The sequence below is a fragment of the Felis catus genome, chromosome D2, assembly GCF_018350175.1.
Source record: "Felis catus isolate Fca126 chromosome D2, F.catus_Fca126_mat1.0, whole genome shotgun sequence".
In the NCBI taxonomy this organism is placed as follows: domain Eukaryota; kingdom Metazoa; phylum Chordata; class Mammalia; order Carnivora; family Felidae; genus Felis; species Felis catus.
Window position 1 is genome coordinate 49595340 of NC_058378.1, and position 113797 is coordinate 49709136.

Sequence of the window (113797 nt, forward strand, 5' to 3'; positions counted from 1 at the left end):
TTTATCTTCTTTAATCTTTCCTGACATTGTCTGTCTTGTTTTTTTCTCATTCTCTCCTTCTCAGTTTGACGAGGTTGTGGTACCCAAGTCACAAATGTGTATGTAGTAGAACCACCCAGCATCTGTCCAAATCAGCATTTGCTACATTCTGAAGCCCTGCTTTGGGTTTTGTCAGTTACGGGTGTGAGTTTTTCACCATTGTAAGTTTTGTTTCTATTTCATTACTTTCTTTCTTCTTTTTCCCTGGCTTTATTTAACTTTTCTTGGATTTATGTTGATGTTGGCATTCCTGCTCTTGAACTAAGATAGTGGTTCTTTATTTCTAATCTTTCTTTTTCTCTAATAAATGCACTTAAGGTTTTAAATTTTCTTTGGATACTGCTTTGAAAATATTTTGCAAGTTTCAAAAGTGGAATACTTTGCCATCCATTTCTCAGGGGTTGGTAATTTCTGTTGTGATGTTCTTTTAAACCCAAGAGTTATTTTAATTTTTAAAACGTTTTCATTCATTTTTGAGAGACAGAGAGAGACAGGGCATGAGCAGGGGAGGGGCAGAGGGAGAGGGAGACACAGAATCCAGAGCAGGCTCCAGGCTCTGAGCTGTCGGCACTGAGCCCAATGTGGGGCTCGAACTCATGAACCATGAGATCGTGACCTGAGCTCAAGTCAGACGCTTAACCAACTGAGCCACCCAGGTCCCCTCAGCCCAAGAGTTACTTTAAAGTGTTTTGTAACTTTGGGGACTACTCATTTGAAGCCAGTAAATATGGGCTACTCAAATTATACTTTTGGATTTAATACTTAGAAGTTTATACCTCAGGAAATTTTTGTTTTTTAAAAGGATTAATTCTATTGCTTATAGAAAGATTTTAATGAAATAATCCAAAGTATCTGTATATCTACTTATCACCCATTTTTAAAAATTGTATCTGTTGGTTTCTCAGGTAAGTGCATAAAAAATCCCCACTATAAGGAGAGCTATTTTAATATTTCCTGATGTTTCCCTCCGTTTTTTTAAATAGCTTTTTTCCTAGTTTTCTTGAAATATAATTAATGCACAACACTGTGTAAGTTCAAAGTGTACAGCATGGCTTGGCATGCATATATTTTGCAAAATGATTACCACAATAAGTTTAGTTAGCATCCATCGCCTTCTAGAGTTTCAAAAAAAGTTTCCCCTTGTGATGAGAACTCTTAGGATTTATTCTCTTAGCAACTTTTGTATATACCACACAGCACTGTTAACTTTTGTCATCATATTGCGCATTATTATATGCCCAGTGTTTATTTATAAGTAGAAGTTTGTGCCTTTTGACCACCTTCACCCCATTCCCTACCCACACCCCCTGCCTCTAGCAACCATAAATCTGATCTCTTTTTCTATAAGTTTGATTTTTTGAGATTCCACATATAAGAGAGCTCATATAGTATTTGTCTCTGTCTGTTGTCTCAAATGGCAGGTTTTCCTTCTTTTTGATCTTTTCATTATATCTATCTCTTTATATTTTTTTGAGATTTTATTTGTAAGTAATCTCTAGACCCCACCTGGGGCTTGAATTTACAATCCCAAGGTCAAGAGTTGCATGCTCAGGGTGCCTGGGTGGCTCAGTGGGTTAAGTGTCCAACTCTTGGTTTTGGCTCAGATTGTGATCTTGCGGTTCGTGGGTTCAAGCCCTGCATCAGGCTCTGTGCTGGCAATGTGAAGCCTGCTTGGGATTCTCTCTCCCTCTCTCTCTGTCCCTCCCTCGCTCTCTCTCTCTCTCTCAAAATAAATAAGTAAAAAAAACTTAAAAAAAATAAAGAGTTGCAAGTTCTACCTACTGAGCCAGCCATGTGTCCCTGTATCTATCCATATTATATATATGTCTCCATATCTCATATTTTCTTTATTCATTCATCCATCAATCGACACTTGGGTTGTTTCCATGTCGTGGCTATTATAAATAATGTTGTCTTGAACATGGTGGGTGCAGATATATCATCGGCATAGTGACTTTGTTTCCGTCAAATATATACCCAGAAATGAAATTGCTAGATCATACGGTAGTTCTATTTTTAATTTTTTGAGGAACCTGCTTTTCATAGTGGCTGTACTCGTTCATATTTTCATGAACAGTGGATAAGAGTTCCCTTTTCTTCACATCTTTGGTAACATGTGTCTCTTCTCTCTCTCTTTTTTTTTTTAATGTTTCCATGTTTATTTGTTTATTTTTTGAGAGAGAGAGAGGGGGAGAGAGAGAGAGAGAGAGAGGGGGGAGAGAGAGAGAGAGAGGGAGAGAGAGAGAGAGGGAGAGAGAGAGAGAGAGAGAGAGAGGGAGAGAGAGAGAGAGAGAGAGAGAGAGAGAGAGAGAGAATCCTAAGCAGGCACTGTGCTGTCAATGTACAGCCCCATGTGGGGCTCCATCCCATGAACTGTGAGATCATGACCTGAGCCGAAATCAAGAGTTGGACATTCAACCAACTGAGCAACCCAGGCGCTCCTCTCTCTTCTCTTTTTGATGATAGCCATTCTAACAGGTGAGGTGATAATTCATGTGGTTTTGATTTACATTCCCCTGATGATTAGTGATGTTGAGCATCTCTTCATGTACCTGTAGGCCATTTGAATGTCCTCTTTGGAAAAATTTCCAGGGGTGCCTGGGTGGCTCAGTTGGTTAAGCTTCCAGCTTTGGCTTAGGTCATGATCTCATGGTTCGTGAGTTCGAGCCCCACAACGGGCCTTTTGCTGTCAACACGGAGTCTGCTTTGGATACTCTGTCTCCCTCTCTCTCTCTGCCCTTCCCCCTCTTTCGTGTGCTCTCTCTTTTTCTCTCTCAAAAATAAATATTTAAAAAATAAAAGGAAAATTTGTTTTTTTGCCATTGAGTTTTACAAATTCTTTATATATTTTGGGTTAACCCTTATCAGATATAGGATTTGCAAATATTTTCTCCCATTCAGTAGGTTGCCTTTTCATTTTGTTGGCTGTTTCCTTTGCTGTGCATCAGCTTATAGGTTTGATGTAGTCCCACTTGTTTATTTTTTATTTTGTTGCTCTTACTTTAGGTGTCCTCTCCAAAAAATCATTGCCATGACTCACACCAACAAGCTTTTCCTCCGTGTTTTCTTCTAGGAGTTTTGTGGTTTTAGGCCTTACAACTAAGTCTTTAATCCATTTTGAGTTAATTTTTATGAGTGGTGTAAGATAGGGATCTAGTTTCATTATATTACATGTGAGGCATAACTTTATTGATACGTAATTCACATGACACAGAATTCACACATGTGAATATGCAATTCAGTGGTTTCATCATATTAAATTACTAATTTAAAAAGTTGTGGCAGGGGCGCCTGGGTGGCGCAGTCGGTTAAGCGTCCGACTTCAACCAGGTCACGATCTCGCGGTCCGTGAGTTCGAGCCCCGCGTCGGGCTCTGGGCTGATGGCTCAGAGCCTGGAGCCTGTTTCCGATTCTGTGTCTCCCTCTCTCTCTGCCCCTCCCCCGTTCATGCTCTGTCTCTCTCTGTCCCAAAAATAAATAAACGTTGAAAAAAAAAATTGTGGTAAAGACATATAACATAAAATTTGCCATTTTAAAGTGTACCATTCATCAATCACATTACATTAATTACGTTCACAATGTTATATAACCATTACCACTATCTGTTCCCAAAACCTTTTCATCATCCCAAAAAGAAACTCTGTATCCATTAAGCAAAAACTCTCCATCCTCTCCCCGGCCCCTGGTAATCTTTAGTCTACTTTTAGTCTCTGGATTTGCCTATTCAGGGTGCCTGATATAGGGGAATCATACAATATTTGTACTTTTGTGTCTGGCTATTTCACTTAGTACGGTGTTTTCAAAATTCATCCATGCTATGTATCAGGGCTTCACTCCTTTGTATGGCTGGATAATATTTTATTGTATGTATATAATATATTTTGTTTGTTCATCCATTTTTTGATGGCACTGAAGTTGTCTTCACCTTTTGGCTACCGGGAATAATGCTGCTATGACCACTGGGGTACAAATATTTATTTCAGTATGGGTTTCTGTTTCTAGGTATCAATACCTAGGAGTGGAAGTGCTGACTCATACAGTAAATCCATGTTTAGCTTTTTGAGGAGCTGCCAAACTTTTTCTCAAAGCAGTGGCACCATTTTAACATTCTCATCAGCAATCTATAAGGGTTCCAAAACTATGCTTTTGGTATCTAATCCAAGAAATCATTGCCACATGCAATGTCATGAAAATTTCATCTGTGTTTCCTTCTAAGAGTTTTATAGTTTTAGTTCTTATTTTTAGGTCTTTGATCCATTTTTTAAAGTTTATTTATTTTTGAGAGAGAGAGAGAGAGAGCGTGCAGGGGAGGGGGAGGGGGAGGGCAGAGAGAGAGGGGAACAGAGGATCAGAAGCAGGCTCTGCCTTGACAGTAGAGAGCCCGATGTGGGGCTTGAACTCACAAACCGTGAGATCATGATCTGGGCTGAGGTTGCAGGTTCAAGCGACTGAGCCACCTGGGGGGCCCCAGGTCTTTGATCCATTTTGAGTTGATGTTTATATATGATGTTAGATAAAGGCCCAACTTCATTCTTTTGCAGGTGGATATCCAGTTTTCCCAGCACCATTTGTTGGAAAGACTATATCCTTTCCCATTGAATGGTTTTGGCACCCTTTCCAAAAATCATTTGATCATGTACGCAAGGATTTATTTCTGGGCTCTCTATGTTCTTCCCTTGGTCTATATGTCTGTCTTTATGCCAATACCACATTGTTTTGATTACTGTTGATTTTGTAGTAAATTTTGAAATCAGAAACGATGAGACCTCAAGCTTTGTTCTTCTTTTTCAAGATGTTTTGTCTATTTGTGTCTCCTGGTAGTCCATATAAATTTTATGATGGATTTTTAAAATTTCTGTAAAAACCACCATTGGGATTTTGATAGAGATTACATTGATTCTTTAGATCATTGTGAATGCTATTGTCTTCTTAACAATATTAATTAAGTCTTCCAATCAGTGAACATGAGACGTCTTCTCATTTATTTAAGTCTTCTTTCAGCAACATTTTGTAGTTTTCAGTATATAAATCTTTAAGTTTCTTGGTTAAAATGATTTCTAATTATTTCACTCTTTCCAATGCGATTGTAAATGGAATTAAAAAATTCCTTTGGATTGCTCATTGCACATATATAGAAATACAACTGTTTTTTTGTGTACCAGTTTTATATTCTATAACTTGACTGAATCATTTATTTGCTCTAACAGTTTTTATGTGTGACTTCCTTTGGGTTATCTACATATAGAGTCTGGGTCTTGCTTCAGCAGCACATATACTACATATAAAGTCTGCAAATAGAAACAATTTTACTTTTTTTTTTTTTTCCAATTTGGGCGCTTATTTTGTCCTTTTCACGACTAATTGCTCTAACTAGAACTCTCAGTACTATGTTGAGAGCACTCTCTCAAAATAAATAAACTTAAAAAATTATTCTTGTGGCGTCTGGGTGGTTCAGTTGGTTAAGTGTTAGACTCTTGGTGTTGGTTCAGGTCATGATCCCATGAACCGTGAGTTCAAGCCCCACGTTAGGCTCTGTGCTGACAGATTTCTGTCTCTCTCCCTCTCTTTCTGCCGCTCCCTTGCTTGAGCTGTCTCTCTCAAAAAATAAATAAATAAACTTAAAAAAATAAAAAAAATTATTTTCACTCAGGATTTTGAAGGTACTATTCCATATAAGTTGCATATTTGTGGAAAAGAAGCTTTATGTACATTTATGTTTCTTCAGATGAAATCTTTCATTTTAAATCTCTGGAAGTTTTTATCTTTATTTTTGGAAGTCTGGAATTTCACTGGGATTATCACTTAGGTGTGTGTGTGTGCGCGCGTTTGCATTCAGTTTTAATAAACTTAAAGAGTTGTACAACCATTGCCAGAATTCAATTCTGAACATTTCCATCACTGGAAAAGATCCTTTATGCCCATCTTCAGTAGTGTTTATTCCTATTCCCAGTCCTAGGGAATAACTTCATCTACTTTCTGTCTGTAGATTTTGTCTGTCTTTTTTGGACATTTCACAAAAGTTATGTCATATGATGTTTGGTCTTTTGCCTCTGGTTTCTTTCATTTTGCATAATGTTTTTAAGGTTCATCTATGTTGTACCTCATTACTTTTCATTGACAAATAATATTCCTTTGTATGGATATACTACATTTGGTTTTCCAGTTGATGGACATTTGGGTTATTTCCACCTTTTGGCTACTGTGAATAATGCTGCTATAAACATTTGCATATACATCTTTGTGTGGGGATAGCTTTTCATTTCTCTTGGGTAGATACCTAGGTGTGGAATTTCTTGGGTTATATGGTAAATTTATGTTTACCTTTTAAGGAAACTGCCAAAATGTTTTTCCAAAGTAGCATCATTTAAATTTCACCAGCAATGTATGAGTGTTCTAGTTTCCCCACATTCTCATCAATAGTCGGTATGGTCAGACTTCTTTTTTTTTTTTAATGTTTATTATTATTTTTTTTTAATTTTTGAGAGAGAGAGACAGAGACAGAGCACGAGCAGGGGAAGGGCAGAGAGAGAGGGAGACACAGAATCTGAACCAGGCTCCTGGCTCTGAGCTGTCAGCACAGAGCCAGACACAGGACTTGAACTCATGAACTGTGAGATCGTGACCTGAGCTGAAGTTGGATGCTTAACCAACTGAGTCACCTAGGCGCTCCAATCAGCCTTTTTGATTATAGCCACCCTAGTGGCTGGGAAACGATATCTTACTGTGGTTTTAATTTGCATATCCCTAAATAACTAAAGAGGCTGAATGTTTTTCCATTTGCATATCAGCCCTTCCTATATATTCTTTGATGAAATATCTCTTCAAATCTTTTGCCCATTTTAAAATTAGGTTATTTGCAGGCGCCTGTGCAGCCAAGTCATTTAAGTGTCCAACTCTTGATTTTGACTCAGGTCATGATCTCATGGCTCAGGAGTTTGAGCCCCACATGGGGCTCCACACTTTGGAGCCTGCTTGGGATTCTCCCTCTCTCCTTTTCTCTCTGCACTTCCTCCTCTCTCTCTCTCTCTCAAAAATAAAGTTAAAAAAAAGAATGAATAAAACCTTCCAATTTTAAAAAATAGATTGTTTGACTTTTAAAAATATTATTTACTGAGTTGTAAGTGATCTTTATATAATCCAGATACACTTTTAAAAATCAGGTATAAGATTTAAACATATTTTCTTCTAGGCTGTGGCTTGACTTTTAATTTTCTTAATCTGTCTTTTGAAGTATAGAAGTTTTAGATTTTGATGAAGTCTAACTTATCTATTTTATCTTTGGTTGCTTGTGCTCATATCTAAGAAACCATTGTTTAATCCAAAGTCATAATACTTACATCTGTTTTCTTCTAAAAGCTGTATAGTTTTAGCTCTTCCATATAAGTTTTAGGTCTATTTTCAATTAATATTTATATATGGTTTGAGGTAGGGATCCAACTCCATTCTTTTGTATGATAAATGTTCAGTTGTTCCAACACCATTTGTTGACAAGACTATTCTTTTCTCCACTGAATCATTCTGGTAACCTTCCAAAATCAATTGCTCATATATGTAAGGGTTTATTTTTGGACTTTCAATTCCATTCCGTTGATCTAGATATCTGTCTTTGTGCTAATACCACACAATCTTGATTACTGTAGCTTTGTAGTAAGTTTTGAAATTAGGAAGTATGAGTCTTCCAACTTTGTTCTTTTTTTTTTTTTCTTCAATATTGTTTTAGTTATTTTGGGCTCCGTGAATTTTCATAGGAATTTAGGATCAGCTTGTCAATTTCGTCAAAGAATTCATCTGGGATTTTGATAGACATTGCTTTAATCTGTAGATCAGTTTGGGGTGTATCGCCATCTTAATAATATTTAGTCTTCTAATCATAAACAGCATCTTTCCATTTATTTAAGTTTTCTTTAATTTATTACAATTATGCTTATAGTTTTCAGTGTACAAGTCTTACACTTCTTTTGTTAAAATTATTTATAAGTATTTTTATTATTTTTGAAACTATCGTAAGTGGAATTTGTTACGGGTCAAGTTGTATCTCCCCAAAATCCATATGTTGAAGTCCTAACCATCAGTATCCTAGAATGTGACCTGATTCAGAGTCTCTACAGAGGTAATCAAGTTAAAATGAGAATATTAGAGTGGGCCCTAATCCAGTAAAACTGGTATCTTTATAAGAAGCAGAAATCAGTATGCAGATATACACAGTGAGAACACCAAGTGAAGACTGAAGTTCTGCTGCTACAAACCAAGGAACTACCAGAAGCTAGGAGACAGACCTGGAACAGATTCTTCCCTCACAGCTCCTAGAAGAATTCAATCCTTCCAACACTTTTAATATGGGACCTCTAGCTTCCAGAACTATGAAACAATAAATTTCTGCTTAAGCCACCCAGTTTGTGGAATGTTGTTATGGCAGCTCTAGCAAACTAACACAGGCTTATTTTCTTAATGTTACTTTCAGGTTGTTCTTATCTGGTGTAGAGAAATACAATTGATTTTTGTACACTGATCTTGTATCCTGCAATCTTGCTGAACTCGTTTATTAGCTCTAATAATTTGTGTGTGTGTGTGTGTGTGTGTGTGTGTGTGTTCTCTTTAGGATTTTCTATATACTAGATTATGTTGTCTGCCAACAGGGATAGTTTTACTTCTTCATTTCCAATCTGGATGCCTTCAAGATTTGTAATTAAATATTTTTCTGGCTTTTTATTCACTCATTGTGGATACTAATTTATACTTATTCTAAAGTTTATTCTGTTTTCTCAATTAATTCTAGGTCTTTAAATGTTGGTTACCATTGGATGCATTGGCTTCCTCTTTTGTGTTTGTTTTCCTTGGGTGTGTGTGTTAAATTATAGGGACACATGGTTATGCTCATTCTTGTCTTTGCCATTTCCTGTTTACCCACATAGGAATGTTCTATTACTTCCTGCAGCGCCCCCCTCAAAGGAACATGTGTAATCCCAGCAGTCAGTTGTGAGTCCCAGTGGTGAAGCTTCCTGGAAAAGGGTTACTTGTCCTTTCGGGAGTTGGCCAGGCTCTGTCTGACCTCTGAAGCCCAAGTCACCTACCGCCTTTGTCTTGGGGCAAGTGAAGGAGGATGACAGAGGGCCTAACCCCCCCACACATTGCCCCCCCCAAATCCCAAACCCTTACCCCCCAGTAGCCCAGGCCCCTCTGTTCTTGTGATTCCTTCTTTCAGAGCCTCCAACAAAACCCATCTTTTAGTCTTCTCCTGATATGATTTCCTAAAAGAGATATTTTGTTATTGTATAACTTAATGGGCACAAGGACTGGAAAACTGATCTCATTGGTTTCATCTTCTCATCTGTACCACAGACATTCCTTTCTTAGAAGGTGAACATGGAAAGAACACATTTTGGACAGCATCTGTGCATTGAGGTGCCTTCAGTGTCCAAGACTGCCATCATCACCTCACTGCAAGCAAATTTGGAAGGTGCCTGCACCATGCTGGCCTGTCTATGGCTCTGAGACCCTGACTGGTGGGTGGCCAGACTTTATGGGAGTTTACAGAAGCAGAAAAGGCCAACCACCATCCCAGCCTGGCTCCACCCTAAAGAACTCCAGAGATTCCAACAAGTTTCATTGCCTTTGCTGGCAGTGCCCACCATGATGGATGTCCAAGCCCATGGTGGTGGCCATGTGATTGATACTCATGTTCAACTTGGAGGTGCTCATGGGTATTTCTGCTCACACATGCAGTGTCACACATATCCTCCCTACCTCTGCTTCATGTATATGCACCCACATAGACATGCATTGCACGCCACATGCCCAAGCATGGATGTGCACACAGGTGCACCCACACACTGTTTTATTCTTCAGATTTTATGCTTCAGTTTTACTCATTCTTTCTGTAGTTATTTCTGCTTCTTCTTTATCTTTTCCTATTCCGTTTTCACTCTTCCTTCATCTGTCTATCTCCTCTGTTCTACTCTGTTTTCTCAGCCTCAGTTTTAGTTTTCTGTGTTATTTTACCAGCCATTAGCTATGCTGCAGGCAGAGCAGCAGAGGTCGAGACAACAGCAATCACTCCACCATGCCAGCCCCTTTTCGTGCTTGACCCCAGAGCATGGGAGGTAAGGCTGATGCTGCTTCACTGCCCCTGACTGAGGAGGGCTGATCATGGTAGGGAGCATACAGTAGTGTGAAAATCAGGACAAGAGACCCACTGCGGTGAGCTCACACAGCACAGACACTGCTGCCCCAGGATGAGGCCCAAGGTGCCTGCCCAGAATACCTATTCTCCCATCCCTCATCCCTTGGGCAGGGGTTTATGGGCCACCCCCATCAGAGGCTGCTGTGGTTCCAATCTCCTAGTCACCAGAGGAAGAGCCTCTGGTCCAACCTAGAAGAATGGGTGGGGTCTGGCTATGAACAACTCAAGACCAGGTAAAGCCTCACAATGGATGGGCTGGGCCTGTAGCTGGGTGGTCTGGACTCTGCCTAATCCCTGCCATTGACTTGGAGCAAGTTTCCCAACTTTTCAGGGCTTAGTCTCCTCCTTTGTAAAATGGCTGCCTATTTTCCCCACAGTTTATGAATGTAACAAGACCCGAGTAGCCATCTTGTCCGACTAAGTGAACATGAATCTTTCCTTGCATTTCCCATTTTTGTGCCTGTTTTTTCTATGCATTAATTCACTCATTCATTTATTTAATGAGCATGTGCTGAGGGCATGGCACCATGCATCAAGGATGCGGCAACATTATCCAGCCCTGGTCCTCTGAAAATCCTCTTGTTTCCTCTTTCAAACACTTCTTCTCCCCTCTTCTCTAGGAAGTCTTTAGCTTATGGGCCCTCCCAACCCAGAGCCCATTATCTGCTTTTTGAAGCTGACATTTAGAAGCAGATATATCAGAAGAATAGAGAAAACTTTCTAATCATTTATAATCGGTTTAGATTAAAAACAAATATTGTTGGAGCACCTGGGTGGTTCAGTTGGTTAAGCCTCCAACTTCAGCTCAAGTCATGATCTCATGGCTTGTGAATTCAAACCCCGTGTCAGGCTCTGTGCTGACAACTCAGAGCCTGGAGACTGCTTTGGATTCTGTTTCTCCCTCTCTCTCTGCCTCTCCCCTAATTATGCTCTGTTTCTGTCTCTCTCAAAATAAATAACATTAAAAAAAAACAATTATTGTTAACAGCAGCACCTTACATAGGAACTTTTTATCTACATTAGGGTTTTTTTTTTAATCCAAATGAGAAGAGTCACTTAATTTGTGAGGAGAGATGGAAGTTGGATTTTAACAAACACATCAATTTCCAGAAAGGAGTGCTCAACTGGTGGGAACATAACTCCCTCTGCGTGTGGCTCTCCCCTTTTTAGGAGAGAAAGGAGTGGAGAAGGGGGCATCCACACACCATTGGTGTCCTGACATATTCTGGGTCAGGAGTCTGGGAGGTGAGAGAAACAGGCAATGTGACCTACAGGGCTCCATGCCCTTCATCTTCAAGACCAACCATACCTTTCTTCCAAGGAGGCCCAGTGTGCTATGTGGGAGACAGGGCACTGACTATACTTCCTGAGAAATGCTATCAGCATCCAGGCATTTATTACTCTCAAATGAATGTTTCCATTATTCAAACCAGTCTCCAGTCTTGGAGAGCTTGCCCTGCTGGACTAGTTTAGCACATTCTCGGGGGGTATGTGTGTGTGTTGTCAACCTCTGTTCCACTGTCATGTGCTGGGCACTTTCCTGCTGTCTTCCATGTGTTACCTTCTACTTTATCTGAAGAAGGGGCCTCAGCTTATTCTACTTTACTGATGTGGCAACTGCTGCTTGCAGGGTACAAGTGGCAGTAAGTGGCAGATCTGGGATGGAAATTAGCTATGGCTGCCTCCAAGCCCTCTGGGGCCACAGCCCTTTCTGCTTCTAATGTAGGTATCCCTGACATCTTCCTTTGCCTCTCAGTTTGGGACACCAGACCTTCCCTCCAGACTCCCATGCTCTGTGGGCTCCAAGCAATTCCTTTACTGAGAGGCACCTTCGGCTTCCAAAGAAGAGAATCATGGGGACAAGGATGCTCACAAGCTGACCTACAGCAGCATAGGAGTGAAAGAAAGGGAAGTGACTGGGAGAAGCTATGGGGAAGATCCCCTGCACTCCACCCCCAGGATAGCAGATCCACTGTGATGCCACCATGCAGGAGCTGTTCCACCGTCACAGTCTCCAGGTGGAGACCTGCTGCCAGGGACTCAGGGTCCAGAAGGAATAGGTTCAATTCACAGGTCCCCAGTATGCAGCCAGGAAGGAGGTCGTATTTACTGAGCATGTATGTTGGGCCAGACACCTTTTAGTGGAATTCCTCCCTTGGGCGGAGGAATGCTGTGAGACAGACATGATTGTCATGCCTTCATTGAGTAGGTGAAAATAGACTCTGGGAGATTGACAGTACACGATTATTTGTGCATTGTTGGCCTTCCTGCCAGACTCTTGGATTCAGGAGCAGAGACCTTCTAAGCCCAGCACCAAGCAATGACATTTGTTGTCTGACCCCCAAATCTAAATGGCCTTTGACTACCCAGAGAAGGAAGGCTATGTAGCTCAGTTGTGGTGTATTCTTTACTCCGGATTCATTGTCCCAGGAATTCTCTGCCCTTTGAGCCATGTAGTACAGAACAGAGACATTGTTCTGTTCTACATGTTCTGTTCATTGATGTGAGGCAGATCTGGGTTACAGTCCTGGACTCACCACTCTGAGTCTCAGTTTCTTGTCTGTAAAATGGGAGCAGCAGCAGTACCCATCCCACAAGGTTGCTATGGGGATCAGAAGAGAGGAGAGATGAGTGTATGCGGGGTATAGGAAGTGGTCAGTAGAGGGCAGCCCCTCAGGAGCAGAGGAGGAACAATGTTGCATCACTCAGTTGTGCTGGGAACAGGGAGTTTCAATTCAAATGGAGCCTTGCTTAACCCAGCAGCCATGTGAGAACCTGCAGTGTGATCCCAGTGAGGCTTCCTTCCTCTTTTAGTGGCTCTTACTGCTGTCAGGATTTCTCCATATAAAGTTCTGGACCCATAAAAGCACTTTCTTTCCCAACTCAAGGGCCCTTGGAAAGCAAAACATCTCAGAATCAGCAGTGTGAGCATTCAAACCGGAGAGAGAATATGTTTTGGCCAGGATGCAAATCCATGAGATCAGTCTGTGTTGATCAGGCAGGATTTGACATTTTGGAGAACACATCACATATTTCTTTCCAGGGAGTTTGCGCAACATCCAGTCCCCTTATGGCATCCATTCACACCTAATGTTTGGCCTCCCAGCCCCTAAGTGACTTGGTGCCTCATACTTTAGAAAGTGCAGCTAGATAACTCTGATTGTGATGACAGGAAGGGGCATGCCAGCCGCCTGTGGCATTTGCAGGGCACTTGGGCACACCCCTACCCTGACCCTTCCTAATGTGGGTAAGGAGGCCCTTCTATCCTGACCACCAGCTGGCCTGGGCTCTGTCCTTGGTGCTGACTAGCATCGCACATCCTGGTGGCCAGCTGCTAAGGACACCTAAGGCAGAAGTGGTCTTTCCAATCTTTGTATGAAGCTGGATTTGGCTGCAGAGTTGTAAATTCCTGAGCCTCCACGGTACCTGAAGCCTGACACCACTGACACCACCTGCGTTTCTCAGTTTCAGAAGCAGGTGCTGAGGTGCTGATTGGCCTTGGGAGCAGCAGAGCATGCACAACCTGCTGCTTGCTTATCGGGCAGTGGCCAGCAGGCCACGGTATCTAGAGTGGAAGCAGCTGTAGTGGGGCGCTCCTCCATCACAGGCAGAAGCTCTCCAGAGGGCAGGGGTATCAGTCTTGGCCATTGCCTCAAATAAGTGTTGTTTTGATGCTGTATGCTTCCTTTCTATGTAGTAAAGTGTTTTTGTTTTAATACCCAATCTTCTGTGAAATTAGAGAAATTGGACATCTTTAAGAGAAAATTGAACCCTGGCCTTGGGTGTAGATAGGGCTGGACTCTGCACCACTTCCTGGGGGCAGGGTCCTTTTGGCTCCTCCATAAGACATCCTGCCTTAGGATAAGGACTGAACTTCAGAAGCCCCCATGTGCCTCTCCCAAGGACATCCTGGTTCAATCATGCTTATAGTATCCTGCCCAAGAGTCAGGTCATGTTTTTAGCATAAATACACATAAAGCTGCTTGGATGAAGTTGGAACTGGGGGCTCTGAGGTCTCACACTCAGCCTCCTTCCCACTCCCCAGGAGCTCACAAAGGTCACACTGAAAACCATGACCATAGAAAGAACTTTGTAAACTGTGGGGCCAGGAGGGGTGAACAGAAAAGTGTAGCCTGTAGGCATTTTGAAGCTCCCCCCCAGCCCCGCCCCCCGCCCCCACACTTCCTTACCTTTCAGCTCCTCCTGGCCCTGCTAATTTGGCAAAGGTACATACTGTGGAATAGCTTAAGGTATGAATTCTTAGCTCAGATGAGATAGAATGTCTCAGTTCAGAAAACTTGCCCATAATTATGCTCTAGAGGCAGGAAAAAATACTTTGTTTTTGTGCTTGATGCAACAGACTCCCAGATAAAATGGCTACATTTGTATACAACTCTAACTTCTTTACAAATTTCTACTGAAATGACCAATAACAGAATAGAGAAATAGGAAAAGCATGTGTCAATGATAGAAGTGGAAGTGTGGCATTTCCAAATCAGAAATTCAGGTATTTAAGGTAGTTTTCTAGAAAAAAAATGGGATAAGACCAAATAGAAAGAAAGGCTGACTTGACTCCTGACAGAGCCCCAAGATCATGCCATAGATCCAGGATCTGAAGGCAAGGGCAGCTGGGGGCACATCTGGATTCCATTCTCCTTATAGGAGACTAGAGTCTTGAGTCATGGTAAAGGTGGAGCATAAGGTTGTGCTTGATTTGTATACAACAAAAAAAGGTTGCTGAACTAAGCAAAGAATGAGGATACTGCCCCAAATATGGTTGTCATAATAAATATGGTTAAGAGCAATGGCTCTGATCAGGGTTATCAATGTCTGGATTTTTATCTAATCCTCAATAACTGGGTGATCTTGGAGAAGTTATTTGGTTATCTCTGAACTTCAGTGAAGGTTATATTAGGGTCCACTTAATAGAGCTATGAGAATTAAATACAATAATCTACATTATGGACTCAGCACAGGGCTGGTACTTAATAGGTAAATATTATTTTCTGAATATAGCAGTGGTTTCCACTGTTGGGTAAGCAAGATGACCCATTTATATGTATGTATGTATGTATGTATGTATGTATCTACAAATTGTTTTTCTTCTTCAGTTTATTTGTTTATTTTGAAAGGGGAGGAAACAAGTGGGGGAGGGGTAGAGAGACAGAATCCCAAGAAGACTCTGAACCGAGCTGGAGCCTGACTCAGGACTCTATCCCATGATCATGACCTGAGCTGAAATCAAGAGTTGGATGCTTAACCCACTGAGCCACCCAGGTGCCCCAATATATCTATTTATTTAAAATAGAGAAATCCAGCTTTACTAATGGCTAATATGCAGACATAATTCAAATGTCAGGTAAATTTTGGTCTTGTCTGGTAAAGGCCACATGCTGGGGGCAGAGCAGTAGCTCCCACTGCAGAAAGTGATCAGCGGTCCTTTCACACATTTCCTGCCTTCAAAATTTTGTTCCTATTGTCGTTTCCATGGGCCCCGCTAAGGATGGGCATAGATTATGTTTTCTTAAATAGTTGAATCTTTGCTTATATTGTCTTTGGCTTTTGTCTTAGGGTAATGCTGGCCTCGCAGAATGAGTTAAAGGAAATATTCCCTTCCATTTTCTGGATTAGATTGTAGAGAATTGTATAATTTCTTTCTTGAATGTTTGGTAGATTCCATCAGTAAACCCATCTGAACCTGGTGTTTTCTGTTTTGTAAGGTTATAAATTATTGATTCAATTTCTTTAATAGGTTTGCACCTATTCAGATTGTGTATTTCTCCTTTGTGTGAGTTTTGGCACATTATGTTTTTCAGAGAATTGGTCTGTTTCATCTAGGTTATCAAATTTGTAGAGATAGAGTTGTTGATAATATTTCTCTATTATTCTTTTAATGTCCATAGGATCTGTAGTGATGTCCCTCTTTCATTTCTTTTTTAAAAATATAATTTATTGTCCCCTCTTTCATTTCTGATGTTAGTAATTTGTGTCCACTCTATTTCTTCCCCTAGATAGAGGCTTATCCATTTTACTGATATTTTCAAAGAACTATTTTTTTTTCATTGATTTTCTCTATTGATTTGCTCTAATTTTGATTACTTCTCTTCTTTGGCTTACTTGGATTTGACTTGCTCTTCTTTTCCTAGTTTTCCAAGGGAGAATCTTGAATGATTGATTTTAAGTCCTTCTTCTTTTTTAATATATGCATCCAATTTTCCTTTCATTTCCACTGGAGGTTGGGGGGTGGGGCTGAAATTTCCAGGCTTCAAATCAAGGTTTGGTCCTTCTGGCAACCAGCCTCCATTCTGAAGCTATCTAGGGGCCTGCCAAGAGTCATCTTATTAGAACAAAAGATGCTTCTATCACTCAGGAAATTCCAAGATATTTAGGAGCTCTGTGTCAGGAATCGGGGACAAAGACCAAATATATATTTCTTATTATGCCACAGAAGTACAGGCAGATCAGAGGAGACAATCCTGCTGAGAATCCTGGCTCTGAATGGGAAGAGAAGGCAGGATGAGACCTAGGAGGCATAGTGGAGGTCCCAGGTATTTTTTGAAAATTAAGAAGGTTAGATGTTTATATGGAGGACATTAAAGGGAGAAATGGAAGAAGGTGTATTTGAATGCACAGTATTAAAGAGGAGGTAGGAAGGGACGGCATCTAGGGCAGAGGACAAGAGAGTGACCTGTGAGAGAAAGGGGTTGTGTTCTCCATTATGACAGGAGGGAGGGAAGAATGGGTGCAGAAAAATGTATAAATTTGGGGGTAGTTGAGACAGTTCCTGATGATGGTTTTGAATTTCCCTACGAGGTAAAAGAGGAAGAATCATCATTGTCAGGGAGGGAAATAGAAACCTGGAGGTTGGGAAAGGTCTGGAGGACTTGAAATTTTTGGGAATGTTTGGAGAATTTAGAGATAAGTAGATTGAAAAACTCAAACCATAAAAGGAAAGAGTCTAAATGGGACTCCACTACACAAATTAAGACATTCTTTCCATCAAAAGACAGCATGAAGGGAGTAACAATATAAGGCACAAATGGGGATAAGATCGTCCAAATAACAGGACATTTCCCAAAATATAACAGATTTAAATCTCATTGCACTAGCACCTAGAATATATAGAAAGCTTCTAAATCAATAAGAAAAAGAACAATCAATAGAAAACTGAGCAAAAACCTTGAATAGGCATTTTACTAAAAAGTAAACCCAAATGACTAATAGACATCTGAAAAGATGTTTGTTATCATTTATCATCAGGAAAATAAAAAATCCACAAAGAGATGGTACTATACAACCAACAGATTGGAAAAAATTGAGACGTAAACATTTAATGAAGTATTGGCAAGGATTACATATTAGTTTCCTATTGCTGTTGTAACAAACTATCACATATTTTGGCTTAAAATGACACAGATTTACTATCTGATAGTTCTAGAGGTCAGAAATCCAAGCATCAGTCTCACTGGGATAAATTTAAGGTGTTGGCAGTGTTGGTTTCTTCTGAAGGCTGCAAGAGAGAATCTGTTTCCCTGACTTTTCCAGCTTCCATAGGTTGCCTACATTCCTTAGCTTGCAGTACCTTTCTCCATCTTCAAAGTCAGCAGTGTAGCATCCTCAAATCTCTCACTCTTTCTGACCTCTGCTTCTATCATCACATCTCCTTCTATGACTTTGACCCTCCTGTCTCTCTCTTAAAAAAATTTTTTTAATGTTTATTTATTTTTGAGAGACAGAGAGAGGGAGAGAGAGAGAGAGATCATGAGTGGGGAAGTGCAGAGACAGAGAGGGAGACATAGAATCCAAGCAGGCTCCAGGCTCCGAGCTGTCAGCACAGAGCCTGATGCGGGGCTCAAATGTGAGATTGTGAACTGAGTGAAAGTTGGAAACTTAACCCACTTAACTGACTGAGCCACCCAGGTGCCCCCCTCCTTTCTCTCTCTTATAAAGGCCCTTGTGATTATGTTCCTCCCTGTCCAATCTCCCCAAGTCAAGATCTTTAACTAATTACATCTGCAAAGTCCCTTTTATTATGTAAGGAAATATGTTCCCTCATTTGTGGGATTAGGACATAGATTTCTGGGGGCCATTATTCTGTGTACCATAGATTGGAACAATAAAAACTCTATACACTGCTGGTAGGAGCATAACCACTTTAGAAAACAATTGGATATTTCCCAGTAGGGTTGAACATGTGCGTTTCCCAAGAACCAGCAATTGTAAATCCAGCCTACACCTACGAGAACTCTTGCTCCTAGGCACCATGAAACAGGTACTGGGATAATCAAAGGGATCTAATCCTAGTAGCTCTCTGATTGCATCTCCTTTTTATTCTTGGAGTTGCTCACTCTTTTCTAGCCACACAGGATGTGTGGTAAAGAATTTGACTGGCCTTTGTCCCCTGATTCCTGGGAGGAAGACTCTAAATCTTTGGAATTTCCTGAGTGATAGGAGTATCTTTTTTATTCATGTTATTCAGACCACAGCTGAGTTTAATCTAACAAGGTGACTCAGGATAGAGGCTAGTCATACCACAAAGACCAATCATGTGATTAGAGGGTTGGGACCTTGAGTCACATGACATCAGTCCAACTTCTGGGGAGGTGAGGAGGTTGGAGACTGAACCACATGGGCAATGGATAATCCAATCATGCTTATATAATAAAACCCTGAACACAGAAATAAAACTCTGAACACAGAAGCTCCGGTGAACTTCCCTGATTAACAATACTCCATGCTAGTAAGGTGACACATACTGACTCTGTGTAGAGAGGACATGGAAACTTTGTGTTTGGGATCCTCCCAGATCTTGCCCTATAAGACTCCTTTTTTGGCTAGTCCTGATATGAATCCATTTTGTTATGGTAGGATTGTAATCATGAGTACTGTGCTTACCCGAATTCTGTGACTTCTTCTAGTGAATTATCAAACTTGAGAGGGTAATGGGAACCTCTAAATTTGTAGCCAATTGGTCAAAAGTTGGGTGGCCTGGGGACCCCCAAGCTTGCAGCTTGTGTCTGAAGTTATTGCAGTCTCATGGAGACTGTGGCCTTAACCTGTGAAGTTTGGCTTAACTGTGTAGTTAGTACCAGAAGTGCATTGCACAGACCCTCTGTATTAGTCCTACCTTGAAACAGGTACACTGGCTCCTCCCTCTGCTGGAACACTTCATCCCAGATGGCCACATGGCACCATCTTCAACCCCTTCAATTCTTGGCTTAGATGTGAACTCAGTGGGAAATATAGAATTGCAACCTCTAACCCTGGTACTTTTCACGTTTTCCCCTGCTTTCGTTCTTAATTAGCACTTCTCATTTAAAAAAAAAATTAATGTTTATTTATTTTTGAGAGAGAGAGAGACCGAGTGCAAGCAGGGGAGGAGCAGAGAGAGAGAGGGAGACACAGAATCTGAAGCAGGCCCCAGGCTCCGAGCTGTCAGCACAGAGCCCAACACAGGGCTCAAACCCATGAACTGCAAGATCATGGGCCAAAACTAGATGCTTAACCAACTGAGCCACCCAGACACTGCAGCACTTCTCATTTTTAACATACAATATAATTTATCTTTTGAAAAAATGTTTATTGTAGTCATCTGCTCCTAGGATACCCCTGTGGGAAGGGAATTTTAGCTTTTTTGAAAATTTTACCAATTTTGTCCTAATTGCTAACGTAGTGCCTAGCACATAGTGGGTGCTCAAGAAATATTTGTTCAGTGAGTGAATGAATAATAGCAAAAATATGTTAGCTCCCTAAACATCAACTAATAGTAGACCAAATAAATATAACAAAATACCAAACAGCAGTCAACATGAATAAGCAAACTACCCTCATCAACATGGTGGAACTCACATAATATTGATGATACAAGTAAGTGACTAAACAGAGTACGATTCTCTTCACAAAGGTTCAAAAAAAGGCGTACTTATCTAGGGATAAAAGCTTAAACAGGGTCAAGGAAATAAATATCAGGATAATGATTGCCTCTGGGGGGTGGTGGTAGGGAAAGGATATGAAGGCAAGCAATTGGGAAAGGACACAAAAGGGACTTCCCATGTGCTGGCAGTGCCCTATTTCTCAACCTAAGTCCTGGTTCCATTGGTATTCTCATTGTGATGATTTCTGAAACTGTACATATACATTTCGTACAGTCTCCTGTATATGTAACGTACATACTCACAATTTAAGAAAAGGAAAGAAAGAACTATCGGAGGATGATTGAGCAGTGTTGAGTTCTCAGTTCCACTGATGAATTTATTGTGAATTTAGAGTGATAGCAGGGCTGTATGACTGCCTCTAGCAGCTCTTAGGTACCTGAGGGGACATCTGGAGAAGGCAGCGTTGGATTTATCTGTCACTGGAGTTTTGCCAGGTGGGAGATATGAAGGTAAAAGGAGCAAGAAAATCCAGGGTATTGGCAAGGGAACAACTGAAAACCTGTTGTATGGAAATAAGGCTAAAAAGAAGGCAAGTGAAGTCAGGAGGGAGAAAGCTGAAATCCTGGAAGATCTGGTTTGGATGGGGGATCAGATTTCTGAAGGACCTAGTGCAATAGCTGACCTGGACTCCACGGAAGTAAAAAGCTGTAAGCCAGCGCCGTTGTTGTGATGAGAGTCTTGAGGGGGACACATTCAACGGAAGACAATGTCTGGGTGTAACAGGAACAGTGGGTGGCTGAATTGTCATGGATGTATGTGTTTTAGCTCCCATAACCCGCAGAAACTCCTCTACCCCAAAGCCAGCCCAAATAAAGCAGCACTCAGAGTACTACCAGTGTCCAGCTATGCAAATGCACCTTGGGATGTGCTCCCCAGCATGGCCACGAGACTGCTTGGGGCAAAAGGATGGTTGGCTCTTCTCTTTTTCTCTGACCCAAGTACTTCTGGCTTTATCTGTAGCGCATGCCAAGATGCAAACATTTCTCGTTACCATGAGCATGACTGCCCTGTTGTAAGCAACCACCATGCATCACTTGACTCTTGCAGCAGCCTTTAGCTGCTCCCTCCAATTCCCCTGTGTACCCTACAGACCTCCCATTCGGCGGCAACAGTGGCAACACTATATTCATTGGTGGTAATGAGTCATTCTGATTCCCTCCAGAACAACAGATATAGCAAAAGGGAGGAGAAAACCAAAAGCTTGTGGACAGCACCTAAACAAAAAAGAGATGACAAGGCAGTCACGAGAAGCATCTAATTATATTGGAGACTGAAAGTTACTTTTTAATTGACAGACAGTGGAATTTACTCTTTCTAGTAACTTTAAGTCTTGACAAACGCACAGTCACGTGACCACCACAAATCAAGATACAGACACACGTTCATGGTCCCTAATATTTTCCTCATGCTGAAGTTAATCTTCCTTACCCCTCATCCCCCCAGCTCCTGGGGACTGCTGATCTGTTCTCTATCTTTACAATTCTGCATTTTCTAGAAGTCCTGGAAATGGAATCATACAGTTTGAATACTCTTGAGTCTGGCTTCTTTCACTCCACATAATGCTTCTGAGAATCATTCATGTTGTTGTTGAGTAGCGTTCCACTGTATGGATGTGCCACAGTTTATCCATTCACTCACTGAAGGACTTTTAGGTTGTTTCCAGTTTGTCTCAAAAACTGGCAGAATACGAATTACGTTCAGTAACAATATAGATTTGGACTTGATTAACCAACGTGACCTAAATGATATATACTGAACAGTCATTCTTTTCAAGGACATAGGGGACATTTACCAAAATAGAATGTATTCTGGGCATAAATGCATAGATTTCACAGAATTGAAATCATCAGGGTACATCCACTGCCTGTTGTGTAATTAAATTAGAACTCAAGAATAGGAAGATAGCTAGAAAACCTAATATTTGGAAACTAACCAACACCCTTCCAAATAACTCATAGGCCAAAAGAGAACTCAAAATGGAAATTAAAAAATATCTTGAGCTAAATGATAATAAAAAATTTTAAAACTTGAGATAGTAAAGCAGTGCTTAAAAGGAAATGTATAGGTTTAAATGCATATAATAAAGGGGTGCCTGGGTGGCTCAGTCGGTTAATGGTCTGACTTTGGCTCAGGTCATGATCTCACACTTTGAGTTCGAGCCACGCGTAGGGCTCTGTGCTGACAGCTCAGAGCCTGGAGCCTGCTTCGGATTCTGTCTCTCTCTCTCTCTCTCTCTCTCTCTCTCTCTCTCTGCCCCTCCCACATTCTCATTGTGTCTCTCTCAAAAATAAACATCAAAAAAAAATTTTAATGCATATAATAAAAAAGAATGTTGAAAATCAATGAGCCTAGCTTCCAACTTAAGGGGGAAAAAAGCAGTAAATATCCTCCCCCAAAGCAGAAATACAGACATAATAAAACAAATCAAACAAACATAATGATCAATGAAATAGAAGGCACAATAGAGAAAACTCAACAAAGTCAAAAGTTTTCTTTGAAAAAGATTATAAAATTCATAAAACTCTAGCAAGACTGATCAAGAAAAGAAAGAGGAAACAAAGATTCCCAATATCCTAATGAAATGTGGTACATCACTACATATTCTACAGATATCTGAAGGATAATAGGAGGATGTTACAAACAACTTGTCAGTAAATCTGAAAATTTAGCCAAATTAAAAATATTTCAAAAAGACAATTTATCAAAAGTGGAAGAACTGGATAATCTTCGTGGCCCTATTTCTATTAAAGAAAATGAAACTAATTTAGAATCTTCCAAGGTACAGATGGTTATTAATATTCTCATTGAAAATCAGTTGAGCACAAATTTGTGATTTGTTTACTATCACGTATGTACATTTTACTTAAAAAGGTTATAAATGTTCACTTAATAACAAATGCTCACTTAAACAAATATAGGGGTGGGTGGGAGTAGAGATGAAACAAAATTGGCCATGTATTGATAATTGCGAATGATGGGCCACTGGGCTTCTTAGCTCCCACTTTTGTAAGTGTTTAAAATTTTCCATAATAAAATGTTTTTGTAAAGAAGAGCCGGACCATAACATTAGTCTGCAAAACCCTCCACCAGCTTGGCATTGAGTCAAAGCCACGATGGGTCAATGGCCAGCCAGGTTCTCCGTGATCTAGTCACCCTGGCACCTCATGATATCCCACTCTCTACCACACTCGTAGCTCATTTGCACACCACTCTGTCTCCTAAGTTATTGCTTGCACATGCCCAAAGCATAGTCTCATCTCAGGGCCTTTGCACTTGTGGTTGTTCCCTTTCCCTCAGATGTTCATTCTTTGGATTCAGCTTGGCTTGCTTCAGTCGGGTCTTGGCTCAGATGTCACCCCTTCAGCAAAGACTTCCCTGATCTGCACAATCAAATAACTAACTCCACAATCACAACTGTATCCCCGTGCTCAGAGTGGCACCCAGCATACAATAGGCACCCCATAAACACAAACTGAATGTATGACTAAGAAAGGTCCTCAGCTTCTCCAAGGGGTGCCATGGGGTACTTCATCAGTTCTTCCACCCAAACCCCTTCATCCTGTGGGCTTCCTGGCCCTACACCTGTTCCACTTATTTGAGTCTGGGCTGCTTGTAAGGGTCACTCCTGACCCCCGAGGTTGTTGCCAGGGAAGGAAGATGCCTGTTCAGAGAACAGGAAGCTTCACCCCGAACGAGCCCCCATCTTCCTCATAGTGGTTTTGGAGATGTGGGGACTCTGGAATCTCTCAGAGTGGTTCTGGAGCCTTGCTTTGCATGCCTGATTCTGCAGGGTCATTTCACTTGCCTGACCATCAGTTTACTCATCTGTGCAATGGGAACAAACCAACACCAACCGGATAGGGTGGTTGTGATGGTTAAAGGTAATAATCAAAGGGACCAGGATTCGCCCACGAAAGTGGTTTCAGAAGCCAAAAATTTGGCAGCTCTAGGGGGTCCCTAAAGCTGCTTTCACATTAGGCGGCCACATCACCTTTGGGGTTGTTTGTTGAATTGTCCTTTCAAAAATGAAGGCTGGCACGCCCTCTCCCCGCGCTCTCTCTAGGCCCCCATCCATCCCCGACCCCGCCCTGCGCCTTGCGCCTTGCGCCCTGGCCACGCGCTTTACCTCTCCTTCCACCTTGGTTCTGCACTTCCCTCTCCACGCGCCCGCCCCGCACCCTCGCCCCGCGCCCGCCCGCTCCCCGCGCTCTCGCGCCCGCCCGCTCCGTGCCCGTTCCGTGCCCGCTCCGTGCCCGCTCCGTGCTCGCTCCGCGCTCGCTCGCTCGCGCTCCCCGGCGCCGGCTGCGGAGGGAGCCGCTCTGCCCGCAGCTGGCGCAGCGCGGGGGCGGCCGCGGGTGGGCGGGTGCCGCGGGCCCGGGCTCCGAGCATGAGCCGCCGCCGGCGCCGGCCGCGCGCTGCTCGGGGCCCGACTGCGGCGCGAGGGCTGCGCGGGAGCTACGCCGGCCCGGACCGAGGTAGGCAGCGGGCGCCCATCCTCAGTCCCTCGGTCCCTCCCGCGGGCCGTCCCCTCCGGCCGCCAGCGCGGGCGGGGCGTTCGCGGGCCCCGGGTCCTGCTCGGCGCGACGGTCGCGTGGCCGGGGCACAGGCTCCCGGCACGGGTCGTGGGACGCGCGTGGAGGAGGGCGTGCGGGAGCCCAGCGCGGAGTTGCCGAGAACTCCGCCCCGGGCTGGACAGCGCCAGGACCCCCGGTCCCCAGCGCCTGCGGGGCACCGGGCGATCTCTGCCTGGGCGTGGCGGGAGTGCACTCCGCAGGCGGGCGTGGGCACGGGCTGGCAGGACCGCTGCCCCGGGCCTGGCGTGGGGGAGGGGGCTGGGAAATCTGAGGAGCTCGGGGCTGCGCAGTTGGAAGTTTCCATTTGCTTGTCTGTATTCTGGGCCCCGCGGTGGCATCTCACGCCCTTGCTGTTTGGCGAGGAATTGGGGCGTGAGCTCAGCATTTGAAGGGAGACGACCCGGGCGAGATGCTCCTCTCTGCACCGTGGGCAAGGGTCATTTCAAGGACCGTGCTCTTGTTGCCCCAGCACGGGCCTGGGGCAAGGTGCAGCTGGTTCTAGTCGGTGTGTGTGTGTGTGAGCGGGGAGGGGTCTCCTGCTGTCTGGGGAGGGCACGCAGCAGGCCCTTGCCCCCTGCATCTCTAGCTGCTTCTCAGCGCTGGAGCTGGTGGATATTTACAGGCAGGTTGCCTGCCTCTTGGGAGCCACCTGGGGGCTGAGATGCGGTGGTGTCCGGGGCACCTTCGTTCAGGGGTTGGAGCTGTGAGCCCCATCTCGTTCACCCTCCCCACTGCTATCATTCTTCTCCCACCCTCTAGAGCAAGGGCAGGGCCCAGATGGCCACCTGCCCTAGGAGCCCAGGACATATAGAGTCAGGCTGGCATGCAGGGGAACCTTAAAGAGGCAGTGGTCTGCTCTGCCCCTCGGGGGGGGGTCTTCCACCTCCCTCGGGACACAGTCTCACCCAGCACAGCCTGGCCTGGGTCCAGGCTCTTCTCTCCCCAATAGGAGGCCTAGAGTGCAAAGCAGCAGCTCCTGTTGTGAGCAGAGAACTAGGGAGTTGGGAGGCCATAGGTCTGGACTTCTGAACTGTGGGCAGGCTGCAGGCCTCTCCGGGACTCAGCTTCTCCATCTGTAAATGGCTTCAATGACTTTTAGGGGCATTTCCCCTCCCGCATCCAGGGACACTTTGCATTGGAACCTCAGGACCCCAGCCCAGAATAGGAGGAAGGGATCCTGAATGGGAGGAAGTGGAGGGCCTTGGCTCCGGGCACGCAGGTGGGTTCTGGGCCCATCTAGCTTTTATTTGTTGTGAGGGACATGGGTCATAGTGACCAACAGCCCTCTGGGTGGTCATGGCTGGGTGGGAGGCGGCAGCAGAAGCCACAGGCCCTGCCCCTGAGAAGGGAGTGAGCAGTAGAGACCCACATGCCGATACCCTCGTAGGGCAGCTGTGTCCTCTTGCACATGGCTCCTGGGTTTGGGAGCACAAGCAGGTGTCCCCAGGTGTTCCATGGGGGCCTGAAAGCCAGCCAGTAAGTTTGTTTTTCTCTGGGAGTCATCCTTGAACTGCCAGCCTGATGGCTCCCTTCCACCTGGCAAATTGTGGAAATGGAACAGTTCACACAGAGCGGAGGGTTTTTGGTGTAACTTAGCAACCGCAGGCAGAGGGGGCGGAGGGAGAAATGCGGGCACCACCGGCATTAGTGCTCGGCCGTCCTGAGTGAGGCCAGTGGCGGGGGGCCCGGCTGAGTGGGGAGGGCATTCCACCACAAGCGGCCCCCTTAGGCTGGACCACTAGTCCATCCACTGGGTCCTCCAGAGGAGAATAGTAGGGGGCTGAGTAGATGGCCTGAGAGCTGCCGAGTATAACGGTCTCCCCGTCTGCAGAATGATGGGCTGAATGGGCAGTATTGGAATAGCTTTGGCTGATCTTTGGTTTTTAACCGTACAATCCTGTTCTCAAGCCACGTGTTTCACAGAAACCGAATTTGTCAAATAGGCCAAGTGAAGGTGCAGGGCTGGGGGGGTGGGGGAGCCGTTTGAAGTCCAACCACTGTCCTCGGAAGTGGGGGCACTGGCACAGGCTGGGGTAGGATGGGCATTTCTGCATGATCTGACCCCAGAAGAGGGGCTCTGGGCCCCCCCCCCACCACCCCCGCCACGGAGCCTGCTGGGGGCAGATCCCAGGGCCACGGTGGGAGAGAGGGCCGGGGATGCAGATCAGGGCCTGTCCAGGTGGTCATTGGTCATCACGGTGTTGTTCCCAGTCCAGAGCACACGCCCCCGGCTGCCCCCTGCTGGGACTCCTCCTCCCTCCCTCTTTCCCTCCTGAGGCCATCTGCTTCAGCCCTGGTCCGCTCTGGCTGTTTGTCTCTCAGAGCTTCCAAATGTTGAGCAGAAATCTGCCGCCTGTAACTCCCACCCACTCCGGGCTGCCTCTCAGTTCCTTTGCCCTCGCTTGCCCACCTCCCTCCTGTGGATGAGTGTTTACTTAGCAACTTGTCTTCCAGACAGAATCTGAAGAGGCAGCAGGGTAGAAGGGAGGGGGGGCCGTCATCACGGGGTGCTGAAGTGACATCAGGCGGGGAAGCTGCCAGGCCCATGGCCATGGGGGGAGGGCCTGTGACACCCACGGGTCACACGTCAGGGCCCCCTGACCTGCAGGGATCTGGGGAGGATGCCCTGCCCTTCATTCAGAGTATATGCCCTTCTCACCTCTTTCTGGGCACAGAGCCTGGGGCGGTGGGGCTCTGTGTTTATGTGGCAGAGAGTGAACACAGGGGAGGCCTGGTCTGGCATAGAGTGGGCTATGAATCCATTCAGAATGTCCCTACACTGGGGACATGGGAAGTCCCAATCTGACAGCCTTGGAGCAGGGTTTGGAAGGTCAGCAAACGTCAGCCTGGCAGTGACATGGTGGGAACCACGGAAGGAAAAGCCAGAAAGCCCCAGCATGTCCTGGCTGTTCAAGGGGTCAGGTACAGAGGAGCAGAGCTCATCCTGGGGAGTGGAGGGTCTTGGGGATTCACCTCTGGGGATGGGCTTCAGAGGGGCTCGTGACAATGTTTAGTCAATGGTACGAGTGTCCACAACCACACTGATACTGGCCAAGGGGGTGGCCGTGTGATTGCTGCCTGTCACTGACCCTGACTGAGGGAGGACGGTCAGATGGCCTTGGGTGTCTGAATGGTCTCGTCTGCTGCAGAGGCATTTCCTAAGAACCGCATAGGTGCCCCGGAGTATGGTTCACGGCAACCCCCAGTGATCGTGCCTGGGGAAGCTTCTACCCACCTCACTTATCTGATAGGACAGCTCCTCAGGATCCATGCAGTGAGGCCGGGATGTGGACATAGCACAGGAGAAAGGAGCCTCTCACCCCTCTCCCCATGAGCGCGAAGGCTGGGTCTGCGGGGACAGGCTGCGGGCTGTGCTGCCCTGGGTGGTGGTGGCGGTGGGAGCTCAAAGCCTGCCATGTCCCTTCTGAGCGGCTGTGGGGTTGTCATGCAGGGTGAGTTCAGGGAGCAGTAGGCAAGCACCAGCTCAAGAAAAGGCTTGGATCTGGGCTTCATCGAGTCTCCCTGACTCGTCAGGAGCACCTCATTTCGCCCAGGGGCCACACACTGAGGCAAGAAACCAGCCCAGAGGGCAAGGCATTAGGTGCTGGGGGGGGGGGGGGGACGGGACACTTCGTTCCATTTGTCCAGCTCTTGTATCACTGCCTCACAGGTGAGGTGCTGCTGCCCTAGTTGACAGGTGATGGCGTCCAAGGTGATGTTACTTTCATAAAGCTTCTTCCAGCTTAAATACAACAGCAAACTGCTCTCTGCTGTCTCCCCCTCCAGCTATTTTCCCCCTTCTCTCCTCCCCTGCGAGTAGGCTGACTCTGAAGCGGTGTTCTCTGCTTGCTCACGCCACATCCTCACCTCCCACTCACTCCCAGCCCACTGCAATCTGGAGCGCCCTCTTCACTCTGAGAAATGGTCTTCAGGTGCCTGTGGACATCTCTGGCCTTGCTGGCGTTCACTGCCCCTGCTCCCAGGCGTTTGTCCCCCTGGGCCTGCAGGGCCTGGGCCTCCATGTGCGCTGGCGGCCCTGCAGACCTCGCTGCAGGCTTCCCCTCCTCTCCTGGGGCCACTCACTCGTCCTGTTCCTCAGGACCCAGACCTATACCGTCTCCTCCCCAGGCGTGGCTCCTGTTCCCTCCTCGGTGCCGACCCCATTCTAACTCACATCGGCCCAGCCGGGTTCTGTCAGTGTTCCAGCCCGTGCCTGCTGGATCCCTCTCAGATGACCATTGTCATTGTGCCCCTGAACCTCACCTGCCCCAGGCTCCCCATCTGAGCCGGCGGGATGGCCAGGGCCTCCCTCTTGCCTCTGCCAGGTCGGTCCTCACCCTGACTAAGTGGTCAGCCAGTCTGTGCCACCCACCCCAGACCCCTCTCCCACCCCCTTCCCCTGCCCACCTCTGCCTCCACAGGTCAGGCTGCCCCACTCGGCCCTGGACAACTGCAGCGGCCTCCGTTCCTACCCCACAGCCAGGTGACCTTTTAATGTTCTCTTCGTAAACATGCTCTGAACCTTCTGTTCCCAAGTGGGTCTCCCTGTCCCCAGCCTTCCTTGGGGGTGCCCTCCTGCCAGGGTGTGCTGTGCAGGGTGCCCTGGGCCTCTCTGCAGCACGTCGCCCCCGTGTAATTGTCCGTCGGTGATCTCTTGGAGTCAAGTGTACCCTTGGCCTGTTGTCTCCAGTTGGCCCCCCAGCTCTGAGATGGTGGCTGGGCCGGCGGACTCAGCAAGCCTTCCCTGGATATATGTGAAAGTCTGTGAGCCGCTGTGCGTGGTGGGGCAGAGACACGCAGATGTGTCTGGGAACGTGTGCATGGGGGGCCCGGCCTGGACCATGTTGCTGTTCCCCCTCAGGTAGAGGAGAGGGGAGCAGACCCAAAGCTCTGGGACAGACAAGGGTGGTCTCTGGGGAGCCAGACCGGTTCAGGAAGGAGCGGTGGGGGTAGGGCTGGGAGGCCAGGCCCCTGCCTGTTGTCACCACCACTTCCGTTTCTCCAAGTGTCACCCTCAGACTCTACCTTGAAGGGAGTTCTCCCTGGATCCGGTTGCCATGGCAACACTGTTAACAAAGAGTAGCTTTGGTAGAGGAGGCTGGCTCACCCAGAAGCTGAGGGGGCTGGGAGAGGGTGTGCCTGTTCTGATGGGTTTATTAGCTGAACCAGTTTCCCCACCCCCCACCAAGGCTGCCTGAACGGCATGAGCCCCTCCCTGGACCCTCTACCTGTGGGGATCTCTGGGCCTCTGGTACTCAGACCCTTCCCCTGTGGATTTCATGAAGTGTCTGGATTCCATCTGGGTGTGGCCTGAATCCCGGCCACAGCTGGGTCACTGGGGCAGACCCAGGGAGGCTTCTGACTTGGGGTGTGGGGGGATGTGCCAGCCCCAGCACCAGGCACTTTCTGGGGTGAGGATCCCTAATTCGTTGCTGTAGAAACCCAGGCTCGGAAGCCCAAACTTTTCCTGCCTAGGACTTCCTGAAGACTGGTTCTGTGTCCAAACCCCTTCCCACTGTGACGTGTGCACATTTGGGTTTCCGGGTCCTCCTCTGAGGCTATGGTCTTGATTAAATGAGGTGACGACATGCACCGCTGGGTGACAGCCTGGAGCTTTGCAGCCCAGGCTGTGGTGACTGGGAGGGTCGGTCCTGCTTGCTGGGACCTAGGTCTCTGCTCTCAGAGCTGAGGGAGAGCAATGCAGGGGGGAGGCTGCCCTGTGAACCAGCTTGGGGGTTAGGAATGGATGGAATTTGGAAACTCACACAGAAGAAGCTCATGGAGTTCCTAGGCGAGTCTCCGTTGCTTTGAGGAGTTAACCACTCAGAGCAGGCAGGAGGCTGTCAATTATTCATTTTATTATTGTTGGTATTAGTAGTGGGTGGCCCCTGCTGGGCGAATGAGGCTGGGAGCAGAAAATCAGGACCGTCCCCGGGTGAGACCATGTCATTTCCACCCTGCCCCCGGATGGCCAGGGTCCTTCCTGCAAGGCACCCCGCTACGTGAAGGGGCCTCCCGTTACTTGTGCGCCTCCCTCCTCTGGCCTGGGAGCCCAGCTCAGCTCCAGGAAGGTGAGCGAGTCTGTGAGTGTTCCTGTGAGAGGTCGCTGGTGTGGGTGACCTGGGAGCACCTGGGAGCACCTAGTCTCCGGGTCCCTCTCTGCTGGGTCAGCAAAGTGAGGTTTCTCAAGGATTTAGGAGGGGGACTGACAGCGAGCAGGGTTGGCCAGAGTCCAAGCTGTTGCTCTGGGAAAGGCCAGTACCGCCAGATCACTTCCAGGAATGTATGTGTTACGGGGTCGGGGGTGGGGTTACGCGTGGGGGCGGGGCCTAGGGGAGCCACCCACAACGGTGCGTCACCACCGGGACCACGCCCCCAGCGATGCAGGGCTGACGTGGTCACAGGTATTTGCAGAACCACAAGGTCAACTGTCTGCAAACTACCCATAAAAACACCTCAAGGAATATCCAGAAAACACTGTGATTCAGACCATGTTTTCTTCTTACAATGCAGTTATGATAGAAATTCACAACAAAACATAACTCTAAAAAAGTCTAATAGTTGGGAAATTGAAAACACACGTATAAATACACAGTGGACCCAAGAAGAAATAGTAATAGAAATTAGCCGATAATGAAATTCAATGATACAAACATAATGAGGGATACTTGTAGGACACAGCCATAGGGGCACTGCAAACGTGTCACTTGCCGCCACCAGCTGACCCTGTCTGGAGGGCCCAGGGTGTTTGAGAAGTCCACAAACGGGTGCCTCCTCCTTGGCCCCGGGGACGGGCAGCAGGCCTGGAAGCAGCGCCTGGGAGGCAGGGAGCCGGTGGCCTGGCCTCCTGCCCGCTGCAGGGGTGCCTGAGGGAAGCGCGAACTCTCCCCGCTTCGCCTCGCACTCAGGCCAGGCTGGGGCCAGGGGGGCCGTCCTGCCTGTGATCTTGCAGAGACCAGGGGTTTTAAAGCGTGCTCTCTGGCCAGGGTGGCCGCCAGGGTGCAGCTCCAGGTCACCGCCTGTCACAGCCCAGGAGGGGAGGATGCCAGGCACGTGTATGGTTGGGCTGAGATTTGGAAGAACGGCTGTTTTGTGAGGTGACGGGGCACTGTTAAGGGAGGAAGAGGAAATGCCAGTGTGAGGAATGGCCCAAGGTCATGGGTGGAGAGAGGAGAGAAGCACAGGCAGTGTGGTGGGGGCCAGAGCTCTTGGATTACCTGTCTGTGCTCAGACTTTGGTATGCAGGGCACGTGTGTGGGCTCTGTGTGTGTGTGCGTGTGTGTATATGTGTATACACATTCACATGCAAGCACCAGGAAGGGGTCCCTGACCAGCTCTCTGTCCCAAGGGCTCTGCTCTGTGTTTCACTAACAAGTGACTTAATCTAATGTCCGATTTTTTTTTTTTTTTTTTTGATGCTGGCATCATTATACCACTTTTGTTGATGACCTTCTTGTCTGGAGAGAGGGCAGAGGCAGAATTTGAACCCAGGTCTTTCTTCTGTGCCAAGGAACACTTTGGAGAGTGGGTAATGTGCTTCCTTGGTGCTTCCTTTCATTTCTCGGTGCCTTCCTGCCACCTCTCTTGGTGTCCAGGCCCTGAGCTGGCCCTTGCTGCTTTTCCTGCCTTTGACCGTGACCACCTCCTGCCCCCACGCTTCCCTGAACGCGCACACACCTCAGGTCTCAGCTTGGACAGGGCTCCCAGCAGGAAGTTTTGCCACTTTCTGGGGCCACTGGGAGGCTCTTCCTCTGGGCTGTGGAGGGCCAGGCACTTGTGACAGCAGTGGCTAGCTTCTGAGTGTGCCCTGTGTGCCAGGTGCTCTTCTGAGTGCTTTGCCTGCTTCCACTCACGTCATCCATGCCTTGGAAGGGCATGGCTTAGGTCAGCCTCCCCAGCCTGAGACAGGGATTTGGATGCAAGGGGTGTAGAGGGTATGCTCTTGGGAGATACCTTAAGGAGGTGAACAAGCAAGGTAGGAAAGGGGAAGAGGCCGGGCACAGGTGCCATTTCAGGCAGAGCCTTGCCTCAGCCTAACCCTGGGGGGGAACTCCGGAGTGTAGACTGCACCAGACTTGTCTCACTGTGAGGCAGGGAGTTGGACTCTGGGCCCCTGTGCTGGTCAGCTTTTCATTGTTGGCCCTTCCTGTCCTCCGGAGAGGGCTGCAGATACGAACTGTGCAGCGTGCTGGGAACCCTGGGAGACTGGGTGCCCCAGGCTGTTAGGACGGCCTGGCAATCTGGGCCCCAGAAGCACCACCCCAGGCAGCACCATTTCCACTTCCAGGCCGGAAGTTCCCTGCTCTTCCCACAGTCCCCTCTGGTCCCTGGGGTGGGGGTGGGTGGGCCTCAAGATGCAACCTTGGGTCTAGTGTGCTTTTGTCTGTGGCATCCTGTGGCCTGGCTCTCAGAGCACTGGCCACCTTGCCATGAGGTCTCATTCTGCTGGGGTGTATCCACACGTGTCCGAGTCTTCTGCTCTGTGCTGCTCACTGCTGGGCCCCAGGACTGAGGGCTGTGCTGGCACAGGGAGGATCTCTGTCACTTTGTCCAGGGAAGGACTGACCGTCAGTCAGCCTGGTTGTCAGTCCTGGGCCTGATGGCAGGAGGCTGAGCAGGCCAGGGACGGGAGAACCTGAGACCGAGGGCTGTCCAGAGCCCCTCGGACTTGAGAGAGGGGCCTGGCCGTGGGCTGGTGAGGATAGTGTTGGGGGAGGACCCCTGGCCTGGGAGTGTGGGGCCTTACTGCCCGCTCCCAGCTGTCCTGCCTGGGGCCAGTCCACTCCCTGGGGTCCCCACTCAGGCATGTCCTGCAGCAGGAGGGCCCGTGAACTTTTCCAGGCTTCTCACAGCCCAGCTCAGCGGTGGCAGCACACAGGACAGACTGGAGAGAGGCGTGGAGAGGCTGAGCACGTGGGTAGACAGTGAGGGCCAGTGTGAGTGTGGTGGGCACAAGGATGGGCTGTGGGCCCGGCCGGTGAGATGCCGGGTCCAGTTGCCCCGCTAGCTTGGCAGCCCACCCCACACCGGCTGGGGCCCTCTGTGGCTCCCTGCCAGGTTTGGCCTGCCCAGACCGCTTATGGCGTCACACACGGTGTAGCAGGTGGCTTCCTGGGTGGGGAGCTCGCAGAAAAGCTGAGGGCACGAGGCCCCAGGTTGGCCAGGAGGATGAGGCAGGGCAGGGGTAGGGAGAGCCCTGACTGAGCCCTGACCTCACCCCTCTGCTGCCCTCCCAGGAGGATGTTTCCGGCCTGCCCCTCCCCTCAGGCCTCCTGACAGAGCAGGCCTACCTGGCAATGCCAGCAGTGGGCACCCCCACCCGTGAATCTCTCACCGCGGGATTAGACACCCCCATACCCACCTACTCAGGTGATGCTGGGTCGAATTAAACTGAATTGCACCTCAGTTACCCCATCTTGCAGCGAGGGGTTGACTGGAGCAGGGTTTCCAGGGCCCAGGGCCCTGGGTAGCTCAGGGTCAGGCAGGCCTCTGTGAGAGTGCTTCCGTGCACATATGCCCGCCTGTCCCCGGCACACCCCCGGCAGCTCTCCGCTTACCTGTAACGGATGCAGCTTTCGCCTAGGATCGCGAGTGTTCCCCCCACGGGGAACTCCTGAGCCTCTACAGCTGTGATGTTGGAGGTCCTCGTGTCCTGGCCCTAGCCTGCCACCTTCTCCAGGCTGCAGCCACGTGCCTTGGCCAGAAATGCTGACTACCCAGTTTGCCAGGCCCTGGACCGTGGAAGAAGGGCAGGCGGTGGCCCCATGAGTCCCATGAGGGATGACCAGAGCAAGGCCCCTGAGTCCCCCAGGAGGACCCAGTGAAGAAGAAGGACGCTGACTGCAAACAGGCATTTTATTGCAGGGATAAAAATAATAAATACAGCCTAATCCGACAGACACCAAGGACTGGTGTTGGAGAATGATAATGTCTATGTCCCAGGCTTGCTTCAGATGAGGAGGGTGTGCTGGAGTTGGGAGCCTGTCACTGCCCAGTGCTCTGTGGACTCACGGCCAGGGCAAGGGAGGTGAGGAGGCCTCGGCAGAAGAACATTGCTTCGTAGGACACTGATGCTCGAAGGGTCTGCGGGCCAAATAGCTCAGAGGTGGAGACTGAGGCTTGGAGGAGTGTAGGGCCCCGGGTGCCATCAGGTGAGGTAGACGTGGAGGGGCCATTAGACACAAGCGGGCCCAAGGTGGGTGTGGAAATTGTCACCTGTGTAGCAGCGAGGCTCCAAGGGGCTGAGAGCCCCACCCCAGCCCTGATAGCCCGGGCCTGCCCCTCCTCACCACCTCACGTGACCTGTGGAGCCATGTGAAAGCCCTGCTCTGACGTGCCCATCCAGGTTCTGGGAGTACAGACAGAATCCAGAAACAGGTAGGAAATGAACAGAACGGATAGTTGGAAGGTACTTGGGGGAGGTGGGAGGGAGTGTGGGGGGCTTCCGTTTAGGACAGAGTGATTAAGGCAGCCTCACTGGAAGGTAGGGCTTGAGCCCCATGGACATCTGGAGGCAGGGGCTCCTTAGAGACAGAACAGCTGGCCCCGGGCCCCGAGATGGACATGTGTCACCCTGCCCAGGAAGCCAAGAAAACTGGAGGATGCAGTCCGTGGCGGGCGGTGATTGTGGGCCAATGATGACGTGTCACTCTGGGGTAGACTTGTGGCTTTCTGGAGCCTCACGCCTCCTCTGCAGCTTCGCCTTGTGCACACGTGGATAGCTCCCACAGAGGGCAACCACCCCGCCACACCAGCTGTCCTCAGCCCCGAACCTGCCCCAGGAGGGAGCCCAGTGGGGGATGTATTCACATGGAGTTTGGAAGCAGAGAGACGGCCTGTGTGTGGCCGTGTGTGTGGTGGTGGTGGTGGGGGGGGCGGGACTCTGGAAAGGTGACTGTGGGTCCCTGACCTGCCGTACCTCACCTTCTTCTTTACCCTTTCCCTCTCCCCCACTCTTTCTTTCCCGGGATTCCTGTTTAGCCTCCTCCTAGGGCTCCCCTTCCCTCTCCTCAGTTTACAAAGTTTGATGTTGTACTTATGTCACTAACAGTCACAAAGCAAAAAGGGTCCAGGGGCGCCTGGGTGGCTCAGTCGGTTGAGTGCCTGCCTCTTGATTTCGGCTCACGTCACGATCTCAACGTTTCGTGAGATCGAGTCCCGCGTCGGGCTCTGCACTGACAGCGTGGAGCCAGCTTGGGATTCTCTCTTTCCCTCTCTCTATTTATTTATTTAAATAAATAAGCATTAAAAAAAAAGAAGAAGAAGTAAAAAGGGTCCATGTGGAGCATGCTTCCTTCCATCCCTGCCAGCTGATACAGGTAGAGACCTTGTTATCTGTTTCAAGTCTCCTCCCGACAGGTCTGGTCCATACGCATGCCCAGTGCATCCTTCCTTGTTATGCTCACGGCAGCAGCACGTCGGGCCATGTGCCCCGTTCCACTCCTCTAGCTTCACAGGGCATCTGGGAGCCCCATCTCAGTGCGCATAGAGCGGCCTTGCTGTTCTTAACATCTGTGTGGCCTTCCACTAGTGGATGCACAGTGACGCGTTCATCCAGCAGCCCTGAGAAGTAGCCATTCCGATGGTGTCCACTCTCCTTTTTAAAGCAGAACTTGCAGCAGACATCCTTGCCTGGATATCATTTTGCTCCAGGTGTGAGCGTATTTGTGGGATAAACCCCTCGGAACAGAATAGCAGGGTGAAATGGAGGTGCAGTTGTAACACTGATAGATTTTGCTAAACTGTCTTCCACAGACACAGCAATTTATACGTCTGTGGGAGAAGTGTGCAAACACCTGTTTCTCCACGCCCTTATCTTTGCCAATCTGATAGGTGAGAAGTGGCTCTTGTTGCAATGTTAGCATTTCTCCCACTGAGAAATGAATGAGATTGAGCATATTTTCAAACGGATAAGATTCACCTGCGTTCTCTTTTTGAGGAACTGATGTTTGAATTCTTAACATGGTATTTCTGTTGGGCCGGTGGCATTTTTCTCATTGATTCGCAGAAGCTTTCTATATATTGGGAAAACTGACACTTAGAATATGAGTTGCAAATCTTTTCCTCCACCTACTGTATTTTCATTTTGTTTGTTAGGACTTTCACCACGCAGAATCTAAAAAATGTATGTAGTCCATGGGGCACCTGGGTGGCTCAGTCAGTTAAGCGCCTGACTTCGGCTCAGGTCATGATCTCACGGTTCGTGGGTTCGAGCCCCGCATTGGGCTCTGTGCTGACAGCTCAGAGCCTGGAGCCTGTTTCAGATTCTGTGTCCCCCTCTCTCTCTGCCCCTCCCCTGTTCACACTCTGTCTCTGTCTCAAAAATAAATAAACATTAAAAAAAATTAAAAACAAAATAAAAAATGTATGTAGTCCGTAATGTACATATTATGTTTGAACCGTGTGAAATTATGGTTTCCCTAGGTCAAAAATGTTGCCTATCAGTCATTTTCAGACTAGCAGAACAACCTGTGTACTGTGAAACTATAAAGAAATTCTCTCACGTGTTCCTCTCATAGGCTTATGGTTTTGTTTTTCAAATGTGAGTATTTGATTTGTCTGGTAGGATGCCAATTTTATTTTATTTTTTTCCAGATGACCACTCATCTGCCCGACACCACTGATTAAACAATTACCCTTTTCTTCACCGGTTTGAATTATCACCTTTATTCGTATACTAACCTGCCGTATGTATTTGGGGTTATTTCAAGACTTTCTCGTTTGCTTCATTGCTCTGACTGTATTTTCACGTGCTGATACCATGTTTTAAGTTTCGCCGCTATCAGGCATTTGCAAACACACTGAACAGTAAAGAGAATAGAATCACGCACACCCATATTCTCATTACCCAGATTCAGCAGTTCGGATTTTACCAGCTTGCTTCACTTACTCATTTTTCCTCCCCCCCCCCTTCTTTCTTTTCTTTTGCTCTTTCTCTTTTTCCTTTGAACTGAAGTATTTCAATCAAACCCCTGACCTCTGTAATTTCCCCCGTATCCTCCAGTGTGGATCTCCGAAACAAACAAGGCCACTTGCAAATAGAACTGTGCGGTCATTATCACAAATAACAAAATTAATAGCAACTCGTTGCTGTCATCTAACGCCCAGCACATACTCAGTTTTCCTTAATTGTCTTAAAAGTGCTCTTTTGCAGTTGGTTGTAAAATTAGCAACCAAATTAAATCCACGTGTGGCATTTGGTTTTTATTTTTTTATAAGGCTCTTTTTTTTTTTTAAGTTTATTTATTTTGAGAGAAGGCGCACATGCGTGCATGCAAGTTGGATTGGGGGGACAGAGAGAGAGACTCCCAAGCAGGCTCCGTGCTGTCAGCACAGAGCCCAACTCGGGGCTCAATCTCACAAACCGTGAGATCATGACCTGAGCTAAAAATCAAGAGTCGACGCTTCACCGACTGAGCCACCCAGGTGCTCCTCATAAAACTTCTTTAATCTGAAACAGCCCTTCCTTCCCAGCCCTACGACTGCCCCCCGCCCCACCCCGACCCCGCCGCCGCCATCACCTTTCCTTAAGCCATTGGCTCATTGCGGAAACTTGAATCTGTGTCTGTGGAATGTCCTATTTTCGAGACTCGTCTCTTTGCTTCCTTGCAGTGTCATTTAACGAGCTCCTCCGCTCCTAGTACTTTCTCTACACTGGAATTTAGCTCAGACAACTTCATTTTATGGGCTTGCACGTTCTTTTGGCAAGAATACTTCAGGGTGCTGCCCTGTACCTCACAGGAGTCTGTCGCATCAGGTCCGGTTGCAGTGGGCATGAACATGGGGGAGATGGGCTCTCATCCTCCTGCATCCGTTCCGTTCTCCTGACAGTTTCAACCGTCAACAACCACGACCAGAGTCAAGTATCCCATCAAGGGCTGCACCACGGTACCTTTCTAATTGTTCCCTCCCAATGCATTTGTGGGGTTCTTCTAGAAAGAACATTCTCTCATCAACCAGGGCGATTTGGTCACCCCAAAATGATTTCAGAAAAAAAGGCAGGGTAAGTGCTAGATTCTTTCCTTTGCCAACACATGGTTCCTTCTGATGTTGCAACCTGTGCTTGTCTCCCTAACTCGGCAGCCTTAGCCCGTCACACCCTTTTTCATCAAGTTGGTTATGCCATTTTTTTTTTCAGCTGTAACCCTGTATTTACTGTAATATTGCTTTATCTGCTGGATTGAGCATGTCCTTGTTAGCCGTGTGTATTTCCTGTGGTTGTCAATGCAGCTGGCCGATTTCCTGGTTGTGACGTCACAACCCACGGGGGGGTGGCCAGCCCCACCTGGTTTTCTCTTCGGTCCTGATAATGTCGAGGGGCGACCTTACAGCAGGTGAGGCTTTCTTCCCAGATTGCTGGATCTTAGTGTAGCAGAGATGCCTGCATGTTTCGGAGGCTGGTAAAGAGGATATGTGCATGAGCCTCCCTGGGACATGGGGAGAAGAGCACCCCATTTGTCTTGTCCTCTCCCTGGGCCATGATGTGAGCCATCGCTGCATCAGGAGAGAGGGTTGGAGGGGAAGCTGAAGGGCCCCACAGGCCCAGGTCTATCGCTTTCGCATGGTTGAGAATATCAGGGATGTCAGACAAGGGACACCCTCATGACGTGGGAGTCCCTAGCTGGGGGAGATGCTGTACCTGGAGCCCTGGGGAGGCAGGGCTTACAGAGGGTACAGAGAGGAGCTGGGCGATGAAGAAGGGCCTCAGGAGCCGGTCCAGGGCAGCCCCTCGAGGCACAGACCCAGGCCTGTGGGAGGGCAGGGCCTGTAGGAAGGACCAGCTCTGTAAGTGCCTGAGCTCGAGACCCAAGCTCGGCTTCCTGATGTGTCCGTGCTGACCTCTGGGGATCTGAGCTCTGTCCCTGAGCTGCTGTGCCTGCCTTTGGGTTCTGATAAGGGCCCCTGGGGGTGGGTTGATGCTGGGGGGGAGCAGAGGCAGTGAATAGACTTCACTGGCCAGAAGAGCCCATCAGGAGCAGAATCCACTCCTGAAATCCCTTCTTGGCCCTCTCTTGCTGGAGGCCCTTCACAGCCTGGTATTGTTGCCTGGCAGTGCGAGGCTTAAAGCGGGGCTCTAACAGCAAGGGTTTAGTTGTGCGTGAATTAAGGGTTCAGAGTGTTCAGGTGGCTCTCTCTCCCCTCCCCTCCCTGCAGAGCCGGTGTTCCCAGGTGGTGCCCACCCCAGGCACCCAGCGGACGTCTGTTAAATGAGTGAATCCACAGAAGCCGCCTCCCTGATGGTGCAGCCCTGGGGCTACAGAGGTGGGCACATGGGCAGCTGCCCGGCCTGCTGAATCTACACTGTGCTGGGTGTCTGGAGGGGTGCAGTTTTGTGGGCAATGAACAAGGCCATGAGAGAGGGGCTCAAACACCAGGAGGAAACAAGTTTCTGGAAGGTCCTAGCCAGCACCACCACCCCCCGCCCCCGGACCCATCATGGAGCGTGGGGCGCGCCGGGCAAGGGGGCAGCAAGCCCACGGCTTCCTCGAAGGCTAGGGCACTTCTCCCACATAGTGTGGCCTTCATCTTGAGCCTCCTGCTTCCTAGCCCTGCCTCACCTGGCCTGGGTTCCAGCTGACCCTGAGTCTGCCCCTGGCTGGGTCTGGTGGGCACCAGGCTCAGAGTGCAGTGCCTTCTTGCTTCTGCTTCCCCGGCCCTCTCCCAGCTATGATTTTAGATCATCTGTTCTCAAAAGTGGGATCGGATGCCCGTGGAAACCTGCGAACTGCTTCTTAAGAGCAAACAGCCCAGCCCAAGGGGTTCTGGCCAGGACAAGATAAGATCCTTCCTCTTGGTTTTGAAAACTTCCCAGGCCACAGCCTGTGGTTCTGAGCCCACTGAGCCCTACTGAGCGAATGTCAAGCCCACTCCCAGATGCTGATCCACTAGGGTTAACCCAGAATCTTCTGTCCACTTGGGCCCTGGTTGCTCACCATGCTGGGACCTGGTACCACAGTGCGGGGACCTTTGAGTTCAACACAAAATGGGAGCTTTTCTATTCATCACATTTACTTTGGTTTCTAGAGAGCTGCCCAGTAGCATTCAGCTGACTCAGCCTCAGTCACAGCAGAAATCCACCCCCCCCGCCCCCCCCCAGACCAGGGCTGACTGCACTTTTGGGATGGCCCTCAGGGGCTGAGGTCTGTGCTTTTATCTAAAACCCTCTAGGGGAGGTTAGTGGCTGGCCCAGGGCCAGGACGTGGGGGAGCTCACTTCCAGAGGTACCCCTGCCTGTCACTCCCACACGCATTCAGCTCAATTACTCGGGAGTCACTGGACCCAGTTACTCAGAGCACAGATGAATCAGACTTCCCGTAACTGGCATTCAGGAACTTGGGAGCTTGGAAAGGTTTCCAGGACACTGGGGGTGCTGACGTCTCTTGTTGGCATCTCTCTCCCAGCCCAGGGCAAACATCCAGGTGAAAGAGCCGTTGCATTAGAGAGACATTGTACCTGGCGGAGCCTTTCTTTAAACATATCATTTGACAAAGAATCCCTGACTTGGGGTAAGGGAGGGGGTGGGAGGGGAGGTAAGGGCGTCATATTTGGGGGCTTTTTCATATGAGATCTTTTCATTCTCACAGAGCCCCTAAGATAGTGGTTTTCTCTACAGAAACACAAAGTAGGCTCAGAGAGGCTGAGAAACCCAACAAAAGTCACGCAGCAGCGAGGCTCAGAACTGGGACTCAGACCCAGTGTGGCGGTCCCCACTGTCCCAGGCCCTCTCATCAGGCGCAACACAAGGGAGCCCTTCAGGAGCAAGTGCACGGCCTGAGGGTTCCCTCCCCCTCCTCCCGCCCCCAGAAGTACACAGGAAAACATTTAGTCATTGAAGAAGTCAAGTTGATGTCCTTACCATGGGATTTGCTGGAACTGTAACGTGTTCGTATGGTTTCTGAAGCTTCCGAAGGGGAACAGAGTGGACAGAATCTCTACGGCCTCCCCGGGGAAGAGACCGGGGAAGAGAGACCCGTGCTCTGGGGATGGTGTATGGGGTCTCCCCTGGCAGGGCAGCCACAGAAGCAGCGATGGCCAAAGCTCCAGGAGTGGTGTCAGGGAGTCTGGGACCCCGCCCGCAGCATGGGGCACGTGGTGCTGGACATGCCTCAGGGGAGCGGCAGGTTCCATGGTGTGGCCTCTGTGCCCTCAGCCTGGCTGTCCTCCTTCCGCTGGGCAGAAGGCCTGGATATGGTGGGTGGGGGGCTGTTTGTGAGTAGACAGCACCCCATAAAGTCCAGGGAGATCAGTGGGGAGACAACACATCCAGAGACTTTTCTACTCGTGTGGCCCAGGCTGCAGTACCTGCCTTTCGCTCGCCTGACCCGGAGCACATCGGGGAGCCCTTCACTAAGTGCCAGGGGTCAGGGTGTGGAAGAAAGGTCCCCAGGACAGGCTGTCACTGTGAGAGCTCAGAGGGTGGATCTTTCCCACCCCTCCCCTGTCCTCCCATTGAGCCTCCAAGCTCTTACCCTCCCCAGGGTCCTGGGAGACGTGGTGAGAGACTTAGCTCAGGAAGGGTAGGGGACAGGAGTCTCTGACCCTTCCTGGTCAGGGGGACGTCCCAGGTGGGGGAGGGTACAACTGATGCTGTGAAACCCCTCTGCATTTCATTCACTCACGTAGCTGGGCTCACTGTCCCGGGAGCCCCAAGCCTGCTGCCCTCCCAGCCTTTTCCCTTCACCCCTCCCTTCTGTCACCCACAGTGCCCCTTCAAGTGGTTTCCAATCTACCGTGCATGCTTTCTCTCCTCCCTGCCCCTGCCCACCCTCTGTCCCACCCCTCTGCGTTTTTGCTTACCCGCTGACTGATGGCGGGCTAACGTATCCCCTCCCCATCTCCAGCTAGGCCATCGCCCTGGCTCTGTACCTAAGACCCTCTCTCTGCCCTCTGCTCTGCTCCCCAGGCCAAGTTCCTGGGAGCCTGTGCCCTGGGCCCCTGCAGTTGCTGGGCCTGGAGCTGATGTCCTGGCAAGACTCCGTGTCTCTGGACTAAGGCCCACCTTGGTCGTGATGAGCTCTGCCCGGGCTGGGCTCTGCCCTGCCCTGACCCTGGCTGGGCTGCAGCCTCTGTTTCTGCACTGCTTCCCTTACACTCTGCAGCTGTGTCCCATCCTGGCTCCCACTTCCCGCTGGACACCACGCCCTGGACTGCGCCCCTCCTGACTTCCACCTTCCTCCCCTGTCCCTGCCTCACCCCTCTCACGGGGGAACAGAATGCCAAGCCCAAGTTGAGGAAGCTCAAGCCCAGATGAGGCTGACCTCTGGGACCTTTGCTGTGAGTCAGAGGAAGAAGGAGAGGGAACATCTGCAGGGTCCCTGCAACCCCTCTTCCCTCCCCCCTGCCCTGCCTAGAGCCCAGAGACCCCGTAGACATGCTGGTGGGCCTGCCCTCCCACCCACTCTGGAGGTGCAGACGTGGGCTGTGGGCCCTGGGGGGCTCAGATACACTCCTTGGGGGCAGGCACGTGGAGGTGCAGGTGGAGGACGTCATGGTGGTGATGCCTGTGCCTCACCATGTTCTGTGGGCGCTGCGGGCATCTCACCTGCGGCAACTGGTCTAGTCCCATCAACCCTGAGGGACAGGGCAGTTCCCGCCCCCATTTTACAGGTGAGGAAACTGAGAGGTTAAGGGGGTGCAGGCAGGCTCCAGGATGCAGTGCTGCCTGCAGAGGAGAAAGGGGTGCAGCAGGGGAGGGCAGGCCCGGGTGTGGGGCCTCGAGTTGGAACTCACTTCAGGAGTCATGGGGCCCCTTGGTGGGCCTTGGGCCCTCAGTGCCCCATTCAGAGGTGCCTGTGGGACATTATTACAGACGGCGGAGGCCTGTCCTCATTCCTCCTCCGGGGCCTATAAGGCCCAGGGGCGGGGAGAGGGAAGGGGCCTTCCTGGTCGGATGCAGGAAATGAATCCAGGAAAGGGTGACACGCTGGATCCACACTGAGGGTGACAGTAGGTTCTCTGCAGGCCAGGGACTGTCCACTCAAACATCCAGGCCTATTGTCAGGGCTGTTGGGTTCCATTGTGGTTTCTCCATCAGTGTGGTACCAGTGGAGGCCTGGGCTCTGTGTGCAGCCTGCTGTGGCTCAGAGGCCCCGTGGCCACCCCTGGCAGGTCTGGCTTCTGAGTTTGCCCACACCACCGCAGTAGAGCTGGCCTGTGGAGTAGCGCCCCAGGCGATTTCTCTGGCTGCCTTTGCTGGGTGGGGTAAGGTGGCCAGACATTCCTTTCCTTTCCCTGTTCCCACAGCATGGTGGGAGCCACAGTCCGGGCTACCAGGGTGAGCCCAGAGCCCGGGCCCCTAGCCTGGCTGGGCCCAGAACGAACAGTGTGACGCTTCCAGCCTCAGTTTCCCCATCTGTGAGGGAGACGGCCAGGCTGAGGCTCTCCCGGCTCTCCCAGGGTACGCAGGGGCTCAGTGCACACTGCCTAGCTAGACCCCCGAAACTGTCTCCCTGAGCCCCCCCATGCCAGTTGGTCAGCTGCCCTCTCTTGCCATCCTTCTCCCTTGGCCTGCTCAGCTCTTGCTGACAAGGGGCCCTGTGGCCTTTTGAGGTTTGCGGCCTCCTCAGGACAGGGGCGGTGGGGGGTGTTAGTGATGCCAGGTGGGGGCCCTGGTCGGAGATGCCTTGCGTCAGAGGTGCTTCCTGCCTGGGGCTGCTGGGCTGTAGGTCTGATGCCTGTTACTCATCTCCCCCAGGTGCCCGAACGCCCAGACCCTGACTCCCCAGCACTGAGCACTTGCGCAGGCCTGGGCCCTCCTCCCTCTCCCTCATGTCAAAGCTTGGGGGCCAGGAATCGGGGAGACCACCTTCTCACATGGTGCCCTCCGGTGGAAGGCTTAGGAATCACGCAGGCGGTGAGGGCATTGGAGCCCAGCTTTGCCACCTCCCGCCTTGCACACGCTGCTGCCTTTTCTGGGTCTCAGACGCCTCCTCCGTAAAAGGAGGTGACCTATAAGCTGTGTTCCAGGGCAAGGTGATGCAGCACATCGCGGGGGGCCTGGGTGCTCTGTGGCCTGTCCTCATTCCCAGCTCTCCCACCTGGCGTGGGGCCCCCAGGGCTCCCGGCTCCAGGCCCACACGGGCCCAACTCAGTCTCTCAGAGTCCAGGTCCGGGAGTGGGTGAGCCCCGGCCCACCGGCTGAGTGTAGGGGAGCGCGGCACAGGCATCCCAGCCTGGCCTGGCCATGACGGTTAGGGTTAGGGTTAGGGTTAGGGTTAGCAGGCTCCCTGCAGTCAGGTGCGCGGTGGGTCACCGCAGGGCCTCTTTCTGCAGTGCTTCCCGCGACAGGGCACACGGTACACAGCCTCTAGGGTAAATAGCCTGATGGAAGGGGCAGGGGTGTGAGCAAGGGGAGAGAAGGAAGGCAGGCCAGAAGGGCCCCCCTAATTCACACACAGGAGACAGCTTCTAGTGCTGCTGGGCAACCAGAGGAGAAAGAAGGGGCCCAGGCCATGCTGATGCCCCAGCCCCCTCCGGGCTCACCTTCAGTGGACAGACAGAACTCCAGCTTCTCCCTCCAGGGCTGTCTTCCCAGAGAAGCCAAGGGTGGTGGGGCCCCCAGGAGTGGCTTCACGCCCTACCACCAGATGGGCTTGAGCCAGAAACTGGGTGCCCCCTCCCCCAGCACCGGGCTGCAGGGTTCTCCTGATGTGGGAGTCTGGGCTTTATTTCTACTTTGATCCTGACCAGTGTCCTGTGTCCTTGGATAGACTGTTCCACATCTCTGACCTCCGTTTGCACTCCTGTAAAACGGGCCAGTGGCACTCACGGGAGTTATGTGGAGAGTAAATGACAAAGATGTGATGCTTCAATCCTGGGCCCGTTCAGTCCTCAAGGGCACACAGGGTGCCTGTAAGTGGGGCTGTAGGGCACAGGAGGCTCCATGAGGAGCCACCCCCCCGCCCCCAGGACACGCTGTGTGACTGTTCCGGACATCCCTGGAGGGGTCCAGACCAGAGAGGCAGTCGAGGCAAGAGGGGTGGCAGTGGGCGGGGCGGGAAGGAGCAATACTGAGCAGGTGGCCTGCAGAGGAGTGAGCCAAGGCAGGGGGGAGGGGAGAGGGTGCCAGCAGATGCTGGTTCTTGGGTGGAGCCTGCGGCAGGACAGTGACTTTGGGAGGGTTTTCCTGCATCCCCATTCATGTTCCTCCCTGGCATTTCCACCCCAGCCACGCCCGAGGGCCTCGGTTGAGCTGGGTGGGGCTCCACTGTGCAGGGCAGTCACCAGGCCACGGTGGAGGGGACTTCCCAGGAAGGTGCTGGAAACCCCAGAGCCTCCCGGTTTCCTCTCCAAATGCCTGGGAATTCGGTGGCCTCTGCCCAGGAGGAAAACCCCCAACTTTCCCTGCTGTGCTCTGTGGCCAGGGCTGCTGAGGTACAGAAGCCTGCAGTGGGTGCAGGGGTCCCGCGTGGTCAGACCCCACGGGGACGTGCCAAGTGTCACTCGTGTCATCGCTCGCATGCCATGAAGAGGCTGCCTCCTTTGGTCACTCCTTTTAGCCGTGATTTTGGGGACTCCAGGGAGGACCCCTGCCTGAGGCTCACCCTGCAGTGACCTTGAGCTACAGCGGTGGTTCCAGACTTGCTGCGGCCACAGACAGTCTGCTCAGTAGACACAGCCTTCTGGAGGAGTGCCACCAGAGCCACTGTTGAGCAGGGTGCCCATAGGGCCTGTGGCGTACCGCTCCCCTATTCCTGCACCGCGGGGCCCAGGGGACCCCGTGTGTGTGTGACCTGGGTGTGAAGGTGTCAGTTTCAGGCCGTCCAAGCCAATGGGACTGGAGTAGATGAATGAGAGAGGGAGGGAGCTGGGACCATGGCTGGCAGTGCCACCGTGAGCCAGGAGATGGAGAGGAGGGGGGAGGAGGGACCAGGCAGGTAGGTCTGCGGACCACAGTGGGCGCTGTGGCAGGGCCAAGGGGCAGGAGCTGGTGGCCCCCGGCGTGCAGGAGACGTCTGGCCCCTCACAGCTATCTTGGTACCATTATCACAGTGAGGTGCTTAAGAGGCTCTGAGGGCATTCCTCCAGACCCCCTGCCCTCTCTGCATCCCCTCCGCCTCCTGCGCACCCCTCATTGGGTACTTTTGTCCAGCCCACTTCCTCCTCGGATCCCTCGTGGCTGGGATCACGGGAGACATTTCTGCTCGCCACCTCCCAGAGTGTGCGGACACATGGCCGGGCCCGGCACGCATGTCTTACTCGGTCCTCACAGCAGCCCTGCAGGGTAGGGAAACAGGTGCCAGACCCAGGCCCTGCTCCTAGTGCTGTCTGACCCACATTCTGGGGCTCTGAAGCAGAGTTGGTGGCCCTGGGACCCGTGCAGGGTGGTTGCCCTAACAAATCGCCGCAAACTTAGTGGCTTCGATAACTCACGCTCATCATCTTACCGCGCTGTGGGTCAGAGGCCAGCACAGGCTCCATGGGCTAAGGTCAAGGTGCCCCCACTGCTCTTCCTCCCTGGAGGCTCTGGAGGGGGATCGTGTCCTGCCCACCCAGGTGTTCCTTCCATGTGCTGTAGAGCTGAGCTCCCCATTCCCTGCTGGCTGGAGGCTGGGGGTCCCTCAGCCCCTAGGCCTCGTGCACGGCTCCCCGCGTCTCAGAGCCGGCAGTGGGGTGTTGGATCCACCTCTCTGACCCTGCATCATTGTTACACCTCTTTCTCTGACCACCGCTGGGAAGGCTCCCCAGTTTTCTGTACTTGTGTGATCAGACTGGGCCCACCTGCGCGATCCAGGATGCTCTCCCCCTCTCAAGAGCCGTAATTTTTTTTTTTTTACCGTTTTTTTTTTTTTAATTTATTTTTGAGACAGAGAGAGACAGAGCATGAACGGGGGAGGGGCAGAGAGAGAGAGAGACACAGAATCGTAAACAGGCTCCAGGCTCTGAGCCTTCAGCCCAGAGCCCGACACGGGGCTCGAACTCACGGACCGCGAGATCGTGACCTGAGCTGAAGTCGGACACCTAACCGACTGAGCCACCCAGGCGCCTCTCAAGAGCCGTAATTTAATCCCATCTGCGAAGTCCCTTTGGCAATGTAGTCCTTTTGCAAAAAGTCCCTTTTGTCGCATTCACAGTTATGGGGTTCAGGGTATGGGCATCTTTGGGGACCATACCCAATGTTGGGGGCCTTCGGTGGGCATCAGAGAAGCCTCTCTAAGAGGGGCCTTAGGCAATCACAGCCCAGGGCAGACCTGGTTGGGGCTCTCCTGCAGCCCAGCCTCCGTGTCTAGGGGTGGACTCTAGAGGAGAGGTGGTGGTCTTTCTCATGAACAGGCTCCTGATGATCTTGTGAGGTCTTGTGGGAAGGGGGCGTGTGCTCTGTGAGGGGAGTCGGGGGCCAGGCATTTGCTTCCACGCAGTGGAAGCTCCACCAGGGTTTTGAAGACGCGTGGTCAGAATGCAGGGGAAGCAGCCACGCAGGGCCTGCGATGGGGGTGGAAGGGGTCCCCGGGGCTTCTGTCAGGGCAGCCAGAGAGCCCCAGCCCGGCCACCTCTGCCGCGGGCCAGATGGCAGGCAGGAAGACACGCCTGTGGGCACGCGGCCACGGACGAGCTCGCTCAGTCACCTACTCCATTCAGGCTGTCTTTGCAGCCCCGCCCAGAACAGGCCTCCCCTAGTGCTACCAAAGCCCCCAAGCTTAGGGCAGGAGAGGGGAGAACAGACCTTCTAGAAAGAAAGAGCACTGTGGGCCCTTAGTGTGTGCTCTGAAGGGTCTGAATCCAGGGAACTCCTGTCTCCTTCGCTCCCACAGTTGCTTGTCTGTGTGTGCTGCCTGCCCCCACCCCTCACCCCCGTGTCAAAGCCCTCTACTCCCAGGGCTGAATTTCTCTGCCTTCACCAGGCGTGGCTCGGGGAGAGTCAGCTCTGCTCATCTTGGGTTTCGATCTGGAGGTGTTCCCCGCTAGGGAAGGTGTTGGGGTTGGGCATCACCATGCACACACCGGGGAGGGATGCCCTGTCTGTTCTTGGGGGTCTGACCTGGGCAAGTCTCCATCCTGGATCTCCCAGCATTGGTGGGGACAGGCGCCCCCGGTGTCCTCATTTAGAACTCTGGTACCACACCCCATGGCCAGGGTCGGGCGGGAGCTCAGTGCTCCTCCTGTGTGTCCTCAGGGGTGCTGTCACCCCCCCCCCCCAACCCCGGGCAGGGACTCCCCGCCTGCCTGTTCCCATAGGCGTCTCAGGGCACGGCACCTTCACTTATCTCCCTATGAACCCAGCGCTAACAAAGGAAACTGGTACTCATGAGGGCCAGGGGCTGGTCCAGGCCACCCAGCCAGCGGCAGAGCTGGGCCAGAGCACAGCTTCTGTCCTTGTCCAGGAGGGCCCTGTCCACCCTCACGGTCCCGCCCTGGAGGAGCAGGACCGACTCACGTCGGGGGTGCCGAGGCACCAGCCCAGATTCCCAACAGTCCTGGTGGGACCGGGGGTCTCCAGCCACCACAGCCAGCACCTTGCACAGTCTGCTCAGGGGCCCCACAATGAGCAGGCTTGTGCTGTTTTCCTGGCCAATTTGGAGGTGAGATGGCTCAGCTGTGGGCTCTGGGTCGACATCTCAATTTTCACGGCTGCCCGTGCCCATCACACGCTCCTGCTCTGTTGCAAATGAGGAACAGCAAATCAATCCATGTGGCTTTTTCTTTTCTTTCCAATACACGTGTGGGTGTGTTCCTGCTCCGGCATCTGTGCCTCCGGGGGAGCTCCTAGTAAAGCTCAAATCACAGAGTGGCGAGGGGGTGGCCGGGGAGGTGCAGGCAGGCGGCAGCGGCTGCGCCCCACGCTGGGGAGGGAACCTGCCACCGAGCTCGAGCTCGCTGGGCGGCTGGCTTCTCACCAGCACTTGAGGTGGCTGCGGCTGGCTGATCCGTGCTGTGTGCTGGGACTGGGGCAGGAAGGGAGACAGAGTCTCAGAAACGGGGTCACAGAGCGGGTGAAGCCAGGCTCCAATCCCCGGAGCAGCCTCTATCCACAGCCCTTCCCGTTGGATGTCTGGCTTTCTGACGCCTCCCCAGCCCTTCCCCTGTGGGTCAGAGGGGTGACCACGGCCTTCTGTGTCTTGCCGCCCTAGAGGTGCTCCCATTATGCTGTTCGCAATACAGTTTGCACTGCCCTGTGCGATCGATGCCCAGGCCCCAACGATTCCTATTTTGCGAATCGGGGCAGAGGCCCCTCCTCACCCTGGTCCCTCCAGATGGCCAACAGGCTGCAGGAGCCACTGCCTGACCCAGCACAGATCTGCCAGCAGGTTCTTGCCCAAGGACCCAGGTGTCTCAGGCCCATAAGAACCGCCCTGCCTTAGCCTCGCCCTCTTTCCCCTGCCCTGTGGGAAGCTGTGCTTGGCCAGGTGGCAGGTGGGAAAATAGCTAAGGCATGATGCCCCTCGGGTGCCTTTAATGTTTTTGGCCGGCCCTAGGGGCTGGGTGAGGGGCAGACAGTGAAGGGACCCCTCCTGGGGTATCTGGCCCACCCTCCCCTGCGGCACGTACACCCCACACCCAGTGGTTCTCAAACCTGACTGCACATTACAATCCCCCTCACGCTGGCAGGAAGCGTAAATTCCCAGGCCACATCCCCAGAGACTGGTTTAGTCAGTCTGGGGGTGGAGCCCAGAGATCCATTTTTAGCAGTCTTGTTGGGGAGGGGGTGGTGATGGGAGACACTTTTGGGGAGTGAATTATGTCAGACAGCAGGCAGAAATGGGACGATCCTTGGTCCACTGGACAAAGTTGTCTCTTCGTGGTTGGTGACAGAGTGCACTGAACTGGGGGCCAATCTCTGCATCACCCAGCCAGGAATTGTCAAAGCGGCTTGGTGCTGCGGTGGCCCCCCCAAACTCGGGTCACCCCATCTGTAGACGTGCAGTGCCGGGAAAGGGTACCGGGCAGGGAGCTGCGACTGCCCTCCTGGCTGTATATCACACACTGCAGTTTTTAGAAGAGGAGACTGAGGTTCAGAGAGGCGAAAGGCTTGTGCCAGCTCCCTAAGTGGGGGATGCAGAGCTGGGGACCTCGCCAGGCTGCCTGGCTCTGTGGCGAGAGTTGTGCCGCCTCCCTTGGGGACTCTACCTGAAGAGGGCAGTGAATAATCTTGCTTTAAAAGTGGCATTTAAACGCATACGTTGAAACATCTGCAGGAGCATTGTCCTGATTAAGGAACTCTCAGACCCTGGAGCCCAGTGCCTCCGTAGCAGCTCCTGACCCGGACACGGCCCCGCACTCTCAGGATGAGGTCTCCTACCCCCCTCCCCACCCCACCCCACCCCACCCCACCCCACCCCACCCCACCAGGGATCTCTGCCCAAGGTCCTTGGCCTCAGTGCTCCCTGGGAATGTTGAGCCCAGATTCCTGGGCATGGAGAGTGAATTGTTAATGTGACTTCTGTCTCACTGTAAAGAAGGTTTATTCACAGCAAAAATCTGTAACAGTCCAAGGGAAGGCTGAGCCCACGGCCTAGTAGCCTGAGAGCAGAGAAGGCAGAATTCCATCCACCTCTGAAACCTGTTCTCAGGTGCTCTGTCCTTCCTTCCTGCCGAGAAGAGGTGCTTGCTGTCTCCCGCTCCACAGAGCCCCCCCACCCCCCACCCCACCAGAGGCAGGACTCAGGCCAGGGGCCTCCCTGCAGGCTCAGCCTGTTGCCCTGAGTGCCTCTTCTAAATTGGAGGTGACCTGGTGTATGGCAGGTGGTTTCAAACTTTCTTTAGTGGTGAAAGAAACCCAAAATGATACCAAATAGGTCCTAGGGAACTAGCTGTGTTTGAAAGGAGGTGGCGAAGATGGCTGAGAGTCAGGTAAAGGAGACAGTCATGGGATGATCCCAGGAATAGCATGGCTGCGGAGGCTCCTGATCTGTGAGCCCTGGCAGGGAGAAGGTGCGGGGGCAGGCCAGGCAGGAAGAGCACTCTGAGCAGAGGGAACAGCCTGTGCAGAGTTTGGTGGGGGAGGGAGCAGAGCCACCCAGCAGCAGTGGGGATGGGGTCAAGGTGAGCCTGCACCTTGCCAGCCATGTCACCAGGTTTTGTCCTCCGTGAAGCAGTGGGAAGCCAGTGAAATGTTTTAAGTTGGGGCAGACAAAAGCCACACACGAGATGGTATCTGTAGAGGGCTTAGCAGCTGGGGAGGGGCCGGAAAGGGGGGTAGCAGTGAAAACAGGGACCACCGGGCGGAGGTTGTCTGAGGAGAGAGATGGCCAGTTGGATTAGGTTGTCAGCGGGGATGGACAGGCAGACGTGGTCAGACATGGGAAATACAGAGCAAGTGAAACTACGGGGAGCAGGTGACCCACTGGACATAGGGCGGGGGCGGGGGTCTTTGTAGCTCTTTTACAATTGTTTCCTTTAAGATTTCTTTTGTTGCCTAAAGTGTGCGTTCCCTCTGGGGTCTGTTCTTCCCTTGGCGCTTTGGCCTTTTGCTTTCATGCTGTTCGTCCTCCTCTTCATGCCTGTTTGTGCCTCCTGAACTTGGGGCTGTCTGTCTGTTTTAAGGCAGGGGTCTGGGGGCTGGCTGACCACTTCCTCTGCTGTCTTGGGGTCAGACTGTATTCCAGAGAGTCTCGCCTCCTGCGTGGAATCCCTAGGCAGACACTGAGCAGTGAGACAGGATGAGTCAGCACTTTGCTCTAAGGCAAGTTGGGGTGTTCGGGACTCGCTGTCAGCAGCAACCCCCCCCCCAACCCCCAACAGTGCCTGAGCTTTGAGGGCTTCACACAGGGCACCTGGCGCCACACTGAAGGCCGGCTTAGAAAACAGCTCTCCTGGGGCGCTTGGCTGGCCCAGTCGATGGAGCATGTGACTCTAGATCTTGTAAGTTTGAGTCCCATGTTGGATGTAAAGATTCCCTAAAACAATAAAATCTTAAAAAAAAGAAAGAAGAAGAAGGCAGCTCTCCACACGGGGGTCTGTCCCTGCCTCCAGGCCCAGTAATGACCTATCCATGTCCTGTGGTGAGAGGGCGAGGTGAGTCCTCCCTCGGGCAGACCTCCACGTGGCCTTTGGTCTGTGTGCCCACTTTTCTTCCGAAAGGTGGGGCTTCCTGTTCAGGCTTTTGTGTGATTTTGTTTACCACCCACCCCCCACCTGCCTTCCGTTTTCCAAAAGCATGAGTCACTCTGGTCCATCAGTGACCCACCCTCTTCCACACCTTTTCCTCTGTGTTCTTTTAGCTCATGGAAGTTGGGAAGGGTGGAAGGCAAGTGCACATTCTCTGTCCACCATCTTTTAAAAAATATTTATTTATTTATTTATTTATTTATTTATTTATTTATTTATTTATAACATGGGCGCATGGGGGAGGGAGGGGAGAGAGAGAGAGAGAGAGAGAGAGAGAGAGAGAGAGAGAGAGAGAGAGAATCCCAAACAGGATCCACACTCAGTGCAGAGCCCAATGTGGGGCTCAATCCCACAATCCCACAACCCTGGGATCATGACCTGAGCCAAAATCAAGAGTCCGATGCTTCACCAACTGAGCCACCCAGGCACCCCTGCTTCACCATCTTGAACTAGAAGTCAGGAGAATTTCTTCTTGTAAAAGGCGCTCTTATAAATCTGTACGTTTTATTACCATTTCTCAGGTCTAAAGTTGTGATGGCATCTTTGATTTCTCTTTCTCTCAAAAACCATATCTGACCAATGAGCAAATCCCATCCTTAATATAGTCCATAGTCTTCCCTTTCTCGTTCCGTGCACTGCTACCTCCCCAGGGCAAGCCACCCTCCCAAGCATCAAGAGTCACATGCTCCACCGACTCTGTAGACTCAACTTCATTCTTTTGCATGTGGCTATTCTGTTGTCTCAGCACCATTTGTTGAAAAGACTATTCTTTTCCCAATGAATTGCCCTGCCACCCTTGTTGAAAATCAATTGAACATAGATATATGGGTTTGTTTTTGGATTCTCAACCTGTTCTCCTGGTCTATATGCCTATCTTCGTGCCAGTATCACACTGACTTGATTACTTTAGCTTTGCATTAAGTTTTTAATGGGGGAAGTGTGAGTCTTCCAACTTTTTTCTTCTTTTTAAAGATTGCTTTAGCTGTTCTAGATCCCTTGCATTTTCATGCGAATTTTAGGAACAAGTTATCAATTTCTGCAAAAACAAAAACAAAACAAAACAACAACAACAACAAAACCCTAGCAGCTAGAATTGTGAATGTGATCACATTGACTCTGAAGATCACTTTGGGGAGTGTTGTCGTCTTAATATTATCTTCCAATTCATGAACATGGGATGTCCTTCTATTTATTTAAGACTAAATCAATCTCTTCCAAATATGTGCTATAGTTTTCAGTGTACAAGTCTTGCACTGCTTTTGTTAAACTTACTCCTAAGTATTTCATTCTTTTTGATGCTATTGTGGATGGAATTGTTTACATTTATCTTAAAGCATTTAAAAATCTTCCTTGTGATTTCTTCTTTTCCCTGTGGTTATTTAGGAGCATGTTGTGTAATTTCTACATATTTGTGAATTTCCCAGTGTTTTAAATGTTATGGACCTCTGCTATTCCATTGTGGTTACAGAACATACTTTGTATGATTTCAGCTCTTTTAAATTTATTAAGACTAGTTTTATGGCCTAACATATGGTCTGTTTTGGAGACTATTCCATGCATATTTGAGGAGAATATATATTATTTTGTCTGGTTGATTTATAGTATTGTTCAAGTTTTCTGTTTCCTTACTGATCTACTGTTTAGTTGTTTTATTCATTACTGAAAGCAGGGTATTGAAGTTGAATACTAGTTTTGCTTAAGTGTCTATTTTCCCCCTCAGTTCTATCAGTTTTTCCTTCTTAAATTTTGGGGCTCTGTTGTTAGGTGCATATATTTATAATTATTATATCCTCTTATGGGTTGACCCTTTTATCATTATATAATCTCCTTTTTCATTGCTAGTAACAATTTTTTAGCAGTCTTAGAAATATCTATTTTATATGTCTTCATACACAGCTGTACATTTATTACAGAATTACTATCACATCCAAAAACTGATACAACATAGTTCAACATAGTGAGTAAATAGCAATCTTAGAAATATCTTCTTAATATGGATGCTTTTTTTTTTCCCATGAGTCTTTTTTTTTTTTTAATTTTTTTTCAATGTTTATTTATTTTTGGGACAGAGAGAGACAGAGCATGAACGGGGGAGGGGCAGAGAGAGAGGGAGACACAGAATCGGAAACAGGCTCCAGGCTCTGAGCCATCAGCCCAGAGCCCGACGCGGGGCTCGAACCCACGGACCGCGAGATCGTGACCTGGCTGAAGTCGGACGCTTAACCGACTGCGCCACCCAGGCGCCCCTCCCATGAGTCTTAAAACAATGCTGTGGTTGGTTAGAGATTGGCATAACATCTATATACCAAAATAAAATAAAAGTGTTCTCAACTTTCTGAGCAAGTGGCACTCTAGAAACCTCTTTTATATTAGTGACTTTTAACACATCTCTACATGCACTACAGACCTGTAAGCACATCTCTTCACAGAAATAAAACTGTTCTCATCTTGACAAGCCTGGAACATACTTAGAAATGTCTTTTTTTTTTTTTTTTTTTTTTTTACTTGTCTGTTTAATCAGTTTTTCTGTATACAATACCAACTGGCAACACAGACACCTAATTAAATTACACCCTTCTGAATTTTCTGAGATAGTGGCATTCTTAGAAACATATTTTGCATATGTATTTAAATACTTTTCTAACATGTATTATAGAAACACACTTATTGAAATACTATTCTCAACTTGCCAAGCATGAAAGAATCATACAAACATCTTTTTTTCACATATTTAGTAACGATTTTTTCTTAAAGTCTATTCTGTCTCATAAATTCTATGTTGTCTGATATAGCCTTTCTAGCTTTCTTTTGGTTATTGTTTACACAGAATATCTTTGCCATTCTTTCACTTTCAACCTATTTGTCTTTGAATGTAAAGTGTGCCTCTTGTAGGAAGCACATTGTTGAATTATGTTTTTAAACCCATTTTGCCAATCTCTGGCTTTTAACTGGAATGTTTAATTCATTTACATTTAATGTAATTACTGGTAAGATAGGGTTTGCTATTTGGTTTTCATTTTCAAATTTGTCATTTTTGTTCTTCCGTTCCTCCCTTGTTGCCTTCTTTTGTGTTGAATAGATATTTTGTAGTACCATTTTAATTCTCATGTCATTTCTTTTATTATCTATTTTTGAGTTTTTACCTTAGTTGTTGTTTGGAAGATTACCATTATCATCTTAATTTATGACAATGTACTTCAGATTAATACTAACTTAATGTCAGTAGCATATAAAAACTTTGCTTTTCTGCAGCTCTGTTACCTTTCTTCTCCTTTGTGCTCTTATTGTCATAAAATTTACATATTTAGATTTGTGTACTCATCAACTAGTATTTATAATTATTGACTGCTGCAGTTTTCTTTTAATTCAGAGTTATAAGCATCAAGTACACTTATACTGTCTTCTATATTTACCTATATAGTTACTATTACTAGTGCTCTTTGTTTTTGCATATAGATTTGAGATTCTAGTAGTTACTGTAGGTTAGTTATCCAAGTGATGAGTTCTCTGTTTTTAATTTTCTGGACAATTTCTCCTTCATTTTTGAAAGATAATTGTACTGCATAAAGATTTATTGGTTGACATCTTTTTTCTTTCAGTACTTTATATATGTTATCCCACTGCTTTCTGCCCTCCATGGTTTCTGATGGGAAACCTACTTGGAGTTTGTTGAGCTTTTTGGATGTGTAGATTAATGTTTTTAATCAAATCTGGGAAGTTTCAGCCACTGATACTTCCAATATTCTTACTGCTCCACCCCCCCGCCCACCTGCCATCTCACTTTCTGGGACTCCCATTATACATATGTTGGTATGCATGATGGTATCTGAGGCTCTTTTTATTTTTCTTAATGTTTTAGTTTCTGTTCCTCAGACTAGATGACATCTATTGACCTATCTTCAGGTTCACTGATTCTTTCTTTCTTTTTCTTTTTTTATCTGTTCAAATCTGTTGACCCGTTCTAGTTAAAGTTTTTATTTTAGTTGTTATAGTTTTCAATATAAAAATTTATATTATATACATGTATATATAAATAAATAATTATATATATAATTATATATTATATGTAATTATATATATACATATATATAATTTGAAATCTTTTATTGATATTCTCCATTTGGTGAAACTGTTTCCATACTTTTCCTTAATTATTTAGACATGGTTTCTTTAATTTCTTTTTTTAATTCTTTTTTCCCTAGTTTTATTGAGATATAATTTACATATAAATTGCATAATTTTAAGATGTACAACATAATGATTTGATATATGTATATATTTCAAAGTGATCGCCACAATAAGTTTAGTTAACATCTATCACTTCACATAATTGCAAAATCTTTTCCTTATGGTAAGAACTTTTAAGATACTCTCTTAGCAACTTTTGAATATGCTATACAGTATTGTTAATTAAACTTTTTTTTTAAATGTTTATTTACTTTTTGAGAGAGAGAGAGAGAGAAACAGAGCAAGAGTAGGGGAGGGGTAGAGAGAGACAGAGACAAAGAATCCAAAGCAGGCTCCAGGCTCTGAGCTGTCAGCACAGAGCCCGACATGGGGCTCAAACTCATGAACCATGAGATCATGACCTGAGCTGAAGCTGAATGCTCAACCAGCTGAGCCATCCAAATGCCCCAGTATTGTTAATTATATTCATCATGTGGTACATTACGTCCTCAGAACTTATTTTGTTTTAAGTTTATTTTGAGAGAGAGAGAGAGAGCATGAGCAGGGGAGAGGCAGAGAGAGAAGGAGCGAGAGAACCCTAAGCAAGCTCCACACTGCCAGCATGGAGGCGAACACAGGGCTCAAACCCATGAACCGTGAGGTCATGACCTGAGCTGAAGTCGGTGGCTCAACCAACTGAGCCAGGCACCCCAGAATTTGTTTATTTACTGGGAATTTGTAACTTTTGACCACTTTCACCTGATACCCCAACCCCCCCCCCACCTCCTGCCTTTGGAAACCCCAAACCTGATCTCTGTTTCTATGAGTTTGGTTGTTTTAAATTCCACATAAAAGTGAGATTGTATACTATTTTTCTTTCTCTGTATGACTTATTTCACTTAGCATAATGCTCTCAAGTTCCATCCATGTTGTTGCAAATGTCAGAATTTCTTTCTTTTTTTATGGCTGAATATTATTCTATTCACATTTTCTTTATTCATTCAGTGACGGCCATTTAAGTTGTTTCCACATCTTGGCTGTTGTAAATAATGCTGCCAGATACACGGGTGTAGGTATCACTTTGGCGTAATGTTTTTGTTTCCTTTGAATATATACTCAGAAGTGGAATTGCTGGGTCATATGGTAGTTCTAGTTTGAATTTCTTGAGGAACCTCCATACTGGCTTTCATATTGGCTACACGAATTTACACTTCCACCAAAAGCGTGTAAGGGTTCCCTTTTCTCTACATCCTCGCCAACATTTGTTACCTCTCATCTTTTTTTTTTTTTTAATTTTTTTCAACGTTTTATTTTTATTCTTGGGACAGAGAGAGACAGAGCATGAACGGGGGAGGGGCAGAGAGAGAGGGAGACACAGAATGGGAAACAGGCTCCAGGCTCTGAGCCATCAGCCCAGAGCCTGACGCGGGGCTCGAACTCACGGACCTCGAGATCGTGACCTGGCTGAAGTCGGACGCTTAACCGACTGCGCCACCCAGGCGCCCCAACCTCTCATCTTTTTGATGGTAGCCATTCTAACAGGTGTGAGGTGATCTCATTGTGAATTTGCTTTGCATTTTCCCAGTGATTAGTGACATTGAGTACCTTTTCATACACCTGTTGGCTGTTTGAATATCTTCTTTGGGAAAGTGTCTATTCAGGTCCTTTGCCCATCTTAGATTGGATTGTTTGTGTCTTATATATGTACGTATGTAAGTATGTGTTTATTTAGCTATTCAGTAGTATGAGTTTCTTATATATTTTGGACATTAACCCCTTATCTGATGTGTGCTTTGCAAATATTTTTACTCATTCTGTAAGTTGCCTTACTTAATTTCTTTGAATACATTTTAAATGGCCTATTTAAAGTTTTTGTTCAATAAATCAAATGTCTGGGGGTGCCTGGCTAGCTCATTTGAAAAAACGTGTGACTCTCCGTCTTGGGATTATGAGTTCGAGTGCCATTTTAGAGGTAGGGATTACTTAAAAAAAAAAAAAAAAGTCAGGTGCGCCTGGGTAGCGTAGTTGATTAAGCTTCTGACTCTTGATCTTGTCTCAGGTCATGATCTCACAGTTTTGTGAGTTCAAGCCCTGCATCAGGCTCTGTGATGACGGTGTGGAGCCTGCTTGGGATTCTGTCTCTCCTTCTTTCTGACTCTCCCCTGCTTGTTCTCGCTCTCTCTCTCAAAATAAGTAAACTTAAAAAAAAAAAGTCCAATGTCTGGAATTCCCCAGGGACAGTTGTTAGTGGATGCTTTTTTGCCCGTGGGCCATATTTTCTTGTACGTCTTGTACTTTTTTGTTGCAAACTGGATATTCTAAATAATTTAATGTGGCGCCTGTGGAAATCAGATTCTCACTGGTCTTCAGGGTTTACTGCTATTGCTGTTCGTTGAAGTCACTGTTGTTTCTTCAGTGACTTTTCTGAGTTAATTCTGGAGAGTGGCCACTATAGTTTCTTTTTGGTTAGCTTGGTTATCATTTAATGATTGGACAGAGATTTCTTTATGTGCCTGGAACTAATAAGTCTCCCAGTCTCTACCCAAGGCCTCTGTGTGCACGTTGGGGAACACCTTCAACTCACAGCCAGGCAGCTGACGGCTCTGCTGTAGCCTTCACTTCCTGCTTGCACAGAGCCTCAAAGCCAGCCGGAGTGAGAGCAGAGGGCCTCCCCAGGGCTTACCTAAGCATGCGCGCATGCCTGGACCTGCATGTGGCCTTCTGGATTCCCAGGAATACATTGCAACTCCTTAAAGCCCCTGTGGACCTCTCATTACTGAGCTTTGTCTTTTAAGCTTTTGGGTTAGCCTACTGTTTGCTCCAACTACTCTTCACTGCCTCAGGCAGCTGTGAAGTTAAATGCCTGTAATTGTTTCTGACAGTCATCCCAGGGGAACAGGCTTTTTGTACAGAGTGAGGTCTGAGTCAGGTCAAATGCAGGCATCCTCGCAAATGGGATCTTCCAGGGAACCACCAGTGGGGTCAAATAATGACGGTTTTCTGGGAATGAGGCGCTGTTCTGCACTCCCCAGAGGCTTCCAGGCTGCTGATTTTCATGACAAGTATGGGGTCTTGTTTTTCAAGGCATAGGGAGCTAATGAGTGGAGGATGTGACTAAGGCAAATTAAACGCCACAAAGCTTACAATTCTTAGTGAGATTCAGTCGTTTTTTTGTGAATAAATGCTTCCTGGTTTTCTCCAAGCCCCTGATTAATTTACAGAGTTCTAAAAATGTTGATTCTGATCATTTTGGCTAGTTTTCCTGGGGAGAGAGGTTTTCTGAGGAGAGAATTCTCAAAGGTGCTTCCTCTACAGTTTCACTGACACTTGGCCATCCTTTGAGAGCACTTCTGTGATGGCTCTTTAATTTAAAAGGCACATAATCTTTGATCTGACGCATCCCATCTTAGGAGTTTATCCTTCAGATATGGTCACATTTTTTTTTTCAATGTTTATTTATTTTTGGGACAGAGAGAGACAGAGCTTGAACGGGGGAGGGGCAGAGAGAGAGGGAGACACAGAATCGGAAACAGGCTCCAGGCTCCGAGCCATCAGCCCAGAGCCTGACGCGGGGCTCGAACTCCCGGACCGCGAGATCGTGACCTGGCTGAAGTCGGACGCTTAACCGACTGTGCCACCCAGGCGCCCCATGGTCACATTTTTTAATGAAGACCCTTGGCCAAGGATGCTACATGCAGGAATTTTGTGGTGACCACACCCCACTTGAATGCCTTTTGCTAGGGGATCTATCATGCATGTGACAGCCCAGCCACCCGACAGAACGTCCTGCAACTAATACAGAACCTGAGGAGTTGCCCAGAGAAAAGAGCAGGTTGAAAACATTCCATGAAGTGGGAGCCCTGTGGTCCAGAAAAAGAACCCTGTATGCCCATGTAAATGATTTCATGAACACAGTGATTCTGGAAGGTGACACAAAGACACTGTTAACAGCGGATGTCTCTGGGGACGGCCTGGAGCCTGGGGTGAGAGAGGACTTACTTTTTCTTGTATAACCTTCTGTACTGTTGGTGCTGGCTGGAAGAATGAAGAACACTTCTCTGCAGGCCACGCCCACCACTCTCCCTCCCTCGGGGTCCTCAGGACAGGTGCGGGTCCCCAGAGAGGAAAGGGCATGCGCGCTGGTCTCAGCTCTCTGACTTCACTGGGTCTCCTCTGAAGGAGGAGTCCCAGTCCTGTCCAGTCCTGGCCCTGGGCCACCACACAGATAGGGAGGGCTAGGAACTGGGGGCGCTGGTCAGGGGATCACAGCTGTCTGGGGCAAGAGGAGAGGGTACAACAGCATCCTTCCGAGAGCCAGTGATTCTGAGACAGAGAGAGAGCCCTACCGGGAACGTTTGTGTCTGCGCGGGAGTAGGCTTGCGCACACAGAGGTCACCTCATGTCCAGTTGGCACCGAATCCCTTTCTACCAGCCTGGGGCATTATTCTCTCCCGCGCAAGATAGACTCTGGCTGTGCCCAGACACTCATCGGCACACAGCCGCAGCCCTCCCCGGGGAGGAGGCAACAACTCCCAGAGGCTCACGACCTGCTCACACCCCTGTCAGTCCAACCAGCCTCCCTCTGGACGCTCCTTCAGGGTCCCCCAGTGCTCCTCCCCTGCTCAGATGCCCAAGTGGCTGTCAGGGCCTCCCTTTCCATCACAGACAGCCTCTCACCACCCAAACGGAGAGGGCTAGGGGAGAGCCCCCAGGACCTTCACGGTGGCCCCAAGCCTCTTCAGGGTTGCAGAACCTTTGAAGGACTATTTGCAGGTGTGCAGACAGGACAACGGGGAAGGAAATCAGAGGAGGGACCCAAACTCTTCCTCAAACCTGTAATAAAGTATAAGTAAACTGTCAAAAAATGCAATGTAACTATCCAAAATATTTGAAGTGAGTGAAGTAAACAGAGAAGCTCAAGCGTAGGAGACCATATGTTCTACTGTGGTTAAAACCTTTTCTGAACGTGGCGCTCAAATGTACCTGCATCAGGCCCCAGCACACCTCTGCCTGTTCAGCCTCTGCTCCCCCCACGGCCCCCCCTCCCCACCCAGCTCAGGGGCTGCATTGGGTCCAGATCGCTGCCCACGGTGCACGAGGGGTGGGCCTCCATGTGCCTTTGCCAAGGGATTCTAGAAGCCTGCATTCTCCTCCAAGAGAGTGACTGTGGCAGACCTGGCTCATGTGTGTACAGGGAAATGTCTTAGTGGCTGGGGGTTAAGCACGCGGGCGAGGTCCCCAAGGACTCCTGTGGGGCTGGGTGGGGCCAGGCACCCTGGCCCTGGTATCGGGCGTCTGGGCTCGGGACCAGGCTGAGGCTCAGCTGTGAGCAGTTACATCTTATTAAAATGGAGGTGGGGTGTCTGGGTGGCTCAGTTGGTTAAGCATCTGGCTCTTGATTTCAGCTCAGGTCATGATCTCATGGTTCATGAGATCAAGGCCCGAGTCCGGCTCTGCACTGACAGCAAAGAGTCTACTGGGGATTCTCTTTCTCCTTCTCTCTCTGCCCTTCCCCTCTCTGTCTCTGTCTCTCTTAAGACAAATAAATAAACTTTAAAAGAAAGGGGTGGGGAAAGGAGGCAGAGACCATTAGGATGGGGTGTGAATCAGGGTTGAGAATCCTTGCTTCTTCCTCACGTCTCAAAATCCACAGTTATGGATGGCAGGAAGGGAGCTTGGGACTACATATTCCTTCTTTCTCTTGGAATCAAGGGAACCACTGTCTTCCCATATCTGTGTCATCTCTCACTCCCAGAAAGATGTCCCAAGATTACCGAGGGTCCCTGCCTCTCTCCTCTGGACCCCAAGCCAGGGTCTGCCTGTCCCCTGGACCCTTCCTCACACCCACAGGGACTGGCCCCTGGGCTGCTGGCATTTTCTTCTTGGACGGAGTCCAAATGCTTTGCACTATGACTTTGGAAATGCAAGCATGGCTTTTGTGGACTTTGGCTATCTCAATATTTCAAAAATGCTTTTGCAAGAAGAACAAACAGACATTGGAATCCATAAATAGTTCCTCCTGGCACAAGATGAAGGGACAAGGGGCCAGCCCAGCAACCGTAGAACCCTGGGACAGGTGGCTGCGTGGCCCAGGGATCTGTATTCAAGCAGTGGACTGCACCCCCCAAAGCTGGTCTAAGGCCCCAGGCTTGTTGTGGGGCCTTGGGCGAGCCCTGCCCCTGTGTGAGCCTCCGTTTCCCCAACTGGACTGGTAACCTCTCAAGGCCCTGCAGCTGGCCCCTCTGATTCTGCAGGATGACGTCTGAAGGCTGGGAGGCAGAAAGGTGGAGCTGGCACTCCAGGCACGTCCGATGAGCCTGGCAGGGGTGGCTGAGATGCTTGGGCGCTGGCCTGCTACCCTCTCCATGCTGAAGTCTCCCAGGGGACAGCACGCCCACTTCACATGCTTGTGGTTTCCAGGTGGGAAGGTTTGGCTGTGCTAATGCTGGTGCCACATCTGCCGCCTGGCCCTCCATCGTTAGGGCCCCCAGTAGGGCCCTCTCTGCATCCCCGGCCTCTGGTTCCAGGGTAGCAGCACTCGTGGGCCACAGGCCCAGTCCCTCTTCCCTGCCTGCTAGGTGTCCACGGTGCCCTGTTCTGGTGTCCACGCTGACCCCACCGTGAAGATGGCCGGCCTGGGCCCTCCGAGGGGAAGACGTGGTGCTGCCTTCATCTCCTGTGCCCTCTCTGTCCTCAGTTTCCCTGCCTGGGGTTGGGGCTGGGCCAGGTGGAGGCTGAGGTTGCCTGCCCTCTGGGCCCCCTCGGGCCAGCCAGGTGGGGGTCATCCTGGGTATCGGTCCCGGAGAGGCCCCGGTCACTGTGAGAGCCAGACCCCACACCCTCCGTGCTCCGTGGGGACGGCCCCGGAGGCCCGAAAAGAGCTGTACAACTGTGAAGTGCTGTTCTCCTCACAAACACATCTAGGTCAGGCTCCTCTTGTGGTTGTTCCAGGAACAGGGGGACTTGCCACGTCTTAGGGATGCCCAGAGAAGGTGTGGTAGGGCCAGATCAAAGGGCTGGGCCCTCTCCTCTCCACAAGGTCGCCTGGCTACTGCCCACAGTCCCAGAGGAGGCTGCCAGAGAGCTCGCATTTGAGATCCCCTTGTGTGTGTGTGTGTGTGTGTGTGTGTGTGCGTGTGTGTGTGTGTGTGTGTGTGTGTGTGTGGTGGGGGTGGGGGTGATGCTCAGGTCCAGCCTGGCCTGGGGGACTCAGAGCTGTCAGCAAATGAGGAGAGGACTCCTTCTGTCTCATGGGGCCCTCAGTTTCCCCTTGTGCTTGGCCAGCCCCCATCCTCCTTCCCAGACGCCTCATGCTCCTGGAGTCCCTCCTGGCTCCCAGTCCCTGGGGATTCCTGGTCTGCTTCTCCACTTCACCCTTCCCCTTGGATGGAGCCTCTGGCCATTGTGTGGACCAGTGCTTGGAGCTGACCCTGACCTGTCATGCCCTGTGGCCTTGCCCCCTTGCTCTGCCTCCTCCATCCTCCCCCACTACAGTCTCTCTGTCCCCACCTCCTACCGGCAGTCTCCTCCCACAGTCTCCCTGACCCCACACCCTTCTTGAGCTGTCCTCCAACTTCTTCTTTGCACTTCTAGAAGGAGCAGCCTACATGGGCCACTCCTATTTCTTCTGGTTCTGCACACACTCACAGTCTGGGCCCCCTCCCTTTTTCACCTAGAACAGTCTTCCTGGCTCATCCCTCACTGTCCCTGCCACCCACCCTGGGGCACCTGGCTCATGCAGTCCCTCCATTTCAAATGTTTACTTATTTATTGTGTGTGTGTGGGGGGAAGGCAGAGAGAGAGAGAGAGAGAGAGAGAATTCCAAGCAGGCTCTGCGCTGTCAGCACAGAGCCCGATATGGGGCTCGATCTCACAAATGAGACCATGACCTGAGCTGAAATCTAGAGTCAGATGCTTAACTGACGGAGCCACCCAGGCGCCCCTCCTTTCCCCCTTTTAAGAAATAAAGGCTTGATCAGAAAAGTCAGCCCTCCACTGCAGGGGATCCTCACGACCCCTGGAGGAGGGCAGGGGCTAGGTCTGGCCTCAGCCCTGGAGGACAGACACCAATGACACCGTAATGGCACCAAATGACAGGCAGCCCTTATGCTGCACACAGATGGCTAGGCTGGGTCTAAACAGTGAAGCTTCCATCCAGCTGAAAAATAGCTGCTGCGAGGTCAGCCCCAAATGGGTTAAAGCTGACACCTCGGCTGTCCTGGGGCCACTCGGGGCCTCAGGTGGGAGTGTCAGAACCCTGCCAGGCTTTCCATAACAGAAGACTCGAGAGCCTCCCAGCTAGCACGGCCCCCCACCCCACCCCGGCCCCAGACTCAGCCACTCTGCTGAGCTTCCGGGGAATTGGCAGGACAGCCACAAGTGTCCAGGTGTCTCTCTTATAGGCTCCCACACTGGTTTTTCCATGTGTTGGATGCACCGAGCCCTTTCTAGCTTTGGGGCCTTTGCACCTGCTGCCCGGCATGCCCCCTGGTACCTTTACAGAACGGCTCCAGTCCAGCATCAGGATCTCTGCCCCAGGCTCTCCTCCCACGGAGGCCTCCTATGACCCACAGGCTCTGTGTTATTGCCTTTCTTGTCACCAGCTCTATCTTGTTCATTTGTTTACATGTTTACCATGCCCTGCCCCCATGGCCCCAAGACTAAACCCTGAGAGCGGTGACCTCGTCTCTGAGAACTCGGCACAAGGAAATGTTCGTTAACTTTCTAAAAATGAGTAAGTGAAGGGGCACCTGGGTGGCTCAGTTGGTTAAGCATCTGATTCTTGGTTTTGGCTCGGGTCATGATCTCCCAAACCGGGAGATCGAGCCCCGAGTCGGGCTCTGTACTGTCAGCAAAGGTAAGAATCAAGCAGACACGTCCCCAGGACAGTGAAAACCCGCGTGTGTGGAGAGGAGGGCTCTTGTCAGGCTGGCTCAGAGGCCCACTTGCCTGCCCCCGATCAGCTCCCACAGCGTGTCCCTGCCTGCCACAAGTAGAACCTTCTGGTTGGCCAGCTGGAAGGAGAAGCTAGCGGGATGTGTGGATGCAGTGATGATCACTGCTGAGCACACACGCCCAGGGGCGAGGCGGCGTGCCAAACTCTTCCAGGTTCTTTATGACAGAGAGGACAGACTGCCCCTCCGGAGACCCATGAGTCTAAGATGGTGCTGCCCGATGCAGCCTTTCCTGATACCCAGCCAGGATGCTCCCCACCCCTGTCCGCCCTGGGCACCCTCCAAGCCTTGGTTATACCCCGGCTGGCTGAAGGAAGTCTCCCTTCTCCAGGAGCCTGTCAGGGAGCGAGCTTGAGCTTCGAGTCTCGGTTTTAGAAAAAGAACGCGCATTGTGTTCAGCTGATGACAGAGCCGTTCATATTCTCTGGAGGAAATTTGGGAAGCACTTAACGAGGATATATGAAGAGAAGAGGAGCAGTGGCCAGTGTGGGCACACACCCTGATTAACCTCTCAGGGTGTGTGTGCCAGTCTGTTTTATAAGCACACGCACACACATGTGCACACGTGTGCTCACACAACCCATGTGCACACTCGTGCACAAAGCATACGCGTGCAAATACATGCACATACACGTCCCCACAAAGTCACGTGCACGAGTGCGCACAAACACACACCTGGATGTGTTGTGCTTTAAACCCGGCCCGCTGTCGAGAAGTGGCTTTTCTCATGTGAGGTGCCTTGTGGAAGCCCATCTCCGTCATCCACTTCTGTCCTTTTCCTACCCTGGCCTTCCCCGTCACTTGGGCTAACACTCTGTATTACCTTTAGCATTAATTTTGCAGATTTCACCGGTGAAAATTGATTACTCAGGGCCTTTTGTTGCCATGAAGCAATTTGCTCCTTGTTGATGGGTTTTCCTGCTTCTTCACGTGCGGGAGCCTGAGCCCTTCCCCCTCTTTGGGGATGGGAGGTGGAGGCTCCCTGCAGGGTGCACAAGGACATTCATGCCTTGTCCTCGTCTCACGGGGTGCTGGCCTGTTTTTAAGGCAGTCCTCCGTGTAGATGATGGGGTGGGTGTTGAGAGCTTTGCGGGGGGGGGGGGGAAGGTCTCACTCTGACACCCCCTGCCCTCACCAGTCCCACAGATACTTTCATTAGGCTCCTTATGAGTGCGTGGTTTATGTCATGACCTATTTCATCTGGGGAGGTCACCTTCCCCAGCCCCTGCCTGCCTCGGTAGCCCAGCACCCTCCTCCTGGACCTCCCCACCCTCACCCCCAGCCCCCTGAATCTCCCTGGGTTCTGCTGCCCTGTATCCCTGCCCTCCTCTCCCTGAATGACTTCTGGCTGTCCCCTCTGTGCATTGCTCCTCAGTCCCATGGCCCTGGTCTCCAATCCAGGTTCTGATGCTGTCTCTAGGAGCAGCCAGTGCCCACTGACCCCTGGAGGCGGGATCTCTGGGGACTGGGCCTGGCAGGTGCCTCTTCTGCAAGTTCTGCGAGGATTTGTTCGGGTCTAAGAGCATCTGTCTGGAGGGACCTCCCAGCCCTGCATTCCTGCCTTTTCTCCTGTCCCTGCGTCTGTGACGGCTCCGTGGTGGCCTGCCGTTGGGTCCTGGGATGGGGAGGGCTGGGTGGACCTCAGGCCTGCAGAGCTAGCAGAGGGGGAAGAGCTGCGGGAGATATCTCATCCTCTTGGCCTCCAGGAGGTGGAAGCAAACAGACGGATTCTTGGAAGCCTTGTGTGAAAAGACATTAGGAATCCTCTGTGGCGCCGTAAGGCATTTCCCAAAGGAACGCATTTGTGCAGGTACAGATTCTGAGTCTCAGAAGATTGAAGAGGGATGCACATTAACAGTTTCCTGCCTGCCAAGGCCCTCCTCTCGGGCAGCGCTGACCCAGGAGGCTGGACTGGGTGGCGGCAGACACGGGGTCAGGGCCAGTGCTGCAGACCCTCACTGGGACCAGGGCTGGGTGGGCAGGCATCCCAGAGTGGCCTGCCAGCATGGGGGGGGGGGTGGGCATTAGAAGGGCCTCCCTCGGCTGCCACAGGGTCTCCTGGAACATTTGGGAGGAAGCAGTTCTGCGGCGAAATACCTTTGAGAAATGCTCTATCCGCTGCTAATCCAGAACACGGCTGCCACACAAGGGTGACAGGCCCAGGGGCGAGCGGGCTGAGAGCCAGCTCGCTTTCTGCTTATGACCCTGCCCTCCTGGAGCAAGCAGTGCTTTTTTCTAATTCTCACAAAGGCATGGCAAGGACTAGAATTTCCAGCCCTTCTTGGATCTACAAGACACTGAGAAGCCCTGGGTAGAGAGCCCAGTGTCGCCTGGTGTTGACCCTGGAACCCTACTCTCCTGCAGCCCGGCAGGGAGCACTTCCGGGGGGGGGGGGCACAAGAGTCTCGGGAGACAGGCTGGCCCCCTGTTGGCAGCACCCCGCTTTGCAGCCTGGAGCAGGTCCCAGCTTTGCCCTGGGCCCCATCTTCTCACCTGTGAGTCGTGCAGAGGCTGTGTCCAAACTGCGTTGCTTTATGGGTTGGGGGAAACCCAGATAGCAGCTCCCCTGAGGGGCCCCTGCTCCGTGCCGTCATCATGGTGACTGACAGGGCTGGGGCAGGTGTGACGGCGAGGTCAGATGAAGAGGGTGGGAGTGACGCCCCGTGACAGATGCAGAGGACAGTGGTCTGGGCTGTCCCGCACTCACGCTCCCCCGGGCCTTCTGATGCGGACGGATTCCCGGCTCCTGCATTGGAACAGGGCGCATCTCTGGGCCTCTGCTGCCTCCCTGGAGGATGGAGTAAGGGGAAATGCTAGACCAAGTGGCCCTTCCCTCTGCCCTTGCGCCTTCCCCCCACCTTGTCCTGATTTGGTGTTCACCAGATGCCCCCCTCCCACTGGGCCAGTTGTGCCGCCCGCCCGTCCTGCCCTCACTGCCCTCCCCGGGGGCACTCGGAGAGCCTTCTCGGCCAAAGGGCTGCATGAGAACCGGGGTCCACCCAAATCAGATTTGGCTCTTAGCTCCATCTGGTGAGAAAGAACGAACATCATGTTCAGTCAGAGTTGGCAGGGGGGGACGGACTGAGGCTCACAGAAGCTGTGACCTGGTCAAGGACTGTCTGCTAATGACATCACAGTCCATGGGCAGCTCGCCATGAGTCCCGTGTACTTCCGACTTCCCCACCGCCCAGGGACAAACCACTGTCCCGGACGGAGTGGCCTGCTGTCTCCCCCAAGGCCAGAGGACTGCCCAGCCCGAAGTCCCGCAGCTCTGGAGGGCCCATCCTCAGGGTCTCTGTCCCCGCCAGCCCCAGGACGCTGCAGGATCCAGAAGTCTCACCTCAGACCCGACCTCCCTGTGACGGCTCCAGGGTCAGCTTTCTGGCAGCATGGCTGCCAAACCTAGAGGCTGTGTCCCCTCAGCAAAGGAAATGTTCTCTGACGACAACCGCCGCCCATTATGGAACCAGGCCCCTCAACGTCAGGGTGGCCTCTCGGCGGGGCCGAACATCCAGGCCGGAGGAATGGACGCTCTTGGGGTGCAGATGGCAGGTGGGGCTTTGCCGCTCCGGCCTGGCGGGAACCCGACGGCGGAGAGCAGACGGCTTCCTCTGCAGCTCCCGCCACCGCGGGCACTGGTCAAGGGGGCACGTCTGGGCTTCCTTTCGGGGGTGCTTCTATCCCCGCCTTTCCTCAGGGACGTGTTCTCGCTCCTGTGTTCTCAGGAGATAAATGGTAGCCGCTGGTGTCACGCAGAGACAGGAGAACCACCTCATTCCGTAAGCTGGCCCGGCCAGCGAGTGTCACCCAAAGGGAAGCCTGGCTGGTAAGAACTTAATTTATTTCTTCATGAGCAGGAATCTTGAGTATGACCCCTCAGAGGTCTTTTGTGGGGTGAGGGAAAGGGCCAGCGTGTGGCCTCTAGCAGGCCTCTAGTCCTGTGGTGGCTCACTCCACCTCTGCCTGGTGATCCGATCTGTGTGGCGGGCTGTGGTCCGTGCTCCGCCCATCGCTGCCAGCCAGGACTCGGGGAGACTCAGGGCGAAGGGACAGCGGGACCCGGGGAGCATGCCCAGGCTGGGGGCGCTGCTAGGAACTGACTCCCACCCCTTCCCTGGGAGGACAGGACCCACAGGTGCTCACAGCCAGGCCTGCCTCTTTCCCTCCCTCCTTCCGCAGATGGCCTGGGTCCCACCGAGGTACCTCACCGGGATGGAGAGAGGACCCTCCTACCTGTGTTTTCTCCTTCTCCGGAAGCGGAGGCCGGGCTAGGAGCACAGACTGTTCTTAGCCACCCCAGCCCTCTCTCCAAAGGGCGAGTGCTCTCTCTTTGCAGGAGCAGGGTCCCCTCCGGAGAACCAGGATCTCTGTGTCCCCCCAGCCTCTGCCCTAGGGGCCCCCAGGCCCTTCCCAGCCCCCAGGCCCCCTGGGGAATTGCGCCCTCCAGATGCAGACCCAGGACACTGGCAGAGTGGATCGGAGGGTGAGTGGGAGCCAGGCCGAGTGGAGGGAGGTGCACCAGGGCCTCTAGTCCTTGGGGGCCTTTCAGTGGCAAGGGTTCTCTGGACCTTTCCAGGTAACAAACATCCTGTTTCCCCAAAGTGGGTGTTGAGGTAGAGAGGTGTACAGAGGTGAGGAAGCCCCCGGGGACCCCAGCACCACCCCCAAGGGTGATGCCCATCCCTGGCATCAGGTCCCCACGTAGCTCGCCTCACCCCTCTGAACTCCTGCCATCATGGATCCCTGTGCGTGGGGAGGGGGCAGGGGCAAGGGCAGGCATGCAGCGGGCAGGAAGGGCTGGGCAGAGGGGAGGGGATGGGAGCCCTGAGTTACAGTTAGTTACATGGTTACAGTTAGTTACAAGCTGGGTTACACATGTATTGCACTGTTAGTTACACAGCCTCAGGGCAGGTGGGCAGCTCTCCCTCAATCTGCTATCAGGTCAGGACCAAGTGGAGGGCCACAGTCCAAGGACAAGGGCAGGCTGTAGGGAGGGGCCTGGGAGGTTCCTGCCTGGGGTAGGGGTGGGGTGTCATTTATTCAGGGTTACCTCTGTTTGAGGGGACATCAGAAGGGTTAGCTGTCCTCCCCAACCCTACCCCCACACCTTTTGCTTCAGTGGTGCCTAAATCCATTAGTGATTTGTTTGCTTAGAATATTATTCTTCAAAAGGGAGTGTTAGTGGGATGGTTTTAGGGAAATGCAGAGGCCTGAGTGGCTTCCTCAGGGGACATCAAATAGTGCCCAACTTGTCCAGGTTCCTTGGGGATAGGGTCAGCAGCTGAGGAGAATTGGCACTCCCTTCCCCTCCCGGGGTGTTGGGCACAACTGCCATGGAGCTCATGGGTGTGTTTGTGTCTGAACTCCACAGGGAGACCAGTGGCCACTCTAAGAGAGCTGACGGGCCCACAGGCCACACTGTGTCATGCGGGTTCCTGTTAAATGCTCTTAGCAAGGGCTTCTGAGTGTAGACAGCCCAGGCCATCTCCCAGGGGAGGCATAGAGCCTCTGCACAGTGTGAGCCCTTGGAACTAGAAGTTTCTAGAAATTTCTAGAAGTGCTTGGTTTGTTTTGCTTTGTGTTTTACCAACCACCCTGGTAGTTGAGTGTCATGAACCCTGCTTTGTAACTGAGAGAGTCACATGCCTTGCCCCTCACGCTGAGGATTGGAGCTGGAGCTCTGCCTGTACAGCTGCCCTGGAGGATGAAGGGGCAGGGGGAGGGGAGTCAGTGCAGGAAGCAGAGCCCGACCTTCATCTGTTCCCTCACTCTCAGTGCTTGCTCCTGCGTGATCCCACAGGTGTCATACAGACTTGTACCCGCGCCTACTGGCAGCTGGGCCTCCCCCAATGCTGGAGCCCAAGCCTTTGAGGTCTTAGCCTCTGCAAGGCCTTTGTGTCCTTATCAACAATCCCGTGGAGGCACTTGGGATCCTGCTTCCTCTGTTCTGCAAGATCAGCCCACCCAATTTAGGCCACCTTTCATCTTCCCAAACCAACATCCCTTTTAAAAGAAGGGAGCAAGTGTTTTCAACAGAGTGGCCTTTGGTCTTGGGCAGATGAGGAGAGGGAGGCCAAGGCCCCAGTGTCCCTGAAATGCACCTTCTCTCAAGTCAGCTTCTTTTTTTTTTTTTTTTTTTTTCAACGTTTATTTATTTTTGGGACAGAGAGAGACAGAGCATGAACGGGGGAGGGGCAGAGAGAGAGGGAGACACAGAATCGGAAACAGGCTCCAGGCTCCGAGCCATCAGCCCAGAGCCCGACGCGGGGCTCGAACTCACGGACCGCGAGATCGTGACCTGGCTGAAGTCGGACGCTTAACCGACTGCGCCACCCAGGCGCCCCTCAAGTCAGCTTCTTTCGGGCGTGACCCACAGGAGACTCAGAAGGGCCCTGAGCTCAGGTGGCTTCTGCCTGACCTGCATTTATTATTTTTCTCTTTCTCAACTTTTGCAACATAAATAATTTGGAAGTAGAATGTACATACAGAAAAGCGCATGAGTCATAAGTGTGCGGCTCTGGTGAGTTTTCGTGGGATGAAGACATGGGTGACTGGCACCAGCCCCAGCAGCCCCCTCGGAGCTTGATATGCATGGGATCCTGATTAGATGTTCTTTCGCGCCTCGCCTTTTTAGCTGCACGTGATGTGGTGGGACTGGTCCTCGTGGGTGGTTGACTTTGTCAAGCTCTTTGCCGGGGGCGGGGGGCGGGGGGGCTCCGCCGGATGAGTACGCCACAGCTCACTTGGAGGGCAGCCGGCTGCTTCGCAGTTGGGAGCCATCGTGAACAGCGCTGCTCTAAACGCTCCTGGATGTGCCTTTGGTGTGAGTGTGTAAGCATTTCTAGTGGGGCTACACGCAGGGAGGAAGTCCTGGGCCTGTGTGCGCCGGGCTTTCCCAGGCACTATCGGACCGTCTCCCCACGTGGCTCTGCCTGGTCTTGCTCCTGCTGCCAGTGACTGGGAGTTTCCACTGGGTCACGGTCTCACCGGCACTTGGCCTTTTCTGTCCTTTCACTTGAGCCATTCTGGTGGGTATACGGTAGTGTCACAGTGTGGTTTTTATGTTCCTTCCCCGATGACGAGTGTAGTTGAGTGTCATTTCCTTTTTCTTACGTTCATCACCATTTTGGAGATCCTTTCTCGTGCAATGCTTCTTCGAGTCTCTCGCCCGTTTTTTAAAAATTGGGTCTCTTGACTTTTTTTGATTTGTATGAGTTCTTTATATATTCTGGGTATAAGGCCCGTGCTGGATATCTACATCTACATCTGCACATATATACACAGACATACACAGACACACATTTATTCAACGGATCAGGGCCAGGTGCCCCCATGCACAAACGTCACAGTCACTGGGGCACAGCAGTGAGTAAAACAGACAAAGGCTCTGAACTCACGGAGCCCAAATTCTCTCCCTAGAGGCGACTAACAAATAAGGAAGTGGAAAGGATGTGTGGACTACAGTAAAGTGAGGAGAAAAGTTCAGTGGGGGAGGAGGTGCGGGGGTGGAGGTTAAACACTGTAAATATGTCACCGAGGAGGTGACGTGTCTGTAAGGACCTACAGGAAGAGCACTGCAGGCAGAGGGAGGGCGGGCAGGCCTGTGGGGACTGGTACAGAGTGAGCGAGTGGTGAGTGGAAGGTGGCAGGTCTCAGATGGGGGCAGGTCACCAGGTCACCGGGACTCTGGCTGGCATTTCATGGGGGTTCTGGGCAGGAGGGGACTGGACCTGACTCAGGATTTAACAAGGCCCTTCGCCTTGGGCCACTGTGCTGAGCAAGCGTGGGTGGAAGCAGGGACACTGACTAGGAACCTGTTGCCGTGGGCTCCTGTCCAGCTGTCCCATCTGTCCCAGTTGTCAGCACTTGTGAGCACGTCCAGGGTCAGCATCATCCCAGACTCAGGCTGCCCTGCTCTTTGCTCTGCCATCTCCGAGCATCCTCTCATGGTCCCAGGATTGACGTGCTGTTCTTGGCCTCATGTCCGGCCCACATCCACATCATCTGGGGCCTCTCTTCTGTGTGCTTTGCCTTTGCAGAAGCCTCCGGCGAAGGTCTACTGGCCACACCGCACCTGGCTCATTCTCCACGTTTAAAGCCAAATCTGGCAAGGTAACAAGATCCTTCTGTCAGTCCCCACAGGCCCTCCCTACAAGATCTTGCTCCCTGCATCCAGCCCCGCCCACAGCTTCAAGCAAGGGAACACTCCAGCAGGCATCAGCCCTGGCATGCCCACCTCCCTGCCTCTTTGGGCACCAGGAAGGATATAAATGCAGCCCAGGCACACACAGAATGCTGATGTCACACCTGTGAGCAAAGGAGAAAGTGCCCTCTGTGTCTGCAAGGACATTCCCATTGTGGAGACAATGGGCAGAGGGGCCCTCCTTCCTCCTGGGGAAGCATCTACTTTATTGAGGTCCTTGGGGATGCAGGTGAAGTCTGTGAGTGAGCACCTAGGGGAAATGGCTCTGTGACTATAAGAAGGTGCCGTGGGGCTGGGTATCAGCTCAGCCACCTCCTCTGGGCTGTACCATCTAGAGCAGCAGAGGAGAAGGCCTGCTCTGGGTGCAGGTGGCAGCAGGGGTGTTAATTGCCCACATGGACATCCTGAGACAATACTGTGGCCAGCTGAGGGCCCAGATGTCAGGCAGGGTTGTGGGCTAGAGCCGAGGGCCACAGGGTGCCTGGCAGGCTTCCCCAGGGCGAGAACCTAGGCCTCACCCTCTTGGTGCTCTGAAGCCATCTGAAGGGGTGAGGTGGCCAGACAGGCCCAGGACCTAAAAGCCCAGGCTGATGCTTGTGCTACAAGTCCCCTGCAGAGGCCACCATGAACTCCGTATCCTCCAGCTGGCCTGAAATGGGATGCAGAAGCATCAGGGGGAAAGAACAGTGTGAAAGCTTGGAGGACGGGTGCGCCAGTGGTCTGTGGCCCTGGCCTTCGCTGCCTGGTGCTCCTCCCCGCCCCCATTGCCCACCCACAGGAGCCGCACCAGGCTGTGGTTAACGGTGCAGGTGCTACAGCAGTGAGTGCTGGGCTCCAGTCCTAGCAGAGAAAATGAGGGGGCGGTGGGCAGAGCTCCAAGAGAAAGACACCTGTTTCCAAACTCTTGCACTCACTGAGTGGACCCTGCACAGCCCCTAATTAAACAAGACAGAAATAACTGTCCACCGACACTCAGCCCCGTGGCCAATCTTGGGACTGCTAAGAGAGCGGGCAAAGAAGAAGGGGGAGTGGGAGGAGAGATGGCTGTCTCACTGGGCAGAGGGTAGGCATCCAAGGACTGGTCTGGACACAGACAGGGTCACCTCTGCCCATCCCTGTCCCCCGGCTTGCTCATGAGCCCTGTTGGGCTTGTGTCAGCCTCTCTCTGAGCATCCCCTCCTCTCTATAACGTGCAAGCTGAGAATGTCCCTGTTCCTCTCTAGTGGTGACTCCCTCAGAGTCCCACCCCAGCTTGGTCTCCCAACTCAGCCTCTGGGCTCTCCAGTTCCAGATCTCCCAGGAAGGGTGCTCTCTGCTCAGTCCATCTTTTCCATACACATTCTGAGAGCCTGGGTTGGGGTCCACGGCAGGCACACGGTGGAGGGGGTGACCTGTCACCTGACAGGATTTCTTCCGAACGCTGTGGCATCTGGGGGTGGAATGACGCCTGACTCTGCCATGTGCCAGGCCCAACCCTAAACCGTGTTTCAGATTAGTCCTCCCACAAAAGCAGCTGCCGTGTCCCCTGTGTTCACGCAAGGAAATGGAAGAACTGAGTTACGTGTGCCGCTTGGGGCCAGAGTGAGCGCCCCGTCAGGGGAAGCACTCAAGCCAAGTGCTGGCCGAGCATCTGCCGTAGCTCTGTAGTGAATATCTACGATAAGGTGAGGTCGCAAAGGTCGCGGACAGGCTCAAAGGGAGGAGATGGGGTTCCAGTGGGGCCTTCCGGGAGCGGGATCTCACCAACACCGCTCGCGTCCCGCACGGAGTCTGGACCCACAGAGCACCGCTTCGCGCGGTGGCACACCGGCGTCACCCAGCACCGACGCGCTGGTGCGGCCGCCCGACTGATGCCTCGCTCCGCGCCCGAAACCCAGCGCTAGGCCCGCGCGAGCTGCCCCCGCCGCGCCCCTCGCGGTGCCCCTACCCCTGTCCCTTCCCGACCACCCTCCCAGCGGCGACCCGCCGCTCAGACTCTCTCCCCTTCCCCGCCCCGCCGCGCCGCGCCACGCCCCACTCCCGACGCCCCCGCCCTCCCGGCCCCGCCCGCGGCCCAGGTTCCGCCCGGTTTTTGGCCGGGCCAAGAGGTCCTCGGCCCCACCCAGCCCCTCCGCTTTCCCCGCCCCCGGCCCCGCCCCGCCCCGCCCCTCAGGAGGCTGCGAGCCGGAGGGCAGCGGGTATGGAGAAGCCCGCGGGCGGGGTCGGGGGGCGGGAGCTTCCCGGGCGCTCGAGGAGAGGAGCGGCCGCACGCGGGGCGCTTGCAGCGCCAGGGCACGGCGCGGGGTGTAGGCAGCCAGGATGTTTCTGGAGCCCCAGGTAGGGATGCGGCACGTGGCAGGTGCGGGGCAGCGGGTCGCGAGGCGGCGACGTGGGTGAGCACGCAAGGCAACCCCTTGGTTGCAGCAAGACCGGGGGCAGGGGGTTCTTGCGCCGCCGAGAGCTCGGGAAGAGGCGCTGACCTTCGGCAACTAGTGAGACCATCCGGAACATCTGTGGCCTGGCTCGGCTCAGAAGGAGGCTGCCCTTGGGAACCACTCCCTCTGCGTGTCCGCAGTGGGGCACCTGCTGCCAGGTGGGCGGCGCCCAGGGCTCAGAACCCATGGGTGGCTCAGGCTGCCGCTGCCCTCTTTCGGGTATGGCTTCCTGATGCCCATGATCATCTATGGCTGGAGGCGGGGGGGGGGTTCTTGCAAACCTAGTGGGGGCCCCTGTGGTGTGAACAGGGCCAGAGAGGCAGGAGACAGCACCCCCGGCAGCAAGGCAAGGAGCGGGATGGCTGCCCTGGGACTGGCAGGCAGGCTTGTTAGAGCCAGGACGACCCTGAACCCTTTCCCAGGCTTGACGGGCACAGAACCACCTGTTTGCCCTGGAGGAGGTGGGGGAGAGGAGGAGGTCTGTGATGAAGTGGGTACGTGGGAGGTGTGTCTGTGTGTGTGCCATGTGTGGGCGAGAGTGAGAGTATGCGAAAATGCAGGCATGTTTATATATGGGGAGTGAGAGCGGGAGAGGAGGAGGGAGAGGTGTGTATGGGGGCAGGGTTGTGCCTGTGTGGGCACATGAATGCCTGCGTATTTAAGGAGACTGAGCTGGGGCGGGGGGGAGGGGCTTCAAGGAGCATGGGCTCCAAGGTGAGGGGCAGCTTCCTTTCTGGATGGCTCAGGTAGGGAACTGAGACTTAATCCTGAGCATGAGGCAATGTGATGCATTTCTGTGGCTCTTTGTTAGAAGCCACCCTTTGAGATGGACTGGCGGTGTGATTCAGGTACAGGGTGCTGTCGCTGTCCCAAGCCCCCTCAGCGTGTAGCTGACTGCACAGACCTGGGAGCTCAGGCCCAGTGTGGGTGAGGGCACGGAAGAGGGCCTCAGCTGAGCTGGCCGGCCCTGGCTGTGCCAAAGATACAGGACTCATTTGTTGCTTCGTTAATTCACCTATTTGGTGAATTGATTAAACACTTGTTGTGTGTGGGTACTGTGAATTCAGCAGGGGACCAAACACACGACAGTCACTGTCCTCATAGAGCTCACGCTTGAGGATGGGGAGAAAGCCCCGTCAATAAATGCAATGTGAGTGGCACCTGGCTGGCTCGGTTAGAAGAGTGTGCAACTCTTGATCTCGGGGTCATGGGTTCAAGCCCCGTGTTCGGGTGTAGAGATTTCTCAAAAAAAAAATAAACTTAGGAAAAACTTAAATACAATATGGAATGTTGCATGGTGGTTAAGTGATAAAGGAAGTGAAGCAAGAAAGAGGAATAGGATCTAGGGCGGGAACATCAGTCAGAATAGTTTAGGTTATCTGCAGAAACAAAAAAAAAAACCCCAAACCCACGGAATCCAGTGGCTTTTAACAACACAATGCAAATTGGACTCTGCTCCAAGCCTTCTTCACTCAAGGCCTCAGGCTGACAGGTTCCGTGGCAGAGGGGGAGACGGTCTCCGGCACTAGTATTTTAATGCCCCAGCACAGAGCGCCACCTGTCACTTCTCCTTGCTGCTCTTGAGCCGGACGAGTCATGTGGCCTCACTCAGTCTCACTAGGACCAATAGTGACAAGCCTGCTTGGCCTGGCAGGTAGGGCCCAGTGTAGTGACCACCACTGAGGGGGTGCTGTTTGTACCTTGGGTAGGACAGTCAGGGGAGGTCTCTGCATGTGTGACGTGTGCATGAGGACCTGACAGAGGGCAGGGAAGGAGGTAGATGGCAGTGGGAGTGGAGGGGCACACCAGGACACCACCAGGCGGGGCTTTGAAGAGGCCTGCGTGTCCAGAGGCCGACCGGAGGCTGGATGTCAGGAGCAGAGCAGGTGAGAGGGAGAGGACAGTGGGGCCAGCACAGTGGCCCAGGAGCTCAGACCAGGGAGGCAGGGGTGGGGGAGAGAAGGACCGATCCGGACACACTCTGAATTAGAGCAAGAGGCCTTGCTCGTGGCTGAGATGTGGTGCTGGAGACGGGGAGAGGCAGGCTGACTCCAGGAAGGAGGGCATTGGTCTCAGCGAAAGGTGGGAAGGGATGCGGGTGGAATGGTGGGGGGTGGGCAAGAGGCAGCAACAGTTTGACATCCCCTGGGGAGAGGTCACCTAGCAATGGGGTGGGCAGGCGAGAGACAGAGCGCGTGGGCAGAGGTCTGGCTCAGAGTGCTAATTTGGAGCCCCAGCTTGCCCTACCCTGTGGGTCCCTTGCTGCCCCCTGGCCACACTGCTACCCCTGTGCCTGCTGGCTCAGGACAGCCTGGTCCTGGGCCCCTGCTGCCCCAGGCACCACACCACCGTCTTGCTGGACCTGCCTGCTGGGCCGGGGACCCTTTGTGTGAACTTCACCAGGGGCAGCAGGACGGACTGAGGGAGCTGCAGAGTCTTGTGTTGACCTGGCTGCTGTGGGCCAGGGGGCTGGCCAGGGTGCAAGAGCACTGGGTTCAGCACTGCTGGCAGGTCCTGTACCCACCAAGCACAGGACCACAGTGGTGCTGTCTTCAAGGGCTGGGCGGTACGGAGGGCTGCTGGGGGGAATGGGTAGGGTTTTGCTCAGGAATGACACAGCCTGTGTTGGAGCTGTATCTGTGGAAGCTGTCTGCACCCTCCGTACCTCGGGGCTTCTTGGACCTCACCCTCCGGGGCAGCCACTGGTGAGTGAGCAGAGGAGGGCTGTGTCGGTCAGGAGAGCAGTTGTATCTCCTTGCTCTTCTCGTAAGCTCCTGGAAAACCTCTGGTCATCCTTGGAAGCCCATCTCAAAATCACCTCCTCCAGGAAGCCCTCCTTAACTTCTTTCTACAGAGTTAGTCCCCCCACCCTTGTGCTTCCTTGGTATCTGGCACGGACCCTGGTCCTGAGTTGCTCGTACTGCTCTGTGGTGTTACATCTGTCTGCCCTGGCAGATGCTGAGGTCCGTGGGTTCTTCCATTTCCAAGGGTGCAGCACAGGTCAGTAGGACTTCATGGATGTTTGTTGACTGACTAAGTGAGGGAAGGAAGGAACAAATATGAGGGCTGGAAATGGCCTATGGAGACTGCTTAGTTCTGTCTCCTTGTTTTACACATGCGGAAACTGAGGCCCACGGGGTCCTGGCTTACCTGAGTTCAGCCCGGAGGTCAGGGGCAGAACTGGCTCCCAGACCAGGATGCCTCCACTGTGCCAGGTTCAGGGCCGGTTGGTCCCTGTGGGTTCCAGAACAAGGGGGATCCCAGAGGCAGACAGGTTGAGGGGCCGTGGGGTGAGCAGTCGGGTGGGAGCGTATGGCCGAAGGCACCGGGGTCTTGGGATCTCAGGAGAAGGAGGGCAGCCAGGGGCCTTTACTGGGGTTCTTTGCCCTCCCCCCTCTGGAGTCCTGCAGCTTCTGGCCCTGTGGCCTCCTTGTCATAGGCAGGGTTTCTCTGACAAACCCACTGCCCTGCACCTCTGCCTCCGGTGGAATAACCCTGCCCTCGCCATCCTGCTCACACCCGCCTGCCTGGCTGGGGCCAAGCCCACGGCATTTCCCAAATGTCAGTGTGGCTGCCGTACTAGCCGCCCCTGCCTGAGGTGGGGCTGGCAGGTATGAGTCAGAGGACCTGGGGGCCAGCTCATGGGTCTCCCTTAACCCTCAGGAGGTCGCTGTACCAGTGACACAAGTGGCAGCCGAGGCTCCAAGGTCTAAGGCTGCAGCAGCACCAGGAGGCAGGAGGAGGTGACATTCATCCCAGAGCCTGGCCTTCCTGTGAGCAGCAGGGCTGTGAGCAACATCCTTAGAAGAGGGCTGGCAGGGTCCCAGAGGAGGGTGGAAACGGGCAGCGCCCAGCCCAGAGGGCACAATGGTGCAGTGTCATGGGTGTGTGGCCAGGAAAGCAGGCTATGGGCCAGACGGCTGACTTGGGTGGACATTGTGTCCCTGGCCAAAGGCTGGGACACCTGCCGAGCTGGCGGGTCCCAGGGCACCTGGGCGTGCTCACACACACCTCTCCCTACTGCTGCCGCTGGAACGAATGTCACAGCACCTGCTCCACATAGACTGAGTGGGGATATCTTTGGGGTTAGGGACACTTGTACCCGGGAGAGGTAGATAGGTAAACTATTTTTTAAAAATGTATGTTAAGTAATTGGTAGTTGAATCCTCTTATTAGTTTGAACAGATTTCCAGTGTGGCTTCCTAGAAAACCTAAGAGATTAATCATATTACCTGCACATAAGGAGCATTCTGCCTCTTCCTTTCCAATGTATCTTTTATTTATTTTCTTATCATATTGTGTTTTCTGAAAGGTCCAAAGCAACATTAAATAATCGCAGTTGTCCTTGGCTTGATCTTCATTTTAATGAGAAGGCCTCTAATGTTTTTACTAACTCTGAAATTGGCCCTAAATTTCAATAGATACTCTTCATCATGAACAGTATGCTCCTCTGCATTAATTGCCAAGAGTGTTCACCAAGAATGGATATTAAATTTCATTGAAAGCTTTCCTGTATCTAGCAAGATCATCACATTCCTTTCCTCCTTGGACCTATTAATGTGTTGACTTACTAGCTTTTCTGAGCTAAATCATCCTCATGTTTCTGGAATAAATCCCACTGGGTCAGAGTCAATTGTGCTTTAAAATGCTTCTAGGTTCATTCGGCTGATAAGTTGCTTAGGGTATTTTTCATCTATATTCATAAGTAAGAATTTATATGTACTTTCTATTACAGGACATATTTGTCACATTTATAAATCATGGTTGTGTCAGCTTCGTAAAATGAATAGGAAAGTCTTTCAATATGAATTGTGTCGTTGAAATACTTTAAATATCGTATAAAATTATCTTATTCTCCAAGGCTTGAAATAATTCATTTTAGAAACTGTCTCAGCTAGGAGTTGGTTTAATTTTTCCCTAAGGTCTGGTTGGCTGTCAGCTTACCTTAATTTGCACCATGGTTATTGGTCTTTGGGGGGTTTTAAGCGTTTTTAGTCTATTTTGGTTATTTATATTTTCTAAATAATATCCCAGTTCAAAATGCTTTCGGATCTTTTAGCACAGATTTATAGAGTCGATTCTTTTAAAGTTTCTTGTCCCTGTCTGTGGCCAGATTCCCGTTTTCATTCTTAGGAGCTGCATTTTAGATTTCCTCTCTCCCCCCACCCCCACCTCCTGCTTTCCTTCCTCCCTCCCTTTCTTCCACCCTTTTGTTGATTAGAACTGCCAGAGGTTTACCTTTTTATTTTGTGGTTCCTAAAGAAAATCAGCTATTAAATTCAACCAGCAAATTCCACTCTCTTTCGTTAAATACGCTTTTAGTAATTCCTTCTTCCAGTTTACTTTGCTGCAGGTCTGCTTGTTGAGAAGCTCTTTTTGAATCTTAGTTCATTTTCACTGTTTCTTGTTTACTTAAAATATGTTGAAGTGTATGAATTTTTCTCTGAGTATAGCTTTGGACGTATCAAATTTCATGAGGAGTTTTTTTTATAAGGGTTATTTCTCTAATGTATCTGTAATTGGAGGGTTTTTTTATTTAAAGCTTTTATTTATTTATTTTTGAAAGAGAGAGGGGGGGCAGAGAGAGAGAGAGGGAGAGAGAGAGAATCCCAAGACGTGGGGCTCAGTCTCACAACCGTGAGATCATGATCTGAGCCGAAATCAAGAGTTGGGTGCTTAACTGACTGAGTCACCTAGGAGCCCCTGTAATTGGAGTTTTCATTCCTTCTTTAGCAAAAACATGTTTTAGGGAAGTTTTTTAATCAAGCGGGTAGACTTTTGGTTCATCCTTTGTTTATTAATATTCGGCTGTTGCGTTGTGTCCACAACATTCTGTCACCTGTACATTTCTGTCTGGGGACTCTGGGGGCATATTTGTGGCTGGCCCTCGGGCCCTGGCCTGGCACCCTCCCCCCTGCCGACACCGCTGCGGTGCTGAGTTCATCGGGCCCCTTTGCGCACACTCCAAGCAGGTGGCTCCATGTGGGCCAGGCGGTGTCCATCGGCTGGCTCCCACCTGCCTTTGTCGTGCACCTGCTCTCCCTTCTCCTGAGCCCATGCGGGTGGCTCTAGGGTTTATGCCGGATCGTGGTGGTTACACCCACCAGGCTTCAAATCTCAGCCTTCCACTTTGGATCTGTAAGGTCTGGGCTGATGACTTACACCCTTTCAGCCTTTGTTCCTTCATCTGGAAAATGGGACAGTGGCTGCCTGGCTAGCAGCAAGTGCCTTGTGTGGGCAAGCGTGCTGCCCTGGGGACGCTGCCTAGAGGCAGCGGTGCCACTCCTACTCCTGGGGGCTGGCTAGGTTCTGGCTACTTGGTCATGAGCCCCCAGCCTAGGGGACCCAGGGTGTGTGGCGGGAAAGCTGCTGTGTCCAGGGAGTGGACACAGGAAGTGGGAGCTTTTTGTTGGAGGGTCAAGACATGTGCCTTGGTCTTTCTGAGACGCTGTGGCCCCTGGCCAAGGCCGTGGTTCCCTGGCCCACCAGAGAGGCTGGGGCACAGAACCCTCCTGCTCCTGGAGCGCAGCGGGGTCCCAGGGGCGTCACTCTGGGCGTTTGCCCGGAGGATGACAATTCAAGCAAAGAAAATTGATTTTTATTTGTTTTTAAACACAAAGGAAAATCATTGCTCAGCCTAATTAGATGTCATTTAAAAATAAAGGAACTGTGTGTTCTTTTTTTTTTTCCATACCCCAGCAACCCCAGGCAGCCTCGGAGGTGTAGGCTGGCACTCGCTCCTGAAAGGTCTGAGCCGTGGCCTGTACCCCACCGCACCCATCCATTCTGAGGGGCCCAGACTCCCTGCCTCTCAAAGACCCCCAACTCTGATGCGGTCCCCTCACTGTCCCATTCCCTCCTGGAGCCTGGGCTCTTCCGGCCTGATGGCCGGAGCTCTCTCTAGTGACTATGCAGGCTCTGAGTAGCAGCCCTGCAAGTGGACCCTCCACATAGAAAGGGGGCCCTAGAGGGTGATTTCAGGCGAGGTGGGGGTCTGTGACCCGGTCCCCCAGCCCTCCTCCTTCGGGGCACATTGAGTGGGCTCCCAGAAATGAAAGGACTGGCTCCCATGTTTATCTCCGTTTGCACTCTCTCCTGTCCCAGCCTGTGCCCCACTCAGCCTCCAGGAGGCCAAGTCGCCCGCCCATGTGCAGAAGTGCTGGGGTGACCCCTGTGGAATCCGGTGGAGTCGGCCCAAGAGGGAGGGAGGCCAGAGGGGAAGGGGCGGGGAACGCGGGGCCCGAGTGGCCTGAGTGGGAGGCCAGCATGCCAGCCGCCGCCCTGCGGGAAAGGGCAGGGATTCTCTGAAATCCTACCTGCTCTGTCCTTGGGCCTCTCCGGCCTCAATAATGGGACGGTTATTGGTGGACAATGACATTCTGTCCCTTGAGCAGCCACCAGAAGAAGCTGACTGGACAGAAAGGGAGAAAAGAAGGAGGAAAAAAAATGAGGAAAACAGCCGGGCTCGGCGGAATTTGTACTTTGGAGTGTGAAGAGGAGACGGCAAGATTCTTTCAGTCAATTCGAATAGTATTTGGTGCTAGGAAGGAATCCGGAGGGAGAAAAATGAATCATGCGTCCGTAACAAAGCTTTAATTATCAGCATCGCTCCCTAGGCCGGGCCTTTGTCGCGGAGGCGCCCCGCGAGGTGCTGCCTCGCTCTGGTTCCCATAGCAGCCGCCTCCTGGCAGGGGTCCGGCCTGCAGGCCTCCACCGGGCCCCAGGGCCCCAGGACCGCCCCGCCAGGCCCAGAGGGTCCGCCGAGGTAAATATAGCCCTTCCTCAGGGCATCTGTGAAGGTGATTTCTTGAAGCTTGGTTTATGTAAGGAATGTCACTCGTTGTCCTCCAGGAGCTCCAGATGCCCACCCGGCTGGGAGGATCCAGAGGCGGGAGGTGCAGGGTGCTCCCTGGCCCGACCTGCGGGGAGGGGGCAGGCCATGTCCTCCCAAGGACTTCCGTGATAGAAAGTCCATGGGGTGCAGAGGGAGGAGGGATGAGGACCTGTCCACAGGGGCGTGTCACCCCTGCCACTTCCCACCCTGGGCAGGGGCCGAGCAGCCGCCCCGAGGAGGCCAGAGCCAGCTCAGAGCCCCCTCAGGCCAGGGCAGGGCAGCGCAGCCAAGTCAATGGGTCTGCCTGCCTGGAAGCAGGGGGTAGCTTCTCTCCACTTTCTTCCTGTGTGCAGGAGGGGGCCTACTGGCTGACCTGGGCATGGGGAGGTGAGAGGGAGAGGTGAGATCAGGGAGAGGTCAGCACCAGGCCCCACAATCTGTGTCAGGAAGGAAGCGGGTAACTGACAAGTCCACCCAAACCGGCGAGTACTGAGCATGTCCCGAGCATGGTGGCCTCATGGCGCGCTTGCTACCGCCTGTTGAAACAGGTGCTGGAGGTGCGGGTGTTTTACAGAGGAGGGTGGGGCTCCAGCTGCCAGTGTCCTGGACCCCCAGCTCATGCTTGCAGCCAGACCCCAAGTATCTGCAGCGTGTGGCCCCAGCGGACAGGACCAGAGCTCTCTGGTGCTTAAGAGAGACACATATCAACTCCGAGTTAGGGAGATCTGAGGGCTGGGGTTTGAGGAGGGGAGGACAGCCCCCAGGAAGGAGGTTCCTGCCTTAGGAGTACCTGAATTCCGGCTGGGGGCTGCTCACGCCCTTCTGCTGTGGTGGGTGGTCCTTCATTCCCGGGGCTGGGGGAGCCAGAGACGAATGGGTAGCAGGTCTGCTCCCCAGTGGCCCAGGACCCAACCCCCTAAGCCAGAGGGCAGGCCTGGGGTTATTGGGGGGCTGGGGCGACGTATGGCTTGCAGCGTCCTGGCTCCTGGAAGCTCTTGCACCCACCAGAATCTCTGGAAGTGACTGTGGGCTGCAAACACAGACTCTCTCAAGCAGGTGTGACCTGTGCCTTTTGCAGATGATGCCCCGAGGGACCTGTGGCCACTGGCAGGTCCCTGGGCAGCTGCCAGTGCCACGTGGCCCCTAGTGGGGATGGAGACTGCCTGAGACGGTTTGAATGCCCAGTGCAGGGGTGCAGCTCCAGCTCCAAGGCATTGGAGTGGGAAGGGGAGCTGAGGAGGCGGGGACACTGAGCTTGTCATGAATAACAGGTGTTATCGGAGAAGGGGGAGAGGAGGGAGGCCTGGAGAAGGGAGGTGGCTGCGCTTGGGGCGGGCACCCCCCCCTTCCCCCTGTCTCCCTTCAGACCCCCCACCACTCCTCACTCCCTGGCTGTGGGCGCTACGCCCTCTGGGCTTCCAGCCCCCAACCACCCCCCACCTCCGCCAGCCCAAGGGTCTGGCAACGCAGCTCCCCCAGCTAGTCTGGGCTCTCCCACTAGGGTTTTCCAGCCAGTTAGTGGGATCCAGGAGGTGGGGGGAGGGAAGGCCCTGCAGGTCTCTCCCTCTCCCCCTCCCCCGGCACCCAGCAATGAAGATAGGACTCCAGAGGCCACGGTGAAGTGACCTGCCCACTGCTGGCCCTCCCGCTTTTGCTGCCATTTTCTGGTCTGTGATACTAGTTGGGAGACAGCAGGATGGCAGGATAGGGAAGATTAAGATTAAGATTAAGATTGGGGAAATGAAGGAGGCGCTGCCTCTGCCACCTGACCTGTCCTGCTTGAGTGGGGGGTGAGGCCTTAGTTTTGCTGGGGAAGGGAGGAGGCCCCAAGATGCTGGCCGTTGCCTCAAGGCACAGAATATGCAGACACAACGCATGTGAGTCCCTGAGCCTCTGTCCTCACCAGGAGGGCTCCTGGACCTCTCCCCACTCCCTTCACCCCTCCCCAGTGGGCGGCAGAGCCAGTAGGTGAGCTGGGCCCCTTGGTTCACTCACCGAACTCAGCTTCCTACTCTTCCCCCACCCCCAGCAGGCAGACTCGTAAGTTAATAACTTAGAGTCACAGTGTTCTGGAGAATCGAGGCCACCTTCAGCATCCTGACGGCCTTCTCTTGGCAGGGGTAGCCCCCTCTCACTGCTGGCCCCCCACTTAGGCGGTGTGACTTGTGAGGGTCCAAAGAGTAGGCCAAAATCTTCACGGCTGCCAAGGACCCACTCAAGGTTTACCGGAAGGTTTTGCATATGCACCGGGAATCCTGTAGAAGTGGCTGGGGGCGGGGTGGGGGGCATGCACTGAAACAAGTGTTTCATTCACAGATTTGCCTTGCAACCTCCTGCTTAGAATTCCCTGCTGTGTAAAGTGAAGGTCCCCTCAGCCAATTCCTCTCCCTGGTCTGTGCCCCAAGGAGGGGTCACTTTCGGATCCCAGGAGGGCCTCCTGGAAGGGGTGCCTCATCCTGGACAAAGGCCAGAAGAGTCTCCCTGGAGACCCACATAGGCAGTGGAGAAGGCAGGGAGGGCACCCCGCCCACGGCCCCCGCATGGCTGAAAGATAGATGATCAGGAAGTATTTGTTTGGAAATGAGCAAGGAGGACATGCTCCAGGGAAGACTCTCCAGGGGGCAAGTGGGATGGAAGGCTCCAGAGGCCTTGGCACCAGCCCTTCCCTCTGCTCACAGTGCTCTTCCCTTTCCAGAAGTCTCCTTCAAGTCTGTTCAGACTTCACCTCCTCAGGGAGGCCTGTCTCTCCGCCTGGTTAGGTGACCATCTGCTCTGTCCCCACACTCCTGACCCTCTTCTCTTCCAGAGCACTGATCCCCGGCTGACCTCTAATATCACAGCCACAGATATGGATCATCATGCATGGCAGCCACAGCCTGCTCCGTGGGGGCTTAGTGGGGACAGAGAGCCTTGTTTCCTTCATTGGTGGGTCTACAATGTCTAGGCAGGTCCTCGTTAACATTTGTGGGTGGGTGGGTGGATGGCTGGCTAGCTGGCTGGGTGGGTAGATGGATGGATGGATGGGTGGGTGGGTGGGCAAGGAGGAAGGGCTCTGTGGAATACCTCATGTCCTCCCCCACCCCAGTGCAAATGATTTCAGAGAACCAGACAGCCCTAGAAGGGTGATGGGGTCCATGGTGCTCCTCCCCAGCCCTGGCTGTTGCTGGCCCTGGTCCAAGTAGCCAGCATGGTTTTCTCCCCAGGTGCGGCCTCTGAGTGCCAGTGGGGCTTCTGCCTGCTCCCACTAAGGCTGGATTTTTCTGGAGCCAGGATGTAACCCAAGATAGCTCCATGAATACACTCGTTCTGAAATCTCTGCCAAATCCTACCCTCTTGGTTAAGTGGCCCACCATCGTGGGATCACAGGCTGGACCCAGCTCCCTCCAGGAGCACTTTCTCTTCCCCACCCAGTCTCTCTCTGTCTCTCTCTCTTTCTCCTCCAGCCAAAAGAGGGGAGACTGGCAAGATGTGTAATTTTCAGTTGCTAATTGTGATGCCCTGCAGCTTGCTGAGCTAAAAATAGGCTTCATTTTTGTTGAGTAGGTTAAAAAATAGAAGCCCATGTGCTGCCTCCAAAAGCAGCACCCCTTGCAAAGCCTGGCAGAGGCAAGGGCCGATCGGGGTCCCTCTTCCACCTCCTGGCAGATCCCTGGGGACTCGTGCAGGATGGGCCCTGGAGGCCATTTTTGTCCCCATTTTCCAGGAAGCTGCGATTCTTAACCATAGATGAGCTTCTGGGAACCCATCAATCCCTGGAATTATATGCAGAATGCCGTGGGAATGTGCATTTATCCATGTGTCCGGGGTGAGGGCCTCAGCCTACATCTGATGCTCAGGGGGTCATGCCCCAGACAGGGACACTGGTGAGCAGAAGTGACAGTCCTGAGAAGGAACAGGGCTGTGGGACAGACATACTCGCCGCGGCCTACCTGAGCAACATTATAGAAGCGCTGTGAACTCAGTGTCCTCATCTGAGAAATGGGTGTCTCTGTGCTGCCCCACCCCCACTCCCTGCCCCGCCCCGCCGGGTTAGGGGGCATTGCATCAAGTGAGACGCGTGATGCCCGGCATGTGGCCGGCCTCCAAGTCCCGATGACAAACACTTGAAGTACAACAAGGTTAGTCAAAAGAAAGCTTGTTTTTGCTTCTGTGTTTCTCAGAAATTTCGAGAGTTGCAGACTCCAGGATCTGGAAGAGGTCCTAAAGTTCTGACTGTCCTGGGAACCTGCCCCAGTTCTTCTCCTTCAGAGTTGAATGGAGGCCTGACACTGTTCCTGTCCTGTTATGCAGGATACCGTCGCCTCCACGGGCTGCCGTCCCTACTATCGACTGGGGCGAAGTTGGCTGTGGCTGAGGGTAGCCAGTTATCTTTGGCGGTCTTCTGTCAGTCCCCTCTTGGGCTGAAGGAAGTGCTTGTTTCCTGCAAAAGCCCTGGGTCGGGGTTGAGCCCTGCCTCCTCTTTCCCAGAAGATGCCTTGTGGGGCAGAGCTGGTGTTGGGAGCAGGTAGCTGGTTATCAGAGGCCAGGAGGCCTGAGAGCCCCAGGGCGCCCAGCGGTGGGACAGGCCATGGCCCCTCCTGTGATGAGGCTCCTGCCCCCACCTGGCCGCCCCGAGTCCCTTCCTGCCCAGAGCTGGGAGGGTAAAGCCCCTGTGGGATGAGGCAGTGAACTGGAGGCTCCCTCCGGGGCTGAGAGGCCAGGGATGAAGGCCAGTTCAGATGAAAGCAGACCCTGGGCATGAGAACACCTCCAGAAGGTGCACAGCACTGCCGGGACAGTTGCACACACGGACACCTCTGCATACGGTTACTGCAGCAACTGGATGTTTCTCTAGAGTCAATGTCACTTATATTCCTTACTCAAGTATGTTCAAGTAAATTGTTTGTGACATCAGCTCATCAGCTGTGGGAGTGCTTTACAAGACCATTGGGTGGTGTGCCCTCCCCCCCCCCCCCCCCCCCCGTTCCCCCGGGGCCTTGCTGGGCGTCTCAGTACAGAAAGCAGGAAAAGCACTCAGGAAGGAGTGTAGCCCTTACCCAGGCCTGGGCAGACATGACAGCGTATGGAGGCGAGGAGCGATGGGCACATTTGGGTGCTCACAACAGGTCCTGGGCCTCTGTCAGAGCTGCAGCTCCCAGGGGCCGGGAGAGATCAGGGGGAGATGCGAGTGGGGTGCAGGGTCTGGGAAGGCCATCTTGTGCCCAGCTGGAGAAGAAGATCTGTGTCCCAGGTCACAGAAGGTATGATGTGTGCGTCCCTCCCAGGGCGCGTCTGGCTTTTGCACTCGTGTGGCTGGAAACAGATGCCCTCCTCTGTTTTGCTGCCCGATGGAGGGGCGTGGAGCCCTCAAGGCCCGAGTTTGCTGCTAGGGCCATATCGAAAAGCACTGTGCCAGCGAGCGGCATTCAGATCTCTAGCTAATGTCTCTTCGGAGGCTTCAAAAGGGAATTTGATTCATAATCTTCTACAGAAAGCCCCTCAAAACCCTTTCCCCATCTCTGCCAGGTCTCTCGTGGCCCTGGGGCTGCCTGCGTTCTTGCCACTTATTCTCTCGAGGTCTCTGAGACCGTCTGCCCCGCTCACTGTGCTTCTCTCTTCTCCTGGGCCCTCCGTCCAGGCAGCATCCACGCTGCCGATGCTTTTGTCAGTGTGTTCCTTAGAACGTGTGCGTGTATGTGCGCGACACGCGGGGCAGCTGCGAGTACTCAGGAGCTGAGTACTTTGGCTGAGGTGCACTGATGCAGAGCTCCAGACTGTGCTGTGGGAAGGTACCCAGGATCGAGGACCACGTGCAAGCAGTCCTCAGCCAGGCTGAGCAGAACCCAGACAACAGCGTTTACTTTCTGGACTCTGACTGCCTGGTGCGTGAGCACTTGCTCTGGGCTAGAAGCCGTGTTCCATGCGCTCTCCCCTCCTGCACTCCCACACCCTTGCTGTGAAGTTCAGGGGCCGGTGTCCTCATCTGACAGTTGGCCACAGGCGTGTGCCTGTTGTAGGCATGGGAAGGAGGCGCAGGAACAAGACAAACAGATGCTCTCCTCCAAGCCCCGCTTCCGTAGAGATCAGAGCCTGAGCCAGAGCGGATGTGCCAGCATTTACTGGGGAGTGTGGTCCCAGGGAAGCATGAAGGATGGAGGGGGTGAATGGATATGGGGGATGCCTTCCTGTAGGAGTCGGTCTCACTGATGTCTTTGGGGAGCCTCTGTGAGTAAGTCTGGGGTCCATCTGGGGTAAGGAAGGGGAGCTTACCTCTGCCTCCCATGTCCCATTGGTCCAAGTTCGCCCCTGGGGGGTAACCTGGCTACACCCTGGCTTCTGAGCTGTTCACAGGGCCTGGATGGATCCACAGCGCTTGGCCTCAGCGCGAGCCCACAGCCTAGGGCAGGAGGCGTGTGGTCTGCTGATGGCCGTGAGGCCCCAGGCCAGAGGTAGTGGGTTCAAAGCCATGGCAGCCAGCGCCGGGCCACTCCGGTGTCATCGAGGCGAAGCACAGATGTGGTGGCCCACAGTGGCATCAGGTGCCACTCACAGGATGGTAGCTTCCATTTCCTCCTTTGAGCCTCCTTCCTTCCTTTCCTATGAGCCTCCATAGCCCTCACCACTGCCCTGCCAGGGACCTGGAACAAGAAACTACACACCGAATCGACAGGGGAGGAAACTGAGGCTCAGCGCAGCTCAGAGGCTTCCCCATTGTCGTCGAGACAGTGCGTGCCTCCCGACTCCACTCTGGACTCTCGCACTGTAGTCCCAGACCTGAGCCCACATGAAAGGACACTGGTGGATGTGGGCAGGTGGTCATGGGTGGGGGTGCAGACAAGGAGCATTCTAGGGATGGAGTTGAGGGGGCTGAGGGTCCCCCAAGGTCATGTCCCTTACTGGACCGTGGAGGGGCAGCAGGTGTGAGCCCTGAAGCAGCGGCAGCTGCGCGGGGGCCCCTCTGTAGTCACTTCCTGTTTGGGGAGCAGCCACAGATGTGCTGGATGGAACAAAGTGGTAGGGGGCGTGGTGGGAAAGGGCAGGAAGATGGAAGAAGCTTCCTGAGGCCAGGCCCCGGGGGAGGGACGGGGAGGATGGAGCTGGGCCGGGCCAGTTGCTTTGCCCCAGCGCTTTGCCCGCCTGGCCCACCTCACCTACGGCCAGCCTGCGGGACACTGCCGCTGGCAGGTAGCGAAGGGGCCCTCGGGCTCTGCCTCTCCGTCCTGCTGCCCCCATCCCACGCCAGCCCCCAAAGCGCCACTCTGCCCGGGAGGGGCAGTGGCCTGGCTTCTCCCCTGGCACCCCGGCACCCTTGAGACTTGGGGCTCAGAGGCAGGCAGGACTCCCCTCCTCCATAGATGGTGCCCCCAGAGCACCAAGTTAAACCAGGCATGGAATGGGCAAGCGCTGGCACATGGCTGCTGTCTCTAAACTCAGGGCCGGGTCTCCCCAGAGCAGGAGCACCTGGGTACCTGTGCACGTGGGCCTGCCCTTGTGCCCACCTGGCCCTGTGAGGTAGGTGGGAAGCTCTCAAGGCCCAGCTTCCAGGAGATGGTGAACCGCTTTCACCTGCCTCACCGGGAGCTGAGCGCGGCTATAACTAGAAGGTGCTCGCCTTCCTGCCTGAACAGAGGAGGGGCTGCAGAGAGTCGGAGGAGGCTGGGTGTGAGTCCGGGTTGGCCCCAGCTGACTGGGAGCAGAGGTGCGGGTTCCAGTCTCAGGACCTAGAGCTGGTGTGGAGGAAGCTGGTGTGGAAAGCTGGCCCGGCCCAGCTCCATCCTCCCCACCCCCGGGGCCTGGCCTCAGGAAGCTTCCAGAGCTCTCCTCCCAGTGTCCACAGCCTCCAGCCACGTCTGGACATAGCCACAGGCAGCAGAGGTGGAAGAGGGGCTCCCTGTGCCTCCTGCTCCCATATTCACCTGGAAAACTCTGAAAAACCGCCAGTGCGTGGACCGTACCTCAGGCCAGTTAAATCTGTATCGTTGGGGCGGAGGGTGGGCTGGGCGAAGTGTTTTTTTTAAAGACCCGCGTGGTTCTGGTGTCCAGCCGCAGCACTGACCTGGGGGAAGCTGGCTCACCTGCAGGCTAACGCTCTCAAAGGGACAAGTGTGTCCTCAGGAACGTAGCCTTGAGGGGCGCCTGGGTGGCTCAGTCAGTTGAGCGTCCGACTTCGGCTCAGGTCACCATCTTGCGGTCTGTGAGTTCGAGCCCCGCCTGGAGCCTACTTCCGATTCTGTGTCTCCCTCTCTCTCTGCCCCTCCGCTGTTCATGCTCTGTCTCAAAAATAAATAAAACGTTAAAAAAAAAAATTAAAAAAAAAAAAAAAAAAAAGAAACGTAGCCTTGAGCCGGCAGGCCTGGGCTGGGATTCCAGGTCCTACATCTTAGTGAGCCGCCAGGTGAAGGTCCTGCTGGTTGGGCCCCACTCGAAGCAGCGGCGATACTTTAGAAGAGGATCTAAATCTCCCGAGAAAGGGTGAGTCCTGGCTCAGGATGAGCGCACTCCCACAACCCCCCCCCCCCCCGGTGGTGCTGACGGGCTGGCACCCGCTCTCGAGCATCCGTGTAGGCCCGGGCTCGCTGAGGCCTCTGGGGGCCTGCGTGTCTACAAGAATCCAGTGCTCCTTTGTCCCAGAGGACCCACGTGGCCTGTGTCGGGTGCTGAGTAGGCGTGTCTGGGGAGGTGGCTCCTCCGGGATGGGGAGGTGATCCCGTGTCTGCTGTGCGATGCTTTACACAAGTGCCCATTTCATCCTCCCGGCAAATCTCTGAAGTAGTGCACCCTCTGCCCATTCCACAGGTGGGGAGATTAAGGCTCTGGGAGGTCGAGGATCTTGACAAGCTGCCAGTGGCCGAGCCGGGCTCAGATTCAGGTCCCCTTGACTGCCTTCGTTGCCATCCTGGCCCTGCGGCAATCTAGCTGTGTGACCTGCGCCAGTTGCTTAGTCTCTCTGTGCCTTGTCCTCTTCTGCCGCAGATGGAGAATAACGGGTTTTGTGAGGCTTGTGAGGATTAATGAGCTGACTTGGTGCTGGCGTTAGTGTCCCTGATGGCTCGTGTGAGGTAGTCAGAGCGTATCGTTTCTTATTATGCTTGCGCTTGCTGTGTGTTCCCCACCGAGACAGGAGCCCAGGTATCCTGGAGGCGCCACTCGGGCCCTTTCCTCAGGAGGGGTGCGGAGGACACACAGGGGTGTGGCCAGTGATCGCGATGCCTGCTGGTGCTGGGATTGGGAGGAGGAGCCCATGGGCAAGGACAGAAGGAACCACGGGGCCAGGTGGGGGTGGCCGGCAGAACTGAGCAGGGGGCTCAGCAGGGGTCGCCCTCATCCCCATTTAATGGCTGGAGAAATTGAGGCTAGGGACACTTGTCCAGGGGCCAGGAGCTGGCCGTTGAAGAGTGGGATTCAAACTTGAGGGTGCCCTAAATCCCTGCCCACTCGGCACAGAGCCCAGAACCCCCTCAGTGCCCAGGGCTGGTGCGGGAGGCTCCGCTAGGGACTGAGTGGGGGCAGAGAAGGGGCTCTGAGAGGCCCACGGGCTCAGGGCACAGAGGAGGGGACAGAGGAGGACACGTGGGCAGGACACCTGGTCTTGGAGACCCAGCCCCAGGCAGCGTCTCTGTGTGGGTCCCAGGGCAGGGTAGGCGCTGGGGCCATCCCACGCAGCCCCTGTGGGCCCTGCCTGGAAGGTGCCCCGCGGCAGTGACCGCTTCCATTCACAGGCCCAGCCTCTTTAACATGCCTTTATAAAAACTGCTGATCTCAAAACTCAGCCTCTTTGTACTGAAAAACAAAGTTACTTTAACACTGACAAAATAGATGTGCCATTTAGAAAAGTTACCAAATAGTTTACAAATGTGTAGAAGGAAAGTGGAAGTCTCCTCCTTGTCCAGCTCCCTTGCAGTAAACTCTGTAACTAGTGTGGTCATGGACGGCCACGTGTTTCTGTGCATTTACGCACACTTATATTGATGTCATTGAAAAGTGAGCAATATGGGATCTTGTGCAGTTGGGGAGTCCAGTTATGGGGTCCTCAGCCCAGATGCTGCAGGAAGGGCCACCACCCCAAGCCGAAGAGATGGGCCCCTCCTGGCTGCTCCTTCCTGTGGCCTTCTGGGCTGTGATGGGCAGGACGTGGGTGGGATGCAGTCACTGGAGGACTGAGGCCCCCATGAGGGCAGGGAGCCCTGGGGGAGTAACGGTGTGATAATTCCTGGGCTGGCCAGGGTCGGGGGGAAGCACAGTCCAGCGGCTGCCTGGGACACATGGACTGGGCCCCACCCTCCCAGGGCAGGTGACCACCCTGAATTTCTGTCCCTTACCTGTCCATAGTGACAGTGAGTGCTGAGGCTCCCCAGGGTGCAGCTGTGGACTGCTGTCCAGCACAGAGCTCAGCACCCTGGCTTCCTTGGCTTGCTGGTCCGTCTTGGGCAGCAGGGGGTGGTGCTGAGTCCCCAGGCTGGCTCGAGGCAGCCTCCCTAGCACTGGGGTGGGTCTCCCTGCAGGCTGGACACAGGGTGGCCTTGCTTTGTGTGGGATCTGGCACCGGCCGTGAGAGTTAGTGGAGTATTTGAGCATGCCTGCCCATAGCCCCTCCTGACCGGAGCCCCTGCTGCCCCCAAGGTGGGAGGGGCTGGCGGCTCAGGAAAACGCCATCTCTGTGACCAAGAATCTTGGGGCCCAACTCACCAAGGTTACCATCGTTGGGTCACCTTTTGAACCCGGAACTGTGTGATCTTGGGGAAGACCCCCCGTAGTGCATGGGCCTCAAGTGAAGGATTGGCACTTAGGTCCCCTTGGGAGCCAGCAGTGGCACAGAAGAGCAGCTGAGGGCGTCAGGGTGCCTGGGGAGCCCACTTTTTTTTTTTCATGTTTTGTAGCAAAATTGTGCTTTGAAAATATACTTAAGATTTTTTAAAATTATTTATTTTTAAATTTACATCCAAGTTAGTTAGCCCATAGTGCAACAGTGATTTCAGGTGTAGCTTCCTTAATGCCCCTTACCCATTGAGCCCATCCCGCCTCCCATAACCCCTCCAGGAACCCTCTGTTTGTTCTCCGTACTTAAGAGTCTCTTATGTTGTGTCCCCCTCCCTGTTTTTATATTATATTCTTATATTCCCTTTCCTTATGTTCGTCTGTTTTGTATCTTAGAGTCCTCATGTGAGTGAAGTCATATATTTGTCTTTCTCTAATTTTGCTCTAATACCCTCTAGTTCCATCCACATAGTTGCAGATGACAAGATTTCATTCTTTTTGATTACCGAGTAATACTCCATTGTATATATATACCACATCTTCTTTATCCATTCATCCATCGATGGACATTTGGGCTCTTTCCATACTTTGGCTATTGTGGATAGTGCTGCTATAAACATGGGGGTGCATGCGTCCCTTCGAAACAGCACACCTGTATCCCGTGGATAAATGCCTAGTAGTGCAATTGCTGGGTTGTCGGGTAGTTCTATTTTTAGTTTTTTGAGGAACCTCCATACTGTTTTCCAGAGTGGCTGCACCAGTTTGCATTTCCACCAGCAGTGCAACAGAGACCCTCTTTCTCCACATCCTCACCAACATCTGCTGTTGCCTGAGTTGTTAATGTTAGCCATTCTGACTAGTGTGAGGTGGTATCTCATTGTGGTATTGATTTGTATTTCCCTGATGATGAGTGATGTTGAGCATTTTTTCATGTGTTGGTTGGCCATCTGGATGTCTTCTTTGGAGAAATGTCTATTCATGTCTTTTGCTGATTTCTTCACTGGATTATTTGTTTTTTGGGTGTTGAGTTTGGTAAGTTCTTTATAGATTTTGGATACTAACCCTTTATCTGATATATTGTTTGCAAATATCTTTTTCCATTCCATTCGTTGCCTTTTAGTTTTGCTGATTGTTTCCTTTGCTGTGCAGAAGCTTTTAATTTTGATGAGGTCCCAATAGTTCATTTTTGCTTTTGTTTCCCTTGCCTCCGGAGACGTGTCAAGTAAGAAGTTGCTGCAGTCAAGGTCAAAGAGGTTTTTGCCTGCTTTCTCCTCTAGGATTTTGATGGCTTCCTGTCTTACATTTAGGTCTTACACCCATTTTGAATTTATTTTCATGTATGGTGTAAGAAAGTGGTCCAGGTTCATTTTTCTGCATCGCTGTCCAGTTTTCCCAGCACCGTTCGCTGAAGAGACTGTCTTTGTGCCATTGGAGATTCTTTCCTGCTTTGTCAAAGGTTAGTTGGCCATATGTTTGTGGGTCCATTTCTGGGTTCTCTATTCTGTTCCATTGATCTATGTGTCGATTTTTGTGCCAGGACCATACTGTCTTGATGATTACAGCTTTGTAATTCAGCTTGAAGTCCGGAATTGTGATGCCTCCAGCTTTGGTTTTCTTTTTCAAGATTGCTTTGGCTATTCGGGGTCTTTTCTGGTTCCATGCAAATTTTAGGATTGTTTGTTCTAGCTCTGTGAAGAATGCTGGTGTTATTTTGATAAGGATTGCTGGGGAGCCCACCATTGTCATTCTATCCCACAAATGGTTAATGGGCTGAGTTCTGGCTAGGCAGGAGAGCACAGAAGCAAATGATCAGTCCTGCAGTCAGCAGTCTAGGGATTAACCCAGGGAGGCTTCCTGGAGGTGGTGACACCTTGGCTGCACTTGGGACTCTTAGGATTTCCTCAGTTGAGTTCTTCCCACTATTTCATTATCTGAAAATGAAGGGTTTACCCAAGTCAGTAGCTCTCTGACTGACTCGAGCAGCCTCAGAAACCCCTCAGACAGCTTGTCAAGGTACAGATCAAGGGCCATCCCTGAGTTTCTGACTTGGCAGGGCCTGAGAATCTATATTCTAACGTGTTGAGGAGAGTGTTCTGTGAGTCTGAAACCCCATCCCCAAGTCAGGCAGCTGAGCCTGGGGACCACGGACACCTCAACCTCGGGGGCTTTCCTTGAGTTCTTACTCTCCTTACGAAGGATTTTTGTGAGAATTCCAAGGCACCCTTCAGGTGTGTGTGTGGCAGGGAAGCCAGGTCGTTTGGGCCGAGTGCCCCTTTTCTCTCACGCGAAGCGCCGCTGATGTGCTGTGGCCTGGAAGTCAGATCTGCTTGTGTAGACACCTCACTGCCCCTCTCATGGCAGTAAAATAATCACGGCTACTGTTTGCGCTGCACAGTAGGGAAACTGAGGCCACAGTGGCTCAGAAGCTTGCCCCAGGTTGAGTCAGAAAGCAGGCTAGGGCTGGGAGCAGCACAGCAGCAGGAGCAAGGTGAGTGCTCAGGGCTGCGGGAGCCCAAGGAGAGTGTGTGCACTTCCCAGGCCCCTAAGCACGAGGAGGTAGGCTCCGCCCCTGGGAGGCAGGGCAGCGTGGTGGCCTGGGGATGGAGGTGCTGGGGTGGTGGTGCCTGCTCAGCAGTGCTCTCCCGACGTGGGAGAGGGTGCAGGAAGGCCCTGCTCTACTCCAGCCTAGCCTGCCCTCTAAGTGGGGAGAGGATGAGGCTGGTCAAGCTAGCAGGGCAGGCTACTCTGGCCGGCAGGAGGGAGAGTAGACTCATAGGCACTAGCTTCGGAGGCCTCAGGCTGGCAAACGCTCCTCACTCTGATCCCCACACAGCACCTCCCAGGTGCTGCCCCCTGGGCAAGGGGAAACTGAGGCCCAGGAGGGCTGCAGACTCTTGTAGGCCTCGTGAGGACTTCCACTAAGAGGCTCTGCTGTAGGGTGAGGTGGGCACCCTCAGCCTCCTGGCCATACCAGGCCAGGCCACTGTGGGACCACTGAGCACCCCCAAGACTGCTGTCTGACATGGGCATCTAATGGGCACTTCACATGTAGCATGTCAAAATGAAGTTCCAGATCTTTCTCCAAACCCCACTCTCACGTCCTTTCCTGAGCTGATCAATCACTCAGGCCTGAGACCATTTTTCGCAGCATTTGGAGTTGACCCTGCTCCCCTCCTCTGCTACCCCCTGACCTGAGCAATCCCTCCCTGGGTTATGGCAAAACCCACCAGTTGGTTTTCCGATCCTTTGCTTGCTGGGTCTCCGCATAGTAGAAATAGTGACATTCACCCTGAGTCAAGTCATTCTTGTGCTCAGAGCTTCCATGCCTCCTGTCTCAGAGGAATAGCACATGGTCCCCTGGCCCACACTGTGCAGGGTCTGGCTTGTTACTCAGACCACTCTCCCTGCTCCTTCCCTCCACACACACTGGCCTCAGGACCTTTACACCTGCTGTCTCTTTTACCTAGAATGTTCCTTTCTTATTCCGGGCAGCTGCACGACTAACACCATCTTACCTGAGGCTGCCGTGACCACCCCGAAATGCTCCAGATCCTTCTCCTATGGGCATTGTTTTTCTCCATAGTTTCTCTTCTTCCACTGGGATGTGACCCCAGGAGGCAGGGTTCTGTGTGTCTAGGTTCTAGGAATGAGGCCTGGTATGCGTGGAGCAGGTGTTCAAGAAATATTTCTCAGACACCCAGTGAATGTAGGGCTGCTGAGGAATCTGCCTGCCCATCTGAGCTGCCATTCAATGCCCACCCTTGGGTGGGGTGCCCCTCCTGGCCCTGCTGGGGCTCTCACTGTGCACCTGCACTCAGGCTGCGGGTGACCAGGCCTGTGACGCCTCTTTCTTCTCTCCCAGGAAACTATGCCCCAGACGTCCGTCGTCTTCTCCAGCATACTTGGGCCCAGCTGTAGTGGACAGGTGCTGCCCGGCATGGGGGAGCGAGGAAGTGGGGCCAGCAGCTCCGGGGACCTCGTCTTCCAAGAGGGACGCCTCATCTCTGGGTCCCTAGAAGCTTTGATGGAGCACCTGGTCCCCACAGTGGACTATTACCCGGATGTAAGTGCCTGGGGCCTGGAGATGGGTGGGACTGTTCGGGGTCACCTAGGTTCCAGGGGCAGCTGCTTCGGGGATGGGAAGGAAGGCCCAGACAGAGCTGGACAGAGCAACAGGGGAGAGGCAGGCCATCAGGGAGTCTCAGCCCTACCTCCTGCTCTGCCCTCCTGCCCCTGCAGTGGAGAGGAATCTGCAGTGACGTCCCTGCTGACCCCAGGCAGCTGGGAGATAGCCTTGGTGGCACAAGGAAGCAGATACACAAGGGGTGGAACAGGGGTCAGAGTTCTGAACAGGGTCCTTAGGGAAGAGTCTAAGGAGTAAGACTGGAGCCTTGGGGTCCTGGTGAGGGTCCACCCAGCTGGGAAGTTTGTTTTGTGCATGAAATGCCATGGTCCAGAATAAAGAGGGACAGCCCCGCCATGCCCAGCCAGCATGCAGACCCCACGGCACATGCCTGCGTGGGCAGGACTGGCCTTCCGCTACAATTTAGATCCCCCTCTTCATTTCAAGATGCCGCTGGTACGTTCTTAGAACAGGCAGAAAGAGTTCCCTTGTCATGTGTGGCTTCCCTTTTGCCTCTGAGAGGGCACATCTCTTAGCAGCAGTGGTCTCGGGCCTGCCTGCTCCCTTTGGAGGGCCAGGCTGCAACAGTCCCCTTCCAGGTGCCCCCTCCCTCCTGAGGACAGAGCTGTGCTTGCCGGCCTTGGCGTCTGACACAGGCTTGCATGGGAGGGTCGGGGAGGAATTGCCCCCATCCACTCTCCAGCTTTTATCCAATGGTGCTGGAGCCAACTCAGTTTCTGGGTGTTCCTGGCACAACCCCCCCAACACGTCAGGCCTCCTACCTTCCTCCTGGGGCTGTCTATTCCATGCTACTTGAAAACCCTCCCAAAGCTGGGCTGGGGCTGGAATTGGTGGTGCAGACACTGCAGCTGAGGGTCAGGTCTCCTGAAGAAGCCTAGGGCAGAGCATCAGCCTCCCAGGGGCTGGCACCTCCAACCCCAGCACTGTTCTGTGGCCTTGTGGGAGGAGCTACTTCTCTTTTAGGTGTGTCCCGAGGGGCCTCCTCAGTTGTTACCCAGTGTTCTCCCCCAGACACTATGCCCTGGGATCACCCCCTGCTTTCCAGGAGAGAGTAAAGGGGTGCAAGTGCAGAGGTAGGGCCGGCAGAGTCCAGCTGGGCATCAGCTTCTCTGCCAAGCTCCTGGGTTCCCTCCCTCCCCCCACTGTCCCCCTCTCCTGTGCATGTGGGCAGCTGGGGATGCACACACACACCAGCGAGTCTCTGTGCTCCTTGGAAATGCACAGCTCCTCCCTGGGTTCTCTTCTTGCCTTGGCTAGGAACTCCAAGGTGTGATGCCTGGGTGACATTCATCACACTTCTGAGCCATCTGTTTAGAAGGGGGCCACCATGCAGCTGGGATCCCTGAGCACCCATGCTACACAGCCTGGGGACAGGGCATGGGAAGTCTGTTGGGGGTTAGAGGAACCCCTGCTGTTCCCAGGAGGATCTCCTCAAGTGGTGTCTGAAGGCTGCAGGGGGACAGTGAGGGCCCGAGGCCTTGAGGCCTGATCTGCAAGGCCTGCGCTTCCCAGCAAACACAGCCCACTTGCTTTGGGCTGGAACAAGGAAGACCTGCCCCTGGGCCCAGAGTGAGGGCAAAGGGTCCCAGGCCCCCCAGCCTGCAGCACCCATGTAGGGGTAGAGTCCCCAGGAGAGCTTCAAGCATCTTGCCCCACTCCTAGGTCCAACCTGTCTGCAGGCAGGAGCCAGTGTGAAGGTCTCCCAGGTGCTGACCCATGTCAGACAAAAGGCCTCAGAGAACCCTTGGCCCTGTTCCCTGACACCTTTTAGTCCAGATCATGAGGGCCCTTCAGAAACTGTACCACACAGCCCAGGGACAAGGGCACATGGATGTGGGCCAGAGGGGCCCTGGTACAGCAGGTGGACATAAGGCCCAGAGCTGGTTGTTAGCACAGGGGCTTGTGACAGTCCCTGACGCTGGGTGCTGGGTCCAAAAATGCCCCACTCTGCCCGCCATTGGCAAGACCAGTAAGGATCTGGATAAAAAGGCTTGGAGACTGACCCTGGAGGCACTGTGGGCTGGGCAATGGGCTCACACAGGCTGGGAGAGTCCCACCAACATCCAGGTTTGGGTGTTAACTCCCACCGTGGGGTAGGACGGAGGGTGGGGGAGAATCCCAGCAGAGCAAGACTGTTGGGAGCTAAGCTTGTCCGGGGAAGCCTCCAGGAGCTGCAGGGAAGTGGGGTTTGATCTGTGCCTTGCAAGGGAGGCAGGAATTTGGGTGGCAGTGAGAGAAAAGGAAGGACGTTCAAGGTGGAGTAAACCATGCAGGAGAAGGCATGGCTGCTGGATGGTGCTGTTGGGCCCGGCAGGTGGCTAGACAGGCTGTGACCATAGCTGGAGGGGGCGGCACAGGCCCGACCTCCTCTTCATCCTCTCTCCCTGTCTCTTCTTCAGAGGACATACATCTTTACATTTCTCTTGAGCTCCCGGGTCTTCATCCCCCCTCATGACCTGCTGGCCCGCGTGGGACAGATCTGCTTGGAGCAGAGGCAGCAGCTGGAGACCGGGTCTGAGAAGGTAAAGGAGCAGATGGGTGCTGCCTGTCTCCGTGCCTCTGGCAGGTCAGGTCTGGCTGAGCCCAGCAGGGGGCCCTCCCTGATGGGGCAGATTGGCTGGTCTCTGGCCTCCTTGGCAGAGGAGCATGGGGTGCATGCGCCTGGGGCATGGCGCCCCATTCGGCATGGGGTGCACACAGAGCCGAGTACTCTTCATGGGATGCTGAAAGTAACTGCTCTTGGTGGGCACTCACACCCCTTTCCAGGAGAGAGCCACGGCAGACAGCTCTGCCAGCAATCCTAGTCAGTGCCGGGACCCCCTGCTGGTAGAAAAGCCGGCAGTGGGACCTGGGTCACTGACCCCTCCGGGTTGGGGGTTCAGGTGGCAGCACTCGCAGGCTGACTCCTGCTCAGAGTGGTTTGCAGTGACTCAAATGGGGCTCTGTGCCCCTGCTGTCTCTTCTTGAGCCAGGCTTTGGGCAGCCGGGATAGTCAAGAAACCACAGGCTGTCCCTGGGGGCATGTGCTTCAGATGAGACTTTTAGAAGCCCAGGGTCTGGTGCAGAAGACCAGGTGGTCGGTGTGCCATCAGAGAGCTGGCAGAGCCTAGTCTGGGCTGTGGCAGAGCATGTCCCATCCCTGTTTGCTGGTGACTTTCCCCTCTACCTCCCCTCCACCAGGCTAGGCCACCTGCCCCTGCAGGTGTGCAGCCCAGGCCTGTGAACTGAGTCTCCTTGTTGGAGGGGTGAGGGGATGCGCTCCTGGAGTCCCTGGATGCAGGAAGACAGGCACTGAGCACAGCCTGAGGGTTAGGAAAGGCTCCTGAAGAGACAGGTGGAAATAAGTCCAAGCGGGGTGGCTGGGGAGATGAAATTAGGGGCTGAAGGTCAGCATGGAGACAGAAGCTTAAGAGGAGCCTGGCATGAACCCGCCAGCCTGTTCATGGTGACATGCACCGCAGGGCCTCTGAGGGGCTTCAAGACTCTAGCTCCTGCTGAGTGTGGGGTGTGGTCCTCTGGGGAAGTATCAGCAAGGCCTCCTGGATGCCGTCTGCACTGGACTCTGGCCAGGAGGAGTGGCTGCAGGGAGTGAGGGCCCAGCTGGGAGAGGCTCCCCAAGGCATGGGAAGCCATCACTAGGGGACCAGCTGGGGACATGGCCAGAATCAGGCAGGTTGGAGGCAGCTCAGCAGGGGTGGGGGCAGATGTGGGCAAAAAGAAGTGGGGGTGGAGGGTGGGGAGAGGCCCACAGGGCAGCTAGAACAGTCCAGGTTGGGCAGGTATAGGCAGGCAGGGAGCTGGTCAGTGCTGGGGAGCTGTGGTGGGCACAGGAGGGGTGTGGGCACATGTGTGTGTGTGGGACAGTGTGGGGCTAGGCCCTGAAGACCCGCTGGGATACCGCGGCCAAGCATTTGGCACATCCTTCTCAGGCCTTACCGGAGTGCGGACCCAGGGTGACGGCAGGGGTGCCCAGCCCGTCTTTAAGGATAGGAGGTCCGGAGAGGGATGCCTCTGGGTGTCTGCACCCCTTCCCGGCACTTGCCAACCTGTTGCTAACTGAGAGGGGACAGGCAAGAATCTCTCATTTAAAAAAAAAAAAAAAATTTATTTTTGTTTTTGAGAGAGATATAGAGCAAGTGGGGGAGGGATAGAGAGAGAGGGAGACAAAGCCCCAAGCAGGCTCCGCGCTGCCAGTACAGAGCCCGATGCGGGGCTTGAACCCACACACTATGAGATCATGACTCGAGCAGAAATCAAGAATTGGATGCCCAACCGACTGAGTCACCCAGGTGCCCTGAGAGTCTCTGATTTTTAATAATTTTCCTTGGTTTTCATTGTTGTTGTCATTTTAAACGGCTAACTTCTAATTACAGCAAAGGAAACTAGTTTTCTATGTCATGGTTATGAGAGGACAAGTTTTTTGAAAATAAATTTAAGTGAAAAAGAATGCTGACGTAAGGGGGAATATGAAACCAAGCAGGTACAACAAAGCCACAGGTAGACAGAGTGGGGATGTCCTTCTCTAGAACCCTCGCCCCAGCATGGGGCTGGGGAGCAGGTCCCACGAGGGATAATGGGGGTGGGGGTGTTGCAGACCTGGGGGAGATGGGGAGGCTTGTACCACTGGTCATCTTGTGCCCACTCTGGAGGGTGACTTTACACCCTGCCACCCCAGGCCAAGCTGAAGTCCTTCTCAGCCAAGATTGTGCAGCTGTTAAAGGAGTGGACAGAAGCCTTCCCCTACGACTTCCAGGATGAGAAGGCCATGGCTGAACTGAAGGCCATTACCCACCGGGTCACGCAGTGTGATGAGGTGAGGTCTTCCTTAGACCCTGGCAGAACCCCTTGGGTATGTGTCTGGGGAAGGGGGGTCTACTCTCACAGGAGGATAGGTCTTCAGGAACAGCTCTGTATGTGGTCCTCTATGCGGTCACCCTCCCAAGACAGCTGCTGGATGGCTCCATTTGTGCCCCTCCCCACAACACTGCTCAGCTGTCCAGCAATGGGCCAGACTTGCCCTTGGCATCTTCTGCATGTGGGAAACCCTGTGTCCCGAGTGACGGGCTGGAATGAGCCCAGGGCCCACCTTTCCTGGGCTTGGGGTGAGTGGAGTGGGGACCTAGTGAGAGGTTTTAAGAGCCTGTCTACATCTCTGGCTCCCAGCTCCCTCCTGGCCTTCTGTGGAGACAGGAAACCTGGCTGGCTGGGCCTCCACAATGAAAGTGCTCTGTGTGCTCAGCAGTTTCTATCTGGCTGGAGGGCTCAGAAAGCCCAGGGAGAGTTCGGGGGGGCTGCTCCCACCCAGAGAGCAAAGGTTCCTGGTCCTGGAGGAAGCCCTTCCAGATGCTCTCCTCCCTGCTGTGGGGAGGCCAAAAAGTATTTCAGCTGGACAGCATTAGGAAAACCATGGTTTTCAGACCCAGAAGACTACGCCTGGCCCTGCCCTGGCCCTCCATTCCCATCCCCACAGGACAGCCAGCTGAGCCACCCTCCTCAACGGTACTCAGAGAAGCCCACACTGTGTTCCATTCTACCTTCAAAAGCCCAAACACTCATGGCAGGTTTTAGTAGGGAAGTGCATTCAAAGTCGGGCACATCCCTGGAGAGGAAATGGGTTTCTCTGGAGAGGTGGTGGCCTTGCCGGCCCACACCTGCACCTTTGTTGTCTCCTGACCTCCACAGGAGAATGGCACAGTGAAGAAGGCCATTGCCCAAATGACACAGAGCCTGCTGCTGTCGCTGGCTGCCCGGAGCCAGCTTCAGGAGCTGCGGGACAAGCTTCGCTCACCGGCGATGGACAAAGGGTCTGTCCTCAAGACTAAGCCGCCAGCCACTCAGAAGGACATCCTGGGCGTGTGCTGTGACCCCCTGGTGCTGGCCCAGCAGCTGACTCATATCGAGCTGGTCAGTGCTTCATTGTGCCCTGCCTGGCATGGGGGCGGGGGTGCACTCACCAATGCTGGACCCCCAGCATCTTTCTCAACATAGTGCTGCAGGGACTCCCCTGCTGGTCAGACTGGGGTGTCAGGTGAAGCTCACTTGTCAGCTCCTGGGTCCCTGGGATCACAGCAACCCCATGTATAGGGGAGGGGCTGGGGTGATGGGGACTGGCCCAGGAGGTGAAAGGCTTAGAGGGGGAGGGCCTGTTCCCCTGCTCTGTCACCTCATCTTGCCTATACCCTGGGCTGAGAAGGTACCCTGCACCTAGGAGCCACTGCCCCCAAGACTTCCACCTCATCCCATGAAGCCCTGGGAGGGGAGGGTCTTGCAGACCCCTGGGGTGCATTTCAGGGCCTGCCCACTGGCTGGGTGCCCTGATCAAGGAGGGCCTGTAGTGCACCCCTGCAGAAAGGTCTTCACAGCTACTCTAAACATGGCCTATACCCCGAGTGTGGGGCCTGCCGGAGAATGGCAGGTTCATCGCCCCTCCTGTGCTACCTCCTCGCCCATCCTAGGAGAGGGTCAGCAGCATTCACCCTGAGGACCTGATGCAGATCGTCAGTCACATGGACTCTCGGGACAAGCACCGGGTGAGGGGCTGCTGTGTGCTCTGTGGTGGCCTTAGGGTGGGCCTAGCACCTATACCTATGCAGGGTGGGGGCCTTACAACCAAATGTTAGGGGTGTGGCCTGGTGCCTGCCCCAAGGGGTCAGCAGACAGCTATTCAGGGTGCTGCATACTGGAAGGGGGCCACTGTTCCCAGGAGCCTGGGGATGGGGCATCCTGGGAGACCTGGACCTGTCAGCTCCCCACACCCCACCATCACTTTCAGTCTCTTTTGGCCATGGTTCCTGCTCATTTCTGGGGTTAGGGCTGGGGCAGCACCTGCTGGCAGGGTCCTCAGGTTCCCTGTGACCTGTTGTGTTTCTCCCAGTGCCGAGGGGACCTGACCAAGACCTATAGCCTGGAGGCCTATGACAACTGGTTCAACTGCCTTAGCATGCTAGTGGCCACCGAGGTGTGCCGGGTAAGTGCTGCATGGCCCATATGGGTGGGGTGACACTGTCCCTTCTCTGGACCCACAGTGCTTCCTGAGGCTCTGATTTCTACACCCCTGAGATGATAAAACTTTGAAAGTGGAGACAGAGGTCTCCATTGCTGGGGCACCAACATCCCTGTTCCCCCCTATCCTCCAGCCAATCTCACAGTAATTATGAGACACCCATCCATGGAGTGTACCTGGCATGTTCTGTGAGTTTATCTGGGACTCCCTTAGTACTCTCAGACTGCCCTCCTGCCCCTCTGCCCAGCATCGAAAATGCTACAGCTGCGTTTCCTGCCTCTGCAGCCGATGAGCATCACCCCAGCCCTGGGTCTGACAGCTCTGAGGGCGCAGTGTAGCTCCTGTCTAGGCTGCCCTTCAGGGACTGGTTGGGGGGTTACTCCTGTAGGGGGCTCACCCTGAAGCTGTTTGGCTGCTCTCTAGGTGGTGAAGAAGAAGCACCGGACCCGCATGCTAGAGTTCTTTATTGATGTGGCCCGGGAATGCTTCAACATCGGGAATTTCAACTCCATGATGGCCATCATCTGTGAGTGGCCAGGCCCCAGGGGCTTCCTATCCAGCTTCTGCATGGCCTACCTAACCCCACCCTGACTCCACCTGCTGTTCCCTGCAGCTGGCATGAACCTCAGTCCTGTGGCGAGGCTGAAGAAAACGTGGTCCAAAGTGAAGACGGCCAAGTTTGACGTCTTGGAGGTAAGCACCTCAGCCATGTCCTACGTTGGCCTGAGGAGGGGTGGGCCTCATCCACTCTGCCCCCTTGCTCAGAACCCACTGCCCACAGTGCCATCTGGTGTAGGGCATGTTGAGCTGGCCTGGCTGCTCTAGGAGGTGGGTAGCTGAAGTTCTCCTCGGCCCTTGGAACTTTAGGCAGAACTGGCATTGCCTAAGGCAAGTTCTAGAGAGTGGTTAGGAAAGAGTTTGACAAAAGTGGGTCCCAGGGTGTTGCTGGGGTGTTGGGTGATGCTGACGAAGCAGAGGCTGGCCTTTTCCTGGCTTGAGTTCCTGCGGTCCTGGATCATCCGGGTGGCCCAAGAGTGGGTAGGTTCACCTGCAGCCTTCCCTGAAGTATTTGATCACAGAATCCACTTTCTGCAAATGTGTCCTACAGAGCTTGTCAGTTTTGGGAGGTGTTGGTCCAAGTAGAAGGGCAAAGGAAGGTTTTGAAAGGAAAGAAGTGAGACCCAGGTTTGCAGGGCAGGGAAGAGGTGTGTGTGAGCTGTGAGACTTCTCTGTAACTTTCCTCATGTTTGGATCCAAACCCGGTACTCAGCCAGGTGCTCACTCCCAGAAAGGAGGCCTCTTCTGGTGACAGTCCAGGGCTGCCCAGCAGGGAAATGCCTTCCCCATCGCTGTTTCCTGCTCTGCGAAGGGGCATTCTGAACAAGTCAGGGGTACAGGGAGAACACAGCCAACCAGGTCCTCCTGTCTGCCCACAGCACCACATGGACCCATCCAGCAACTTCTGCAACTACCGCACTGCCCTGCAGGGGGCCACTCAAAGGTCCCAGATGGCCAACAGCAGCAGAGAGAAGATTGTTATCCCTGTATTCAACCTTTTCGTTAAGGACATTTACTTCCTGCACAAAATCCATACCAATCACTTGCCCAACGGGCATGTTAACTTTAAGGTGAGCTCAGCACCCTTGTGGCCTGAGGGGAGGGGGGGCCAGACTGTCCCAACACAGGGCAGAACAGACCTCTCAGCCTTATCCTAGGACAGGTAGAATCTGTGCTACTAGAGCTGAAAAGCAGTGGCCCTTTGCAGAAAGGCCTTTAGGACTGAAAGCTCCAGGGTGGGTTATGTGTGCTGTTTGCGAGGTATAAGGGTGGCCCCAACACTGACCCCACCAGGGAGACAGAGAAGGGGCTACTTCTGGGGGTTTGGGAGTGAGGAAGGCTTTAGGCAAGAAGGTACTTGAGCAGGGAGGAGGCAGCAGAATTCCAGATGGAAACCAAGGGTAGCTGGCCAACGGTGGGAAGGTAGGACAAAGGTTATGGGGGCCTGTGTAAGAATCCATAACTCTTTCCTACCCCTTACCTGTGTGAGGTAAGTACTGGACAGCCCCGTTTCCCCTACAGCTCCCCAGAGAATGAGATCATGACACGTTCAGGTTGGTGGTGCTGTGCTGGGTATGGCTGGCATACCTGCCTCAGCCTGGAGTCCCCGATGGGGCCCTCTTGGGGTCTTGCACAGGGGAGGCACAGACCCTGCTGCAGCCTCGGGCCTAGGCAACGTGCAGGACCGAGTGGTCTTGGGGACACTTACTGGCTCTGATGCTGCATAAAGTGCTGCCGTGGCCACAAAGTCAGCTGAGCAGGGTCACCGTCCCATCTTGCTGGGGCACAGAATGAAACCGGAACCTACATCCCCTGCCCGAACCAAGGATTTCAAGCTTAAGGTGACAAATGAACATCCAGTTGGTCTTCTGTGCCTTCAGAAATTTTGGGAAATCTCCAGACAGATCCATGAGTTCATGACATGGACTCAGGTAGAGTGTCCCTTCGAGAAGGACAAGAAGATTCAGAACTACCTGCTCACGGCACCCATCTACAGCGAGGAAGGTGAGGCCCGGCTCCCCAGGGCAGCACACCCACCTCCCTACACTGTACATGTCACCCTGACTCCCCATGTCCAGGGCCTCTCCTCTCATGGGGGGTTGCCCTGGGAGGCAGGCCTGATCACAGGGGAAGCTGAGCCCACAGGGCTGAGTACGTGAGGGTGGGCTGTGGGTAGGTGACAGGATGAGAACAAGGAGAGATGGGGCTCTGGAAGCCCCGATAGTGTTGCAGAACCAGGAAGCTTCTCAGTCCCCAAGACCCCAGGGAGCAGAGACCTGTGGACAGGCCCAGACCAGAAGTCACTGTCCCTTCCCAGGCCCAGTTGTACCCCTAGAAAGGAAGGGACAACTGGTGTGGTAGGCAGACTGACTGCACGTGGACGTGGGTTCTGAGGGGCTTCTTCTCTCAGCTCTCTTCATCGCCTCCTTTGAAAGTGAAGGTCCTGAAAACCACATGGAGAAGGATAGCTGGAAGACTCTCAGGTAGGAGAACCCCCAGGACGGGCCTGTGAGCCCCCAAGACCAGTCCCGTGCCCAAGTCTGCTGGAAGGGAGAGGACTGGGGAGTGTGATGGATCTGCCCTTCTGAAAGGCGGCCAGGGGTGTCTCTACACAGGCTGCCAGTCGGTGGGAGGCTGAGGACTTGGGTCTGAGTGTCGCTGACCCTTCCCCTCTTGGCGTGGAAAGGAGAGGCTTCCCCAAATAGCGTGGCCTGCCTTCTGCCTGCCCAGGGGAAGGGCCTGCCAACCACCTGACCATTTCTCTGTGCCCTGCTTACCTTTAGGACGACTCTCCTTAACAGAGCCTGAAGGCACGGATGCAGCCTGCAGACGCTGGACGAAGCACACACATGCACTGAGTTTTAATCTTGATTGATAAGGGTTGAGATGAGGAGGCCTCACTGGTTGGGGTCCATTTTGTATATAACTTTTATGAGAAAAAAAAAAAAAGTAATTATTTCATGCATCAACCTTTGGCACTTACAAAAGTTTTTTTGTTTGTTTATTTTAAATAACAGGGCAGGGCCCTGCTTCGGGGAGGGTGGGGAAAGAGTATCATGGGAGATGGCATCCATGATAACATCTTATTCTAATGAAATGTAGATTTTTATTTTCTACTTTTGATTATTAACATCTTACGAAAAAATATTAAAAAAAAAAAAACAACCCAACCAAAACCAATGTGAGCCCTGCCTGCTTGGACGCCCTTCCAGCCAGTGTCTCTGATGTCGGGGTTAGTGCCTTAGAGAGTACTGGAGGGCCGGTCTCCCACTCTATTCTTTTAGCCCTCAGCCAGCCAGTGCCAGGGAAATGCCAGGAAAGCTCTGCCCTGGGCCACAAAGTACCTGCCCTCAAAACCTAGGCCAGAGAGGTTCTAGCAAGAAGGGCTTGGCTGGCCAGGGGGCCTCATTTGCATACTTCTAGAAGCAAACCCTGAGTACAGGCTTTCCAAAGTTTACATTTTCATTTTCCTTTATCAGGGATTTAGGGGGTCGGGGAGGGGCAGGGGGATACCTGGCAGCATATTGCCATTGGACTATGTCTGGCAAATTGTTCTTCAACTACATTTTAGGAAAAGAGAAAATCTAAAATAAATGTAAGGGGGGAGGGTGTGGTGGAATTGTCTGTTTCCCAGGCTATAACAGAAAGGTACACTGAGCTGTAATGACGAGAGTACAAAGTGGACTTGAGGATAGGGACATTTAAAGCAGTTCCTGAAACTCCAGTACAAAATGAAAAGAAGCAACTTACAAAGCGGTATTCTAGCAGACTGCCTCCTCCTTCCCTCTGGGTGGGGGGCTCCCTTAAGGGAATCTGAAACAGAATATTAGCCAGACCAGACTGCTGGAGCCCACTCACAGAAAACTACCCAGCATTTGGAGGTATTTTCCAGACCCAAACTTGAGTACACTCCATTTTCTGTCTTTCTGGCTGTGGGAGGGCAAGTCCTGATCCCTCAAAAGCCAGAGGTGGGCCATCTGCTCTGACTCTCTCTCCCTCACAGCAGGGCTTTCATTCCGCACAAGCAGATTCAGAACTACTCACCCTTGTTTCTCTCCGTATGCCTGGCTTCCCAGGAGCCTGCAGCCGAGATGCCCAAGTGAGGATGGGTCAGTTAGTTGCTAAGTCCCAAAGCTCCTAGGAGAGCCTGGAGATGTGGAGGTGAGGCCTCAGGAAGGGGTGGCTCCCCAATCCAATATGGACATCGCCGTCAGCCCTGGGTGGAACAAGATTATTTACACTGTATTGTCACAGTGTTTTTGCACTTTTCAGATGTTCTAGATAGTACATATTGTATCTTGGTAGTACATATTGCTTTGTTTATGTATTTGAGATACAGAAAGGCTAAAAACTTGAGAATATATATTTGGAATACAACGTTAGAACACTTTGTCTTGCGAGTTAAGGAGCTTTCATGTCAGTGTGCACTCCACGGGGTCATCAGTCCTAGTACCTACCTGATACAGTGTCTATGTTTGCTACTTTATTTTCCCAATTTGATACACACCTTACGATGTTTTGGTATTTTGAGATGAACTCTGAGTACAAAGCTGTACCGTAACACAGGATGTCAGTTGTTGGTGTGACTGGACGTACTTGCATCAATAAAAGAACATGTTGCTCCCCTTGCATGCCTGCTCTCTGCGTGTAGCTGGTGCGGCCTGATGGCTTGGCTGCTGACAAAGAGGTGTGAGGATGTCTAGGTCCTATACGGCCCTTCAAAGAAGGAGCAAGGGTCTCCCACCTACACAACACATTCTGACAAAGGGCTTCAAATAAATAATGCAAAACAAGACCAAGTTGTAGAAGAGTTGTGTTCTGGTCCTGCTTTCCTCAAGGTAAGATCCAAAACTGTATCACTAGTTGATTGTATCACATGGTCCTAGAAGTTTGGGAAACTTAACCCATATAAGACCGTAAATGCTCCTTTACTACAGGACTAGTCAGAACTGTCAGTGGGCTCTGTGGGGCTCTGCTGGGGCAAGGGAAGTTGGGGGCGCCTGCTGACATCTTTCTGTAGAACAGTTTGCAGAATGCAGTTCTAGATGGGGGCTCTTTCTGTTGTGATGAGTCACCTTCAAGACTACTAAAGAAAAGGGATTTGTTGAAAGGCACATGAGAGTTTGTGGAATTGAAAGAAAAGCATTGAGACACCGGAATGGAAGCCAAACTCCCACCTGTCCCTCTCCAGCCTATCCCACTGCCACTCTGTCGTCAATGCCCAGGCTGGACGAGATCTGCTCTACAGTTCACTGAACCTTACCCTGTTCCCTCAGAGCTAACTCAGGCTCATTTTTCAACATGTACAGTGTCTGTCATCTGCCCAACAGAAACCTTTCTGTGATGGGCGTGCTATCTGCATTGCTGCTAGTTACATCTGTGCACTGAGATGTGGCCAATACAACTGAGGAATGGAATTTCTAATTTGAGGTGTAAATAGCTAGTGGCCACTGTACTGGACAGAACGCTAGGCCTGTGGGGCTTTGTTACCTGCTGTCCTTCCAGTGGCCTATGGACAGCACACAATAGGTGCTTAGGTGTTTGCAGAGCAATGAGGACACCTATGAGGATGCACAAGTGAGTTTTGGGTAAATGACACTTTTTCAGTCTTTATGATTCAATGGAATTCTTAATTTCCAGGTAAAGTCATTTTTGAAAGTTTCTACCTACCTCAGCTGAAGAAGGGGCAGCACATCCTTCAGTGTGTGCCTTGGCCGTGGAGCTTGAGCTGGAAGTGCATGGCGAGCTCTCTTGGCTAGCTGTGGTGCTCCTGCACCCACAGGGTAGTCCCTCTAGGGCATGCTTCTCAAGGTGTGGCTCTTTGACAGCAGCATTAGCAGCACTGGGCACTTGCTCAAACCGATCTCAGAGTCCCTCTGCAGGCTCACTAAAGGGGAAAACGGGGTTGGGGAATCCAGAGTGTTTGGGAAGCTCCTCTGCTGATCCTCACAGCCCACTTGTCCCAGGTGCACTCTGCTTTGCACACATCAAACCTCCACGTCACTAGTGCACGTCCTTTAATGTACTATGGTCCTGTGCTCGCACACATTCTTCCAGAGTCCCCTTACAGCTTCTCTGGTGAGTGGCGCTCTGTGCTCCTCCGGGCCCCATCTGTTTTCTCACCTTATACCATTGGCATCCGTCTTGCCCACCAGTCTTGGCTTTCTGAGTGGGAGCCACTTGTGTAGCTGTGTGGCCAGCGATCAGCAAGGTGTGCAGCTCCTACCACCACCATATGATGACTGAATGCTGCCTTTCACTTCACACACACATTTGAAGAACAAATCTATGTTACAGCATCATGTGACAGGAAATAAGCTAAGGATCTCTCCTAAGGCCAGAGAGACTTCTGTGACAAAACTAAGATTATTTGTGAAATATATACCCATTACACCTATATATAAAAATAATGTCCTGTTCCCCAGGGAGGCAAGACAGGATAAGCATAAGAGCAAGGAATCAAAAGTTAAACTATTAGGATTCGAATCCTAGTTTCCAGTTCTCAGCAGGGTATACTTGGAAAAGTTGTTTGTCTTTGAAAGCTTCCATTTTCTTAAGATTGAGATGAAATTACAATACTCTCTGTCTCATGGGATTGTTGTAATGTTACACGGCAGAAAGTGCAGTGCCTGGTTCATTAGAAGCAGTCAGTGTTAGCTGGGTACTTGCAGTGGCACCCCTGCTGAAACTGAACCCCACTTCTCCCACAGAGCAGAATCTCCTGGGAAAAGTGGAACAAGAATTATAAGTGACCTTCTCAAAGGGACAACTCATGTTCTGGTTAATATATTCTAACATTACTGAAAAGTCACTTGTGTTAAATTTAATCAGTATATACATATATGAGGAAAAATCCCACAAATTGGGGATTCTGAACTACTTCCTAAATGAAAAACCTATTACCCACATACAGGCTAGTGACCTTAGATCATACCAACACGATTTCTGTTTTTATTCCCAGAAAGGAAGTCATGATAATGTGAGGAAGGTGAAGGGCTACGAACCCCTCTCCCC

At 52.3% G+C, this 113797-nt stretch overlaps 1 protein-coding gene across 6 annotated transcripts; it reads left to right on the forward strand.

The window, feature by feature from the left end:
- Positions 1 to 24531: 24531 nt before the first annotated feature.
- On the forward strand, positions 24532 to 111414 carry RASGEF1A (RasGEF domain family member 1A). Of its 6 annotated transcripts, none has more exons than XM_011287411.4 (13): positions 24532 to 24629; positions 98941 to 99141; positions 101622 to 101744; positions 103898 to 104035; positions 104905 to 105126; positions 105678 to 105752; positions 106097 to 106189; positions 106649 to 106751; positions 106839 to 106918; positions 107662 to 107853; positions 108664 to 108787; positions 109194 to 109266; positions 109567 to 111414. In XM_011287411.4, the coding sequence occupies exons 2-13, from the start codon at positions 98947 to 98949 to the stop codon at positions 109589 to 109591; spliced, it is 1443 nt and encodes a 480-aa protein (XP_011285713.2). In that variant the 5' UTR covers positions 24532 to 24629; positions 98941 to 98946; the 3' UTR covers positions 109592 to 111414. The 6 variants fall into 6 exon arrangements, with proteins under 6 accessions (XP_011285713.2, XP_003994242.1, XP_044896296.1 ...); XM_003994193.6 differs by lacking the exon at positions 24532 to 24629 and adding an exon at positions 76267 to 76412; XM_045040361.1 differs by lacking the exon at positions 24532 to 24629 and adding an exon at positions 76504 to 76668.
- The last annotated feature ends 2383 nt before the right edge of the window (positions 111415 to 113797 follow it).

Coding starts and splice junctions, on each gene's coding strand:
- RASGEF1A (XM_003994193.6), top strand. Junction 108,788..109,193: donor ACCCATCTACAGCGAGGAAG/GTGAGGCCCGGC, acceptor TTCTTCTCTCAG/CTCTCTTCATCGCCTCCTTT. Junction 109,267..109,566: donor GATAGCTGGAAGACTCTCAG/GTAGGAGAACCC, acceptor GCTTACCTTTAG/GACGACTCTCCTTAACAGAG.